Raw genomic sequence first — 144,179 nt, forward strand, 5'->3', positions numbered from 1 at the left:
AATCTCAAAAATTTGTCTATGAATATATGTATATTTTATCTACAAATCTGTTTTATGCCCATCACTAAAGAATAGTGAAATTAAATACAGTTAGTTGCCACAAGTTCTTCTATTAGCAGTTCTTTACTGCTTGCTCATTCATTTACCAAAATCGATAGTTTCTTTTCTTCCCTCCCTCCCTCCTTCCCTTCCTTCCTTCCTTCCTTCCTTCCTCCCTCCCTTCCTTCCTTCCTTCCTTCCTTCCTTCCTTCCTTCCTTCCTTCCTTTTTTCTTTCCATTCTCCTTGCTTTTTCTTCTTTATTTTTTTCTTTCTTTCAAGGAAAGTGACAGAGATGTGGGGGGCAGGGAGAGAGAGAGAGAGATGTCTTCAATCCTGTGTCTCTACTCAAATGGCCTCATGGCCCTGGCTGGGCCAGGACAAAGCCAGGAGCCTGGGGCCCCATCCAGGTCTCTCAAATGAGTGGCAGGAGCCCAAGGACTTGAGTCATCTTTCACTGCTTCCCAGGTACATCAGCTGGGAGCTGGATAAGAAGTGGAGTAGTTTCTGGTGTTTGGAGTGAAACAGACATTTTGAGAATAGATGACTGTTTATAGCCCTTGTCTCTGCCATTTAGGAACAGTGTTTTTTTGTTTTGGTTTGTTTTCTTTCTCTTCATGCTATCGTTGAACTCCTTTACTTAGAGTTGGGTTAACTATATGATCATTAAGTATACTGAAAACAGATCATGGTAAAAATTAAGGAAGAGTTGGAGTGTAGGGGGGAGGGAGCGTGGTGGGAGGAATCCCACTAAGTCCCTAATTCTGTATGTATGAAATATACAAAACCTGTATAACATAAATAAAATTTTTTAAAAAGAAAAAATCCATTGATTCCCCCCCCCCCAAAAAAAAAAAAAACAACAAAAGAAGAAGCGGAGTAGTTGGGATTGGAACTGGCACTCCACATAAAGGATGCCATTGTTGCAGGAGGCAGCTTAACCCCCTGCACCACAATGCCAGGCCCCAAAATATATACTTTCAAAAATGTTAAAAATGTTCTTCTTCTAAGTAAAGAAGCTAAACATTTATAGAATTCTCTTCATGAATCTAGCATATGTTGCTAGCTGACTTATTTTCTGATAATGTTTTAAAGACAGTGAGTTTCTACCCAAAACATTGATTTACTTTGCTCTCATGGCTTCTGCAAAAGCCTGTATGAAAAACAGTTAACAGACACTAATCACAGTGCACTGACTTCCTGGGGTGGAGGGAGGGTTGTGCAGATTTGAGCCCAGAATACAATCATAGAGAGTTTTTTTAATTCATCTTTCGGAGTGTGTCCCATGATTTCAGCAGTTTCACTTGCTTTCTAGGGTGTAAATGCTGGTATGTGGCTTCCACAACTGCATTGATTCCATACCTGGGATCACCTAGGATCTCAAACACAGTGCCTTCTCCTCTGTGGATACTCAGGTGCAGTGTGGCCAACCTCAACCATCGTTCTGTCAACAGATACTTAATACTTGTGTGGTGCCAGTCACAGGCATGGTCCTGGCTACACAGTGAGAACAAAAGAGGCCCAACTATTGCCTGTGCAAAGCTGAAAAATATAAAGCAAAGGTTTTACAATCTAGGAGAGAAACCAGATTAGGAATCTTCTCAAAGTGAATCCTCCTTATAGAGGGCTCTGTAAGGAAAATACATGAGGTTAGAAACAGGATCCTGGGGCTTGCACTGGGGCATAGCTAGTAGAGCCGCCTCCTGCAGTGCTGGCATCCCATATGGGCGCAGGTTAGAGTTCCGGCTGCTCCACTTCCAATCCAGCTCTCTGCTGTGGCCTGGGAAAGCAGTAGAAGATGGATCAAGTCCTTGGGCCCTTGCACCCATTTGGGAGATCCAGAAGAAACCCCTGGCTCCTGGCTTTGGATTGGTGCATCCATCTGGGGAGTGAACCAGCATGTGGAAAACTTCTCTGTCTCTCTGCCTCTGCCCCTCTGTAACTCTGCCTTTCAAATAAATAAGTAAATCTTTTTTTAAAAAGAAGGAAAGAAAGAAAGAAACAGGATCCTAACTTGGGTCAATGTCAGGCCTCTGCCTCGGCATGAGTATTACCATAAGACCACTTTCCCTGTGTGCATGTGCCACGCATAGCAAGCAACTGATAACATTAATCTGTTTGTTGGTAAGTCCCCTCCAGGCAGTTCCAACTTGAGTTGAGCATACATCTGAGTGAGCAGCCAGTTGTGGCAGGGTCTCTTCTGTGCTTCTTGGGGACTTGTGTCTCCTCCCTTTGTTTAAGTCCCAGCAGAGTGTCCCTGTTGAAACTATAACCACAGTGCATATGACTGGGAACGCTGTGTCACAGATGGAGCGTTTGAAACTTACTTAAGGCCGGCGCCGTGGCTCAATAGGCTAATCCTCCGCCTTGTGGCGTCGGCACACCGGGTTCTATTCCCGGTCGGGGCGCCGGATTCTGTCCCGGTTGCCCCTCTTCCAGGCCAGCTCTCTGCTGTGGCACGGGAGTGCAGTGGAGGATGGCCCAAGTGCTTGGGCCCTGCACCCCATGGGAGATCAGGAGAAGCACCTGGCTCCTGCCATTGGATCAGTGCGGTGCGCCGGTTGCAGCGCGCTGGCCTCAGCGGCCATTGGAGGGTGAACCAATGGCAAAAAGGAAGACCTTTCTCTCTGTCTCTCTCACTATCCACTCTGCCTGTCATAAAAAAAAAAAAAAGAAACTTACTTAAAGGTCATGAGTTTGAAAACCTCACTTAATGTTTTAAAACGTAAGGCCATTTATCTTTGGCAGAATGGGGAGAAGGACACTGTCCTCTGTTTCACAAATGCACTATACATAAAGTTCTTTAAAGGTGAAAATTGTCTTCATTTTTAAAAATATTATCATTGGTGCAAAAAATTCCTTCTGTATCTTGTGAGGTATCAAAGTTGCAGAGTAGTTGAAAGACATGTACTGTAGACATCTGCATACACTTCATCCAGATTGGCCATGTTAACATTTTGTTACATCTGCTATCTATCTTCATCGTCATCATCACCATCATCTATGTATCTTCATAATGGTCATCATTATCAATGTAACTATCATCTTTCTCCTGCACAATTTAAATCGAACTAATGTGTACCAGAATATTTTCTCCTAAATGCTTTAATATGCACCAATGTTCTACCTGAACACTCAGTCAAGTAACGCCGTTACAAAGACTTCTGAAATATGAACATCCACTTCTCTGACAAAGAAAAAGAATCCCTACCAGAATTTTTCTGTTTGATTGACTTATTGATCTTTTTTCCAAGTTGTCCAGGATTATACAACTTTTTCCTATAGTCTGATCACTTGCTATGCAGTTGTCAGAACATATTGAAATGAGAACAATTATGACAGTTATGGATTATGAATATAGCCTGAAAGTATATTTCATCATTAAGACAGACAAGTGAGCCAGGCACAGCTGGTGTGTTTTGTTTTTGCTGCACCACAAATATGATTTTTCAGCAATTATCTTCCCCAGTGAATATCAATCAGTGTGGTTACCCTCCAAAGCGCATTCATAAAAATCTCCTTTTTGGTTTTTCAGCATATATAATGCATACATTTTTATTATATCTTGTTATAACTGTTTTAATATTCTGGATAGAAAATAAACTTTAAGAAATATAAGTGTATCATGCTGTAAAGGGCAAATCCAGGAGGAAATCGCAAAGTCGCCTCTTTTCTTGCCTTCAGAACTGATTGATATCACTGCTCAGAAAGAAACAAACCACCAACCTGAACCAAAGGAGGTGAAGAGGAGTGGTGATCTCTCCTATATGAGCAATACCAGGAGGTTGTAAAAGATTAGCTTTGGATCAAGAACCGCTTACTAAGGAATAGCTCTGTGAAAAGCACCGAGTGAGATACAAGGAGGAGGTTGAAATAAGCAGAGATTTCCCATTTCTGAGGAGTCATGGTTTATTTGGTGAGATGGGCATTGTAATTTGCTATACAATAAAAGTCAAATAATTGACATGTGAGTGAAAGAGAGATTGAATCTAAGTTTGGGAAGTGGAGGGGTGATGGCCACGTGTGGAAACTGGGGTACCTGTCATGGAAGCACTGGGACTGAGCTGACCTTTGAAGGAGAAATTGCACTTGCACAGACAAAGGCAGGTGAGAAAGGCTGTCCCAGGCCAAGGACCAAGGAAACACCCAGAACAAAGGCCCAGTAATGTGAGTGTGCAGGGGGGGTTCGAGATTGCCTCTGAGAAGGTGTGAGATGGAAAAGACAGAGACAGGTCTTCCACGGTCTGGTTTACTCTCTATACAATTGCATTAGCCAGGGCTGAGCCAGGCTGAAGCCACAAGCCAGGAGCATCACACAATGTGGTATATTATGTATTGTCTATTCCAGTATAATGAGGAGGTAATTGAATTATAAACTGCTTTGTAGTCTGGGTGGTAGAAGGACTTCAGAGGAAATACACAGGGAATTAATATGACCATAATGCCCCAGGTTAGCAGTGCTCAACCATGGGATACTGCCACACGGGTGGCCTCCATCTGTGTAAGGAAAAAGAGCTCAGCAGACTAAGAACTACCAAGTTGTAGTTGGCATAACACTCAGCCTGTCTAATCTGTGCCACACTCTATCCTGTATACGGTGGCAGGAAAAAATGATTATAACAGCTATTTTAGAGTTTTAGTGCCTTGCCACACTTGATTTTGATTTTGAATTAGTAGAGAAAGTTATGGTACCTTTAAATAATTTACACTAAGTGACTGAATCGAGCAAGAAAAGGGAAACAGTGGTGTTACACAAGTCAATTCTTCAATTACTTCTGCCAATGGGTATCAACCCATCAACATGACCCTCGCTGTAACTTTGCATCAGAATCTGAACCCAGAGGCCTCTGATATGACACCCAGTAGTTACTGGATCACAGAGTGACCAGGAAGTCCTGAAGGAAGGACAAGGGCAGGGACAGGTGGTTTTTGGAGAATTGGTGTGCCAGTAATTTACTGGTAGGTAAAAACTGCAAGGCTTTTGCTACCGGTTTGCTATACTTTGCAGACCAGAATAAATTCAGCTCTGAGTAACAATATAATAAAATGAATCTATTAAGTCTTTTTTAAATTTTTTTTTTATTTTTGACAGGCAGAGTGGACAGTGAGGAGAGAGAGAGAGAGAGAGAGAAAGGTCTTCCTTTTCCTTTGGTTCACCCCCTAGTGGCAGTTCTGGTGGTGTGCTGCAGCTGATGCACCGCACTGATCCGAAGCCAGGAGCCGGGTGCTTCTCCTGGTCTCCCATGCGGGTGCAGGGCCCAAGCACTTGGGCCATCCTCCACTGCACTCCCGGGCCATAGCAGAGAGCTGGACTGGAAGACGGGCAACCGGGACAGAATCCGGCGCCCCAACCGGGACTAGAACCCCGGGGTGCCCGCGCCGCAGGTGGAGGATTAGCCTAGTGAGCCGAAGCGCCGGCCTATTAAGTCTTAATGGAAGCCTACAATGAGTTCCAGGTGTGACCAATGGTTAGTGATTTAATTGATCAGTCACCTGAATTCCTCCAGCTGAATGTTACCTGATTATGTGGTCATTTCCTAGGTGCTTTGGGATATCAGTGTTGTCCTCCAAACCATGTGTCAGGCCAGCTTTAGGGCAACCAAGTCTTTGGAATTATATTTTTGTCCTTTGCTCCCAAATTGTGAGGTGATACCATCTTCGCCTTGGAGAAGAAGGAGTGGAAGTACTACCCAGGTGTGGAACTTTATAAAAAGAAACAAAGAGATCAACAGCATTTTAGCATAGGAATCAGGACTTTGGAGGTTTGGTTGATCCAGGCTGGGGCTCCTCTTGAGTGGAAAATACTGTTTATAGAATGGTTTGAGAAGAATAAGATATTATAGGCAGATTTCCTCAGCACTGTGATCCTAAGCTATGTGGTACATGCAGGTCATTTTACATTTGTGTGGCCCTTGCAGATTTCCATATCCATTGTGCTCCATGCTGGGGTGAAGCTGTTTTTTGTTTTTTTTTTTAAAGATTTATTTATTTATTTGAAAGTTGGAGTTACACAGAGAGAGAGGCAGAGAGAGAGAAAGAGGTCTTCCACCTGATGGTTCACTCCCCAACTGGCTGTAACGGCCAGAGCTATGCTGATCCGAAGCCAGGAGCCAGGAGCTTCTTCCGGGTCTCCTACATGGGTGCAGGGGCCCAAGGACTTGGGCCATCTTCTACTGCTTTCCCAGGCTACAGCAGAGAGCTAGATCGGAAGAGGAGCAGCCGGGACTAGAACCGGCGCCCATATGGGATGCCGGAGCTTCAGGCCAGGGCATTAACCTGCTGTGCCACAGCGCTGGCCCCCAGGGGGTGAAGCTCTTGATAAGCAGGCCCTTTAGCTCTGTCTGCGTGACACAGTGTTTCAACTGGTTCCAAATTCCATCACACACCTCATGTGTTTTAATCTCTGAAAACAAAAACCATAGGTAAGTTTTCATTGACTTCCCCTCTCCCTTGCTTCCCCAAATAGTATGAATGAGAACCCTGGATAGTCTCTTTCTAGCGTAGGCTACCAGATTCACATCCTAACATGTATTGCCCCACTTTTGATTTGGTGTACCATGAATGTATTATCCAAACTTTTCTTTCTATATTCTTTTCATATAAAAATTCAAGCAACATGTCCTTCATGTCTTCAACTAGGTTATTAAAACATAGTCAGTGACTGACCTACAGTGTGATATGATTAACTTTTTTTTTTTTAACAGGCAGAGTGGACAGTGAGAGAGAGAGAGAGAGGAAGGTCTTCCTTTTCCGTTGGTTCACCCCTCAGTGACAGCTCTGGTGGCACGCTGTGGCTGGTGCACCGCACTGATCCAAAGCCAGGAGCCAGGTGCTTCTCCTGGTCTCCCATGCGGGTGCAGGGCCCAAGCACTTGAGCCATCCTCCACTGCCTTCCTGGGCCACAGCAGAGAGCTGGACTGGAAGACAGGCAACCGGGACAGAATCCGGCGCCCCAACCGGGACTAGAACCCGGGGTGCCGGCGCCGCAGGTGGAGGATTACCCTAGTGAGCTGCGGCGCCGGCCTTGACAGAGGCTTTTAAAGCCTCCGCCTGCGGCGCCGGCACCCCAGGTTCTAGTCCTGGTCGGGGTGCCGGATTGGTTGCTCCTCTTCCAGTCCAGCTCTCTGCTGTGGCCCGGGAAGGCAGTGGAGGATGGCCCAAGTGCTTGGGCCCTACACCCATGTGGGAGACTAGGAGAAGCACCTGGCTCCTGGCTTCGGATCAGCGTAGCACACTGGCCGTAGCAGCCATTTGAGGAGTGAACCAACAGAAGAAAGACCTTTCTCTCTGTCTCTCTCTCTCACTATCTAACTCTGCCTATAAAAAAGAAAAAAAAAAGAAAAAGCCTCTGTCAAGAACTTCAGCCATGGCTGAAAATTGCTTATTTTAATGAACTCCTAGCTTGGGGTTAAGGCCTGAGAAGTCACGATGATATTAAAATACAGTACATCGCGGCACAGTGATAACATTAAGTTTTGGGTGGCAACAAGATCCGGGCTCAAGGTCAGTCTCTAGTGACATGGGAAAATGAATATTTTGCCTCTCTGGATCCCTGCTTCCTCCCTACTCAAAATACTAATACTGGTGTTGGCCACAGAGAGTTGTTACGAGGATTAATATGAGGCTGTATATAAAGCACCTTGTAATCTCCTAGGCACATCAGAGACCCTCAGTGAGTGAGTGGCCTTTACTCAATTGTTCCAGCATTCACGTCTGGCAGTTCACTTCTGACCTATGTAACTAGTGATTCCCATTTTTCCCAAAGTGCCTGTGACTTACCAACTCCATAGAACTAGGGTCTGCTAATTTTAGATCCCCTCAAACTTCTTGAATAGGCTCTCCTGTCCATCAAATGTTTATTGTCACCATTTCACTCTAGGGAAAATTTTTTGAGTGAAGGTGTGAGTGTCTGTCATATTAAACCATACCAGTATTTGATGTAAATCTCTCTCTCTCTCTCTCCCTCCCTCCCTCCCTCTCTCTCTCTCTCTCTCTCTCTCTCTCTCACACACACACACACACACACACACCTTCCAATATATTGTAAGGCTAATTTTCATGGTGAAGATGAGCTAGTGTATTTACCAGTTTAATGCATTATTTTCCCGGACAAGGCTGACCTCTAGAGGACAGGAGTTGCATGGATCCCATCAAGAGCCAAACTAGGTAAGGTTAGTCACATACATTCTTAATTGGCTATTTTAGCTAAGTTGCAGATGCAAAGTGGGCAGTAAATAACTCAAGAAAAGTGAATGTCTCCACTTACTGCTATTTATCCCGGTGTTTATTCCATGAATAGGCAATCAGCAGCTTGTGCTATTCTTGTTAACCAATGCAACTGTAATAAGCCATTTGTGGTAATTCCCTCTGCTTCTCCTATTTCCCTTCCTTTCTTTGGTTTCTATGTTAAACTGCACATACATCTTTTAGGAGAACTATTCTGGGCAACCAGAATATGTATTCCTGGATGGCTGTTCTCACTTGGGCTCCAGTAAACTATTTTCATATTTGAATGCCTCACCTTGCTTTCTAGGTTGACAAATACTAGGGTCGGCAAATGTTCTAAGCACTTTCTATGCATTATTTTATTTAATGCTCACAAAAACCTTTGAGACAAACACCATGATTAAACCCATCTTCATGAATGAGAAAACTGATGCTCAGAGAGTTCATGTAACTTGACCTCTGTAGCCCATAAGTTTAACTATTATGCTAATCTTTTACCATTAAACTAACTGTGAGTCTCCAGTGGATAATATCAACAGCAAGACCGCTGCATTCAGATATTACCTTATTTCATTACATTTTGTGGATACTACACAAGTCATAGTAAGCTGAGTACCCAGTATTTGGTGTGTACACCATGTAAATACTGATTACTTTTCTTCCATCTATTGGAGATCTTTGTAATTCATCAAAATGAATATTTGAAAAATTACATGATTCAACTAAATTTAAGTCAGAATTTTTCGCTCATTTCTTTCAACTTTCAACAATCATCTTTTATGTGTAAACATTTTGAATGCTGTGATATTCTTTATCAGGTCTCTCAACCAGGAGTGATTATGTTCCCCAGGTGACATGAAACAATATCTGGATTGTTTTTTTTTTGTTTTGTTTTGTTGGTTTTGGGTTTTTTGATGGTCAACATTGAGGTGTATGTGGTGGGTGCAAGGTTGGGTGGGTGAGCCTGATACTGCCATCTAGTGATCGAAAGTGAGAGATGCTGCAAAACATCCCACATGGAAAGGACAGCCCTTATCCCAACCAAGAATTATGCAGCCCCAAATGTCAATAAAGCTGAAGTTGAGAACTCCCACTTCATACAGGTATGCAGGCTTATTATTTTATGATAGCAACTGAGAATAATGAGAGGCCTCAGGAAATTAAAGAGGCAGTAAACCTAGTCTCTATTATCACATAGTTTCTCATCCAACAAGGGAAATAAAAAAAAAAACACCACTAAGTCTAACATTTTTATTATAATAAGTATTAACATAGACAATAACAGAATAGTTTAAGATTTCAAACCAGGCTAAACTGATAAGAAAATCCAGTGAGAATCTGGTTCAGAAATACTCCTTTTTAAAGATTTATTTATTTATTTGAAAGTCAGAGTTACACAGAGAGAAGAAGAGGCAGAGAGAGAGAGAGAGAGAGAGAGAGAGAGAGGTATTCCATTTGCTGGTGCTGCACCTATCCAAAGCCAGGAGCCAGAAGCTTCTTCCAGGTCTCCCCCATGGGTGCAACAGCCCAAGGCCTTGGGCCATCTTCTATGGCTTTCCCAGGCCATAGCAGAGAACTAGATCAGAAGTGGAGTAGAAGGGTCTTGAACTGGCGCCCATATGGGATGCTGGCATAGCAGGTGGTGGCTTTACCTGCTATGCCATAGGAGATATACTTTCTTTAAGGTTTATTTATTTATTTGAAAGTCAGAGTTAACAGAGGGATGGAGGAGAGAAAGAGAGAGAGAGAGAGAGAGAGAGAGAGTAGGAGAGAGAGAAAGAGACAGAGAGAGATCAATCTTCCATCTGCTGATTCACTCCTCAAATGACAGCAATGTCTGGGACTGGGCCAGGCCAAAGCCATGAGCAGGGAACTATATCCAGGTATCCCAGGTGGGTGCAGGGACCCAAAGATTTGGACCATCTTCTGTTGCTTTCCTAGATGCATTAACAAGAAGCTGGATCAGAACTGGAGCAGCTAGAACTTGAACCAGAATCTGTACGGGTTGCTGGCATTGCAGATGGTAGCTTTTTTTTTTGGACAGGCAGAGTTAGACAGTGAGAGAGAGACAGACAGACAGAAAGGTCTTCCTTCCGTTGGTTCACCCCAAAAATGGCTACTACGGCCGGCGCGCTGCACTGATCCGAAGCCAGGAGCCAGGTGCTTCCTCCTGGTCTCCCATGCAGGCTCAGGGTCCAAGCACTTGGGCCATCCTCCACTGCCTTCCCAGGCCACAGCAGAGAGCTGGACTGGAAGAGGAGCAACTGGGACAGAATCGCAGACGGGAGCTTAACATACTCTTCCATAATGCCAGCCTCCAGAAATACTCTTCTTAATAAGAATAAAACTTGGCTTTTAAAGGTTGATGACAGAAGGTAATTTTTGTTTTCCAGCTTTATCTTTTTTAATACTTTGAGGCCAAACAGGACAGAGCAGAAATTGTTCAACAAGACTGAGCTAAAAGCAGTGGAGTCAATCAAACAGAGCAATTTGAATCCAGATGATACTTTACAAAATGTACTTGCTCTCTGGGTCTTGAAGGCATATTGCACTCAGATCTTGGGTCTGCCTTTACAAAGGGGAATGTCTCTTCATACCTGTAACTAATGATTAAAAATCAAGCATTGGGCATGCAATGTGGCATAGTGGGCACAGTCCCTGTCCCAGCGGTCCCTGCTGCTCCTCCTCAGATCCAGCTCTCTGCTATATCCTGGGAAAGCAGCAGAAGATGGCCCAAGTGCTTGGATCCATGCACCCATGTGGGAGACCTGGAAGAAGCTCCTGGCTCCTGGCCTTGGATAGACCCAGCTCTGGCTATTGCAGCCATTTGGGGAGTGAACCAGTGGATGAAAGAACTTTCTCTCTGTCTCTCCCTCTCTCTGTCTCTAACTCTACCTCTCAAATGAATAAATAAATAAAACCTTAAAAACAAACAAATAAAGGAAAAACCCAAGCATTTAAACAATTTTAATTCTAGGCCTAGAGATAAATAAAGTTCCCTTTCCTGCTTATCCATAGCCTACCTCTGAGCTATGTTTCTTGCTCCAATACCTCTTTCTCCTCCTGATGACAAGCACGGCATTTGAGATTGCTTCTCCTTTTACAGAGGCATGGCCTTAATCTGCGGGTTTAGGGCATTGCTCTACCAGAATGGAACATAGTGCCCTGGAGAGTCACACGTAGATGCACACATGGATTAGCGGAGAAAGGTAAACTGTGGCCACACTGCATGGTGGGATTTTAATGTAGCAGAGGAATCCTGCTGAAGGTATTCATAGGCAGAGTCCATGTCTGAAGCTTTCTTTCCAGGATAATGTGATGTCTGCACTCATCATGTATAAACTGTTAAGGACCATTGTAACCATTGGAGAGAAACCAAAATCAGCACCAGCAAAGTGTTAACAAGAGACCAAGTCATAGACTCAGGAGAACAGGACTGAGCTATGACTCCAAGGATAGGAGAGAATTAGGAAAAAGAACACAAGATATTGATTGTGAATGATACAAGAGGGCAAGTACTGGGAATTATGATACACTTGTGTTAAGTAATATTTTCCTCATGATTATACAAATGATAGATGTTTTTGTACAAAATTTGGAAACTTCAGAACTCTATAAAGAAGAAAATAAAAATTATTACAATGCTTAGAAAACTCATTGCTAACATTTTAGTGTGTCTAACTCCAGACTATTTCTGAGTGTGTGTGTGTGTGTGTGTGAATTTCCCTAAGAGATCGCACTAATCAGGCACAGTAAGCCAGTTTGGAAGAGAAGAACAGGGTCAAATCAGGTAGATTAGCATGTTTTAAAGGCACCTAAGTATGTTCAGTAAATGGATTTGACCAGGTGGAACATTCTAATGTTAGAACGTTTTTCTTCACGTTTATCTTAAGCCTAACTTCCCAAAACTTTTCTTTTGTTGTCACTCTACTGGAAGTCAGGAAGATATAAAGATGTTGAAACAAGTTGAAAGTAAGTGGGTGGGGTAGGGAAGAACAAGAGGCAACTGCTTTCCAAAGCTACTTGCTCATGGAAGGGTTTTATGACAGTCGCTGCTGTGGTCTGGACGTGGGTCATGTTGGAGGCCTGGTCCCCACCGTCACAGTGCTGAGAGGTAGTGGAACCTTTAAGAGGCCACTGGGTCATGGGGGCTCCAATCTCAGCAGAGATGAATGTGGTTCCCAGCAGAGCAGCTTGCTGTAAAGGAAATTTGGGTTCTTTGGCTTTTTCATGTTTCCTCACTCACACACGTGTTCTTCTCTTCTTTCTCCTTCTCCACTACAACATGTCGTAACATGATGCCTCACCACAAGCCAGGCAGTTGTGGGTACCTTTCTGGTCTTCCGGATGGTGACCCCAAATAAAGCTTTTTCCTTTATGAACTACTCATCCTAAGGTATTTTGTGGTGACAAATCAAAGATCTCTGTGAGTGAGATCTCAGCAGAAAGAACGGGCCATCAAAGAAGGAGGTACCTTTCTCTGAAGGGAGGAGAGAACGTCCACTTTGGTTGTGGCCTTGTCAGAGTTTGTGGACTCAAGAGGCTTGCATAGCATTGGCAGCTCATGACAAGAGCCTCAGGTGATTACTGACGTCATAAATAAGAGTGTCAATTGTTAAATCAACAATGGGAGTCACTGTGCACTTACTCCCCAGGTAGGATCTCTGTCCTTAATATGTTGAGCTATGCGAATTAACGGTAAAACCAGTATTCAAACAGTACTTTACACTTTGTGTGTCTGTGTGGGTGCAAAATGTTGAAATTTTTAGTCTATACTAAGTTGATATTCTGTATATAAAGATAATTAAAAAATGAATCTTAATGAAGAATGGAATGGGAGAGGGAGTAGGAGATGGGATGGTTTGCGAGTGGGAGGGTGGTTATGGGGGGAAAAACCGCTATAATCCAAAACTTGTACTTTTGAAATTTATTTATTTATTTATTTACTTATTTTTTAACAGGCAGATTTAGACAGAGAGAGAGAGAGAGAGAGAGAGAGAGAGAGAGAGAAAGGTCTTCCTTTTTCCGTTGGTTCACCCTCCAAGTGGCCGCTACGGCCGGCGTGTTGTGACTGGCGTGCTGCGCCGATCTGAAGCCAGGAGCCAGGTGCTACCTCCTGGTCTCCCATGCGGGTGCAGGGCCCAAGGACCTGGGCAATCCTCCACTGCCTTCCCAGGCCACAGCAGAGAGCTGGACTGGAAGAGGAGCAACCAGGACAGAATCCGGCACCCCAACCAGGACTAGAATCCGGGTGCCAGTGCCGCAGGCAGAGGATTAGCCTAGTGAGCCGCGATGCTGGCCAAAATTTATATTTATTAAATAAAAGTTTTTTTTTTTTAAAAAGTATAGCACATACAAAAAAAGACGGTAACATAAATAATATATAATGTAAATCTTCATTTTAAAGGGAATTAAAAGTTGTTAATGATTTTTAACCTACATTAATTGAAGTGAGTATGTAATGAGAGTGTTTACAATCTCCCCAGCCTGCCTGCCTGTGCTCCCTTGGCTTCCATTGCATACGAGATTCTTGCTTCCTGGATTAACTTCAGGCAGAATAAACAGTACAATGCACGTAACAGAGAGCAGCTACAACTTGGATATCTGAGAGGGAGTTTGAGAGCACAGAGCAAAGGTTGAAAGCTGAGAACAAAGGCCAGAGGATGAGACAAGGATCTTGGAGCCAGGAAGATTTTGAGAGGATTGGAAGAGTTGTAAAAGGATTTACAAGGTGGCATTGTGGGTTCCCAAATGCAAACCTTTAATTTTCAGGGCCAGTTCTCTGGCCTAGCTGGTAAAGCCATCACTTATGGATGCTGGTTCAAGACCTGGCTGCTCCACTTCTGATCCAGCTCCCTGCTAATGTGCCTGAAAAATCTGGGAAAGATGCCCCAAGTCCTTGGGCCTCAGCACCCATGTGGGAGACCCAGATGAAGCTCTTGACTCCTGGTTTCCATCTGGTTCAGCTCTGACCTTTGTGGCTATTTGGGAAGTGAAAAGAGGATGGAAGCACGTTTGTCTCTGTCTCTGTCTCTCTGTCTCGTCTCTCTCTTCCTCTCTCTGCTTCTGCCTCTGCCTCCACCTCTGTCTTTCAGATAAATAAATAAATCTTAAAAAAAGAAAACCTTTAATTTTCTTTCAAGAGATGGAACTGAGTATTGGATTTATTTTTTATTACCTCTGCCTTGCTGGGTCATCCATAATACACTGTCAGCTCCAGGTTTCTGTTGATGAAAACACGGAGACGTGGGTGGAACCTTGAGGAATACGTCTCAGAGAAAAACTCAGAGGCAGAAATATCTAGAAAAGGAAAGAGCAAGTTAACTTTAGGTTTCAGAAAAGGGAAAATGTGTAAAATCATCAAGGTTTCCAAATTCACGTTAATCCATTCACTGTGGAAAAATCAACACTTTTCATGCATATTCACAAGATCATGACATAGCTGCAAATGTCAATAAAGCAAAAATAAGAAACGGAGAGGGGCTCGCATTGTGGCATGGTGGATTACGTGGCTGCCTGCCATGCCAGCATTCTATATCAAAGCACCAGTTTGATCCTGGCTGCTCCACTTCCAATCCAGCTCCCTGGCTGATGTCTCTGGGAGGGCAGCAGAAGATGACCCAATACTTGGGGCTCTACCACCCATGTGGGAGACTGAAACAGAGTTCCAGGCTCCTGGCTTAGGCCTGCCCCTGCCCTGGCTGTTGCAGTTATTTGGGGAGTCAATCAGTGAGTGGAAGATTCTGCCTCTCTCTCTCTCTCTGCCTTTCAAATAAATAAAACAAAATCTTAAAAACAAGAAATAGAGGATCCAGGTTCATTCAAGTTTTTATTACTTAAGGGACCATAACCAGATCTGATCACCACATTGTTTCAAGATACATTTTTCCCCTGTACATGAAATTCTTAATCATATTTGAGGCAAAGAAAGGTGTAGTTTTCATATATACACTAACAATATTTCATAGTCTATTTTGTTTTATTTTTAAATTCTATTTTCCACAAACTTTAGGAAGTTTTTATATTTTTTTTCATTACTATGCTTTGAAACTCATTTTAAGAACATTTTTAGATTAACAGTAATGAGGTTAAGCCTATGATTACAGAAACTATGTTATTGCAAAAATTAAGAGAAAAAAAGATAGGAAAGGAGAAGGGAGGGAGGAAAGAGTCCTTATGTTCTTAAAATTATATATTTGAAATACGTGAAATCTGTTCTCTTTATATTAATAAAAAATTTTTAAAAAGCAGTAGACAATAATTAGAAAAGAATTAAAATTTGTCAAAATGTTAAAAGTCAACAATAAAATAAGAGAAGAATCATCTGATACAGAGAGTAGAGGAAAACAAACTGGAGAGACTCGCTTGCCACTCAAGTGTGTAGGAAAAAGTTATAAGCAAACATCTTTGCCACTGCCTTCTCCAGAATTCTTTTATTTTATATTGTGTCCATATGGACCATGATACACATTCAGTTTCTCTTCCATTTGCTGTTATGCTCCGCATGCTTTGAAGGAAATCATCAAAAATATGATTTTGTGAATCTTTGCTTCCGAATGCTTCATGTAAACTCATTGCTCTCAGAAGGAAGAAGCTGCACCTCGGATATGTATCTGCTGGGCTTGACTTCCAAAAATGATGCAAGAATGTGTATGGCTGGGTTGCCACACACGACTTGGCAGCTGTGGGACGTGCTGTCATGACAAATAGACAGGAAATGAGGTTTGCGTGTGGAGTGGTCTTCCTGTCTTTCCTCATGGTTAGAAAGATACGATGTTAGGGAGGATGCAGGGTCAGCAGCTCTGTGTCAGTGTGGCAATGACTAGAAGGCTCTGCTGTTCTTTCTTAGAGCACGGGTGGAGGATGGGCCATGGGAGGGACTGGGGTGCCACAATCCAGTGCCTTCATCACTGATATTATGGTTCAGGAAGTGGGGCCTGGGGACATTGTTGCTGAACATTCTATATCAACTAGAGAGCCCAAAATATCAGACAGATGGAGGAGCAAATGGGCTGCCCTGGCCAGGCTAGTATTCAGGTATGTGGAGGGCTCAGAGTCGATTACGATGAGGCCCTGTGATCAGGAAACCATGAAATGCTTTACATCAATGCTATTTGCAAATTGAATTCATGCATCCAACCTGATAAAGCACTTGCTGTGTGTCAGGCACCATGACGGGTGCCACTGGGAAACAGTGGCATAAAGTCTCTTACTGTGCATTTTCCTGTTGTTATCCCTCAGATTTCTTTAGGATCTAAAAACCACTTTGGAAGAGGCCACTTGCTTTAGGTTGAATTTTCTCAAAAGTAGATCATAAATGTAGGATTCACATAATTTATTAAGCAAATGCTCCTAGGAAAATCCAATAAGGGCATGAGAGAAGAAGAGTGCAGTGAGGGAAGCAAGAAGGAGAAGAAGCCAAGCAAGGGTATGGTTTCAGGTGAAATTGCAGACGAGGGTGCCGATCTGTAGGAATGGCTCTGGGGCTAACACACCTCAGGGTTTGCACCATGTCAGAACAGGAGTTGAGTTTTTGTATTCTCACATCACTCATCCATTTACTATGGACTTCTGGGGGCTGGAGATGACTATAATACTCCAAGGTACCTCTGGATCTCATTACTGAAAACATGGCTCTAGCACCCAATGGAAGTTTTCTGAATGTTGCATGTGCAAGCCATTAGCACCAAATTCTACAGAAACTGGAAGATGGACTTGTGGACAAAGCACCAGCATTGACCATTCCATCCTATCATTGGGAGAGATTGTATGCAAGGTAAAAATAACATTAGAGTGCTCACAGCCTTGCTTCTCAAAGTGTGGTCCTCAAACCAGCAGCATCGGGTGGTACAGTGATTCAGCAACCTGAAGCTTGTGAGAAACGCAGAACCTCAGCCCTTACCACAGACCTAGTTATTCGGAATCTATGTTAAGAGGACCCCCCCCCCCCCGAGATTTGTATGCCTCTTAACTTCTAATAAGCTCACCCACAATGTGTTAGAAAAAATGATGTGCTGAGATCTTGCACTGGATTGGAAGAATACGCATTTGATCAGAGGTGCAACATGGTGGACTTGGAACATTCTCAGTTTGCAGACTCCTTGCCCTAGCAGATGAAACCAGGAGACAGAAGACACAGTCATGGTTGAAAGCAGGGTATTGCCTGCTTCCCTGTCCAGTGGGCTAATTCCAGGTCTGCAGATCTCAGATTCCCAGACTCTGCAGTCTCCACCTGCTCACCTGGAGCTGATATCGTATGGGTGGAGGAGGAAGAAAAATGGAGACAGACATGGAGGATTGGTTTGAGTGTGTGCTTAGAAGACAACAAAATGTAACATCCTGCAAGGTTTAGAGGTGAGCCTATAATTTAAGCTTGAGAAACATTTTGAAAAGACAAAGATAAATCACTTGCTTCAGATATGCGTCAGCCTCTCATACAAAATATGCTGGTCATTATAAAGCCCCCAACAGTACAAAAATGACTCTTCCACAATGTCGAAAATTACTGCCATGAGTCACAGTGTGGTCATTCAACTAACAGGGATATCATTATCTTGAGTGGGTGGTGGCTGCTGTGTAGAATTTTGGGAAACGTCTGATTAAAGTTTGCTGATTAAACACACTCATTTGCCTCATGTCCCTCCTAAAAACATACAAGAAGATAGCAAAGTTTTCTTATCATTGTACTGTTGTTTTATAACGTTAATCTAGAAGACAAAGGGAATCAAAGGGTAGGCAACGACACTATATTTTTGGATGCTGCAAAGTATTTAGGTTACTGTGTGTGATAAAGAACTTCGCAGAATCAAGAGAGCTGAAGTCCAGAAGGTGGGTTGTGGAGGAAGATGAAGATTAATTTAACTTAACCATTGAGTATCTTTAAAAGATAAATAAATAGCACCAAGTACCACAAGAGTGGGGTGTTGATAACAAGCCCAAAACAGCAAGACTGGTAGTTATTGAAGTAGTCGGGCTCTCTATTCCCCACCCATAGGCCATAGTCTGCATTCTGGCCCTACCCCACAGAAAAGGCAGGTGCTGCAGGGAGCTTTTCTGGAGAGAAGAAAACCAAGAATCATCACAAGAGGTAAGATTCTTAGGAGTCTAGACAATAAGTTATTTAGTCTGGAGCAGGACAGGAATTCTAAATATGATTATTTTAAGAAAATGAAATTGGTTTCAATTTCTCAAGTGTTTGAATGGATTTACAGTAAAATTTATCCAACTGGGAGAGGCTTTATGATTGGGTTGGTGGTAAGTATGTATAAAACTATGGAAATTTAATAAACAATAACCAGGAGTATGTTTTTGGCAAAGCCATTAAGACACTGCTTGGGAGGCTGGCATTGTGGCGCAATGGGTTAAGCCACCACCTGCAGTGCCAGCATTGCATATTGGGGCTGGTTCAAATTCTGGCTGCTCCACTTCCAATACAGCTCCCTGCTAACGTGCCTGGGAAAACAGTGGAAGATGGTCCAAGTGCTCCTACACCTATGTGGGAGATCTGCATAAAGCTGCTGACTCCTGGCTTTGGCTTAGCCCAGCCCCAGCTATTGTGGCCATTTGGGGACTGAACAAGCAGATGGAAGATTCTCTCTCCATGTCATGGGATAACAACCTCAGACAAAAACACTCTGGAGAAATGTGAGACAAAATAAGGTCATTTCTGAATTTTGTCTGAACTCAGATAAAAGGAAAGCTGCTATGCTACCTATAAACTACCAAACACCACTCTCTCACCCAAAAATAATTGACTGCTACTCTTACCTGCTTCCAAATTTATTCTCACTCTGGCCTTCCTTCCCTGAACATGACTTATTGAACTGCCAATCGAAGGATTGCCCCTAAGACAATTTAGCAGTTTTATCAAAGGGTTACTCCTGCTTCTGGCAACTCCTAATGTGGAGCAAATTCCAGCCATAGCAGGGTTGGGATGTTGCAGGATGCTTTTTCAGGTGAAGATCCAAAATAGCACTTTTATCACAGACTAATCATTTGATAATTGCGTTGCTATGTTCTGGGGAAGTCAATAGTCTCATCGCTTCTATGCTTCTATTGAGGTCCTAGCAGCTACAGAAGCAATTGCAGAAACAGAATCACAAAATTTCCAATGAAAGAGCTTGGAAAGTATTGCTTAAAACAACCTTAGTTCACTACCAATGAGGCACATTTCTTGATTACTCTATATATCTATTTTCTCAGCTGCAAAATAATCATTAATCTTATTGGAACTGTTGAAAGTGTTTCATAAATTGTGTGGGGCCATTACAGTGTGAAGGAAAGGAAACCAAGGAAGTTGATAGCACACCTATTACCAGCTTTCAGTGTGGCACTCAAGTAGACACAATGTCCAGGGGTAGTTTTGTAATAATAGCAAGGGTACATGCTTATTATGATTAGACATTCTGCCCAAAACCCCATCTATATTATTTCTTTTATAAGAACAATGTTTTAGTCATTTTTTAAAAAGATTTATTTGTTTATGTGAAAGGCAGAGTTACAGAGAGAGAGAGGGAGAGAGGGGGAGAGAAGGAGAGAGAGAGAGAGAGAGAGAGACCTTCCATCTTCTGGTTCAACCCCCAGATGGTCACAATGGCCACAGCTGCCTAATCAGAAGCCAGGAGCCAGGAACTTCTTCTGGTCTCCCACGCGGGTGCAGGGGCCCTAGGACTTGGGCCATCTTTCACTGCTTTCACAGGCCACAGCAGAAAGCCAGGTTGGAAGTATAGTAGCCAGGACTCGAACTGGTGCCCATATGGGATGCTGGCACTGCAGGTGGTGGCTTTACCATGCCACAGCACCTGTTTTAGTCTTAAATTTGTAGTAAATTTAAACTTTTCAAATTTGTCCTATGTCATAATTTTATACAGAGCTTTTAGAATTCATAAACATTATTATATTTTAAATGATTGTATCCATAATTTTGGAAATGTGGGATACATGCTTATATTTCCACATTGATATGAAATGAAGAGGATCATACTTTAAAATTATTGTGCCATATTAGAAAGTCATACAATGTAATTTCAATATGAGTCACAGATGCAGGCTAAGGGGTCATGACTCTTGATTTAAAAAATGTGATGACCAAAGGTTCTTTTCTGATGCTAAAATGCCCCCCAAAAGGTTGTGAAATAGGCTTTATGTACTCATATCCAGGCAAACATGAACTTGCTGTAGAGTGAGACCGCTTAAGCATTTTTAACTTTAAGAGGTGGTCACAAAGATAGGCATACTTAAGTCCTGGGGAAGTCCTCACCTTATCTTTAGCATATGGTATCAGTTTATTCCTTCTATCTGCACTTATTTAGATTTCTTAATGTTGATAGATAAAGCATGAAGCTAACACAATGTGGAGCTTGCTGTGATGGGCAAATCAAAGAGCCATGGCACACTAAGAAATGACTGAAGAAAAGTAAAATTGTTATTCTCAATGCCACGCCTTGTGTGTGCATTGAAAGTATGAGCAGTACTTTTATACTAGGAAAGCAAGCATATAAATGCAAGTACTGAAATCACCAAGAAATCGGACTAAAATAATACTAGAAGGGTAATTGGAACAAAAATCACTGAGAAACAGTATGCTTTGGGAATATTCATTCTTTTGATTCAGATAAGTAATAAATTCAAAAAGAATAGACTAAGTATGTAGAACTGAATGTCAGGAAGAAAAAATAAGCCACCACAGGTTCTGACTTGATGGAGATCTGCGATGTCCTGATCACTATATATCTCATTAGCCTAGTCACTTTGATGCCAAATGCATAAATCATTTAAACGCTGTCTCTGAGACCAAATATTCTTGCACATCTTATATAACCTATTACCTGGAGCATGGTGTTTAGCAGCGCCCTGATTTATTGTTTCCGTTGAAAGCTTTTTTACTTCAGTCTGTAGCTAAGTGTTCCATTCACAATTAGAAAATTAAGCCAAATGGACTAAGCTTTCTCCCATGTGATGCCTCCTCTTTAACTCTTACCCGTTTTTCTTTGCCTTTTCCCTTACTACTTGGTATTTTCTCACTGCTTAAAACTCTTGGAGGTCCTGGCTCCTGGGAGCCACTCGTCCAAACCCTCAGTTAGAGATGCTTCCTCTGTGGCTGAGCCGATGCTATCTGTTCCTACTGAAGCCAGCCAAGATCAAGGCTTCTGTTCCTTTGGCAATGCAGTCTCCCTATGGCACCTGTTCCTAATGTTCTCTGAGCCGCTAGACTCAGGGTCTAAAGCTTTGCCTCATATCCAGTTTCCAGGGTCTCTCCTCACTGCTCTATGTCCCAGAAGATAGTTTTCTATCCTCATAAGGGGAAAAGCAGAAAGGCCATACTTTGAGGCTACATTAGTAGTGTTAGGGAGTATGAAAATTAGGATACAAAAATTTGTTTTAAGTTTAGCTTAAAAAACTAAGTAGGCATCCTATATATTGTTATGTGTGTTAAATGAAATACAGAGCTTCTTTTCTCAAGGGCTTTACAGATGAAACTATGGCCAAAAGAAGAACTTTGACAAAATTTTCTAAATACAGTAGTAGAGGTGAAAGCAATAGCAATTATTAATGTTAACAATTTTTATGGTCCTGCCATGTGCCAGACATAATGATAAACATTTAATCTAGAGTATATAATTTAAAAGGATTGGAAAGAAGCCCTATCACAGATAGTCATGAACGCATATGATCCAAATTAAGATATTTTCCCGTATTTTACGATGACTTACAGAAAAACTTTAAGAAGAGTCATGGCTGCATCAGTCTTACATCAAAAGAAGATCAAGTTTCTGGATTAAGGAACACACCAGTAATGATACAGACCAGACCAAACGTAATGAAGATAAGAGTCAGAACAATGATTTTAGATAAAAAAAAAAAAAAGAGGAGCATATTGAGTCAAAAATACCCTGAGACTAAAATTTGTATGACTTGTTAAATGTCGATGTGAAAGTGGAGTTAAAAAGAGTCAAGGAAATAGCTTTGATTTTATCACATTTTATCTTGTCTAAGATTAGTAGATAGGAAGGAGATGAAGAGGAATAGGTCTGGGAAACTGATGGAAATATGATGTGATCAGCTTTGGAATGTTAAGACTGAAGTGGCCATGGGACAAGAAAATGGAGATGTCCACTAATAGGTGGAATTGGCAGCCAGGTCAGCGGTCAAGAGCTGCAGAAGTTTTTCTTGTCCTCTTTTGGTCTCCATCACCTATCACCTACATCTATTTACATTCTCATCTTCCTGTCAATGTACTCAGTATCTTATGACTAATTAACACAAGAAGAACTGAGCAATCATTTCTTCCCCTCCTCTTCATTTCTATACAAGTCTAAATAAGGGTATCATGAGTGGATAGCAATATAAATTCACTGGTACAATTATGAGATAAAAAATGTGACTATCTCCTAATTCATATACTTTCTCTTGTCATTTCCTTCCTAGAAATCATGGTATTTTGCCTGTCACTTTATAGAGGACCAAATAAATCGTTAGTAGCAACTGCTGATTGATCTCTGGTCTTTTATTTATCCTTAAAGGAAAAAGACAGATAAATTCATGAGGATAAAGCAAAAGTAATTTACATCTGGATTTTGAATATATTCTATGATTATTTGCTTATGTGTTTATCTTGTGAGTGTGTTTTACGTAAGTTAACATTGAAATATGCTACTTTTCCTAGGCATCCAACAGTGGCCAAGAGGTACTAAGGACACACTAGGTGAGAGTGAGTTAAATTAAGACTTGCTAAGTAACATGGGTAATTCACTTATCCATAAATAATCTGCAAGGATTACTGAGAGTTGGGTGAGGCTATATGAATCCAATATTATATCACTAGACAATCTACAGAAACCTATCACTACGAGCATAGAATTTCACCTGGTACATGTGATGAGTAAATTCATGACTCACAACGCATCCTGAGACTGCTCCTAAAACTCAATCTCTCTTTGCATGCTTTTGGCATGACAAGTCTTAGGAACATTATTTGCTTTCTTAAAGAGCTGAATCACGGAATACTGGATCTTTGTTCTAATTGCCTGCCACTGTGGCATCTGTGTTGGGGTTATCACTTGGTAACCTGATAAATACTCAACCAGAGGCGTTACACACCCAAACAAAACTTGTTTCTTGTGCAGACTTTCTCACACTTATGGCTGGCCTAGGGCTATACCTAAAAATAGGTGAGGTTTCTGTTTGTTGTTTTGAATTTGGGGACCTTCCTGCTCTGTGGTCTAGACCTGCCTTCGTTCAAAGCCCTGTCATTCGTTTGCTTATTCTCTTCACATACACCCCGAAACTCCTTCCCTGACCAACCTTCCTCATCAAAAACTTTCTTCAGAAATTCAAGCACATGTAATATTTCTCCCAGAGTTTTAGATTTGCTGTTTTGTCACTTAAAATAAAAGGAGATGTTTATGCTCTGATACAGTTATCTCAAGAAGAATACACCGTAGGATGTTTTAGCCAATATGTTCCCAAATTCACTCTACAGAAATGACTTCCTCCAGCTTTACCTGCCCACAGTAACAGCTACTTATATTTCCAAAATAAGCCATATTATCAAAACACGAAGGATAATTAATATTGTCTTCGCTATAAATGAATGATGTGTCAATATATGAATAGAAAGTCATTAATAGGCTGGCGCCGTGGCTCAATAGGCTAACCCTCCGCCTGCAGCGCCGGCACACCGGGTTTTAGTCCTGGTTGGGGCGCTGGATTCTGTCCCGGTCGCTCCTCTTCCTGTCCATCTCTCTGCTGTGGCCTGGGAGTGCAGTGGAGGATGGCCCAAGTCCTTGGGCCCTGCACCCGCATGGGAGACCAGGAAAAACACCTGGCTCCTGGCTTCGGATCAGCACAGCACCAGCTGTGGTGGCCATTTAGGGAGCGAACCAACAGATGGAAGACCTTTGTCTCTCTCTCTCACTGTCTATAACTCTACCTGTCAAACAAATAAACTTTAAAAAAAGTAATGCATCTCTTTTAGAAAACCCATGAAAAATCTTTGTAGTAAAAAGGGAAAAAATGACAAATATATGTAAAGTTACAACCCAGCAACAAACATGGTTTATACTTTGAAATATTTCTGTATATATTTTATTAATTTAGAGGAGATAATACATACGTTTCCTTTCTCCTCTTATGAGTATATCATACACATTTTCATAGAAAAGGAGCTTCCAAAGATGTGATCTTTTCTAAAGCTGTGGTATGTAATATTTCAGGTTGTTTAAGAGAACTTAATCCTATTTATCTTTCAGTGGTCACGAACTGTTTGTAGTGGCTGTGTTCTTTCTCCCATTTGACATATAGCTGTATCTCCTAATAGATCTCCCCTCTTGGAGTTCTTCCTCTTCTATAACACCAAGTTTTACTAGTTCCCTTCTTCAGAGTTAATTCAGTGTGGTTCCAGAGGCTTCTCCACATTTCTATCTCCTCCCACTCCTCTCCACATCACCTGTAACGCCGACTCTGCCCCAGGCAGCCCTCAGGAAGGTGTGCAATGTCTCTGCTTGCAACCCTGGTGATTTCTTTTTTTTTTTTTTTTTTGACAGGCAGAGTGGACAGTGAGAGAGAGAGAGACAGAGAGAAAGGTCTTCCTTTTGCCGTTGGTTCACCCTCCAATGGCCGCCGCGGTAGCGCGCTGCGACCGGCGCACCGCGCTGTTCCGATGGCAGGAGCCAGGTGCTTATCCTGGTCTCCCATGGGGTGCAGAGCCCAAACACTTGGGCTATCCTCCACTGCACTCCCTGGCCACAGCAGAGAGCTGGCCTGGAAGAGGGGCAACCGGGACAGGATCGGTGCCCCGACCGGGACTAGAACCCGGTGTGCCGGCGCTGCAAGGCGGAGGATTAGCCTGTTGAGCCACGGCGCCGGCACCCTGGTGATTTCAGTGCCTTTTCCTCCCTTTCCTTCTTTTCACTTATCCCCCCCCCCCTTTCCTCGAAGCCCTAACACATGTCATCAAGTCTTTCCCCTCTTACCTATGAATTCATGATTTGTACCTCACAATGTACTGCTTTTTTATATGTTGTCCTTTGCGTCTTTCTCTAGCTATAATTTTTTAAAAATGATTTCTTTTTATTTGAAAGAGTTACAGAGAGAGAAAAAGGTCTTCCATCTGCTGTTTCACTCCCCAAATGACCACAACGGCCAGAGGTGAAGGTGAACTGAATGGAAGTCAGGAGCTTTTTCCTGGTCTCCCATGTGGGTACAGGGGCCCAAGCACTTGGGCCATCTTCCACTGCTTTCCCAGGCCATAGCAGAGAGCTGGGTCAGAAGAGGAGCAGCTGGGACTTGAACTGGCAAGCCGGAGCTTTAACCCACTGTGCCACAGCACCTGCCCCATCTACAGTTTTTTTTTTTTTTTTAAGATTGTTTAATTTACTTATTTGAAAGAGTTACAGAAAGAGAGGAAGACACAAATATAAAGAAGTCTTCGATGTGCTGGTTCACTCTAGATGGCCACAATGGCAAGGAGTTGGGCTTGGCTGAAACCAGGAGCCAGGAGTTTCATCTGTGTCTCCCATGTGGGTAGCAGGGACCCAAACACTTTTCTCAGGCCATTAGCAGGGAGTCGGATTGACAGCGGAGCAGGTGGGACATGAACAGGCACAATTAAAGGATGCTGGGGTCACAGGCAGTGGCTTTACCCGCTATACCACAGTGCCAGCCCCTCTCTAACTGACTTGTGAACTTGAGAAATTGCTCTATTCTAGGCAGGAAGGCAACTCCCAAACCTGGCCACCTACAGCCACTCAGTTATACTAGCTAATACTATGGAGCAATTGCTATCTGAATGACAATCTGTGATGTACTAGACAGACATTATGTCACAGGTTCTTCACAAAGTCTGTGTTATTTAGGAATGCTTTTGACTACAAATGACAGGAGACCCAAATTGCCTAACAAGGCTAAAACAATATCGACTTATTATTTATTATATCTAAAGTAGCAACAATAAAAATAAAAACTAGAGGTAGGTGGTTTCTGGCATTGGCTTAGGCCCTCTTACGTCAGGGATGTATTTTGCTATCTGCACATTTCTTAACCTTCCTGACCGCTTGTAACTTGGCTATTGCATCTTCGAACATCATGTCCTCATACAAACATGCTGTAAGTCAGATAAGAGGAGATAGCGTAGGAGAAGGAGGCTCCCCTTGTATGCTTCCTTCTTATGAAGGAGAAATCATTCCCAAGATGTTTCCAAAGAGACTTTTCCCAGAACTGGGCTTCTATGTGTAGTCCCTGGATAATCAGCTGGGCCCTCCTTCTCGGAGACTGAGTAATCTGTGAATAATACCTGAACAAATTCAGGAAGGAGTATGACAGAAGGGGATTACTTTGGTTTAGGAAATCAACGGTACTTGTTCTGTAGCATTGTTAGGAAATAAAGGTTAGAGAGGGTGAGAAAAAATGGGCAAGCTTATATGACTAGTAAGTGGCAAAAAGAGGATTTGAACCAGAAATTCTAAATCTTTGAGAATCCACATCCTTGCCCCCCACACTATAGGACCTCTCTATAGAATTTTGGCATTTATCTGATTTATCAAAAATATTTAGCAAGAATGCACTCAATGCTGCTTTATTACCTAAAGCTTCACTCAGAAAGACCAAAATTAATATGTTGTAAACTCAGCTGTAAATACTGCAGTTCACTGAGAGGTGTGAGGGGCAGTGTGGACTTCAGGGAAGTACAGGACATAAATAGAATCTCACAGATTTGGATTAGTGGGGAGTTAAAAGTTGTTAAATGGCTCAGTAGCTACATAAAACTTTTCCTTCAATCCAAAGAGCAATTTAGGGGTTTGAAAGGTCATTGTTGGGAGTGAGCTTCCAGGTTTTCTATACATGGCCTGAGATCACCTAGCAATAAATACACCAAATAATGTAGTTTTTTACTGCTCAACACAGATTCTCAAAGATGTGCCTATACCTCTATTTCTCTAAAAAGAACAAGGGATTTCATTAAGTCACCAACTCCTTTGTGACCAGAGTCTCACAACTGTGAGACAAAGTAAGAATCAATCCAGTGCTGCGGACCACAGCGTGCCGAGAAGCTCAGGCAGTGCCCCGATCCACTCTGTTGGCTTAACCGACACCTCTGACTGTCGGTTTAGATCTCCCGGCTCGGGTACCCAGCCTGCTGTACAGTTCAGAAGAAATGCGGTGTCTTTCCTTTTCCTCTTAACTCAACCTTGGAAATTACCTGTGTGTAAAAGTAAAGAGAATAGAGGCGGTTTCATGATGTTTCAAAGACACATTCCAATGAGCATTAACCATATGAATGTCTTCTTATGGTTCTATTTAGTTAGGGATATCTCTTGTTTAAATTTGTCCCCAAATTACATTGCTTGTACCTAAAAATCTAGTGATTTTCTCTGTCACCCTTTTGACATTTCCAATCAGCATGTGTTATTTGTCTAGAATTATAAATCAACTTAAAGTAAAAAGTCTATTAGTACCGTTTAAGATAGGATCTATGTTCTAATCAGGGCAAATGAGAAACTCTTCCGTTGTGGTTTTTGACAGGAGATTAAGATGGAAGCCAGAATTGCTTCGGATATTATGACCAGAGAAAATATAGGGTATTTTGAAATACAGAATTTGTAAGAAACAGAAACAGTGGTTTTCATTTCATTCCCATGCCCGAAGGGTCACTTGGATCTGCATGCTTCAAAACAAGAAGGCTCCCATTGTCTTTAAAAGGCAAAAGATTTATAAGATATGAAGAGGAAGCAGAGTATAACTCATTGGCTTTATAAGTTCCCTACAGCCCAGCGGCTGCGGCTGTCCACAGGTACAAGGACCATGGTGGAATCTGATACTATCATTGAATGCAGTTGGAGCAGGAAGACCTGAGACTGGGGCTGATAGGTGTTAGTTCATTTTGACAAGCGTGTGTAGATCTCATTACCAAAGTCTCAAGTTTCTAAGTGAAGTCATCTGCCCAGTGTATTTCCCAAACTGCGCCTTTACAGAGAATCATTTCTACTCTAATGATGTCCTTCTGAGTAAACTGTTGAATCACTCAAAGGATACAGATTAAAAAGAGAGAGAAAAAAGTGCTGTGTGGGAGGGGCACAGTGTTATAAAAGCAGTCATTACCATGTCAGGGCTGTAACAACTCTCAGAGGAGCATTTCCAGTCAGACAGCAACCCAGAGAATCACAAGGTATTTCAGTCATCTCTATGGAAAATGTGGCTTTATTTTTTGTTCTTCTTTCATGCTGGTATTAACATTATATAGAAAATTAAGACATGAGGTGTTTGTACGGGGTTAGTAGAATTTGAGTGGTGTTTTCTTGTTTAGTAGTTTACTGAAAATATTTTAGTTTGAGGTAAAACTAAATGTGTGGTAAAATGTAATTGTGAATCTCAGAAGTGAGCAAATACCTCTATGCCATTAACCAAGCCAAAATGTGTGTTCATTCAAGGTGTCGGTGTTACAAAAAGGTTAGAATATACATAATCCTACTTGTCATTCTGACACTGAATTTCGTGGAGATAGTTACATAAATTAAAATATTTCCATTGAAGCAATTTTAAGTAACATAATTTTTCTATAAATAAAAGGAAAAAAAATCTCAATTGTCATTTAAAATGAACAACCAGAAACTGCATAAATTAGGAAGCAAACTTGGATTGGGTCGATCCAGTACCAGAATGTATTCATGTATTCAGTTGGATAATGGATCAGTTTAATGAGAGGAAAATCAGCTTCACTTCTGCTTGAACTGACTGAAGTGCAGCTCAGTAAGTGATTTTAATGTGCTGTAAAGAGACAATCATTATGTGTGACAGCAACTAAAAGAAACTGCTTTTAACTTTGTGGAGAAAATTGTGGCAGTTTTTAATGAGTTTCTTTGATACTATTGTTTCATCTTTGTTCTTGCTGATTTTTGTGGTCAGTTTCAAGATATTTGCACTGTGTAGCTACAAAAATGAATTTGTTTTAAATGTGACAGTAAGCCCCAGTCTAAGAACCAGGGACAGTGAGAAGATGGACTGTGGTTGTGTGCCCAGTGGCACCTCCCCAGTGTTTCGTTACCTGTGCCAAGTTTCAGTATTGCATTCGTCAACTTGTATTGCAGGAACCAATACCACATCAGAAGCCTAGCCCCGCCTATGTTTTCTATTCATTTATCTCAAGAATATTAAAGTGTTATACATTAATTAGGGACATGCTGAAATTGTATAACTTACTATCATGTTAAGGAATTCACAACAAACGTGTATCTGATCTGACAATTATTTGACGTCATCCCCTGACTTCAATTTCGCATTGTTTTGACAGATTCCTATCCAAACACAAGGCATGGACTTGTCTAATGGTCAGAAAATACCTTCATAGCTTTCTAAAATTGTGAACACCTCATACTTTGTTTGAAAAGTTGGTAGAAAAAGCACTAGACTTGGTGTTGAAGGCTAGGATCCATCCTAGGTTCTGAGACTAACTAGTTAACTAAGATAGCTGTGCCATCTCCAGCTTCATGTTTTCATTCATCTAATAGGAACTACCAAGTTTACTGGAATAATCATTATGCAAATTAAACAAAGGTATTCGAAGAAATTTTTAACTGTGCTGGAGGCACCAAATGCCATTTTTATGTTAAGTGTGATTAATTGTACTTCATTTAAAAAATAAAGTTCAGACTATTTTTAAAAGAAGTAAGTTCATGTGGGACAATTTCATTCTGTTTAAATTGAATTTTTTTTTCTTTTTCAAGTTACCTGAAACCCTAACTTTAAACAGCCCTTCTAATAATTTGTGTTGACCTTTAAATTTTTCATGTCAAAGTGACTGACAATGAAGATTATTACAAAGAATTAGATGCAGAAGTTTCAATTTACTTTTCTGACTTATATTTTCACACAAGTATAGAGAAATATCGTATACTCTTTAGCTTGTTTCCAAATAGTACTGAGATAATCTATTTTGAAAACCTATACAACAAGTCTATTTATAAAGACAATTTTAAGTTGGAAGAAGAAAGGAATTTCTGAACTACCTTAATGAATCTGGTTTCTGTGATGAAGTCAAGAAGAAAAAAAAAAACAGTAACTTATTTTTAACTTAATAAGCCTATTACAGCATTATTTACTGGCTACTGTCCTCTTTTTTCTCCCCTTTATGACATTTCTCAAGCTGTAACTTGCTTAAATTCTTACATACTGTAGTGAGGATATACACAAGCAAGTGTAGGGACGTGGGAAAAAGTGGGCTTCCAAAATGTGATGTGAGCTTGAATGCCTGCACTATACATAGGAGCTGTTTGACCTTGTATAAGTTATTTAACACTTAGGTGCATCAGAATATTATCTATAAAATAGAGATAATCATACCTCCTTTGCACTGTTCCTACAAAGATTAAATGAGGGCAAAAAGGAGGTGAGAGTTGCAGGAATGCATTTTATTTAATTTACTATTATTGTCTTGGTAGAATTCAGTTGAGTTGTGTTTCAAATGAGAAATTTTGATACAAATTCCAATAATTTCCTTAAGAAAAGTATTTTAAGAAGTCAGGGTTTACATAAGACACCCACGTGGTCGAGAGACAAGGTCTACTGTATGAGGCCGCTGTAGGCAGCCAGACGACTTTCCTAGCTCTTCCCCCGTTCTGGGAACCATTGTCACAGAGGGATGACTGTCAGTGTTGTTTGGTGTACTTTTATAATTATAGGGTCTGTTTTAAGCCATGAGGAAGGCAAAACAGTTGGAAGAATGATCATTGGCTAGTACCATGAGGACAGACACACACACACACACACATCTTGAGTGTGTCCAAAGATTCACCTTTATATATAGCCTTTGGTTGTGGTAGACATGTCTGCCATTTATTTTCTGGAGGTTGACAAACTGGGTATACATGTATGTTTCATCTACCTTAGCTTATCTTTGTATTCCTGCCTGGAATTGATTTTCCCCCTGGGGATTGTGTCAGAGAAAGAATCCCTTCCAGTATTCCCATGAATGAATTCACTAGCACAGGAAGAACTTTGTATGTAGCAAGACTGTGGTATTTGTGGTATGGAAAAGGCATGAGTAGAGGCTGAGCGAAAGTACCAACCCTGAAACAATGAGTCTGAGCGACTTCTATAAGCAGAGAGCTGAAAAGATTGATTGTCTCAACTGGAGCTGACAGAATAGGCATGCATGTGGCACACATCTGAATAAGTGAATTAGTGTGCTCTTTCCTGTGTGTGTGGGGGATTATACTAAATGTGGGTGTTTGCAGTGTAGTTATGGGTGCAGCAAGAGATTGCAAGCATGACCTCAGAGGCTGCTTACCTGTCTTCAGTTCCTACTCCCATACCTTACAGCTGAGTGGCAATGGTCTCTTTCTTGAATCTTTCAATACAACTGTCTCTTCCTTTGTAAATCAGAAATAGCAGTGCCTTACTCACTGGGTTTAGTGAATATAAAATGGTTAGTGTAGCTAAAGTGTTTATATCAGCAACCGTTAGACAATAAGAACTCAATAAACACTATTGTTATTGCTGCTGCCACTTTCGTATTTGCAGTGACAAAAAGTGTCAATACTTATCATTGAACTTATCTCTATACCTCAGGATTAGCTATGTAATTTACAGCATACCAAATGAAAACATGGAAGCCCTTGTTAAAATATTATTTAAAATATTGAGAATTTCAAATTCAAGCCTGAGAGCTTTGTGACTGAACAGGTCTCAGGAGCATGAAGCTGTCCCTGCTTTCTTTGTTCCATGGGGGAAGAACAGGGCAGGAAACCCTACCTGGGCAGAGTATAGCTTGTCCTACTCTACTGACCTCATCCAAGATTTCTTTTATTGCTTTCCCTCTAGGTTGATACAATGGAAGATCTTTATGTTGCAAACACAATTTTTGCCCTCAATTTCTTCAAGCATCTGGCAAAAGCAAACCCCACCCAGAACCTCTTCTTCTCTCCATGGAGTATCTCATCCACCATGGCCATGGTCTACCTGGGTTCCAGGGGCAACACTGAAGACCAGATGGCCAAGGCAAGTCTGTGTTATTCTCAACATTTGGACAGATGATTTTGGAATGGAATTGTGGAATTCCTCTTGTTTTATGTCCAGCTCGTGTTAACTATAAGAAGGTAGTGATCATCACATGCCAATAAAACACCAGCTGTTTTAACACGGATTTCTTAGACTCAAATTTGCAAAACAGCCACCACGAAAACACTCAATTGTAGATCGCAGAAGACACATTGGAGTGTATTTTCCTGAAAGGGTAGAATTAATTGCAATGACATCTTCTTATATTTTAATAATATACTCATCCATAATGTTCAAACTTCCCAAAGTTAGTGTTTTGCATCACATTATCTCTTTTGGTTTTAAGACAAATGTTATTTTATAGATGAGAACAGTGGCAAGTGTGATGAAGTCAGCACCATTTCTAACCTCCTAACAGACTCTCCGTCATTCTGCCACCTGGTGTGTTTGTTCCCCATCCATATAAAGAATTTTCCCTAATGGTTTTAGAGAGGGTGACAAGGAGAAACAATGTACTAGAACTGTGGTTACCATATTCAGAGATACACGACTAGATACCACTTTAGAGAACCTATATCCATCAAGCATGTAAGGTCACATCCACAAGGTGGGGCCCAGCATTATGTGTGGCCAGTCTTCAGAACTGAGCTGGACAGGGTGCAGGGTAGCATTTGAGGTATTTCTGCATCTAGGTCTCCCTCCCTCACTGACTCTTCCTTCCTTCCTTCCTTCCTTCCTTCCTTCCTTCCTTCCTTCCTTCCTTCCTTCCATCTTTCCTTCCATCTTTCCTACTTTGAATGGAGAGCTTCATTTAGGGTGCTCTTTCCACTAGAGGCTTGAAAATGGGTTGAAATTCTGCAATTGCACACTGCAATATTCCTCAGAGATTCTTTATGCCCCTGTAAAATTATCATTATCCTGCAGTTTCCTAGGTCAATGACCTAGACATGGTCATCATGTAATTAAAATTCCTTCACATTCCGATACATACACACACTAAAATTGAATGCTTTAAGAACAAAGCTGTAGTGTGCTTTCAGTCACACCAAAATGCCGCTGGCTTTTTCCGTTTCCCATGAGAATTTTACCTGAGTATAAATCTAACCTTCCCAGAGACATAGTGACCCATTTAAGGTGGGCCTTTTTTGAGCTCTGAAGTTTTGAAGAGAGAGTGTTGGCCAATCTCACCGCAGGAGGACAGGGATGGATGAATTACACTGTGTGCTGGTGCCTGTTTGAACACTTAAGCTTACAACAAAACTCAATTGCTCAACGCTGATACCAGCAGTCTTTTGCAACATTCCTTCCCCTTTATCTTCTCTGTCTTAAAAAAAAATGTAGTGAGCTGCATTGAAAACTTTAGGAAACATGTGAGTCTTAATTTTTTTTAAAGTAAAGGAACCAGAGCAATGAATTTTGAGGCAAATGCTAAAGGAAGTGCTATGTGTTACTAAAGTAAAGACTTTGATTTTTCTACCATAGACAAATTAATTTACTGATTACTCTGGACTCAAGACCAATCTCTGTTTCCAGAAAGGGCTTGAACTCCTTAGGACTGTGTACATTTAACATTTCAAATATGAATTTGATTGCTTCCCAACTAAAGATAGAGAGAAGTTTCTTGGATAGGAGGAAGACGCATGGGCATTGGGTACAGACCCTTCTGTATTTGAGTCATGGCCGTGCCACTTACTAAGCATGTAGATGAAGGTATACAAATCCCCTGAGCCTCAGTGTTCTCATCTATAAAAGGCAAATGAAAATTCAGAAACTTCCAGATGGCTGTGAAGATCAGAGATAATGTGTAAAGCACTTACTAGTGGCCACCTTTATGAGAACCTTTGAATAGTTTACTCACATAATACAGAATCCTTTGATGTAGGTGCTATGACTATTATACTCATTTCACAGATCAGGAAATTAGAACCAGAAGGGGCACATGGTTGGGAATTGGTGTAGCTGTGAGAAGCAGTTTAAGTGTAGTTGTGGTGAAAGAAAGGACTAAATAGAAGGCATACTGTCCTAGAGAGCACAGGGCATATGAAATTAGTGTGCTGACAAGGAATACTTTTGCTAGCTTTTGTTGTTGCTGTTGATATTTATTTTTTTGGTTTGGACAGTGTTCCTCCCTGCCTTGCTATTTTCTCTGTGGCCTCAGCATGGCTCAGGGTCCCCTCAACTTCTCCACACTTGCAGAGACACTTTCCCAGAGGAGTTTTTGCACTGGAGCAAGTCCTAGGTGCTGACTTAAGGGTCAGTTTTCTAGGAAGGGAGGAGAAACAGAGAAGTTTTATAGAAAATATTCTTTGCTTGTATGTGAGCAGAGTGGAACCACTTTGTTTCATAGAGTACTAGGCAGGATTCTTTTTTTTTTTTTACTTTTTTAAAACTTTTATATTAAATAAATATAAATTTCAAAAGTACAAGTTTTGGATTATAGTGGTTTTTCCCCCTATAACCACCCTCCAACCCAAAATCTTCCCATCTCCCACTCCCTCTCCCATCCCATTCACATCAAGATTCATTTTCAATTCTCTTTATATACAGAAGATCAACTTAGTATATACTAAATAAATATTTCAATAGTTTGCACCCACACAGAAACACAAAATATAAAGTACTGTTTGAGTACTAGTTATACTGTTAATTCACATAGTACAACATATTAAGGACAGAGATCCTACATGGGGAGTAAGTGCACAGTGACTCCTGTTGTTTTAACAATTGACACTCTTATTATGACGTCACTAATCACCCAAGGCTCTTGTCATGAGCTGCCAAGGCTATGGAAGCCTCTTGAGTTTGCCAGCTCCAATCTTATTTAGACAAGGCCATAGTCAAAGTGGAAGTTCTCTCCTCCCTTCAGAGAAAGGTACCTCCTTCTTTGATGGCCTGTTCTTTCCACTGAGATCTCACTCACAGAGATCTTTCATTTAGGTCATTTATTTATTTATTTATTTTTGCCAGAGTGTCTTGGCTTTCCATGCCTGAAATACTCTCATGGGCTTTTTAGCCAGATCTGAATGTCTTAAGGGCTGATTCTTGATGTATGCCTTGAGGAGCAGGGACAAGCCTCACAAATCCCAACCCTTTCCCTTCAGACCAGAAACCCACCAACTGACTGGCCAAGACTGCCTCTCCCTTAGCAGACCCTAACACCAACTGACTTAGCAGATCATTCCCTCCTTACCCTTGGCCCCGAGGAGGGTTCTGCAGTGCCCCCTGGATTCCACAAATATCTGGGTGGGGTGGACGTGGCAGTGTCCAGCAGGCAACAATGCTTGGTGTGTGTGAATTGGGGGATGAGACTGAGGCAGCTTCGCAGGGGCAGTCTTTCCCACCTGATTCACTGTGTTGTCTGGAACTGCCCTCGTATGAGTAGAGATTCATGTTTTCATCACTCCTCCCCTGTAATCTGTTCCTACAAATGGACATTGATTTCTTTGTGTGAATACGGCATGTGTAAATATTTTAGGCTATTCTTGTTCATATAAAGTGACCAAATTTTACGCTTAAGTTGACTTTGGTTGATAGTTTTAGATAGGCTGGAAATGTATTTTGTATATAAGGCTGCGGAAAAGACCGAGAGATATAGAAGGTTCTGACTTAACCTTACTGCCTTTTTTTTTTTTTCCAAAATAATAGCATTGTTTCAAGATGATACATGGACTAAAAGATAATTTAGGGAATGAGTTATAAATCATCTCATAACAATAAAATGCTTTCTAAAATTACTGATATGAATTAGTATGAAAATACTTCTTGAAGGTTCTTGTAAAGGAAATATTAACATTGACTAATGTTTCCTTATTATGTGGAAAAAGCACCTGTGCTTGTGTCCCCATACACAAATGTGGGGCACTAGTTAAAGGTCTACTTAGAGGTATTTGACAGCATTGGTCTTAAATATTACGTAATTCAGCAGGAAAGTGTAATCACTCTCTCTCATTCCCACTACAGGTGCTTCAGTTTAAGCAAGTTGGAGGTCATGATGTCACCCCAGTGACCCCAGAGAACTTTGCTGGTTGTGAATTCACGCAGCAGGTCCAGAAGGGTCCTTATCCCAGTGCTATTTTGCAGGTATTTGACTCATTTCTTCACATTTATTTTAAAAGTCATTTCTAGAATCCTCTTGTCTTAAATATCACAGTGTTAGACTGGAAAGGAACCTAGTACCACTTCCCCATTCACAGAAAGAAAACTACAATTCTGTGTCATTAAGTAAATATCCTAAGGTCATACCACTAACAGATGGAAGAGCCAGGGGAATCTAGAGTTCATGACTTGCGGCCAAGGCTAATCCTAAATTCTATCATGCCCCTCTGATGTTAGTTGGGTAAATGTATTCTAAAACCATGGCAGACACCCCTAGATCACACATTCATGGATGAAGATTTCCAAAGTTGAGAGGGTATGAAGTGACACATAATTGAGGAATGAACACCAAGTTACATGGGTGTATGAGAGGTCACTGACCCTCAGATATCCTTCATCTATCTGTCTATCTATCTATCTATCTATCTATCTATCTATCTAATCTCTCTCCTTTCCTTTTTTCCCTCCCTCTCTCCTTCCTCCCCTCCCTCCCTCCCTCCCTTCCTTTCTTCAATTATCTATCAATCATCTATCTATCTCAAGTAGTAATACCTTTTCTCAATATTCCATCTTCTTAGATTTCAGAAATTCATCTCAACCATAGGAATTGAATATAAATTGGGTAACCCACTCCCACAATCATGCTCGTGGTTAGATTATGGGGAGATATGACCCATAGTTTCCTTCCTGGGTGCCCTCATGCTCCATTTAGTTATCATTCAGTGAATTATGGGTTTGAAGAGGTGCTGAGGCCTCTGTAATATGGTGATTCCACCAGGCGTCCTCACTTCATCTCGCATGTCCCTGCTCAGACTGAGGATTAGAATTCCCATTTACTTTTGTGGTTTTCTAAAGCCTAGATTTTGTGTTGCATAGGCAACCTTCCAAAATGGATACTTATAGAAGTTATAGAAACTTTTTCATAATACTGCTAAAGTAACATTTTCACCCCAGCTTTTCTGATGTATAATTGGCAAATAAAAATTGCATCTCTTGAAGGTGTACAAAATGATGATTTCATATGCCTATACATTGTTTTAAATTTACCACAGTCACATTAATTAACACTTCATGACCACAACTAGTTATTTGGTCATGGGGAGGTGGTGGTAAGGACACAAAATATACTCTCCTTGAAAATTTCAAATAAATAATATGGAATTTTAATCCATAATCCTCTCCCCTGTACATTAGATCCTTAACACTTATTAAACTTATAAATAAGCTAAAATTACTTAGATACCTTAAATTAAGGAACTATAGAAGAACTTACCCTTATTCTAGGACTGTTGGCTACTTCCTGGCTAAATACAGTGCATAGACACAGTAAAATTTGGAACAAATTAAAACTTATATTGTTAGTTATAATGCTCCACATCCTTATCAAGATCACTTTCTCAAAGGTTTTTCTAGGGAACCAGAAAAAAACATGCATTAATACATTATTGTTATGTTGAAGAAATATGTCATTGCTTAAGAAATATCTTTTTTAGTAGTTCTTCATCATAAAAAGATAATTCTTCCCTTCTGTTTAAGGCACAAGTTAGAGACACAATCCATTCCTCCTTCAACTCTCTGAGCTCTGCAATCAACAAATCCACAGGGGATTATGTATTGGAAAGTGCCAACAAGCTGTTTGGAGAGAAGTCTGCGAGGTTCAAGGACGTAAGTGACACCTGTAATTGAAATGGCTGCACCCCAAACCAGCAATCAGGCCATTTTCAAAGTAATTCTCTACAGTTTGTACAAGTAAAGTCAGAATTTGATACAGGTTTCCCAAGGCTGGCCTCCCCTAGCTAGTGTTCCTTTTGCTCTTTCTGTATGTTGTTCACTTCCTCGTATAAATGTCTCAGTCATGGAGTTAGAAATCTGGACAACAAACTGCCTTCCAGCACTTCTGTCCCCTAAGCCAAATTTCTTTTCTCTAATTTAGGGTCTGTAATGCAAAGAATACAAGAAGGCAGATGGAATTGGGGCTGGAGTGTGTGGAAGGAAGTTGATGGAGAACCTGTAATCTCTACTATTTCCTCCTTCAGCACCCCTACCCAACTCCAAACCCTATCACAGGCCTTTAGCCTTGAAGGGAAGCCCATAATCTGCAGTTACACTAAAAAGCTTGCTTGCAATCTGTTCTTTGTAACATTTGGCACTCTCTTGCTTTAAAGGAATACATGAAACTTTCTAAGAAATACTACTCCACAGAACCCCAGGCAGTAGACTTCCTGGAATGTGCAGAAGAAGCCAGAAAAAAAATTAATTCCTGGGTCAACACTCAAACCAAAGGTAAAAATCATTCAGATCTTTTCTTCTTACTACTTAGAAAACTGATCTTTTAAAACTATCCTTGAACTTAATCCTCCGCCTGCGGCGCTGGCACACCTGGTTCTAGTCCCGGTTGAGGCGCCGGATTCTGTCCTGGTTGCCCCTCTTCTAAGCCAGCTCTCTGCTATGGCCCGGGAGGGCAGTGGAGGATGGCCCAAGTCCTTGGGTCCTGCACCCGCATGGGAGACCAGGAGAAGCACCTGGCTCCTGGCTTCGGGTCAGTGCAGTGCGCCGGCTGCAGTGGCCATTGGAGGGTGAACCAACGGAAGGAAGACCTTTCTCTCTGTCTCTCTCTCTCTCACTGTCTACTCTGCCTGTCAAAAAAAAAAAAAAATCCTTGAACTTAACCATTACTTTCTTGTGATTTATTAAACTTTAGTTTTGTTAATGTAAGTTTATTTTCATTTAGCTGAGTGGTGTTTTAATTGAGAAAAAATAATCAAGGTCCACTAACAGAAAATGCATGCTCTGGACTTAAATATTTTGATTTTGTATATTACCTTCAAAAAATATGAAAGGCAGATGTTTCAAAATATAGGAAATAATTGTAACTCTATGTCCATTATGGAGCAAAAGAAAGAAAAACATGCTTGACCCCAAGATGAGCAAATGTGCAATTTTCAATGGAGGAGGAAAGTATCATAAAATATTCTAATTCTTTCTTCTCTTTCACCATTCAAAGTCAATGAATTGTATTTTGTTTTGTCCCTTCATCTGTCCTTGATTTTCTAAGCCTCTTCTACCATTTTAACTCATGCCTTTAATTTTTTCATAGGTTCTTGCCTCCCTTCATATTTTTCACAAGCATTCAAATTTAATTAAATAATCCATCCATTCTTGTTGAACTCATCCATTCTTATTGAATTAATCCATCAGTTACCAAATATTTATCCATCTTGTACCATGTCCCAGGCACTGTAGTGGAGATGAACACATAAATGGAATCCCTTGCCACCATAGAATTTTCCATCTTGGGAAGACATTCAGTGAAATTCACAGTTGTTACATAATGACAAATGCTTTCATGGGGCAGTTCAAGGTACTACATTGGAACACATAAAACAAATATTTGACTAGAATTTTAAAAACGCTTGAGTTTTGACTGGGAAGGTGAACTGGAACTGTCTGGGCAGAAGCCATCCATGGTACCTGGGGAAGGTGTTACAGACAGGGTATGCAGGATATGCAAAGGTCCATAAATGAAAGGACTGACCCTTTGAGGAAATTAATGGAGTTTGGTCTAAGAAAGAGGTGACCAAAAAGGTGAAGTAGCCGGTTTATTATGGCATTCTCACCCTAAAAGCAAGACTCAGCGACTTCCTATTGCCCTCAGGAGAAGTTCTCATGCTTTACCTCAACTTTGATGTTCTCAATAATCTGACAGACTGCACTTTACAGCAGATCCTTGGACTCCCACAAATGCAGCATACTCATTGCTACCTCTAATACTACAGGATTTAATTTATGCAGCAATCAAAGTCCCACCCCTTCCTAGAAGTGTCTCCCAACCACTCACTTCCTGATAATTTCTCTTTTCCATTTGTCTGTTACTTCTTAAGTTTCACGACTCATGTCCATGTTTATCATACGTGGAAAACCATTATAAAAATTATTTTAGTTTGTTTTGCCTTTCCACCCAGACATAGGATCAAGCCATTATGTTGAGGGTTGAGCCAGTATGCCACACTTCTCCTATGTTCCCACAGATGGTAACACTGACTTTTGTTGACAATGTAAATCCTTCATGTTTCTGAAAGAAATGTTGAATAATTACATAAAATTAGTATCTAAAGGTTGGGGGGAATATATTATTTTGGATGCAAACTTGTTGAGATGTTTTGTACATTTGCAAGCTGTTATGGTTGAAAGCATCCTTAGAGAACATCTGTCCAACCTAACCATGTTATTACTGTGGACTCTTCAGCCCCAAGAGGTTAGTTGGCTCAGGCAAGATTCCCACTTTTCAGTCACTTTTCAGTCACTTTTCAGTCACTTCTGATCCATAGTCTAACTCCAGAATTTTTCAATTGCACGTTTAAAGATTTTGATAACAAGGAAAAATAAGTGTTTTCATTTGACATTTATGCATAACACAATATTTCAAGAAATAGTTCAGTATCTTAATTCCATGTCTTTTGTTTTCACAGTAGAAAATAAATAGAAACTAAGGTTTTTGGAATGATAAAAATTTTTTTTGTTTATCTGAAAGTAGCTGATTTTGATTTTTCATTTCCATTAAGGGTTGTTCAATTACTAATCTAAAATATTTCCAAGTCACTGAAACAGAGAAAGCAGGAAAAGTGAATATTAAATAAACATAAGTGAAGTGAAAGCAGGAAACAAAATTAAAAATACACTTGGGAGCTTTGTTTCCTTTAAAGAACAATGTGAATTGTGTTTTTCTTAAACATAGTGTTGAATGGCTGTAAATCAACCAGCTTCATTGCCCAAAAGCTTAGCAGTTTTTGGAATGATTTTTTAAAATCAACTTTGTAACAATTTGAAAGAATTTTCTATTTTATCACGTTATGACAAAATAGTAGTGTGCACTACAAAATTAAATAAAACATTAGTAGAATTCAATACTAACAAAGAATTTAAATTGCTCAAGGAATATATTGAATTTATATTTCAAGTGGATGTATTGAAGCTGAGAACACAGTGATGATTTTACAGCAGTCCAATGTATGTCAGCAGTATGAAAAAGTTGTAGACTGTGGATTCAGAATCTTTACCAGTTAACGAGCATTGTAACCATGGGGAATGTACAGACCTCTTTCATTAGGCGTCCTTTTTGTGTAAAATGAGACTAATAATATCCTCCTAATTGAGTAGTTGTGAGGATCAAATAATGCAATGCATTTTGGTGGCTGGAACATTGTAGAGCAGGTACTCACCATAAATGGACTGATCCTAAAAATTTTCCTTTTAAATGATTATGCTCAGATGTCATCATTTCTAAGAACATACCCTGGATCACTCCTTTACTTTCTTCGCTGTATTGTTACTGTTAATTGCATTATTTGGCTCAATTATAGAACTTACCACACAGTTTCACAATTGACTTTGAATGTTTCTTCCAGTATTTTGGGCACATTGAGATAATTATTCCCTTTTTATCCTTTATATTTTCATGGCTCCTAATTTAGGTTTAGCCTACACCTAAGGAAGATTTACAGAATTTAGATTTTGATGAATTTATTCATTTTGGATGAAAAAATTGGTTAAATCCACAGATTGTATGAGCTATATTAGGACAACTAAGTGATGTACCGTTACACTCCTTAAGAGGCTTTCATTTCCTTCTGCATCAAATAACGTTCATACCACAGCAAAACTTCGAGAAAGCAATACAAAAAGGAAGTGAAAATCTCCCTTCCCAATCTGATATCCTAAATTTAAAACTTTCTTCATTTTTTTCTTGAATTTTGCAAACCTGAGAAATGCGTTCCCATTTTACTAAAGCTCTATATCTAGAGAAAAACTTGATCTTGAAGATCATCATCTGCAGAGTTTGACAAATGTGGACACCAAGTATGAAGCTTAATGGAAAGATCCAAGTTGTCATAACTTCATAGTTTGTGAATGTGAAATCTCAATCTATGTTATGTTTTCTGCAGGCAGAATCCCGAATCTGTTACCTGAAGGTTCTATAGATGGAGAGACCAGGATGGTCCTGGTGAATGCTGTCTACTTCAAAGGAAAGTGGAAAACTCCCTTTGAGAAGAAGCTGAATGGGCTTTATCCTTTCCGTGTGAACTTGGTATGAGAAAAGCAGATGCATTGTCTAAACATATATTTTAGGAAGGACCTTAGACAATTTGGGAACAAAAAATTAGAGCTCAGTTACGATACTTCCAGGTGACTTGCTAGGTTACAAGTTATATATGCTAGGAATTGACTTTCAAGCTACCAAGTGGCATTCAATGATTTCCCAAGAGGCTGTGTGAGTAGAGCTGAAGACCACAGGCTTTATATTGATGCGTGCCTGGACTCAAATATTGGATGTATCACTTATCCGCTAAGACCTAACTTATCTTCCATGCATTCCATGCCTTTTCTACAAAACTAAGCTAATGTGCAATTCAAAAATTTCTTGGAAGCATTCAGTGAGATTTATAAGATCTTGCCCATACTGAACAAATGTTTTTGTGTTGTTATTGTTATTGTGGTGTGTAATACTAAACAAAGGATATAAGCTTGAAAAGACTATTGAGACAGAGTACCCTCTATAATGGTATACAAAGTTTAATTTGTTGATTTAAAAAATACGTTTCTTCAACACTAAATCTGAATTTATTATTTTAATGTATAGTTGTAAATATCTCTCTTTTAAAAAAGATTTACCTGTTTATTTGAAAGGCAGAGAGAGAGAGAGAGAGAAACTTCCATTTGCTGGGTTTCTTCTGAAATGGTCACAACAGCCAGGTCTGGGCCAAGCCAAAGCCAGGAGCAAACAAAGTGCCTCATCTGGGTCTCCCTCATAAGTGGCAGGGGCCCAAACACTTGGGCCATTTTCTGCTGCCTTCCCAGGTGCATTAGCCAGTAGCTAGATCAGAAGTGGAGCAGCTGGGACTGGAACCAGCAGCCATAGGTGTTGCTCCTGCTGCAGGAGGAGGCTTGGCCCGCTGCATCACAGAGCTGGCCCCATTGCAAATCTCTTGACATCTTAGACCTGACTTTCATATTTTACTTTTTAATGATTTCAGACTGAGAGAAAACCTGTACAAATGATGTACTTGCGTGAAAAGCTGAACATTGGATACATAGAAGACCTAAAGGCTCAGATTCTTGAGCTCCCATATGCTGGAAATGTCAGCATGTTCCTGTTGCTTCCAGATGAATTTGCTGATGCTAGCACTGGGTTGGAGTTGGTAAGGCATTCCCACTTCAACTGTTTCAAACATATCCTTCAAGAGATGAACATCTACATCTTAGAAAATACTCTGCTTTCCTACAGAAACATGTTATTCAGTGAACAGTAAATGTGGCATATCTCAAAATTTCATTAAGGATACATCATACATGCTAACTTCTTGCAAAAATTTGGCCACTCTATTAAATTTTTATATTACCCACAATAAAGTTAAAGTCTAGAGATATTTTGCTCCTTTTCTAACACCAACTTTGACTTTTGCTTTGCTTTGCAGTTGGAAAGTGCAATAACCTATGACAAACTGCAAAAATGGACCAGCAAAGACACAATGGCTGAAGATGATGTTGAAGTATATCTCCCACAGTTCAAATTAGAAAAGCGTTATGAACTCAAATCCATTCTGAGAAACATGGGCATGGAGGATGCCTTCAACAAGGGCCAGGCCAATTTCCAAGGAATGTCAGAAAAAGATGATTTGTTTCTCTCTGAAGTGTTCCATCAAGCAACAGTGGATGTTAATGAGGAGGGCACTGAAGCCACTGCTGGCACTGGGGGCATTATGACAGGGAGAACTGGTCATGGGGGCCCTCAGTTTGTGGCAGATCATCCTTTCCTTTTCCTGGTCATGCACAAAGTAGCCAAGAGCATCCTGTTTTGGGGCAGATTCTCCTCACCCTGAAATTGAAAGCTTCCATTTCTACACAGTATTTTGTAGCATGAGCTATAAGCCTCAGAATTACTATCTCAAATGCCAAAAATTTAGAGACTTTTTCTATGTTTCTGTTTTTCTGAAAAAATGTCAACATACTAAATATAAAAGCAAAAATAGACACCTGCCAACCATAATATGATTACTCTACTAATCATTTGCTCCCCTAAATAAGATGATGTCCATTTTATTCTTTCTTACTCTTCCTTTATTTTATAGCATTAACTTTTCTTTTGTTATTTATTATTTTATATAATAATGGGTTTTTAAAAATATTAACTGTATTTAATGTAACTAATAGTTACACAAGCAAGTGATCAGTTAATTTTCTCTAAAGAAATACATTTACTTGCTTTTGTAATGAATGAGTATGTGTTTCTCCATACCCTCTGTAATAAATATCTTGAAGAAAGGCTTGAACAACATGCAAATACGTTATGTCCATTACTAGCATTACATATTGTTTTTGTAACTCATGTAAAATCACAAATATACAATAAATGAATATGTTTCCATACAACTGTTGATCATAAGACCTGTTATACTTTGATCCCCAGGAGTTTCACATCATAGACCATTTGTGGCAACTCCCTTCCCAGAAAACAAGACAGAATAAAGGAGCCAAGAGGACAACTACCCCTCTTACCAGAAGATCCAGCGTTGAGGTTGAAGGGGATGGGCTTGTGAGAAACACGGCTGGAGCTCTTTTTTCAAAATAGTCAAAGACCTAGTAATTCAGAACAGTTGAGGTCACAGTTCTTGGGAGAAACCAGTTTCTGAACTTCTAAATTCATTGGCCCAGACACAGAAACAAGGTTGTAGCCATTGATCTGAGAATTCAGAGAAGCAAAGATGGACTGGGTACAAGGACAGGAGGGGAAACGTAAGCTAGTTCCTCTTAAAGGTGTTTGTTTCAAAGCACCGAACGCTTTGGAATGGAACAGAGTCAAAGAAGAACATCATTTCAGACCAGAGAATTATGGCAAATCATAGGGTGGGGAGCCTGGATGGGGAGCAGAGTCTGACTGCAGAGTGTAGCTAGATCCTGGAAGTGGGCACCAGGCAGCACTCCCTCTGGAACTCAGGGGTGATTGGCCCTGTAGAGTGTGGTGGCTGGAGAAGTAGCCTCGGGATGTTGCCTATCCACACCCAAATCCTGGTTCTAACATTTGGACGTGTTCTAGCCAGGGGCTAACTCTGGTCCTTTTCTTTGCTTCGGTTTTGTTTCAGTGTAAACATTTCTTCATAAGGTTGATATGATGATTAAATGCAATTAGTGATTGCATGCTGTACACAGTATTTAACAAATACTAGTCATTATGATAATTATTTTCTTTGTCATTAATTAAGCTGTCAGCTAGTCAAATATATGCTTAGAATCTGAGAAAATTATTCAATTAGTTTTTAAAAACTCGAATCATAGTGTAATTTCTCTAATCATGCATTCTTGGATATTAAGTGCCTTGCTTCCTGCATTGTCCTATTTACTTTTACATGAGTATTCATTTTTCATTTACTTCAATCATTCACTCAGTGAGGTAGTAGTTGTTAACTTTCTGAATAGTTGCAAGTGCTAAAAAATTCATATTTCAGTGTCAGCACTGTGGCACAGCGGATTAATGCCCTGGCCTGAAGTGTCAGCATCCCATATGGGCGCTGGTTCTAGTCCGGGCAGCTCTACTTCTGATCTAGCTCTCTGCAATGGCCTGGGAAAACAGTGGAAGATGGCCCAAGGCCTTGGGCCCCTGCACCTGCATGGGAGACCTGGAAGAGGCTCCTGGCTCCTGGCTTCGGATTGGCGCAGCTCTGGCCGTTGTGGCCAACTGGGGAGTGAACCATAGGATGGAAGACCTACCCCCCCTCTTTCTCTCTCTGCCTCTCCTCTCTGTAACTCTTTCAAATAAATAAATAAATCTTTTAAAAAATTCATATTTCACTCTCATTATTGAGTTCAATTATGGGTATAGAATTCTAAATTCAAAAGCACTGTTAAGCACTTTGAAGGTAAGATTTTATAAATTTTTGTCATTCAATGTTATTGATGAGAAAGTTGATGTCAAGATAATTCTTGCACCTTGAATTTTCAACAATTTTTGTTCTTGTTTTTGTTATTTACTAAGGATTTTACTTCCAATTTATTTTTTTCTACACATGAAACTTCTATTTTACCTTTTTATTCTTTTTTTTTTAGTTTTTAGCAAATTCAATACAGTTCATATTTACAATTCTAAGAATATATTCTTTAAAAAAATTATTCTGTTCAATTCAACCCCCAATTTTTCTGTCTGTAGACTTGCATCTTGCTTCAGTTCTGGGAAACTGTCAGTCACTGGTATGGATTCAACATTTGTTCCCCTACTCACAAACCCATGTGTTGATAAATACTCAAATCGATGACGTTTGCAGGAGGGGTTTTGGAAGATTCTCAGAGTTAGATAACGTTGCAAGGGTGGAACCTCATGATAGGATTAGAGCCCTTTTAAGGACATGAAAGGACTGGAGCTTTTTCTGTCTGCCACGTGAAGGTATAAGAAGGCAGCCATCTGTGAATCACCAAGAAGGTCCTCACTAAAAGCCAACCACGCTGGTTCCTTGATCTCAGACTTCCACTGTCCAGAACTGTGAGAATAAATTTTTGTTTCAGTCACCCAGTGAATGTCTTTTTTTTATTTTTAAGATTTATATATATATATATTTTGAGAGCGAGAGAGAGAGAGGGAGAGGGAGAGAGATAGATCTGCTGATTTACTCCCCAAATGGCCACAACAGCTGTGACTGGGCCTGGTTGAAGCCAGGATACAGGAACTCCATCTCTCCCATGTGAGTGTCAGGGATCCAAGCATTTCGGTCCTCTTTCTCCATATTCTCGAGTGAGTTAGAAGGGGGCTGGATCAGAATCAGAGTACCTGGGACTTGAACTGGCACTCCAGTAAGGGATGCTGGTGTCATGAGAGATGGCTTCATCTGTTCTGCCACAGTCCCAGCCCCAGTGAATGGTACACTGTTAGAGTAGCCTAAATGGACTAAGATAGCTCTTATCTACTCAATTTGCTTCTGTTCCATTTCTATTTATTCTCTTCTCTATTCCTATTAGAATAATTTTAATGTACCTGGAGCTCTTCTTGCTGTTTCTCAAGTTTGTTGAATGCCTAATAAAATCACACTGCCCAAACATCAATATCATAAAAAAACTACAGAAAAAGTTTCCCCTCCCACGCCTATTCCTTAGGTTACTATTCCTCCATCTCTACTAGTATTGTTTGTACATATTGCCATTATATACCTGACAGGCCAAAATTAGCAACAAATGAACAAAATTATGCTAATAATACTATTTCATTCACTTAAGATATGATTACTTATTTCACTTTGGCAGAAAAATAATGCATAACTATGAAGTTATTTATATAGGCAGTAGACCTGCATATATCACTTTTAATCAGCAGGCAAGTGGGAAAGGGATCTAAAGAAGGTTTTGAAAAAGAAATATGTAAAGCTTAGTCTATGACTTTAAAGAGAATGAGAGAATTTCTTGGATGATTCAACAGAGCCTATATTGATGGTTTAATGTACCATAGGCAACTAGAACAGGACTTTACGCTGTGCAGTGTCACATCCCAAGCCACTATCTGGTAAGTGGCATCATTCAAGGAAAGCATTTTTTCTATCTGGGGCCTCCATATGGCACTTCCAGCTAAGAATAGCTATGGAGGCATCCACATATAACAATATCTGCCCAGCCTGTGAGTGGCAGACACCATAGAATTTCCTACCAGAGGTCTAACCAAGTCTAGAATAACATTGCACTCTGAGTTCCACACCAACATTCAAATATTAAACTCTGAGGCAGTCTACCAAAGGATACATGTGCTCATGTGGGGAGAAAAAATGGAAACAGCATAGAGAAATCTCCTTTGCTTTCATCCCCTCTGTATTTTCCCTCTTTCCTCCTTATTCCTACTTTTACTCCCCTCACTTCAAGCACATGCAAATCAAATAATTGACCTATTATATTTCCTTTTTAATTAATAAACATAAGCTAAGGGAAGTTCATAGGGGGAAATAAAAGAACCAGAAAATAAAAAATCTGCATTTCATTCAATGACTATCTTGAATATGTTCATCTAAACCCTATACCCTTGCTGATGGGGAGGACCGACATCTTGGTCATTGAAGTACAGTGTGAGTTCTCCACCAGCACCTCAGATAAGAATAGCAAAAATTCCTGGCTGCTTCTTACAGTAGTGCTCCAAGTACTTTAACAGGTAAACAACAGGTAGTTTGGAAATTTATATTTATTAAATAAAAGTTGAAAAAAAAGAACAGAAAATTCACCTTGCAATGAAATTTTTATTTCATTGCCCACTACTATTTCACTAACTTGAAGCTTTCTGTTTCTCTCTCTTTTTTTTTTTTTGGACAGGCAGAGTGGACAGTGAGAGAGAGAGACAGAGAGAAAGGTCTTCCTTTGCCATTGGTTCACCCTCCAATGGCTGCCACGGCCAGCGCGTTACAAGGCAGGAGCCAGGCGCTTATCCTGGTCTCCCATGAGGTGCAGGGCCCAAGCACTTAGGCCATCCTCCACTGCACTCCCTGGCCATAGCAGAGAGCTGGCCTGGAAGAGGAGCAACCGGGACAGAATCCGGTGCCCCGATCGGGACTAGAACCCGGGGTGCTGGCGCCGCAAGGCAGAGGATTAGCCTAGTGAGCCACGGCGCCGGCTTCTGTTTCTCTTTTAAAAAAATCTACCAGGGGCCGGTGCCACGGCTCACTTGTCTAATCCTCCGCCTGCGGCGCCAGCACCACAGGTTCTAGTCCTGGTTGGGGCGCCGGATTCTGTCCCGGTTGCTCCTCTTCCAGTCCAGCTCTCTGCTGTGGCCCGGGAAGGCAGTGGAGGATGGCCCAAGTGCTTAGGCCCTGCACCTGCATGGGAGGCCAGGAGGAAGCACCTGGCTCCTGGCTTCGGATGGGCACAGTGCACCGGCTGCAATGCACCAGCCGTAGCGGCCATTTGGGGGGTGAACCAATGGAAAAGGAATACCTTTCTCCGTCTCTCTCTCTCACTGTCTAACTCTGCCTGTCAAAAAAAAAAAAAAAAAAATCTACCAGGGAAGACCAGGCAAATTGTTGTAAGTTGGCAAAGCAGAGAAGATATTAACAAGGAAAGTATGAGTTAAATTGAGAGAAAGGATTAATGAACGAAAGTGTGAGTTACAATTTGTCAGAATTCAGGTCTCCACATGCTGGCAGACACAGAAAATATGAGTAATTGAATAATGCAGACAAAGTGCCAACTGTCCTCCTGTTATTTTATTCGAATTTCTGGCCAAGATAAGCCTGCAGAGTGTATTGGCTTGTGAAACAGAATCTAGGGTGGGGCTAAAAAGAGGGAGGTGCTAGTACTTAATCTTCTTTTCCTTTAGTTAAAACTTCACAGATTCTTCAGTCCCTTTCTAAAGGAACAATTATCAATTGTGCTCCAGTGGAAGAACACAAGGTATTGTAAATACTTTTTGATTAAAAATGTTTGTTTATGCTTTTCCCCCTTTTTCTTGAGGTGTCTAACTGAATAACAAATGATCAAGGCACGTTCTTCCTACAAAAAAAAAAAAAAAACCTCAGAAGTAATAGAAAAGAGTTCAGCTTCTAAGAATTTTCTATACAAGTTAGGGAGACTTAACCCTGAGATGGTTTAATGTTTGTGCTCAAAGAAGTCTAATTGGAAGAGAGAGCCATTTCTAATGAAGTTAGAGAAAATTTATTGCCAGGAATTGTGAAACCATGAGTGGAGTTTCCTTCAGTCATGTTTGTGGATTTACTATTTCTGTACTTGTGTTTGTCAGTATAGGCAAAAGGAAATAGAATATTCTTCAGATAATTGAGCCCAAATCTTTCCAGTTCTGCAGAATTGGCTTGGCAACATGAATTTAGACCCTGGTCATTTGCCTGAGGAGTTAATGTTTTGACTCTGTTTCACCACCCAACACGCCACTCTCTTATCCTAGCCCTGTTCCATGGACCCTTGGCTTTCTTCTCTTCTGTGTAGAAATCCATGAAGTGGGTAACATGATCAGTATCATCAGCATGTCAACAGGGCTTGGATATTCTCTCATGGAGAAAGGGACAAGAGTCCTTTCCCCAGCCTCCTTTTCTTCCTTAACTTCTGATTGTCTTCCCTTTCAGGTTTGTCCCCCCTCATTATCAAATCTCTCTTTTTTCTCTAAAATCTTAATGGTGGTGAGATACAATGGTAAAAGCATTTGCAATCCAAGTCAAGAGAATTGGGATAGAGTTTTGACTGTTCCTTAGTTCTTTCAGCATCCTTGGGCTTCAGTTACTTAGAAAAATATGGAGGAGTTGGCTTAGGGAGAATTTTTCCAACTCTGTTATGCTGGGAGTATGTGTACCTTTAGTGAGACATTTTGATACATGATACAATCCATTTCTTAATTTCCTGGTTCTTTTCAGCTTCTCCTCTAAGCCTATTTTCATATTGAGTATATAATGTGAATATGCATGCTAGGGCATTTGTATGTACATATACCAACAGTCTTTGGCTTTTGAAAACTGCAAAAGGGCAATTCATTTCAAAATCAGCATAGTTGGCTTCAGATCTAAACATTTACACACTTATTTGAAAAGACAATTGTCTAACTCTTTAGTGAATATATTATTTCCTGTTAACTCTCATCCTCAAATTCTACATCCTTCAGCAAACACTTTTCACTATTGGGTTCAATGTTTCTTTTTCTTTTTTTTCTTTTTTTTACAGGCAGAGTGGACAGTGAGAGAGAGACAGAGAGAAAGGTCTTCCTTTTGCCATTGGTTCACCCTCCAATGGCTGCCGCGGTAGGCGCGCTGCGGCCGGCGCAGCGCGCTGATCCGATGGCAGGAGCCAGGTGCTTCTCCTGGTCTCCCATGAGGTGCAGGGCCCAAGCACTTGGGCCATCCTCCACTGCACTCCCTGGCCACAGCAGAGAGCTGGCCTGGGGTTCAATATTTCTAATGGATAGATTAGTGTTCCCTTAAATTTCATTTTTTAAAGTAAGGAATTGTTCCTCTTATATGTTTTCATCTGTATCTGAAATATTAATGATGAAATCAGTGAGGCTACTAATGAAGCTGAAGATAATTGGATATTAACCTTTCACAAAAAATTACATTCTTAATTTAGTGAGAATAATTGCTTTTTAAAAGATTTATTTATTTGAAAGTCAGAGTTACACAGAGAGAGGAGAAGCAGAAAGAGAGAGGTCTTCCATCTGATGGTTCACTCCCCAATTGGCCACAATGGCCGGAGCTGCACAGATCCGAAACCAGTAGCCAGGAGCTTCCTCTGTGTCTCCCACATGGGTTCTGGGCCCAAGGCCTTGGGCCATCTTCCACTGTTTTCCCAGGCCATAGCTGAGAGCTGGGTTGGAAGTGGAGCAGCCAGGTCTTGAACCGGTACCCATATGGGATGCCCGCACTTCAGGCCAAGGCGTTAACCCACCGTGCCACAGCGCCGGCCCCTAACTGTTTTCAGTATAACCATAAACTACAGATAAGAATATAAGGATACTAGGCCCTAGGATGTTACACTCCACCCCCATCATAATGAGTAAATAATTTGGCCATGGAGTCAAATATTTCCTACATGAAAATAAATCATGAGTTTTTTAAAAAAAGATTTATTTACCTATTTGAAAGTCAGAGGTGCAGAAGGAGAGAGAAAGAAATCTTCTATCTGCTGGTTTACTCCTCAGATGGCCACAACAGCCAGGGCTGGGCCAGGCCAAATCAAGGAACCCGGAGCTTCCTCCAGGTCTCCCATATGGGTGTAGGGGCCCAAACACTTCAGACATCTTCTACTGCTTTTCCCAGGCCAGTAGAAGGGAGTTGGATCAGAAGTGGAGCAACAGAGACTGGAACCCACACCCAGGAGGTGTCTTTACCCACTATGCCACAATGTTGCCCCCAGTTCACGAGTTTTCAAAAGATAAGTAAAAAAATAATAACTACTGGTGAGGATGTGGAGAAAAAGATGCCCTAGCATACTGTTGGTGGGAATGTAAATTAGTACAACCAATATGGAAGACAGCATAGAGGTCTGTCAGAAACCTAAAAATAGGTCTACTGGATGACCCTGACATCCACCTCCTAGCATTCACCCAAGTGAAATGAAATCAGCACATTAGAGTTATCTGTACCCCTATGTTTATTGCAACTCAATTTACAGTAGCTAGAATAAGGCATCAACCTAATTGTCCATCAACTGATGACTAAATAAAGAAAATATATACATATAGAATACTATTGAATACTACTCAATCATAAACATGAGTAAAATCCTGTCTTTTGCAACAAAATGGATACAATTGGAAACCATTATGCTTAGTGAAATAAGCTGGTCCCCAAAAGACAAATATCATATGTTTTCTCTCATATGTGGTAGTTAATACAGAATACAAAAAAAAAAAATGTGTAGGAATGAAAGGGACACCTTGTGATTGATTGTTGTTTTTAGCTCTTGCTTATACTCCTATGGAACTGTGATCTTTCTACTTTTTACTTGATTATTATGGTTAGTAATGCATTATGATGCATTATGCATTATGATTATAGAGTGGATTGAAATTATATGTTAGGGGCCCGTGTTGTGGTGTAGAGGTGAGGCCACTGTCTGCAGTGATGGTATTCCATATGGGTGCCTGTTTGAGCTCCAATTCCGATCCAGCTCTCTGTTATGGTTTGGGAAGGCAATGGAAGATGGCCCAAGTGCTTGGGTCCCTGCACCCACATGGGAGACCCAGGAGAAACTCTGGGTCCTGACTTCAGATTAGCACAGCCCCAGCTGTTGTGGCCTGTTGGGGAGTGAACTAGCAGATGGGGGACCTCTCTCTCTCTAAGCCTCTCTCTCTCTCTCTCTCTCTCTCTCTATGCCTTTCCTTCTCTCTGTTCCAAATAAATAAATAATCTTTAAAAAAAAAAAGGAAATTGCATCTTAGCAAAAGTTAAAAAACAGAAAAGGAAGGGAGGAAAGAAGATTGAGGACAGGAAAATAAGGAAAATACAGCTGTCTTCTCAGAATTGTATCTATGAAATATGAAATATGTTCTTTTTTTAAAAGATTTATTTATTTATTTGAAAGTCAGAGTTAGAAGGAGAGGCAGAGAGAGAGAGAGAGAGAGAGAGGTCTTCCATCCGATGATTCACTCCCTAATTGGCCACAACAGCTGGAGCTGTGCCAATCTGAAGCTAGGAGCCAGGAGCTTCCTCTGGATCTCCCACGTGGGTTCAGGGGCCCAAGGACCTGGGCCATCTTCCACTGTTTTCCCAGTCCATAGCCGAGAGCTGGATCGGAAGTGGAGCAGCCGGATCTTGAATCAATGCCCGTATGGGATGCCGGTGCTTCAGGCCATGGCGTTAACCCACTGCGCCACAGTGCCGGCCCCAAAATCTGTTCTTATATTAATACATTTTTTAAAAAGATAAATCTGTATAGACAGTAAGCAAATTGTCATGTGCACAAATCTAGCATTAAAGGAATTGGAGAAAGTATTTCCAAGATGACACTTGATCTGTCAAGAAAAAATACTCACAGGTAAAGTTTGTATACTTTATGAGCAAGTAGAATTACTACCAAATTAGAGAGCTTTTTCAAGTCAAGTAGTGTTAGCCTGAGATCGACATGAGCTGTTATAGTAGGCAGAGGCCACACCTAGGGCATGATGTAGAGGCTGGAAAGTGTAAGCTTATTGTTAGGAGGAATTTCAATAGTATGACTGTTAATTCTAAGTCATGATGAAACCAACACTTTGTCTACCATGCCACTCCCTAGATTCAATTATTTGACTATAGAGAATTCGTAACTTTTTTTTTAAAGCTTTCATCCTGGGTTTCTTGAAAGGTCAAGTCTGTGCAGGTAATCCTTACTAAATAAACATTATTTCTTTGTGACTAGAAGAAAAATCCTGGTTAAGTCAGGGTAAGATCACACTTTATACATTGGCAGTAATGAATTCCAAGTCTTAGGGATTTGATTTGTTCTTGATTATTTACTCAGTTTGACGAATTATTTTGCTAAGTGTGTTGAACCAGCTATGTCTTTGATACAGACTCACATTTATATTTTAATTAAAAATATGAGGGCAATTAGAGGTGAAATTTAGAAGCTGAATATAATGTCAAAAATGATGAGAAAAGTCTGAATCCTCTTGTTCCAAAGGAAGATTTTCAGAGTATGTCCATTGAAGGAGAAAAAAGGCAAATGAATGTTAGCTTTTCAAGTTTTCTATAAGCATTTTTCATGTAATTGTGCATGGTTTCAAATTTAAATACATAAAAACTGGTGACTAGTGACCAAACAATGAACATTATAAATGGGAAAACACAGTATTTTAAGCATTCATTTTGCGCAAAGTCCTGGGTGAGATATTGTTGTATGTTCAAAGCAGTTTAAGGAGAAAGTTTTATTCTCTACAAGCCATCTTGGAGTTAAAAATACTAGGGGAAAAAGAACAGGAAAACAAAACTAGTGATATGATAAATGTCAGGCTAGTGCCAAAAATTGTTATGGAATCCAGCTGCTAAGGGACAAGAATCCAATTCTTCTCAGAAGTGCAATAGTCATGAAATTTTAAACAAATCTCTTAGGTCAGTGTTTTAATTTATGAAATAATAATGTTAGGACTAGAATTCTGCTAGAGTCCATTCAACTCTTGTGAATGTATGTGGGTATATATACATACAAGGTTCTTGAGTTAATGGAAACTAGAATTAAATAATAAACTTATTTTGGAGTGAAATAGGTTTCAAACCCATGCATAAGATTTTCATAATATGCATTTTTATGAACTTTTTGAAGACCCCTTGTATATATTGTGTGCTTTTACAAAACTGAAATAAATGGAAAGGATTATTAATGTTCTCTTTATCTTATACTTTATTTTTCTTAGATTCTCCGCATGGACTCCCTAGCAACATCAATCAACCAATTTGCCCTTGCATTTAGCAAAAAGCTAGCTGAATCTGCTGAGGGTAAAAATATTTTCTTTTCTCCCTGGGGCATCTCAACTTCCTTGGCCATGGTATATTTGGGCACCAAAGGGTCTACTGCAGCCCAAATAGCCCAGGTGAGTGAAAAAGTTTGATCGTCCTCTGTTGTCTCAGAGCTGAATGCTTTACTTGCCTTTTGACTTCAGTTTTCTCCTTAAACCCCAATAGCCAACGTTTTCCAACAAAATCCTTGTCCAAAAAGTTAAACATAAAAAGTAATAAACCAAAGAAGGGAATATAGCAAAGAAATTCATTTGAAAACTATTATGCAGAAACCTACTTAAGAACCTGTGTCTTCTAACAAAATAAATGGAGAAATGATCACTTTATCAATTTTTGGTTCAATACCAAAACTTCTATTTTGGTGATTAAGCTATGTCAAGAAGTAATGGTTCATATTTTAAATGCTGGAGTTATTTAACGTCTTTCTAATTTATGAAGGATTTTATGGAAGATACAAAAAAAGATAACTAAAATGATTCTGTTCCTCATGTTTCATTTGATTTTTCAACACATGGTTGTCTGGGTGAATCTAAAGAACCCACTAAGATCATTAAAATAGGCAAACAATATTTTGCATAAAGAAGTATTGACTTACTGTAAGTGTCCTTAAAGCATTGGGAGTATGAATGTATACAAATAGCCATAGACAGCAAAGTGTGCAGGAAACAGCCATGTGTATGTGTGTTTGAACAGCAGGGAATTTCATAAAGTTCACAGAAAATTCATGTTATAAAAAAATGTGGATGAACTTCAAAAATATTGTCTCTAAAATAAACATCTTTAAATTCCCTTTTCACAAGCTTTTGAAGTACTTTTGTGCACATAAGTACAAATGCCTACACACTCAAGTGTATATATAAATATGCTTTTAAATAAAAATAAGAAGAAAAATAGCTCTGACTCTTGTAATAATCACAAGGTTGAGACAGAATTTTCACCTTAAAAGGAGCTCCCTTTGTCAAGTCCAGAGATGGGAATTGCCAAGAATTTTGAGTAAGGTTGGCAGAATATACATTCTGTTGGTTTAGATGTAGGATACCACCTTTACTCTTTTAGTTCACAACATATTGTGTGGTTTAAAAACAACAACAAAAACGTTCTGGCTCACAACAAGTTAATTATTGGTGAATTCATTAAAAAAGCTTAGTCATTAACAGAGACTTAATCTAAGTGGGATCCAATTTGCATATATTTGTATAATTATGTTGCTAGATGCTGTTTGTCCTCATTTTAAATATTAGTAGTTTCAACTGTAAATGAGCCTAATGAATTGCCCGTATGCTCTCCTTTTTCTGAGACAGGGAGTTCTTGTTCTGTTACCATGGGTCAGTAAAACCCTTGATAATTTATGCTTTATTCCTTATTGTGAGCTGAGTACAGAATGTGGGGAAAGAATTATCGCCTTTTGTTCTACTGTTATAGGAGTCAAGGAAGCAGAGTTATCCACATCCTTCCTGTTGACTTCCAATGTAATGCTGGGGTGGTCACAAAGATTATGTCTATATATGTCAAGTGTTTGTAGACAATGAGACCGATGCACTTAATTAAAATTAAACAACTGAAGTCCCCGAATTTGTCATATAATTAGAGTGGTGGTGGATTTATTTAAATCATCAAAAGGTTGTCTCAATGGAACACATAGACTTCTTTTCAAAATTACCATGGGTAAAAATGAAATATTGAAAATAATAGAAATTTGCCTTAGAAGATTCCCAACAGCATCTTCTGTTTCCAATAAAAAGTATTAAAATAAAGAAATTAGCAACTTAAATTAGACTTTCAAAAATTCACTTAAAAATAGTTCTTGATTCAGTTCAATTAACACATCATTTAAGTAAAATCAGAGCTCCCTTGTTCAATTAATTATATGTCCTACAAGTATAGGAACAACCAATTTGCACTTACAGATGCAGATTCCATCTGATTTTTTTTCAATGTATACTCATTTGTCTTTTTAATGAAGTATTTGTCTTTTTATTGAACAGGTGCTTCAATTCAACAGAGACCAGGACATGAAATGCCCTGAAAATGAAAAGAAAAGGAAAATGGTATAACTTTTCTTTTAATACATTTGATGATTAAGGAGAAAGCATTTTTAGCGTTTGTATTTTAATGGTTAATTTAAGCAAATTTTAATGGGTAACTTTTCTTTGAAACATACAAAGAGTCTTCAAAAAGTTCACGAAAGATATGCATAATTAAAATACTGTGCATGGATTTTAAAATTTTTGCACCCAAATACCTTTGATATCATTTCCATGAACTTCTTAAAGTCTCTTTGAATATTAAAATTATGGAAAAATTTTTCAGATTATGAATTGTACACATTTTTGGGAAGAGTCATATTCTTGTCCCTTGTTCCCACCCCCTTTTGACACCTTTGAAAGTGTCTCTACTTTCAAACTTACTCTTGCTTGCCTTTACAAACTAAATGTGAAAAAAAACATGCTCTGATAACAATTTTTATCTATCTTAGAACCATTATTAACTTTTGTTTGCAACACACTAAATTGTTTCAACTAGTTATGTTGTTCTTGTTCAATTTTTTTTTCTCTTTTTTTACCGATTTCTTTTGTTTTAAAGGAATTCAACTTGGGCAAAGTTGAAGAAATAAACTCTCACTTCCAGGCGCTTATCTCAGAAATTGTCAAGCCCAGCAATTCCTACATACTTAAAACAGCCAATAGGGTATATGCAGAGAAGGCGTACCCGTTTCTTAATGTAAGTGCGAATGTCTCTTTTTAAGCTAATGGGAAAGAAAGTGCCATGTGAGACTGATTCTTTGTGCATTCATTCCTGGGACAAGTTTACCGTGGTCATTACTTCCCAGTAAACAATCATTTAGACCAAACAATAATTGTCTAGCTATAAAGGAAAACCTTAATGGGTCTCAAACAAGATGTGATGATCAGATGTTTCTGTGCAGAATAATAATTCCTTTCCATCAGGAATGGCCCATGGACACAATTGGAAATGTGATCTGTCTAATCCTTAGGCTAGAACATTTGATTAAGAAGAAACAGAGTGAAAAACACAGAACAGAGGTTGTTCACCATGGGGCTGTGGTTTGAGACAATGTCCCATACAGCAAAGCTGACCTTGGCATGAGATAAATGGGCACTTTCATATCATGACATTAGAGACCCTGGAAATATGAAACATGAAATATTATCTACTTCTTCCCTTCACTAGTGATTAAAACTCCTCTAAAACAGTTCATGAGAATTGTGACCTGTTAAGACTCAGCTACTCCTGAGAATGGCACAGCCCAAACCAGGTTGACCATTTAATTCTTTCATTGTTATTTATTGCATCTTTTGGCACACATCAAAAAAGACCAGAAGAACCAGCTTTTGATGGGCTTAGGAATGTCTTCTTCAGGAGCCCTACACAAGGTTCCTGGATGTTTAGGGTCCACACAAAGGAGCTACCAGATCCACAGGCTTCACATGCTCATCACTTTCAATGACTACCAATACATCTTTGCCACTGGGATCAGCCCTGTGGTTCAGAGAGACCTCCCTTTCCACTCTAGCTGCTTTCCAGGCCTGAATAAAAAGACAGGATGAGAAGCTGGCGCCTTGGCTCAACAGGCTAATCCTCTGCCTAGCGGCGCCAGCACACCACGTTCTAGTCCTGGTCGGGGCGCCGGATTCTGTCCTGGTTGCCCCTCTTCCAGGCCAGCTCTCTGCTATGGCCCGAGAGTGCAGTGGAGGATGGCCCAAGTGCTTGGGCCCTGCACCTCATGGGAGACCAGGATAAGCACCTGGCTCCTGCCTTTGGATCAGCGTGGTGTGCCGGTCGTAGCGCGCTGGCCGTGGCGGCCATTGGAGGGTGAACCAACAGCAAAAAGAAGATCTTTCTCTCTGTCTTCTCTCTCTCTCTCACTGTCTACTCTGCCTGTCCAAAAAAAAAAAAAAAAAAAAAAAAAAAAGACAGGATGAGGATATGAAAGCCCTAGCATTGTGGGTGGCTGACTTTTCACAACTGAAGCTCTGCATGGATGGTTGGTTCCCCACTAAGTTTGAAGATGGAAATCTAAAGTTTTTGATCAAAACTGAGAGTGGGGAACAAAAGGAAGTGAATGATGAGGGAGGGGTCAGCCATTGTCCATCAACCTAGCTCTTTTGGTGATCCAAATAGATTTGACTTCTCAGTTCTGGACAAGCTGTACAAAATTGGATTTTGCCTGTGTCTTTCAGAAATACTTAGATGACGTGAGAACATATTTTGGAGCAGAGCCACAGGCTGTTACCTTTATGGAAGCTTCTGACCAAGTCAGAAAGCAGATCAACTCCTGGGTTGAAAGCCAAACTGATGGTAAGCTGTCAGCAGGGTCTCAGCAGAGACCTCTCCCTAAGCTTCATCTGTTCTAGATTGTGCTGTGTGTAAGTATTAAGTAGAACTTTGGATACATTCTAAGTATTTAAAACATCTCTTCTATTCAGGCCCATAATTTTTAGATTCACGGCTTTTCCAGTAAGTCTTGAGAAAAACAAGTAAGTCAAACCACCACTTTACCAAGGAGACAAGAAAATGATCACATCGCACCAATTCCAAAACAGAGTTCAGGGATACGAAGCAGGAACATGCAAAAAGAAATATAAGATGTGGTTACATTTGTAGTTTTTTAAAAAAGGAGATATTAGTTAGTGACAAAAATGGGGCATTAACTCTGCTGTATAATCTTAGGTATTTTTCAAAATGAGATCATGCATTGGAGTATGGAATAGGATATGTTTCATCTCAACAGTTTGGGAGGCTAGGGGTCACACTCAGGCTGTCAGCTGGGTCCTGCTCCCTTATTAGTTTCTGGTGCTGGCTGGCAATTCTGGGTGTGGAGACATGTCCTTCCACTCTTCCATGACTGGTGGGGCAAACAGGTTTCCTCAGTCCCCTTTGTCAGGGGCACTGACTCCATTTGTGAGGGCAAGTCCTTGTGATCTATCTAGTCACTTTCCAAAGGTCCGACCTCTTAATATGTTGAGTTTTAGGCTCCAAGAAGTGAATTTTAGAGGGACACAAATATTCAGATCATAGCAGTAATACATTATATTAATAGATTTCCTGATACATAGTTCTTACATTCTTAAAATAATAGTAATTAAATTTATTTGTTAAAGTTCAATTTAGGGTTTTTGTGGTTTATATTCCTAAGACTGATTGGTTTACAGGTGGGGATTTTGTGCTTCCTTTGTCATGAGTGACTTTGATAAAAAGTAATCAAAGAACTTTCTATTTTACTCTTTGAAATGGCTTTAATAATGTGGAATTTAGTCAGTTACTTGAAGGTTTAAAAGAATTCACCTGTCTAAATGTCCAGGATTGACTTTTCTTTCCATAAAAGTAGTCACTTGACAGTTTTTTTTTGTTTGTTTGTTTCATCCATCTGATTTTATGATTCAAGTTTCATACTCGTTCTTGAGTTTCTGGTGATAGTTTTCTAGAGAATCGTCCATGTCATTTTCTAATTGAGTGCTACAAGATATCCCTTATGATTTTAAAATCTGTGTGTCTATATTTTCGCATTTTATTTATTTATTTATTTTTTGGCCAGGCAGAGTTAGACAATGAGAGAGACAGAGAGAGAGAGAGAGAGAGAGAGAGAGAGAGAGAGAGTTATAGACAGTGAGAGAGAGACAGAGAGAAAGGTCTTCCTTCCATTGGTTCACTCCCCTAATGGCCGCTACTGCCGGCGCTGTGCCAATCCGAAGCCAGGAGCCGGGTACTTCCTCCTGGTCTCCCGTGCAGGTGCAGGGAGCCAAGCACTTGGGCCATCCTCCGCTGCCTTCCCGGGCCACAGCAGAGAGCTGGACTGGTAGAGGAGCAACCGGGACTAGTATCCAGCGCCCAATCGGGACTAGAACCCTGGGTGCTGGCGCCGAAGGCAGAGGATTAGCAAAGTGAGCTGCCGCGGCGCCCACCTATATTTTTGTATTTTAAAGGTCAGCCTTTTACTTTGAGTGGATGCTATTTCAGGGTGAAGCTAGATTAGACAGGAGGTTTGCTTCCACCTCAGTCATCAGATACATTGCTCTTTCAAACGAACTCTAATACTTGATTTGATTGAATATTTTTGCCTAGTATTTCAAGGTGCTTTACTGAGAAGGTTGGAGAGAATGTGTTGGGGGCTGCTAGACAAGTTTCAGTTTAAACAGGAACCAGAACAATCTGATATAAACAGAAAAAGCAGTGTTTGGGGCAATGGGGAAATATGGCATAACCTTCAGATGTTAATCAGAGCGGGTTACAGTTGGGGGCTACCAACACAAGTGAAAGAGAAGGAAGCATTTCAGTTTCCTCAAAATAGAAGTGTAAAGGAACTCATCCTGGAGGGAAGTTTTCATAATCAAAATGTGAATCTTACTGTGATGAGCACCTGTGGACAGTCAGCCTGTTTCTCCAGGGTCTCACTCTTTCCTCAGTGTTTCTGGGAAGGAATAGTACTCATCCCTACAATGTACCATTCTGGAAAATCTGAAACCAGAAGCTTAAAAGAAACACTTTTATTGCTTCAGAAAAATGGAAAGCTTGGTTATTTTCCATTAAATAAACACATTTCTGCTAGCCATTGGAACTGTCCTTGTGCTCCTGTAGGTAAAATCCTGAATCTCCTACCTGAAGACTCTGTGGATTCTACCACCAAGATGGTGCTGGTGAATGCCCTGTACTTTAAAGGTACTTGGGAACATCAGTTCTCAGTGAAAAACACCACGGAAAAGCCTTTCAGAATAAACAAGGTAAGAGCCTAATAAAAATCAACTTGAATTTTTTCCACTCCAGTTTTTTTTTTTTTTTTAAGATGTAGTTCATTATTTGAAAGACATAGTAACAGAGTGAGGAGCCTGGAACTGCATCTGAGTTTCCTGTGCCGGTGGCAGGGATTCAAGGATGTGGGCCCTCTTCTGCTGCTTCCCAGGCACAATAGCTGGAACTGGGTTGGAAATGCCAGGTGTCCAACTGGGGATCTGAAATGAGATGCTGATATTGCAAGCTGCAGCTTAACCTTCTCTGCCCCAGAGAAACTGCTCCAGTTTTCAATAATAATGAATAAAACTGCTATAAATACCTACAGACAAGAGTCTTTTATGTATTCACAAGTTTTTGATGCATTTGGGCAATACCTATATCTAGAAAAATTACTGTAAAGAGCCTGACACGCTGCCTTCCAAAGTTGCTGTGCTGCTTTGCATTTGTCTTGGCAGAGTGGACAGTTCCTGTTGCTCCACATCCTCACCAAGGTTGGCTGTTTATTGCCAGAGGTTTGGATTTCATTCATTCTGATAGATGCGCTCAATTTTTGATCCTGTAATCACATTTGATTAACCATTTGCATATGATTTATGCTTTATTGATGATGTCTCTGTTCAGATATTTTGCTCATTTAACAAATTTTAACTATTGTTGAGTTTTAAGAAATCTTCATATATTTCAAATACTAGTCTTTTATTAGGTATGTGTTTCGCAGATGTTTTCTCTATTGCTTTTCATTGTCTTAGTGGATCTCAGTTTTTATGGCACCAAAATACTTTCTCAAGCATTTGCATGTGAAGTATGCCTTAGCTTCTGGTTCAAGGTCATTTACAGAGTTTGCATAGAATGTGTATGTGTGTGTGTCTGTGTGTGTTTATTAGAAATCACCTGGCTTAGATTTGGAGAGATTGCCACAATAATGTTAGAGAGAGAAATAAATTCCCATTCATTGTCTTAGTGATATTGCTCAGTAGAATATGTATTTCTACAAAGCAAGGTTTGAATAATTTTATTTGTCTCTTATCAGAGGAACACCCATTTCATCAGTGTCCCAGAAAAATGAGAACCAATGATGATGGAGAATAAAGGATTTGGTGGAATCCTTTTTAGTGACTTTGCTGTCTATTTTTTTTTATAGACAACAAGCAAGCCAGTGCAAATGATGTCCTTGAAACAAGAACTTCTGATTTTTCACATTCAAAATCCACAAGCCACAGGCCTTCAGCTCTACTATGAGAACCGTGATCTCAGCGTGTTTATACTGCTGCCAGAAGACATTAGTGGACTGGAGCAGGTAAATACAGGAGTCTGTCTAATGAATGATAGGTTTTTTTTTTTTTTTTTTTTACAGGCAGAGTGGACAGTGAGAGAGAGAGACAGAGAGAAAGGTCTTCCTTTGCCGTTGGTTCACCCTCTAATGGCCGCCGCGGTAGCGCGCTGCGGCCGGCGCACCGCGCTGTTCCGATGGCAGGAGCCAGGTGCTTCTCCTGGTCTCCCATGGGGTGCAGAGCCCAAACACTTGGGCCATCCTCCACTGCACTCCCTGGCCACAGCAGAGAGCTGGCCTGGAAGAGGGGCAACGGGACAGGATCGGTGCCCCGACCGGGACTAGAACCCGGTGTGCCGGCGCCGCAAGGCGGAGGATTAGCCTGTTGAGCCACGGCGCCGGCCAGAATGATAGGTTTTATGTTTGCCATTTGTGTTTTGCTGAGAAAACCTAAGAACATAGTCTCCCTGTGTTGTTTCATTCTTATAGAAGAAGGTGATGAACATACCTTGAGCCCTATGTATTTATCTTCATGCTATCATCTAAATTGTGTAAAATGCTATAAAGTCGATGTTACCCTTTCTCAAAAGGTTAGGTAATCTATACATATATAACTAGCCTGGGATGGTCATACATACAGCAATATGCTTAATAGAGACAGGTTCTCTGTGCCAGTCAGGGATTGATAATAGTGTGTCCGGATCTCTCTCTCTTGTAGGACTTAGGTAATTTGAGGTTAATTACTTTAATCACTTTAGTGTGTGTGTGTGTGTACGTGTGTGTATTAAACACATTAAATTGTCTTTCAAAAGAAGTGTCTTAAAAATCACGCATATGAAGTTAGGAAACCTCAGGTGAAAATGTCTATATCAGTATCATCTATAAGTATGATTTAATCTACTTCTCAGCCAAATTTCTCTTAAGCCTAACATACATTGGCTATGCCATGATTTTGAACAATTTGCCTAACTTAAATATTGATTTACCATGCAATAATTAGCATACCTTTGCACAGTGCCTAATTTTGCGTATGCACCCAACTCTTAATACTTGCATGTCTCCATGACTCTAATAATATGTGGAAAAGATTTATAAATTGTACACAAAATTTGTGAAACTAAAGAAGATGATAAAAATAAGGCCAGTGTAGACAAATAACCATTAGAGTCAAGATAAGGCATTCATCTTCAGAGTAAAGGTGCCTGAGTTCAAAGTATTGTTCCATTCTTAATGTATATACTTTACATGCATGTCACTGACAACCAACACTTGGTCCAGCAAACTCTCAAAATATCAAAACATTATGCTTTGAAAATATGCCATTTTTAAAAAAAATATACATGTGTATGTATACATATGTTTATTATCTAAATTTTTATATATGAAGAGGAGAAAGGAATCTTTAAACTCACCATAAAAGTATTATTCTTAAGATTTTGGTTTTTTATTACTTTTGTACCTGTTAATTTCATATTGTTGTCACTATAGAATATAGACATTTTAGATAATCCCAGATTTTGTTTTCAAAGAACTGTCTCTCATGTTGATAAAATCAATCTTTCTATACCACGCCATAGAGCTTATACTAGAGTATATGCTTTTGTGAAGACAACACCTAATGTATGTTTATATTGATGCATTTCGGTTTCTATATGGTTAATGTCTTTCACACTATCACAGAAGTTATTCTTTTTTGAAACAAAGTCTAATTCCTCTATATCCCAAGAACTACTGAAGCTCAAACAAAATTCTGAAGATCAACAGTGTCAGGGAACCCATTACACAACAAAAGGGTCCTTAAATGTGTGTGTTGTATTACCCTGCATAATGGGGGCAACCATAATTCGTCTATGTGGTCTCACTCAACCACTTTCTCTCAATCCACTTTTGAATTACTGATTTCTTTTTCCTTGGTTCCAAACCTGCAGCTTGAAAAGACAATGACGTATGAGAAGTTGAACGAGTGGACTAGTGAAGAAATGATGGAGTTGTATGATGTGCAGCTTCATCTTCCTAAATTCAAGCTGGAAGAGAGTTATGATCTCAAGTCACCCCTCACCAGTATGGGGATGAGCGATGCCTTTAGCCAGGGCCAAGCTGATTTCTCAGGAATGTCTTTGGGGAGAAACCTATTTCTGTACAATGTTTTCCACAAGGCTTTTGTGGAAATAAATGAGCAAGGTACAGAGGCAGCAGCTGGCTCTGCAAGTGAGGTGCGTTTTCGAATTCGAATCCCCTCCATCGAATTCAATGTAGATCACCCATTCCTTTTCTTCATCAGGCACAACAAAACCAAAAGCATTCTCTTTTATGGAAGGTTCTGTTCCCCCTAATCCTGCATTTTTTTCCTCAAGCAAGACCATCTTGCACTATGAAAAATATACCCCAGATGGAAAAGCACAATTACTCAAAAATCAGTGTTTAATTTGGATATTTTCCATATTGGGGTATTTAGAAACAAATATTGAAATAATACATTTCTGGTGATCATTTCATGTCTGTATACCCACAGAGAATGAGAATTAAAAAAAATTACCACATCAATATTTTTTTTCTTACTGTGTTTTTATTTATATTGTAGAAGTATGTTATTCAAGTGAAGTCCTTATTTTGAGCTATTTTATTTTATTTATTTATTTTTTATTTTTTGTGAGGCAGAGTTAGACAGTGAGAGAGAGAGACAGAGAGAGAGTTATAGACAGTGAGAGAGAGACAGAGACAAAGGTCTTCCTTCCAATGGTTCACTCCCCTAACGGCTGCTACAGCCGGCGCTGCACCAATCCGAAGCCAGGAGCCAGGTGCTTCCTCCCAGTCTCCCATGTGGGTGCAGGGACCTAAGCACTTGGGCCATCCTCCTCTGCCTTCCCGGGTCACAGCAGAGAGCTGGACTGGAAGAGGAGCAACCGGGACTAGTATCTGGCGCTCCAACTGTGACTAGAACCCAGAGTGCCTGCGCCGCAGGCAGAGGATCAGCCAAGTAAGCCACGGTGCCGGTCATCTTGAGCTATTTTAGCACTGATTATCATTGTCACTGCTATGTATGATATGAATGGGATTTGGCTCCTGAATTCTAGCAAATTTTTAAGCCCCATAGTCATAAATTAATGGTACTAAGAAAATGGAAACTTAATTTTATACGGTTTTTGGGAGGTAGGCCTATTGGGAAATCCTTAGGTTACTGAAGGGTGACCTTGGAGAGTAGTTCTCATGACAAAGCTGGTTTGAAAGCTGACAGGGCTCAGCCATTCTGTCTGCTTCCTGGCTTATTTTGTGATCCTTCCTCGGCCCATGTGCCACACTTCAACAATGTCACCCTCATCAAAGATAAACCAACAGGTCTGCTTGATCTTGGACTTGAATGTCAAACACTACCAGCTAAATAAACATTTTCTCTTTATAAAGTTAAGTTTTGTAAGTATTTCTTTTTTTTTTAAAAAAAGTTTTGTTTATTTATTTGTGAGGTAGAGTTATAGACAGAGAGAGAGATAGAGAAAGTTCTTCCATCCGCAGTTAACTCCCCAGGTGGCCACAACAGCTGGAGCTGAGCCTATCCAAAACCAGGAGCCAGGAGCTTCTTCCAGGTCTCCCACATGGGTACAGTGGCCCAAGCACTTGGGACGTCTTCCAGTGCTTCCCAGGCCATCAGCAGGGATCTGGATTGGAAGAAGAACAGCAGGGGCACTAATTGTACCCATATGGAATGCCAGTGCTGCAGGCAGAGGCTTAGTCTACTATGCCACAGTGCTGGCCCCTTAAGTATTTCTATGTAGTGAATAAAAACTGACTAACGCAGTCATTTACCATATTTCACATACATCATTTAATGCAGAAAAATCTTTATTCAAATGGTTGATATTGATACAAGAAGTTTTTCAAGAATATCATTTGCTGGTTCATGAGTTACCATTGCAAAATTTAATCCTCGTTTCTTCTATTTTAAAAATTCTTGTATTAACATTAATGGAAAAACTTATGAAATGTCTAGGTTAATCACAATGCACAACTGTTGATGTCTCAGTTTGACATGTAAGCCATGATCATATATAGCACAAGAGAAACTATGTCAAGAGTATATGGAAATTATTTGTGTTATTTTTGTACATTTATATGGCTCTAAAATTATTTCTCTAAAAATTTTATTACAAATAATCAATATATGTAAAAATTTTACCACACTAACCTCCTGTCTTTTATAATTTATATGGGGAGCTACTGTATAGTCTAATGTTTAAGACACCTGCATCCAATATTGGAGTAATCCTGAGTTTTGTTTCTGGCTCCAACTCCTGACTCCAGCTTCCTACCAATACAGACCCTGAGAGGCAGTGGTGATGGATTCCTGTCCTCACATGTAGGACATGGATTAAGTTCCTGGCTCCTAGCTTCACCCCCAGCCCAGCACCAGCCATTGAGGGCATTGAGGAGTTAATCAATAAATAAACACTCTCTATTTATTTGTCTCTTTTTGTCTCTGTCTCTGCCTCTTAAATAAATAATTTTTTTAAATAAACCAAAATTTCTCATGCAAATATAAAACCAAATAAATTTAGATTCTGCCCAGGTTTTTAAAAAATATATATAAATTTATTTATTTGAAAGGCAGAGTTACAGAGAGGAGGAAAGAAAGAAAGAGAAATCTTCCATCAACTGATTCACTCCCCAAATGTTCCCAACAGCTGAGGATGGGCCAGGCTGAAGCCAGGAGCCAGGAGCTTCTTCTTGGTCTCCCATATTGGTGCAGGGGCCCAAGCACTTGGGTCATCCTCTGCTGTTTAGCAGGGAGATGGATGGGAAGTAGAACAGCTGGGACTCAAATTGGCCGCCCATATAGGATGCCAGCATTGTTAAGTGGCAACTTTACCCACTACAGCACAACTGCAGCTCCTGTTAATATTAATTGTTCTAAAAATCAAATGAGTAAATTCATATTCATATAAATATGTTTTCTTGTAGTTATAAGAAGCTATTTTTAATAATACTAAAATCTTCAGAAATTGGCTGTTTTTTAATACTTCAATACACAGCTACTTTTTGGTACTCTCATCAGATGTTACTCTAACTTTACAAATCAATCATCTCACTTTAGATTGCTTTTTTTTATTCATCTAATAAAATCAAAGACTGAATCTGACATCTTCTGTGTAAATTAATATAAGAAATCTCTTTTATGAATCAAATCTTGGTGCTCTATACAGTAAATTAATTGTTTTATGCATTATCACATAAATTATAATGCATATAACTTTCTATGATATCTTTATGAAACATTTTGCTTCTATCCAGAGTACCCCACATTAAGTAACGAGAGCCTGTGTTTGTGTTCTAGTAAACTGAAAATCCCTAACAGTTAGGTATCATTGTGAACTGAAAACAAGGAGCAGGTAACAAGTTAAGGATGAATTTGGAAATCAAATCAGAATAAGGAGGACCACAAGAACTATCATAGAGATCCATTATCACAAAATGTTCACACAACATATTTCAAGCAAACAGCAGGAAAGGGGAAAGGTTGATACTTGAAATTTCAGATCAGTGAGATTCATTTAGGTAGGCAGTCATTCATTTAAAAAGTCTTTACTGAACCCTTTCTGAACAAAATCAGAACCTGGGAACATGGTGCCTGGTCTAGGGGACCGGGAGCTTGCAAAATAGTGGAAAAACAGACTCAGACTCAAAGTGGAAGTTAGGCAAATAATGACTGCAAAATAAATTGCAGTGTTCTTGGAGACAAGTGTGTGTGTGTGCGTGTGTGTGCGTGTGTGTGTGTATGTGTGTGAAGTTTTATAAACAGATTTTGAGGGGAGCGTTTCTAATTTTACATATTCTCCTTCAGTGAAAATGTATGTATCATGTCTTTTAAGAAGGGTCACAGACTTCAGGAAGCAGATAACAACTGTAATCTTCTAACCTATTTGTCCCCAGAAAAGTAAAACTCTTGGGGATAGTGTTAGAAAGCAATGTCAGGTCCTGTGGGGAATATTTACTGATTTTGCAGAACTCATTTTTCAGATAGTATAATTCCAATTATGTACAATATGGATATTCCCATACACACATACAAGGATACTTCATAAGGTTCATGGTAAGTAGAATTAAGATAAATTAATTTGGGTGCAGCAGTTTTGCAATCTATGCATAGTTTTTCAAAATAAGCATTTTATATCAAGTTTTTGAATCCTTAATGGATTTCAATTTTTTACACCAACGTAAACTTCTCTTTTAGTTCAAGTCTTCTATGAATTTGTTTAAGTACTCTTGTATTTTAAGGTACACAAAGATGTGTGATGGAGACAGGAGAATGTTTTGCTTCTTACTCTCTCTAACTCTGCATTGCTTAATTTTGCTAGAAGAACACCTATTGCTTTTGCAACATTTCAATGGCAGGGTGCTTGAGAACTGTACTCTGTGTTGAGCTTGATCTAGAGAGAGAGATGCGCATTTGCATAATCACACACAGCTTGGAATAATTCTGTTGCAAGATGGCAAACTGAGCTCCTACAAATATTTCCCATCCAGTTCCCTGGAAATAATGTAAAAATACTTTTGAAATACAGTAAATCTTTAATCCTACTGGAAAACAACATTTAGTTGACCAGAAACACTGTCAGTGAGGACTAAAGAGCAGAAAGCTGGAATTAGCTTGAAAGGCATCCAAAAAAAACATTGAAATTAGAGCCTCAAATCAAGCAAGAGTACATAGAAATTTTCAAGAAGTGGTGATCTAGCTAAATTCAGCCTTGCAGACATAGAAAACCTAAACAGACCCATTACCAAGACATAAATTTAATCAGCAATGAAGACACTCTGAACAAAGAAAAGCTCAGGACTAGCTGGCTTCACAGCTGAATTCTACAAGACATTTAAAGAAGAACTAACTCACTCCAATTTTTCTCAAGTTGTTCAAAACAATTGAAAGGGAGGGAATCCTCCCAAATTCGCTCTATGAAGCCAGTACCACCTTAATTCCTAGACCCAGAAAAGATGCAACAGAGAAAGAAAACTACAGACCAATCTCTCTGATGAACATAGATGCAAAAATCCTCAAAAAAATTCTGGACAATCTAATCCAACAATACATCAGAAAGATCATTCACCTGGACCAAGTGGGATTTATTGCTGGTATGCAGGGATGGTTAACATTTGCAAATCAATCAATGTGATACATCACATAAACAAACTGAAGAACAAAAGCCATATGCTTATCTCAATAGATTCAAAGAGAAAGCATTTGACAAAATACAACACCCTTTAATGATGAAAACTCTAAGCAAATTGAATTTAGAAGGAACATTCCTCAACACAACCATGACAATTTATGACAAACCCATGGCTAGCATCCTATTGAATGGAGAAAAGTTGGAAGCATTCCCACTCTCACCATTGCTATTCAATATAGTGCTGGAAGTTTTAGCCAGAACCATTAGGCAAGAAAAAGAAATCAAAGGGATTCAAATAGGGAAAGAGAAAGTCAAACTATCACTAATTGCAGATGACATGATTCTATATATAGGGAATCCAAAAGACTCCACCAAGAGGCTATCTAGAATTCATAGAAGAGTTTGGTAAAGTAGTGGGATATAAAATCAACATACAAAGATCAATAGCCTTTGTATACACAGAATGCCATGGCTGAGAAAGAACTTCTAAGATCAATGCAATTCAAAATAGCTACAAATAAAATCAAATACCTTGGCATACATTTAGCCAAGGATGTCAAAGATCTCTAAGATGAGAACTAAAAAAAAACATTAAAGAAATAAATAGAAGAAGACACAAAAAATGGAAACATCTTCCATGTTCATGTATTAGAACAATCAATATCATCAAAATGTCCATTCTCCCAAAAGCAATTTACAGATTCAATGCAATATCAATCAAAATACCAAAGACATTTTTCTCAAATCTAGAAGAAAGTGATACTGAAATTCATTTGGAAACACAGGAGACCTCGAGTAGCTAAAGAAATCTTATACAACAAAAACAAAGCTGGAGGCATCACAATACCAGGTTTCAAGACATACTACAAGGCAGTTATAATCAAAACAGCCTGGTACTGGTACAGAAACAGATGGATAGACTAATGGAACAGAATAAAAACACTAGAAATCAATCCAAACATCTACAACCAACTTATGTTCAACCAAGGAGCTAAAACTCATCCTTGGAGCAAAGACAATCTCTTCAACAAATGGTGCTAGGAAAACTGGATTTCCACATACAGAAGTATGAAGCAAGACCCCTACCTTAACCTTACACAAAAAAACACTCAACATGGATTAAATATATAAATCTATGACTCAAGACCATCAAATTTCTAGAGAAATTTTCTTACAGGGAAACCCTGTAAGACACTGGCACAGGCAAAGAGTTCCTAGAAAAGACCCCAAAGGCACAGACAATAAAAAACAAAATTAACAAATGAGATTACATCAAATTGAGAAGCTTTTGCACTGCAAATGGAACAGTCAGGAAAGTGAAGAGACAACTGACAGAATGTGAGAAATTATTTGCAAACTATGCAACTGATAAAGGATTAAAAACCAGAATATACAAAGAGATCAATAAACTCAACAACTAAACAAACAACCCAGTTAAGAAAATGAGCAAAGGATTTATACAAACATTTTTCAAAAGAGGAAATCCAAATGGGCAACAGACACATGAAAAAATGCTCAAGATCACTAGCCATCTGGGAAATGCAAATCAAAACCACAATGAGGTTCCCCCTCACCCCAGTTAAAATAACTTTCATATGGAAATCAGCAACCCATAAGTGCTGGTGAGGATGTGGGGAAAAAGGTACCCTAATCTACTGATGGTGGAAATGTAAACAGTTAAAACCACTATGGAAGACAGTTTCGAGATTCCTAAAAAATCTGAATATAACCTACCATATTACCCAGGCATCCCACTCCTGGGAATTTACCCCAGGGAAATGAAATCAGCATTTGAAAGAGTTATCTGGGCCCCCATGTTTACTGCAGCTCAATTCACAATAGCTAAGACATGGAACCAACCCAAATGCCTGTCAACTTAAGACTGGATAAAGAAACTATGGGATCTGTACTTTATGAATGCTACACAGCAATAAAAAAAGATGAAATCCGGTCATTTGCAACAAAATGGATGAATCTGGAAAACATCATACTTAGTGAAATAAGCCAGTCCCAATGGGACAAATATCATATGTTTGCCTTGATCTGTGATAACTAGCAGAGCACCTAAAAGGAAATCTGTAGAAGTGAAATTGACACTTTAAGAAGCAATGACTTGAACAGCCCTTATCTTGACTTTCAAGGAACAGTGTTTCTTTTTCCTCTTCCTTCATAATACCATTGGTTGAACTCTTTACGTAACATAGAATTAATCATATGTGTATAAAGTTAAATGAAAATAGATCCAGTAAAAAATAAGAGAGGGAAGAGCTGTATAGTTCTGCATATATTCCTAAAGACAAACCTTGAAGGGTACAGCTAAAAATTTGCCCTGGGACTCCAAATCCCATGAAGCTGAGTGGTAATAATGCCATCTTAAGTGTTAAAGTGATCATATTAAGTGTTAAATTGATCATATGGATAGTATTTAATTTGTAAAAGTGATCATATAAATAAGATCAAGTGTCTGGTAATAACAAGACATAGAATTAAAAAGGAGAGAATGTTCCAACATGGGAAGCAGCCCACATAGCAGACTCATAGACTGACAATTGGTATAAACAGCACTCTGACCTCAGAATCAGGCATTAAGGCATTCTGGTCTTGTTGAAAAGCCCATGAGAGCATTCCAGGCATGAAAAGCCAAGACATTGTGGCAAAAAAAAAAAAAATCTTACATGAAGGATCTCTCTGAGAGACCCCATTGGAAAGAAGTGGCCATCAAAGAAGGGTGTACTTTTCTCTGAATGGAGGAGAGAACTTCCACTTTGCTTATGGCCCTGTCTAAATACTGACAGAGATTGTGGACTCAAAAGCCTTCCATAGCCTAGGCAGCTTTTTTTTTTTTCACCAGTGTTTAAACTTTTATTTCACACCATGCAAGGTCAATTATAACACATTAAAAAGTGACAACAGCTATGAGCTGCAATTGTACATTTATACATTGGAAACGTCCATTTTCAAAAGCTGAACATAATTACCATATTGTAACAGCTAAGCTTCGATTCAACTGCTTATACAGATAAAATTTACTACAAAAAAAAAACCAATGATTTTATATCTGTCCACATTCTGTGATGCTAATTCTTCGACTAACAGACCCTTTAGGAGAACCAAATGACTCAATCTTTTTCACAGTATCCATGCCATCCTTAACAAAACCAAATACTACGTGCTTGAAGTCCAAATGTTCTGCTTTTCCCAGTGTTATAAAAAATTGAGAATTATTGGTATTTTGGCCCCTATTGGCCGTTGACAGCAAGCCAGGACCAGTGTGTTTCACATCAAAATTTTCATCTTCAAATTTATCTCCATAAATAGACTTTCCTCAGGTAATCATTGATGTCATAGATAAGAGAATTAATTGTTAAATTAACAGGAGTCACTGTGCACTTACTTTCCATGCAGGGCCTCTGTCCTCAATGAGTTGTACCATGAGAATTAACTGTAAAATTTGTTATCAAACAGTCTTTATATTTTGTGTGTATGTGTGCAAATTGTTGAAATCTTTATTTAGTGAGAGTAAATAGAGTTGGTCTTCTGTGTATAAAGTTAATTGAAAATGAATCTTCATGGAGAACGGGACTGGGAATGGGAGAGGGAGGAGGAGGTGGGGTAGGAGTTGTGGTGGGAGGGTGGGTATGATGGGAAGAACCTTTATTTTCCTAAAGTTGTACTTATGAAATATGTACTCATTAAATAAAAGTTTTCTTAAAAAAAATCGGTGATGTTGCACAGATCAGCAGGACAAGGCAAACGCTTTGGTTGAAGTGTATTGGAGTCCGTGTTTATTTGGGGAAGTTTCCACAAGCCCTCAGCCTACTGCACTGGTCAACCCCATTCCGGGGGTGACTTGCTGTGGATCTAGGTGGTCTGCGTGGCCCACGGTAGCCTGGCAGGTAAGATGCGGTGCGGTGAGTCCTCTGTTGTGTGCACTGGCTGCCGAGGAATTACTGAAGTATCCCAAACCAACACCCCACGTGGAGGTCAGTTCTCAGGCCAGAGCATCGCGCTGGGCTGGTGCCTGCTCCTCCCCTTTGCCTCAGGCGCGCACACACACACACCCCACACCCCCCCACACCGGCGCCTCCAGCTCTGGGGACACCGTGTGCCTCGGCTGCCCTCTCCTGGAAACTACACTGTAGTGGCAGCCAGGAGTGACCCATGCCTCCCCTGGTCTCCTTAGGGCGTCTCAGGTGTCGCTTGAACAGTTTCTCCCCAGCATGGACCCCCAGGTGACACCTTGCGCCCCCAGATTCCAGCCGGTCCCTTCCTGGGCGAAACGCGGGGTTGCTGGGCACAGCTGGGGGAGCGCTTCCATGAACAGACCGCTGGCGTGCGTGGACGGCTGGGGCGGGATTCATGGACTGAGCGGAGAGAAACACACGCAGCCCTGCACGGACGGAGCACCCTGTGGAGGAGGGCGGGTTCCTGCGCGAGTGTTCCGGACCGGAAAGACACGGGGAGGTCGCGGTGCCGCGTGGCAGGGGCGGCCAGGGATGGGGCACAAATGGAGGCTCTGGGAGGAGCAGGACGGAACTACTGCCGGGAGTGCACTTCCCCTGCACTCCCCTACCCCTCGCCGTCTTGGCTGAAGCTGCTGGGATTAGATTGCAGGGACTTAACCCCTTCTGAGGCCCAGAGGTCCCTGTTGCTTGTAGGAATCCCAAGCCACATGTTTCTCCTCTAACTCAGCTCCCAGTCTCCACGTGGGTTTCTGTAGAGTTTGAGTACAGGTTGGGAAAGAAGAAATAAAACTGTCTTTGCTCAGAGATGACATGATTGTGGAGACAATCTGACGTTCATAGCAGCTTTATATATAATTGCAAAAAATTGGAAACAACCAGGATGTCCTCCAGTGGGTTTATGGATAAACCGTAGCACATCTAGACAATGGAATATTCTTCAGTGCGAAGAAATGAGCTATCAAGCCATGAAAGCCACGGAGGATGTTTAAATGTATTCTCCTGAGCATAAAAATCCAGTCTGAAAAGGTTACCTTACTATAGGATTCCAACTGTCTGACGTTCTTGAAAAGGCAAAACTATAAAAACAGTGAAAACACCAGGGGTCGCCGGAAGTTAATGCCTGTTGTCTCTCAGCCCTAAATCCAGCTTTGTGGGTGTTCTCTGTGATAGGGGTCTGCATTCTATAAAAAGTACCACTGTCCAGTGGGCACAGCAATAGGCTTTACAAATAGAAGGAGCTGGAGGAACACTGCAAGGTGACCCCGGAAGAAAGCCACCTCCCTTCTGATTCTTAAGGGTGGGTACCTAGCAGCCATAGCAGTATCCTCAGGCCATGCTTTCTCTGCCCCGTGGCCACTTCCGCAGCTTCTCAGGATTCCACCTTGGACAACTATACCCCTGCCAAACATTTTGCTTCTGCAGTCCACCTGTTCACACTCTCCAGCAGCTTCTGTGAACTAGATTTGACCCTCTGGGTAGTTTCACTGCTGTTGGAAGATTGCGTGCAGCTGTGTTAGCCATGCCTTCAAAGAGGACTGAAACTTGGCCTTGGAGTTTTAGGCTGTTTTAATCTGCTTGGCTGCTATAAACAATAGTGTTTTTAAACAAAGACTTTAATGGGAGCAGAAGTTCCAGGTGCAGAGGGGTAACTGCTACCTCATGGTAGGGATAAGTAGACAATTTGAGAACTAAGGACTCCAGAGAGGACATGTGCCATGTCCCCACAGAAGTCTTATATGATATTCCTAGGCCTCTCAAGGGTGATATTGAAGATGAGACCTTTGGGGGTTAGAGTTTGATAAAGTTGTGAGGTTGGATCCCTCATGATGGAAGTTATGGCAGTACAAGATAAAGAAGAGAGACATTGCTCTCTTTGCTGTGTGAGGACACAGCTAGAAGACAGCCATCTATCTGCAAGCAAGGTAGAGAGAGAGCCTTCATCAAGAACCCAATCAGCCAGCACGTCGATCTTGGACTTTTCAGCCTCCGAAACTGTGGGAAATAAAGGCAAAATTTTTATATTAATTCTTCTGTCTTCAAATAACTGATATGGTTTCTCCTGAGTGGACCCTGACTGATGTAACTGCACCTGAATCACATCCTATCAGAAAAAACTGTGGCAGAAGCTAGATGTATAAAGTCAGGTCTACCAAACCCATCTTGGCTTGGGTTATAGCAGCTATGACTAACAACTATTTCATTAAAAATGATAAGTCTGAGATGAACACTGTAGCAACTGGTATAAACTGGAACTTTCCCAGAAAGACCACAATATATGGTCACCCTATTGCTGTGCATACTCTGGGAGGGACAAATGACTCTTACTCCCCCTCAACTTTCCTACCTGTGGTGCATCCAGCCAAAGTCCCTCCAGGGGAAAAGGCACATTAACAGACCTCCTGGAATGTCTTCCAACGCTTTATTACTTCAGACTCCCAGATGACCACCTTGGAATTAATGGAAAGAATGAGAAGCATGCAGCACTGATGACGGTTATCAGATAATTTCATAATGGAAGCTTTCTTCCTCTCTCCTAAGTTCCTTGATATACAAAATATAAGTGAGGTTATATCTATTTCTGGGTCAGCAAGTGTTCCACATTTTTATTGGTAATGTTTTAGATTCCAGTGAAAATCCAGACATTTTAACATAAGCATATTTTGGATGATCTACTTTTTCCTAAATTTTGGAATTTAGGATTGTGTTGGTACTGAACAGTACTAATTTGACTGGATGTTAATGACATAGGACAGACTAGTTCTTATATAAATGAACCATAAACTCAAAAGATTGGACAGATATTAAAGAAAGTAATTATGTAGAGAGAGGTAATAAGAGAAAGGAATAGAGTGTTGAGGTTGATTTGTTCTGAGAGGAGGAGCATGGTGGGGCAAGAGGCATGGAGTCACCCACACAGACCCTGGGAGTTGGGTGAAAGCGGGCCAGAGGCAAGCAGCCCCCAGACTCGTTTATTTCAGTTGGTGCAACAGTTTATATAGCCAAGACAGCCAATCTGGTCAAGGGGCTGTTTATGCCCTAGCCAACCACAGCCTGTTGCCAGGCAGGCTCCGTTGCCAGGTGGGTTTCAAAGCCATTCCTGAGTAACTGACGCTCACTTGCCAGTGGCCATCTTGGCATGGCCTTCTCATTCCACCACAGTAGAGAATACATTTGACTAAGCTGAATGTACACAGTAGTATAGGCACACTGAACTTAGAATTTGTACTTCAGCAGCACATGAATGACCAGACATTGTTTTTTAATTTTTTTTTTTTTTTGACAGGCAGAGTGGATAGTGAGAGAGAGAGAAACAGTCTTCCTTTTTTGCCATTGGTTCACCCTCCAATGGCCGCTGCGGCCAGCTCATCTCGCTGATCCGAAGCCAGGAGCCAGGTGCTTCTCCTGGTCTCCCATGCGAGTGCAGGGCCCAAGCACTTGGGCCATCCTCCACTGCCTTCCCGGGCCATAGCAGAGAGCTGGCCTGGAAGAGGGGCAACCGGGATAGAATCCGGCGCCCCAACTGGGACTAGAACCCGGTGTGCTGGCACCACAAGATGGAGGATTAGCCTGTTGAGCCATGACGCCGGTCCAGACATTTTTGACCAGAACGATCTTCAAGTTCAAGTTTAGGTCCAGTAAAGCAGTCGTGTAGATCACAATACAAGGAGACTCTGTTTAGTCATTTAGCCCAACATCTCCTAGAGTAGAAAAACTCCATTATTTACATCTTCTCAATAACAAGACAGTAATTTTTACCGGGAGTTGTTCATTGTAATTAAACTCCTCTTTCATCACCGAATGTGCATAGCTGTCTTGTGACTTCTTGATAGGTGTGGCAGAAAAAGCATTACTCTGGGAATGAAGTCAAACAGACTGTGACCTCACTTCTCCTATGCATTTTCTGTGGGAATCTGAGCAGATCAGATAAACTGCCTGTGCTTCGCTGTTCTCCTCTGTGACATGCTGGGCGCAAGTCAACAGTGTGGCGCTTCTTAGCTCCACATAAGGCTATCTCAGTTTCCCAAGCAGGTTTTTTTTTTTTTAAAAAAACCTTTTATCTTGTAAACCACAGAAGGCTTCTGGGAAGCTCATAGGGATAGAAGATGATGCAATAGAGAATATATGGATTATTTATTGCTGGAGAATAATCATCCTCTGGGTGTGACCACTTTGGAACACCCATGACTCTCAAGGTGGAGTACTTGTTTATTTAGAAATATAGAGTACAGAGATCTCAAATCATCCTAGGAAACTCTGACTTTGCCACCTCCTTGTTGGACAAAAGGAAGTGAAAATTGACGACTCTGGTATCCTGGACTGAGATGTTAGGACTGTACCTTTCTTGAGGCTCAAAAGTCAGGAACCAAAGGGAAATGGAAAAGCATGGGGAACAGGGGCTGACAACTAACAGATATTCCCATTTTGGGTGAGAAGATGTGAAAAGTTAGGTATGGTGAAGAAGACACATGATGAAGCCGACAATAGTTTCTGAGTATCTGATTGATACAGTTGGGAACTGCTTATTGGCTACCTATGGTCTCTCTAGTGGGTTGAGGGAAGGGCTTTGGAAGCCCACTCTGAAATTAGGCTCTAGTTACCTAGAAAGATGGGTTCCCTTTTCAAGGACAGAATTTAAATGATCTTGACTCCAGAAAAGGATATCATCAATTTTCATGAACATGGATCTGTTGGCAGATTTCTGCCCGTGGGAAGCACCAGATTCCACACTGCATTGCATTATTGGTTTCATTAATTCTTGAATTCACACCCCCCCCCCCATTCCTTCATGTCCCAAGAAGCCATGCCAATTCTTTCTCCTAGAAACATCTTTTTAAAAATTTATTTTATTTATTTGAAAACTAAAATGACAGTGAGAGAGAGAGGGAAATACATAGATAGATGTCTTCCATCCACTGGTTTACTTCCAAAAAAGCCTGTAACAGCTGGGGCTGAGCCAGGCTGAAGCCAGGAGCTATGAACTCAGTCTGGGTCTCCTATGTGGGTGGCAGGGGCTCATGTACTTCTGCCATCTTCTGTTGCTTTCCCAGATGCATTAACAGAGGGTTAGATCAGAAGCATAGCAGTCAGTACTCGAAATAGCACTCCAATATTGGATGCTGCTATATATGACTGCACTGCAACACCAGTCCCTGTCCTAGAAATTTCTTAAAGCCACACCCTCCTCTGAATTCCCCCAGCCTCTGCCTCCTTTCAGCTTTCCTCATTCCTCACCCATGCTGTGGTCACTGACATCTCATTATAGGTAAAGTTGGACTCCAACAATATACTCTCCACAGTTCAGCCAGAGGGAGCTTTATGAAATAAAAATATGATTACATTTCTCCCCAGCTTACAATGCTCTGGTGACTTTTCCTCGTCTATAAGAGAAAGAAGAACCCAACCAACAGAGCCTTTTATGACCTGTATCTGTGGACATTCATGTAGAGCCTCCCTCCAAGAGCTCAATGCTTTTGTAGGACTCCATCGACCATGGTATCATAGTGCCACTCCACACCTCTTTGTTCTTGTATGCACTGTTCATCCCATGTAGGATTTCCATATTTGCAATTCGGAGACCAAGTTATATCCTTGCTAAAGGGCTTCAAACAACCAGGAATCCACCAAAAGTTTAATGGGGGAGAGAGGCAGAAACAAAACATGTATCAAATTCTTCATCTGTTTTGATGGGCAAGGAGAAAAAGGGGTGGATAAAGGTGAAGACCAAACTCCAGATGTAGATCTGGTCACCAAGAAGAAGCTGGTACCGAATGATCTCGGGATTTCTAGTTGGCTAAGCATGTAGATGAACAGGATACGGAGGAGTTACAAATAATTTGTCATGGCTCCAAAGAAAACAAGAGAAATCAAGACTGAAAAACCTAGCCTTGCCTAATAGTGTGCAATATATTTTGGCAGATAACAGAACTCTTTGAAGGGTTCAGTCTGAAGTGTAACAGATCAGAATTGGGATGTTTATTTGGACTTCAGAGAGGAAGAAAGCTTGACATGGACCAGGAGAAAAATCATAGATAGAGTTGTTAGGAAGGAAATTAGAAGAGCCTCACCCATGCAATGGAGGTGAGAGAGAGTATGGATGGGAGGACCATGAAATAACAGCAATGGCAGGACTTCCTATATAAAGAGAAATGGGGAAGGGACTAGCTCAGTTTTGTGAGAGGTGTCCAGTACTATTGTATAAAGCTCAAGAAATAGGTGGAAGACAAGAATGAAATTAGCCAAAAGTTAAAACTTGGAGCCTATGAATATAGGTGAGCTCTTCCAAGAAGAGCACATTGTAGTAGTGTGGAAAGAAGAGAGCTCACAACAGAGATCAGGAGATAAAGCAGAGGTACTAGTTAAGAAGGATGCTCTGAGATCCCTTACCAGGCAGGGTAGAGAAGGGCTACATGCCAACAAGTACAAGGCAGTAGGACCTGCGTGTCTTTGACCCTGGCAACAGGAAGGTGCTTTGGTTACTGCATCAGGAATAATCTCAGAGAAGGTTGGGGTGGAGGTTAAACCGCACTAGAGTGGAGACTGAATCAGAGGTGAGAACACAGCAGCCAATGTATCATTGTGAGAACATCGGTTTGGGTGCTTTTCATCATTATATGATTTTATTGCTATTAAAGATGTCAAAATCCTCATTTGTGGGCCCTCAAACAGTTGGAAATGAGAAAGTTTGGTGGGCTTCACACTGTCAAAAATATAAAAACTGCAGCACTTAAAAAATTTTGCTTGCAGAACAATTGGTTTTCAAGAGGATAAACAGAGCTTTGCTAGTTAGATTTCACCCAAAGTCTTTGATGGTTAGTAATATATAGACTGAAGAAATCAAGTGTCAGGGTTTAGGAAGTAGAACCAAGCTGATTTCATTGAAATCAACTCATTTCCTGAGAAGCCTTTTCCAAAGGATCACTACCAACACAAATTTCAAAATAAACGAAGAACTAGGTCTTCAAATTACTATATTTGAAAGCATTAAATTAAGAGAAAACACGCTTCTTCAATCATATTGCTTTCAATAACTAATTTTTGTGAGCACAAGACTATTTCTAACAAGTTTTCCTCATTAAGTTCCTGTTCCTGTGTTTTACAGGATTCATAATAAATTAAAATTTAGCGCATTATCACATTCACTGAGATTTGTTGGGGATGGGTGTTGAAACGGTGCTGGTTTGGTTGTTCTGCCAAAACATGGGAAACCGTTGATTTTTTAACTTCTCGGTTTGTTTTTAATTAGTTTTCGGAGGTAAGTCCCAAGGTTGGAACTGTTCCGGAGGGCACACAGCTCAAACAAGCGAAGTTCTCCCTCTCTCCAGCAGAGGCCTAGGCCTCTGGCCAAGGCAGGAGGGTGCATGGGAGTCTGGGGCCCCTCCCCGGGTCCAGCCCCCGGTACTGGGAGTCGGGCTTGCTCAAGTCTGTGCAATCCTACAGCTGTGTCACCTGCCAGAGCCCTGCCCTGGACGAGACGGGCGCGAAGCACCCACGAAGCAGGAACAGCGGCAGCAGCAGGAGCCGCAGGAATCCCCCAGGTACCGGGCTGCGGAGGAGCTCAGGCTTCCGGGGCAGGGAACTCTCCCCTCCCCGGAGCTCAGGGGCGAGCCAGGGCGAGAGGGAGCACGGGGAGACGCAGGGGAGGTAGGAGGGAGCCGGGAGGGAGAGCTGCGGGGCCTCCGGGGGCTCCGTCGCGCAGGTGCAGGAGCCCCCGCCCCCAGAGCGGAGGCCGAGCTCGGGGGCCTGCGACGGGATGGCCACGGCGGGAAGCTGGTTTGCAGCGTAGTTCCTCCGCTCTGCAGTCCCGCGCTGCGCCCCGGCTCTGCGGTTCGCCGGCAGGGGCCGTGGAGGGTTCGATGCTCGCAAACGGAGGGCAGGAACTTCGGGGGAGGTGAGGGTCTGGCGGACTTGGGCGCCACCTGTCCCAAGGAGGCGCTGGGTGGAAGACTCTTCTGGGTCGGAGATCTGGCCAGCAGTCATCTCATGGGTTACCCCTTTCCCTCCTCTCTCATTCCCCACCTTTCTCCCTTTCGATTCTCTCTCTAGAAAAAGAAACAAAAACCAACTTCACCTCCTCCCCTGCCCGTGCTGGCCTGTTGGCAGGAGCCGGAGCATGCACCCGGGTGCCTGCGTCTGTGTTATTGCCTGTGGGTGGCAAATGCTATGCCGCCAACGACAACTGGCTGTAGAAAAGGAATGCAAGTGAGGAAATGGGATGAAGGAAGAGGAGGGAAGGAAAAAACCAGAAAGAGGCGTTAGCAATTAAGAATAATTAAAATGTGAGCTCTATGCCATAGTCTACTTCATTCCTTTGTTGAACAGGATGATGAAACACGCAGACACACACACATTTACCATCCCAAGTTCATGACTGCCTCCCCCCAGTACTAAGCTAGTGTGTTAAGGTAGAATCAAGCCCAGATTTATTTGTGTCTCCATTCATCTCCAGTTTACCTGATTACCTCTTTCTTTAAGTTTCTTTGGTACCTTCTTCTGGTAGACCCTGTTCTGTGAAGTTTGAATATTGCATCCTGGCTTCTAGTTTCTGAAATACCCTCAAGTTCAAGGTGAGCTTGTGTGGGGCTGGGGGTGGCTTGGAGGCAGGCTGAACCCTGCTGTCCAGGGGCCTCCCTCAGCAGTCACACCACCTCCCAGCACCTGCAACCCTGCACACAAACCATGGGGTGGGGGTGGGGATGGGGACTCTATGGTGTGAGGGCAGTGGAGAACTTCAGTGTTTCATTCTATAGTTAATGAGGATAAAGTTGTGCAATCTCTGCCACTATTGTATTTTCTTGTTTGTTTGTTTGTTTGTTTTTGTTTTTGACAGGCAGAGTTAGACAGTGAGAGAGACAGAGAGAAAGGTCTTCCTTTCTGTTGGTTCATCCCCCAAATGGCCGCTACGGCCGGCGCTGCCCTCATCCGAAGCCAGGAGCCAGGTGCTTCCTCCTGGTCTCCCATGCAGGGCCCAAGCACTTGGGCCATCCTCCACTGCCTTCCTGGGCCACAGCAGAGAGCTGGACTGGAAGAGGAGCAACTGAAACAGAATCCGGCGCCCAACCAGGACTAGAACCGGGGGTGCTGGCATCACAGGAGGAGGATTAGCCAAGTGAGCTGTGGTGCCGGCCTTCTTGGTTGATTTTTAAAGACATTTTGTTACAATCTCTAAAGAATTTTCGGTGGTTTGGGCTATGGTTCTATATTTAGTGCATTGCTTTTACAATTAAAAAAAAAATATAACCACACTTGTTGGAATCAGACATTTCCTCTTTTAAAAAAAAACTCTCTCAGGAGGGAGCTTTAAGTGGAGCATTTAATCGTGGAGATGCTCTGGGTGACGTAGCCATTCCTTCCCTTCTTCCAGTCTCAGTCACTCAGTTGCTCTTTTGTCTTGTGCTGCTGAGAAAGCCAGAAGACTGTGCCCTTGCCTTCCTGAGTGGAAGACCATTTCAGAACTGCTGTGCAAGGCACTTTGTAGCCCGGTGGGGAACTAAAAGAAGAAAGATCATAGGACGACCCATACGCTTATAGAAATGCACACCTGCTTGGCAATTTTTATTTCTAGGCTGAGATTTCAGTGTATTTTGTTTTGCTCCTTTGCTGATTTTCCAAACTGGAACACATTTTTCTTGTTTAAAATCTTTGCGCTAAAAATATATAAACATGTAAAAATGTGATAACATAATAGAAAAAATAGCTTATAGGGCATAGGATTATGGATGATGATTTGTCCTTTTCAAAAAAAGAGATTTATGCATTTATGTATTTGAAATGCAGAGAGACAGAGACAGAGACAGAGAGTTGAGCATGGCAGAGAGAAAAGACATAATAACTTGCCAGAATTACAGTAATTGGTGGTAAGCTGTAATAAGTTTTTACTACTAGGAACCAGGTGCCTGCCTAAGTTAGGCTCCTGCCTCTCTCAGAGCCTGAGTGTTAGGGACCCTATCTTCCTTGTTGGTTACATTTCAAAAAGATGGCTTGGCCTTGAGAAAAGCAGTCCCAGTCCGGGGTATAAAATTTTCATGAGGCTTTTAACAAGATTTATATCTCAAAGGGAAGAGGACTTAATTAACAAAGTGTTCTAAAGTAAATGGCTTTAGGAAAAGAGAAAGCAGGGACCTGAGGCAGGAAGGAACTTGTTTAATTTGCTTATTTAGTCAAGTTTAGCTTGAATAATATTCAGTCAAGCTGAGAGGAACCTTAAGACCAACACAGCTTTGGCCTTTATTTATTTATTTTTTTTTGATGGAAAATTATATATGTTTTTGGAATCACCCTAATTCAGAGTAAACATTCTGCCTTCCCGGTAATCCATATTTTAAGTCACATAATCTCAAACACTCCAAATTTCATGAAATCTGTTCAACCATTTTTGTTATGATGACAGAAATACAGCTTTTATTTACTATAAGTGGTCCATAGTTCTTTATAAGTTGGTTAGAGACACCAAACTGAAAGAAGTAGCATAATAATTAAAAATTCAGATGAGGGGGAGGGAAAGAGGGAAAAAGAGAATATCATCCTATTCTTTTTTAAAAAAATTTTTAAAGATGCATTTGAAAGAATGAGAGAGAGAAAGAGAGAAGGAGGGGAGAGAGAGAGAGAGAGAATGAGAATGAATCTTCCATCTGCTGGTTCACTCCCCAAATGGCCTCAACAGCTGGGGCTGGGCCAGGCCGAAGCCAGGAGCAAGGAGCTTCTTCTGGGTCTCCCACGTGGGTGCAGGGGCCCAAGGACCTGGGCCATCCTCCATTTCTTTCCTAGGCACATTAGCAGAGAGCTGGATCTCAAGTGGAGCAACTGGGACTCCAACTGGCACCCAGATGCGTTGCAGATGGCAGCTTAGACTGCTAAGCCACTGCATTGGCCCCCATCACATTTTTGGAACTGTGTTTTCTAACTATATTGGATCTATTAAAAGCTAATGAAAAACTAAAAAAATAAAAATCTTAAAGAAATCTCATTCACAATAGCCATCCCCCATCCCCTGTCCCCAGATCAAATGCATCTCTTCCTTAAAAAAAAAAAAAAATGGATTCAGACTTTGGGATTGGTGAGTATCTGAGTGTTTTGGCTGAGCTGCTAAACTTTGTGCAGTCTCCTCACCCCTAATATGGGGCAACACTGTGATGAGCTCACATGGAGGTGATGGTGGTCAACGAGGTGACGCATGCAAAATGCTGACAGCAGTGCCTGGGACTGAGAGCAGCTCCTGGCACCAAGGCCCTGTTGTCCTGTTGTCCGTCGTTATGCTGGTGGGCAGAGGGGCAAGTAAGCAGGCCCAAGGGTACCTGAGTCCTTGTTGTGAAAAAGGATACCACGTGGGCTGGAGTTGGACACTTTGTGAATAAATCATAGTATGGTGCTGGTGTTGTGTAAAATGTGTCTACTCCCCAGACATTTAGGGACTGAAAACAGCACAGATGCATTTTATTGTAGACCTGGAGGTCCTGAATGCAAAATGAAAGAGCACAGCCCCTTTTTTCCCATTGTTCTCCAGAAAACCCACTGGCTTCTTCCAGCTTAGAGAGGCAACCACATTCCTTGGACAGCAGCCCAGCATCACTCTGACCTCTGCTTCTTCCATAGTCACTTCTCTTTCTGACTCTGACACCTCTGCTTCTCTCCTATAAAGACCCTTGTGATTTCCTTGAGTCCTGCTGAGATAATGCAGTCCCAGTTTTCGAGGGTTGGGAGTGGGTGTTGTTGGGGGTGAGTTATCCTGCCTACCACTCCTAGTATCCACCAACAGGGCAGTAATGACTGAGACTACATGAGGGCTGGCATGACCTGCTCTTGTGTTGTGTCTTTGACCCAGACCTTCCCGATGGACGAACTCAGTGAAGGAAATGACAGTTTTGCCATCAAGTTATTAAAGATGTTGGGGGAAGCAGAAAAGTCACAAAATGTGTTCTTCTCCCCCCTGAGCATCAGCTCTTCCCTAGTCATGGTCTACCTAGGGGCAAGAGGAGACACTGCAGCTCAGATGTCACAGGTGAGCATCCCTGCCACTCAGGAAGAACTGACATGATTCTCCATTGCTTCCGTGGAATTGGTCTTCTGTTTCCATGGTGGCTGCTGAAAGTCTGTGCAGAAGGTAGATGGGAGGAGGGGATGCGGGTGGAAAAGTGAAGTGTGTAGGACAGGTCATCTCTGATGTGTATGGGAGAAATCAAGTCAAAGCTGTTTTCTTTGGATGAAATCATCTGCATATTCTGGCAAAACTGCATGTTTGATAAATGTGGTAAACTTCAATTCTGCCCCACAAAGAGGCAACAATTTCAACCTTGTTATATTTTAAAATCTTGCTTATATTACATTTTAAATTGAAACACAGTTGTGTTAAATTGGTTATTTTATTTTTGGTATGTGAGTATTCATATGTAGAAAAATGCAACATAATTGTGGACTTTAATCTGCTGGAGTGATTTTGAGGGAATGTATAATCTGACTGATAGAAATGGTGATCGGTAGCCTTGGTTATGCAGTGGTAGTAATTTATGCATGTGGTGAAAGTGTCCTTGAAAATTGTCGTGGACATCGTCTTGCCACTAATGTGAGTGTGTGTTCTGTATGGATGATTTCCTGCAGCACATCCAGGACCCCAGACCTCAGCTTAAACTCCCCAGTGATAGTTTCAACTCTCTGGATGAAGGAGGCTTTGGGTGGGGCTGGCTGAGAGACACAGGAAAAACAGCAATTTTTACTTTTACCTGACTTGTAAAATCATGGTCTGATCTGGAGAACTTCTGAAAAATTGCTAATGGACGTTTTCATTTTCACTTCTGCTCTATATTGTATTTCCTGAGTCACATTAGATTCATCTCAGCTAATTTTTTTAAATGTTCTGCCTCTCTTCTGAGTTGTTGTATATAGTACTGACCCATCTTCCTAACGTGGGTAAATCTAAGAGACCAGTGGTTCTTAGCCAGAGGCACTTGGCAAGGTCTGGGGTTTCAGTTCTTACAACTGAGGAGTGAGACTGACATCCAGTGGGCAGACAGAAGTGTGTCAAAACATCCCACAATACATTGGGCAGCCCCACCACAAAGAATTATCCTGCCCCAAATGTCAATATCACTGAGATTGAGAAACTTTGTGCTAGACAATTAAATCAAAATCCTTTTCAGATAGGTGCAGAGACTGGTTTTGGAGATAGGTCTTTGGGGGACTGTAATGTCAATGCTATAATGGGCGCTGTTTTCTATGACCAGGTCCTTTGTGTGAACAAAGATGGAGATGTCCACCGAGGTTTCCAGTCACTTCTCACCAAAATTAATAAAACTGGCGCTCAGTACTTGCTCAGAATTGCCAACAGACTCTTTGGAGAAGAAACATGTGACTTCCTTTCAGTAAGCAGTACTCACACACTGAAAAAGAAACTGAAAATAAGATAGAAACTCTAGAAGAGCTAAGAATGAAGTGTACCCACTGCCTTAAAATGTGCTCAGAATTACATTAATGAGAATATAATTTTGAGTTATGTGATTATTCTGAACTATGTTCTTTTAGATTTGCTTCTGCTACATTCTTGCCAGATGTTGGTGTGTCATCCTCCTGTGCCCAGACCTGTTCTTCCCCTGATTTCTTTTCTCCAGGTGACTACTTCATTCCACATGCTGTCCAGAGTTCCTCCACTGGCCTGTCTCTGCCTGCAGGGCTGTTTTCTGTCAAGATGTCCCCCTTTTTTTTTTTACAGGCAGAGTGGACAGTGAGAGGGAGAGACAGAGAGAAAGGTCTTCCTTTTCCGTTGGTTCACCCCCCAATGGCTGCTGTGGCCGGCGTGCTGTGCTGACCCGAAGCCAGGAGCCAGGTGCTTCCTCCTGGTCTCCCATGTGGGTGCAGGGCCCAAGCACTTGGGCCATCCTCCACTGCCTTCCCGGGCCACAGCAGAGAGCTGGCCTGGAAGAGGGGCAACCGGGACAGAATCCAGCGCCCCAACCGGGACTAGAACCCAGTGTGCTGGCACCGCAGGTGGAGGATTAGCCTATTGAGCCACAGCGCCTGCCTCAAGGTCTCTTAAATTTGGTCTCTCTTCTGAATCATTACTAGCATTGCTCGAGTTATAGTCTCACCTCATTTTCCACATTATCATTATTGTTTTGAATCATTCTATCCAAGTCCAAACTGGTCCTTCCCATTGCTCATAAATCCACACTACTGATAAAAATATATTCTTTGAAAAATCATTTATTTATCTACTTGAGAGGGAGAAGGTAGACATATATATATATATTCACATAGAGAGAAAAAGGGAGAGAGAGAGAGATCCATCAACCAATTCATTCCTCAAATGCCTGCAATCAGAATGATTGGACCAATACCAGAGCCAGTAGCTGAGAAAACATTCCAGACCTACATGGGTGGCAAGAACTCAATTACTTGACCCATCCCAGCTGTCACCTAGGATCTGCACTGACAGGAAGCGAAAGTGAGGACTCAGAACCAGAAATTGAACCTAGGTGTTCCCATGTGGGACACAAGTATGTTAAGCATACCTATGGTGTAGCTGGTGAGGCTGCCACCTGCAGTGTTGGCATTCCATATGGGCGCCATTTTGAGTCCCGGCTGTTCCACTTCAGATCCAGTTCTCTGCTGTGGCCTAGGAATGCAGTGGAGGATGGCCCAAGTTCTTGGGCCCCTGCACCCATGTGGGAGACCTGGAAGAAGCTTCTGGCTCCTGGCTTCAGATCAACGCAGCTCTGGCCATTGTGGCCAATTGGGGAATGAACCAGTGGATGGAGGACCTCTCTCTCTCTCTTTCTCTCTCTGCCTCTCCTTCTCTCTCTGTGTAATGCTGACTTTCAAATAGATAAAAAATATCTTTTTTATAAAACTTTTTTTTGACAGGCAGAGTGGACAGTGAGAGAGAGAGAGAGACAGAGAGAAATGTCTTCCTTTTCTGTTGGTTCACCCCTCAATGGCCGCTTTTGCCGGCGTGCTGTGGCCCGCACACCACGCTGATCCGAAGTCAGGAGCCAGGTGTTTCTCCTGGTCTCCCATGCGGGTGCAGGGCCCAAGCACTTGGGCCATCCTCCACTGCACTCTGGGGCCACAGCAGAGAGCTGGACTGGAAGAGGAGCAACCGGGATAGAATCCGGCGTCCCGACCGACCGGGACTAGAACTCAGTGTGCCAGCGCCGCAGGCAAAGGATTAGCCTATTGAGCCCCTGCACCGGCCTAAATAAATCTTTAAAGGAAAAAAAAAAAGCATCAGGCTGAATGTCTGCTCCCCGGAATAGTCCTTTAAAGTTGAAAAATCTATTCATAAAGCTTAGATTTCAGGGGCTGGCACTGTGGTGTAGTGGGAAAGCCACCGCCTAAGGCATTGGCATCCCACATGGGTGCTGGTTTGAGTCCTTGTTGCTACACTTATGATCTAGATCCCTGCTTATGTGCCTAGAAAGGCAGTGGAGGATGGCTCAAGTGCTTTGGCCTCTGCACCGACATGGGGAACCTGGAAGAAGCTCTTAGCTCCCTGCTTTAGTTCAGCCCAGTTCTAGAGGTTGTGGCCTTTTGGGGAGTGAACTGATGGATAGACGCTCTCTCCCTTTCTCACTGTGGCTCCCTCCCTCTCTTTCTCTCTCTCTCTCTCTCTTTCTTTCTCTCTCTCTTTCTCTGACTCTGCCTTTAAAAAAAACCCTTAGATTTAAACCCAGGTATTTCCTATTTACTTCATCACTTCATCACACAGATTCAGGGTTCCCCTGTTTGCTCAAGGACTGACATAACACAGTAAAGTCCAAAAATTATGCTGGATAATATGCAGGATGATATTCTCTTGAGATTATTCAGGTGATAAGACAAACTTGGCCATTGGTTGGGGTTCAAAGGATTTCTGAAAACTCAAATGTATCCCTGTGTTGGATGCTGTTGGCTGATCCCCATGGAAGTTGTCTTCTTTGAGACCACTTCTCACTGGAACTGATTCAAAACCCAGGAATCTCCTGATGAATCAACATTTGTTTTTTGAACACCAGCCTAGTCTTTGAATATTGTAAATTTGGAGCAAAAGAAACCAACATCCACTTTTCTCAGTTGCTTTGGATTCTCCTTCCCTCTTCATCATCTTTCTTCAGTAGAAGTTAAAATATTTGACAATAGAGAATGGACAGATGATTAGACCCAATGTCTAGGCATATTATATCTAAAACTAAGTGGGATGAGCTTTTGGGGCTTTAATGCACTGGGTATAGGCTTCTCCTGTTATAGTTCCATCTTACATTTCAAGACTCATCTCCTATTACTGCATATTCCCTGACCCCTTCCCTGGTGCACACAAACATGTAGAAGCACACATATACACACATGCCCACACATATATTCACATGTACATATGTAGTATGCTCATACCTGCACACACACACACACACACATAGTTGCATGAAGGCATATTGCATGTGTTCACAAAGGACCTTCCCTGTTTGGTATTCTCCCATCTTGACTCAGATCCAAAGTGCTGTTTCCTTCTTAGTCTTCTGATAGATCTATACAATTTCTTCACAGCCTAGTTCTACCATGGAGCCTCTCAATCATCCAACAGATAAGTGGCTGTTGTTGGTGATACAAAAATGACTAAATGAATGGAAGCAGAAAACCAAACAAAATCAATGCAGAGTGTTTGAAAGGGATGTACCTGGGTTGTTTTGTTTGTGTGTGGTGACAGTCAAGCCATCCTGTAAGTATCTGTGTTTATAGGTTGTCTGTCTTATCTGCTGTGGCAGCTGTCACATCTTCACACTGGTTTCAAGACCCTAGCACAGTCCTAGACACAGAGCAAATAGTCCATATATTTTTGCCAATTTATGAATGCATCTTAAAGTGCAGAATGGCTTGTGCAAGTATTTATGGTTGAAACATGTTCAGAGAAAAAGGTAATTCTTCCAGCTGTGGGGACTTTTGCCAAATAAGACCATGTGTTTTGTGTTTACAGTCCTTTAAGGAATCCTGTCGGAAGTTTTACCAGGCTGAGCTGGAGGAGCTGTCCTTTGCTAAGAACACTGAAGAGTGCAGGAAACACATAAATGACTGGGTGGCAGAAAAGACAGAAGGTACGATATTTTAATGTTGTTGGGATGCAGGGAGAGGATGAAAATAGCTGAGATGGGACTTCCATGGTGTCTCCAGTATGACCAAGTTACCAGAGGCCTGTTTGTGTGTGTTTTCTGGGTTTTTAGGCTAGCTGTACAATTTTGTTACTTCTCTTGAGCTTTTCAGATCACAAAGTAGTGATTTCTGAAAAAGTATTTAACCCCAATATTAGGATCTCAGGTCCCCTTACCTTGAGACCATGTTGGAAAATCCCCTGACCCAAATGCTTACTCTTTGGGGCCCTTTTTGTCTTCTATCTGAGGCAGGATGACATTCAATTAATTTGCAGCTTAGACCTGACAATATTTTGTATTACCACGTTGTTTCTAGTGGTAAGATGAATAGCCCACTAGTTTGATCTATCACCCAATATCTCTTTTTTAACTTGACTATAGCTATATTTGCTGCAGTTTGTGGAGGTACAGGTAACATGGAGCCTGCAGTGGGCCCTCTCCAAACCACACTGAACATCACAGAAATATTTCTGCCAGTTCTTGATTTCATTATAGAGAAAAAGAAGGTATGCTTTTAAGACCCCAAAATATCTAACAGGAAATATTAATTCTTCTAAAATGTAAAGGAATTAATTTACTGAATTAGAGTTCAGTATTTTATCCATTCAATCTTTATGGAGCATTCATTGTGTGCCAAGTAGCATCAATGTCCATAATCATACTGTAGACCAATAAAATAATTACCAATGGAAGGGAAGAGTACACATTTGTAGATTGTCCAGTGGGCTCTTACTTTCCAGTTGACTAAGCAGTGCTCAGTCACCTAGCAATTTCTCCACACCTTGCCCTCCTGCACTACACTACCTGTGACTACTCACACCCTTCCTTCTCTTAGGTTGACCACTGACATATTTTCCTCAGAAAGTAGAGCTAGAGAAGACCTTGGGGATCTCTCCATTCCCTCTCTCATTGGACACTCAACTTAGCCCCCCTCCCCCCATCCAATCCCTTTAATTGCAAAGTCTGAGTCACTCCTCTCAGGTAGCCTGTTTTTTCCCCACTTATAGGTCTGTATCCTCCACCCTTCGGAAATCTCTCTTTGTCTGAGTGAGACTTGAAGGTTGGCATAGAACAGTGTTTCAACCAGATGGTTTTGTTCTCAAGTAATCTTTGATTATGGCTGGAGACATTTTTGGTTACCACAAGTAGGGGAGGTACTGCTGGCTAACCATCCTACAATGGCAGCCCCAATGCCAAAGACTCATCCAGGCTAGTATGCCAACAGAGGCATGGTTGAGATATTACAATGCCAGAGTTGAGAGTTCCAGAGTCAGAATCAAGACTCCTGGGTTATTTTCTCAGTTCAGCCACTTACGATCTATGTGAACCTGGGGAAAAGCCTGCACATTTCTACATCTTGAATTTTACATCTATAATCTGATGCCAAAAACATAGTTGCCCTATCAACTTTAAGATTGTTGTCAGGGCAAACAATACACTGTGTGTGAGCACACAAATAAATACCACTGCTGTGATTCATTAGACTGACACAAAGGTGATTACAACCTGGTTCTTGGCCAAGACTATGTTTTATATGTCAGGGATATTTTTGTAAAAGGATGCTTATTTCTCTCCAAATTAAACTTCCTTCATATTCTTTACAGGTAAGATTTCAGAGGTACTGGGTGCTGGGACAGTTGGTCCACTGACTAAGCTGGTCCTCGTCAATGCTGTCTATTTCAAAGGAAAGTGGAATGAGCAATTTGACAGGAAGCACACAAGAGGAATGCTATTTAAAACTAGCAAGGTGGGGAAACAGTTGACAGTCTTCTGTTAAAAACTATTTTCTCAAGAGAGATGATAAATAGAAAAACTGGAAAAATGATAAATAGAAAACATAATTTGTTCACACTTTCTTTATTCTTAATTTTATTTATGAACCAATTTAATTCCCCTCTGTATATTTTATATGGGGGGAAGAGAGAAACTAAAATATTTTTTCTGTTGTTATTTTTGCTTTTCTGTTCTTGTTCACATTCATCTTCTATCTCTGGTTATATGATTTGGAGGAAAATTTCTAGGAAGCCTTAGAATTATGTCACGTTTTGCTATTACTGTCTGCATTTACTGAGACATTTTTCTGTATTTGTTGCCTTAGAATTCAAGGCCAGACACTTCTGGACTAATTAAAGAAGTGTCAGCAGATGTTAAGGCTAAAGCACCTTTTTTCAGTCTCTTGAGTAAGAGAATGGCTGGGTTCAATAGTTTCCAGCTTGGAATTTGACCTCCATCAACTTAATAATAGCATGTGGCACAAAGATTAGAAAGCTAAAAATACATTGCATGCAAGCTTTAAAAATTTCTGATCTTGCGCATCTTGTTAAGGCCCTTTCCCCAATAAAACCGATGCAATGAAACCAATTATATAATTGGGAAATTTTTTCAAAATAATAGTATAACTCACTTTGACTTATACATCTTTTTTTTTTTTGGACAGGCAGAGTGCACAGTGAGAGAGAGAGAGAGAGAGAGAAAGGTCTTCCTTTGCTGTTGGTTCACCCTCCAATGGCCGCTGCGGCCGGTGCATCGTGCTGATCCAAAGGCAGGAGCCAGGTGCTTCTCCTGGTCTCCCATGGGGTGCAGGGCCCAAGCACTTGGGCCATCCTCCACTGCACCCCCTCCGGGCCATAGCAGAGAGCTGGCCTGGAAGAGGGGCAACCGGGACAGAATCCGGCACCCCGACCAGGACTAGAACGTGGTGTGCTGGCGCCGCTAGGTGGAGGATTAGCCTATTGAGCCACAGCGCTGGCCTTACACATCTTTTATAACCACGTTTCTCAGCCTGAAGACCTGAATATTACTTAACACGACTTCTAGCTTGGATAAATATAATTTCATGTCTGTCTATATTTGTGAAAATATCCTCTCTCACCTGGTAATGCTGGCTTTTCTTTAACAACAGCATGTTCTACTCAATACTAAGATGTACTAGTGCCGATTTTACTTCTGTAAGCATAAATGCACTGAAGTGATTTGACCTATCTTATCTTTAGTAAGTTGTTTTCATTTTTCCATAATCAGATTTTAACTTCATGTTTTATTAGGAGGAAAAGACAGTGCAGATGATGTTTAGGAGTGCGAAGTTTAAAATAAGGTATATAGAGGAAGTGCATACCCAGGTCCTGGAGCTGCCCTACGCAAATGAAGAGCTGAGCATGATCATCCTGCTGCCTGATGACAACACTGACCTCACTGTGGTGAGCCTTGGGCATTGAATTTGTGTGTCTAGAATTCCAGATGAGCTCATTTTTTAAAGTTCTTCTACAAGGTGGTATTTGAGGAGTTTCTAATTTCAGGTTATTATAAGTAGAGCTAGATGAACACCATTGCATATCTTCTGGTGAACATGTGTATGCATTTCTGTTGACAATGTATCTAACAGTAGACAAGTATTTTTTTAAAGATTTTATTTATTTATTTGAGAGGTAGAGTTACAGACAGAGAGCAGGAGAACAGAGAGGGGTCTTAAATCGGCTGGTTGACTCCCCAAATAGCTACAGCAGCTGAAGCTGGGCAGATTCGAAGCCTGGAGCCAGGAGCTTTCTCTGGATCTCCCATACAGGTGCTGGGGCCCAAGCACTTGGGCCATCTTCCACTGCTTCTCCAGGCTATCAGTAGGAAGCTGGATTGGACATGGAGAAGCCAGGACTCCAGCAGGAACCAATATGGAATGCCACACCACAGGCAGAGGCTTAGCCTAAGCCACAGCACCGGCTCAAAGTAGACAAGTTTTTTTTTTTTTTTTTTTTTGGACAGGTGGTTAGACAGTGAGAGAGAGAGAGAGACAGAGAGAAAGGTCTTCCTTTTTCCATTGGTTGACTCCCCAAATGGCTGCCATGGCCAGCGTGTAGCACTGATCCGAAGCCAGGAGCCAGGTGCTTCCTCCTGGTCTCCCATGTGGGTGCAGGGCCCAAGCACTTGGGCCATCCTTCACTGCCTTCCCGGGTCACAGCAGAGAGCTGGACTGGAAGAGGAGCAACTGGGATAGAATCCGGTGTCCTGACTGGGACTAGAACCCGGGGTGCCAGTGCCGCAGGCGGAAGATTAGCCTAGAGAGCCATGGTGCCAGAAGACAAGTTTTGATGAAGCTAAAAGGAGTTCCAAAAGTAAAAGGAGACATTATTTTATTTGAAAGGGAGGGGCCAGATGAGGGTCCAATAACTATTGGAAGTTCTAGAAATTCTGGAAGAAGGGTGGGAATTGATCTTGGCAGTGTTTCTAAGCATTACTGTGCAGATGAACCTCATGAGGATCTTGTTAAAATTCAAATTTTGATTCAGCAGTGTGTGGCCTGAGATTTTGTGTTTTTAACATGATTCTGGCTGAGGAAGGTGCTATTGCTACATGAACTTCACTTTGAACTGTTCATGAACTCTCTACCTTGCCAGGAGAAGAGAGGTCATTTCCCAGGAAACGAAAAGAACAGAGTCTAGGGAAGGAGACAGTAAACTTGTAAATGCAGGAGGTGCAAGGCCAACAGTGTGCTGGTAAAGCAGCCTTTGGGAGGTGGGAAAAGCCCTCATTTATAAATTTTGCTGCTTCTCATAGTGTTAATATTCCCACCTTGGCTGCCATTGAGCCATCAAGAATCTAACAATTCACATGACCTAGCTCCAGCATGGCAATGCACAGGGCCTTAAGAGTGAATTGTTTGATTTCGTTGATTTCTCTAAGAAACCATAAAGCTATCAGCATTAAGTCAAGGATGAGACCTGTCTTGACCATTCACAAACAAATTTAGGAGTATTTAGGAATCCAGCCAAATCTCAAACACTGTCACTGAAGAGGAGCAGTCACTGCACTCAAGCTGGTAAAAGGAAGGGGACATACAAGCGCAAGACCCCTTTTTCTCCTTTGTTTCTTCTTATGGATAGATAGAATGAATGACAAGTGTTGGAGGATTTGAAGGCACTCCAGGAAAGACAGAAGGCAATCAAGGATGCCATACAAAATCATTATGTTGATTTTCCAATGTCTGCTCTCCCTTCATTGCCAGCTGATAACCCAATTTCCCCATCTTTCATCCTGAAAGAGTCTTCCCCTTATTCAATCCTGAGTAGCCCTCTGATTGGGTGAAGATCATATTTCTTAACCATGCTCTCTAGTTTTGTTTTGTTAAACAATCTCTCTAATTCACAGTAACGTGTATTGCATGAATAAACACATAATCAACTGGTTAGACTAACTAATTTTTTCACATTTGAAATGATTTTGGTGCAAACTGCTTCTATTGAAAGTTTATGCTTAGGTATTTTCTAGCTCTTTTACTCTTGTATCCACAAAATAAGAAAAGATGAGAATTTGGGGGAAATCTTGGTAATTTTTATAAGAAGAAAAATATCTATAGAGTGTCTTGTACCAGAACTCATCACCTTGCTGCATGGGGTTTGGAGAAAGGTTATAAGTGAGTGGGTACCAGGATATTATCATCTATATTTTTAAAGATTGGACTCTTTGTCATTCCAGGTGGAAAAAGCACTTACATATGAGACATTTAGAGCTTGGACTGATCCAGAAAAGATGACAAAGAGTAAAGTTGAAGTATTCCTTCCCAAACTAAAGCTGGAGGAGAGTTATGACTTGGAATCCTTTCTTCAACATTTAGGAATGACTGATGCCTTTGAGGAAACCAAGGCTGACTTCTCTGGAATGTCAACTAGGAAGAATGTACCGTTGTCCAAAATTTCCCACAAGTGTTTTGTGGAGGTCAATGAGGAAGGCACAGAGGTGGCTGCGGCCACTGCTGTGGTCAGGAATACTCGGTGCAGCAGAATGGAACTGAGATTTTGTGCAAACCATCCTTTCCTTTTCTTCATTAGGCACAATGAAACCAACAGCCTCTTGCTTTGTGGCAGGTTCTGCTCTCCATAAAGTGGTTTGGATGCTGTACTTGCCTAATCCAGTCTTAATTAAAAATTCCTTATGACAAAATTGATGGTGTGGCTTTAACGCTAAAATAAAGGGTGTGCACCTTGGTACTTTTGTGAATGTCTTTGCTGTAGGCTCCAAAACTACTCAGAACAAACATGGCTTCAGATGTATGAAGTCTGGTGCTGAGACAGCAATGCTTCTTTTGAGGTATTTGTGATTCTTATCATTGTCTCCATTTTCAACAAAATTCTGTTCCCCTGCTTGTGGGCATCTTTGGGAGCATCTCAAGGATCCACAAACTAGTCCTTGACATGCTCTTCCAACCTATGATGACCTCCAAGATTTGCCCGTCTGCTAGGCTCACCCAGCCCCAATAAACACAAAGCCAGGGGTGAATACTATAAACACTGTATTCACCCACTGTCTCACAGACAGCTGAGAGAGTGTCTCTGCCTCCATACTACCAAAGATAAGGTCCTGCATATCCCTGTCTAGTACAGTTCCTCATGAAAATAGCTTCTTTAGTTTATCCCATATGCCCCAAGGCTCAACAATGAGGTTCAGGATTGGGCTAGCACATCTCTGAGATGTGCCAAGTCATTATCTTCATTCTTCTTCCCTCTGAAACACGCTCCACCCCACAAATGTTCACATCAAACAATTATTGGAAGCAATGACCCCTCTAGTTAATTAAATTTGTATATGCTCAGACATGAGTCAAGCACACCTCTCACTTAAGAAAGGATCTGCCTACTTTTTATTTTCTAACTAAACAAATAATTTGTATTGTGGTAGCAATTTGAAAACCATAGAAAAGTTTAAGTTAAAAAATAAGAAGCAACAATTTCACCACCCAACAATGATCACTATTAATGGTAATTTCCATCTTTCCTCATTCTGTGTATGAAATATAGATTTATAAGTATTATAACACAAGTTAATCATATACTTCTCTAGCTTATTTCCACTTTTCCTTACTATAAGCCTTTCTCAAGATAATTCTTTTTCTAGGTTATGAATTTGCATAGTTTTCTACTATATGACTGTCATTTTCTTATGGAATCTACTTAGACAACTTAAATAACTGAAATTGTTTATATTATATACCACACTGTTATGACTATGCAAAGAATTTGCTCGAATTTTTAATATTTATTAAGAAATAATGTTAGAATGTTACTGTCAACTTAAAAGTTGGGCATATTTTGGGTTTTCCAAATTGATCTCCAAGGAGTTAATTTGCACACCCACTTATGTTACCATTTACACTTACACTAACTTATTTTGACTTTTTTTATGAGTTAGAGTGAATAGTGGTTACAGCTGACCCATTTTTGGTACACAATTAATAATTACATGAATCATGCATATTAGAGTTCTTACTTAAAATTCACAAAGCTAGAATATATTCTTAGTTAGGTTACACTCACTTCAAGGGCAACATATTTCCAAACCAGATTTGGCCAAAAAATTAATTCATAGAACTGGAACGTGTGTATCTGTGTATTTTGATCTTGCCTCCATTTTGACTTGTTTTTAGAGATTTATTTTATTTGAAAGGCAGAATTGGGGGTGGGGAGAGTTCCATTTTCTGGATTACTCCCCAAATGGCCCCAATGGCCAGAGGTGGGCCAGACCTAAGCCAGGAACCAGGAGCTGCTTCTGGGTCTCTCACATGGGTGCAGGGGCCCAAGCTGTTGGGTCATTTTCTGCTGTTTTCCCAGGTACATTAGCAGGGAGCTGTGTTGAAAGTAGAGCAGTAGGGACTCAAACTGGTGCCCAAATTGGATGCTGGCACTGCAGACTGTAGCTTAATCTGCTATGCCACAGCACTGGCCCCTGCTTCCAATCTTTTAAAAGCACATTTTTGCTGAGATATAACTGCATAAATTTTACATACTTAGTATGTACAATTTGATGAGTTCTGATACATTAATGCATATATGAACAAATTATCACCACTTTCAAGATAGTGAGCTTTTATCTATCATATCTCAAAGTTTCCTCTTGCATGTCTCCTGCCCTCTGTACCACCCCAATCATCTATACTCACTCCTTAGGCAACCACTGATTTACTTTCTGTCACTATAAGTTGAACTGCATTTTCTAGAATTTTATCCCATTTTTGGTATGGCTACTATAATTCAGTACAATCATTTTGAGATTCATATTGTATTTGTCAATAACTCATTGATTTATTGAATGGATATAGATATATCATATTTTGTTTACAATTTAACTTGATGAAAATTTAGATAGTTACATATTTGGCTCTTGCAAATAAAGTTGTTATGAATATTCAAGTATATGTTTTTGTATGGACATATTCTTTCATTTCTTTTGGGTAGATATATAAGAGTGGGAACAGCTAGGTCATATAGTAGATGTGTATTTACCTTTTGAAGAAAGAGTGGAATTGTTTTCCAAAGTGGCTCAATCATTTAACATGCACTGTACATCATCTGAAATTTCCTGTTCAGTGTCCTCACCAATACCTGGTACTGTCAATGCTGTTAACTTTAGGCTTTAGTGGCGGCTCACTGTGATTTTAGTTTGCATTTCCCTAATGAGTAATTATGTTAAAATTTTTTTGTGGGGGCATTTTCCATACATATATGAGGGATCTTTCTTGTAAATATGTATATATGTTATGAAACCATCATATATGTATGTCAAAATACACTTATTTTAATGCCATTTCCCACAGACTTTCTAAAATACACTTGTATGTTCTGTTGTGAAATGTCTTTTTAAATTTATGCCCATATTTTATAGTTTTTGTTTTCTTACTGCATTTATATTTTTAAAAATTTGAGGAGAGAGAGAGAGAGAGAGAGAGAGAGGGAGAGGGAGAGGGAGTGGGAGAGGGAGAGGGAGAGGGAGAGGGAGAGGGAAAGAGACAGAGAGAGAAACACACTTGCACCAGTTTGTACTTGCTGGTGTACTCACCAAGTGGCAACAATGGCTGTGTCTGGAGCTGGGAACCCAATCCAGGTCTCCTATAGGGGTGGCAAGGACCCAATTGCTTGAGTCACCATCTGCTACCTCTCAAGGTGCACATTAACAGGAATCTGGAGCACAGCCATAGCTAGGAATCAAATCCTAACATTCTGATATGGGAGGCAGGCCTCCCATTGCTGTCTGAGCCATTGGGCCAAATGTCTGTCCTCTCCCCTTATTGTGATTTGAGACATCTTGTATTGTGGATACCCAATTCTTTATCAGACACGTTATTTATAAACATTTTATCAAAGCTCATGGCTTACATTTTCATTTGGATAATTGAAGTCTTTAAAAATCAGAGGTTTTGGTGCTGGCACTGTGGCATAGTGGGTAAAGCCTCTGCCCACAGTGCTGGCATCCCATATGGGCACCTGTTTGAGTCCCAGCTGCCCCACTTCTGATCTAGCTCTCTGCTATGGCCTGGGAAAGCAGTAAAAGATGGCCCAAGTCCTTGGGCCCCTACACCCGCGTGGGAGACCTGGAGGAAGCTCCTGGCTCCTGGCTTCAGATCAGTGCAGCTCTGGCCGTTGCACCAATTGAAGAGTGAACCAGCAATGGAAGATCTCTTTCTCTGTCTCTCCTTCTCTCTCTGTGTAATTCTGACTTTCAAGTAAATAAATAAATCTTTAAAAAAAATTAGAGGTTTTTTAGTTTTGATGACATCACATTTATTATTTCTTTTGTTGATGCATGGTACGTTTGTTGTATCTATGGCCTCTTTGCCTAATCCAAGGTTACAAAGATTATATTGCATGTTTTCTCTAGAAGTGTTACAGTACTAAATTTAACATTTGGGTTGATTCTCTTGGAGTCCATAAACTCCAAATTTCCCCAAATTTTAGGTCTTCCGTAATTTATTTATGCATCATTTTGTCATTTTCAGTGTATATTTCTCCCACAGGTTTGGTTATATTTATCCCTGAGTATATCCTATTATTATGCTATTACAATGTTGCTTCTTAATTTAGATTTCCAATGATCTAATGCTAATATGTAGAAATATAATTTGTTTTTGTATTTCAATCTTGTATGCTGCAAAATCTGTTCTAGTTGCTTTCTTGTAAATTTTGTGTCTGTTAATAAATACAATTTTTCTTCTTCCTTTCCTATCTGGATCCTTTTCGTTTCTTTTTCTTTAGCTTGGACTGGTTGGTATTGTCTTCTAAGGTAATTTCACTATTGCCAGACAACTTATTTTTTTTTTTTTTTTTGACAATCAGAGTGCATAGTGAGAGAGACGGAGAAAAAGGTCTTCCTTTTTGCCGTTGGTTCACCCTCCAATGGCCACCGCGGCCGGTGCGCTGCGGCCGGCGCACCGCACTGATCCGATGGCAGGAGCCAGGTGCTTCTCCTGGTCTCCCATGGGGTGCAGGGCCCAAGCACTTGGGCCATCCTCCACTGCACTCCCGGGACACAGCAGAGAGCTGGACTGGAAGAGGAGAAACAGGGACAGAATCCGGCACCCCGACCGGGACTAGAACCCGGTGTGCTGGCACCGCAGGCGGAGGATTAGCCTATTGAGCTGCGGCGCCTGCCCAGACAACATATTTTTAATGACTTCTATTCTTTCATAACATTGAACTTTATTTTTATTCCCCTTAAATATGATCTCCCAGGAAATATTACATGAGCAATTAAAATAACGAGTGTTCTGGTATTTGGGGGGTGTAGTGTTTTATAATTTTCCAGTTGAGGTGGGGAGTGGTATTGGCTAGGCCTTCTGTATAACGGAGGCTGTGTGTGCTGGTTCTACCAGAAGTGTAGACTGTTGAAATCAAGGGGCCAAATCCTCAGTGTGAGCTTCCAAGCCTGACTGCAGGCCGCTAAAAGGCTTTGCCTGGTAGCCCAGGGTCGGGGAGTTGCCGTCTCTGCGGACATGGCGCCGTGCTGTGTTGCAGCCACTGGAGGGCGACGCGGGCGGACCCAGCGCCCGGGCCAGCCGCGCCCTCACACACACCTGCACTCCTCGACCACAACCAACACTCAGAGGCCTCTATCGGGGGTGCAGGCGGCGCTGTCCAGGGCCTGTGCAGAGACCTCCTTATCAGGGGTCATAAGGACACCCTTCCCCGTACGTCTCCACCCCGTAACCCAGCAGAGGCCTTCGGCTTGGAGCTCCTTGGCAGGGCACAGTTCCCTGACCCGCGACGCCTTGCCTGGCGTGGCTCCCAGAGGCCGAGTATCAGCACGGGATCCTCGACAGCTCTTGCTGCTCCCTGCGGGGTCCGCGAGTGAAGTCCGGACTGAGTCCGGCCGGCCGTGCTGGCTGGGGTTACTGCGGCTCACGCTCGGACCCTGGCGCGCACGGCCGCGGCGGACCCCGGGGACCGGGGGGACCAGGCGCCTCCACGTGGAGGGAGAACACGGTGTCGGACGCGGGGAGCCCTGGCCGCGGCCCCGGTGCCTGAGGAGGAAGAAGGCGAGACGGGCGCGGACAGCGGGCGGCTGCGCTCCCCCGGCCCCGGGCGGCCGGGACCCCCAGGCCCGCGCCCCGCGGCCCACAGAGCTCCGCGCCACGCTGTTCACCAGATTTCTAGGCGTTTCTAGTCGCTCTTGCGGGTTATCACGCTCACCTAAACCTCATCCAGCCAGGCCGGTCAGGTCGCGACACAATCCGAGATCGCAATGAAGTAATTCCCCGGCGGCGGGGGAAACGCGGACACAGCCGGAAAGCAGAGATTGCGGCAAAAGCGACGTAAAGACGACCTGGAGCGCCCTCTGCTGGGCCATTGAGGCAGCGCAGTCCCAGACAGCTTTGGATTTAGGGGGATCTCAAAGGGGATTTCGGGGGCTCCCGGACAAGGTGGGGATGGGGCGTAGAGCAGAGGCCACGGACACGCCCCAAGAGTCTGTATGGAGGCGACACCTACAACGAACTCTAGTGCCATCCGTGCCATCCTTGTTAGGGAGTCTGGAGGTGCGTGCAAGAGGCCTGCCAATTTTCCCTGGAATTCCAGGGTTTCAGAAATGGTCCAGATTAGCCCAGGTCACTTGGTGGATTTGGATTCATAAGATCTTGGAGCAGGCTGAAATGTATAGCTCCTTTGAGAGGGAATTACTGGCCTGTTACTGGGCCTTGGTAGATATATGAGCATACTGCTCATGTCCATGAAATAGTTTTATGACCTCAGTTCACAGTCAGGCTGGGACGCCTCGGGAGTCCTGTCTAGTGAGTGGAAGTGCTGATACAGAAGCAGGTGAACCCAGCCTATCTGGGCCCTCACAACGCCATGGGAGTATCTCAGGAGTGCCCCTCTGCCTGTCAGGTCAGACCTAGGACCCAAGAAGCTACTTCTTGCATTGTTCCAACAGGGGTCCAGATATAAAGACCTTTTGGATTACAAGTTTTTATTTCACTGAAGGTACCTCCTGGTGAATTTCTACTATGTTGGAATAGGTGTATCTGTCATCCAAGCTGAGAAATACCTGTCACTTAATGAGCACAGTAAAGTATGTTTAGTATAACAGGAAAAGCTTCAGGCCGTGTAGATGTTTGTCCAGGTCACCAAACAAAGGAGCCACTAGCAAAGGATCCCTGCTATATTTTTACAGATTTATGGGCTGCAGTTAACAGTCTAAACATTTAACTGGGCTACTCGCAGGCCTTGTTCGGAGAAATAAAACAAGCCCCTCTGTGGAGATGAAATATCTGGATAAAAGTCTATTATAATCTTAATAATTTATTCATTAGAGTTGTGCATGCTCACTGAAGATTTTCCCTATGTCAAATAAGAGAATGAACAGACCAAAGCAGTGAACAGACTGTGCATGTCAGCCATATAGGGAGAATGAATTGTCTTCTTACCTAAAGAAAACAAACAGAAACTCATTGCCCCTGCATCTGCTAGAAGCAAGCCCATGAGAATTCAGACACCATGCAAGTCCACTCTAGCATGCTGGGCACTCACAATGCCAGAGCACATGAAAGAGCTGTCCCAGCTGCCAGACCTTGGAAAAGGCTAAAGACACTATGCAGAGACAGAGCCATCCAGCCACCAGGGCAGAGTGTCCTTTGTAGGTTGCTTACCTTTGATCCTTCCTTCCATTCAGAGGGTTCTGCAGAATCCTGACTGCAATCATGCCTTCAGTGGATTTGAACTGATTATCTCCAGGTGTTCCAATGGCTTGGGCCACACTATACAGCTCTTGGAGACCATGTTTAGTATATTTGGTTCCCATTCTGGTTACTTGAGCAAACTGCATGGCTCCACAACCCAACGTACACATCAGTGGACCCAATTATGGGATAAACAATGGACAATCCATTGTTTGTATCACTCACAAGCTACAGCAGTGACTGTATATTAATAGCCAATTAAAGAATAGGCTTAAGTGGCCGATGGAAGCAGACAAGATAATCTCACTCTGGATTTTTGATTTTTGTATTTCTGAGAAAACTCTTTATTTCACTTTCATTTTTGAAAGATATTTTCAAGTGTACAGAATTTTAGGCTGACAGTTTCTTTTCATTCAACATTTTTAAAGATTTATTTATTTATTTGAAAGTCAGAGTTACGGAGAGAGAAGGAGAGGAAGAGAGAGAGAGAGAGAGAGAGAGAGAGAGAGAGAGAGGGAGAAAGTTCTTCCATCTGCTGGTTCACTCCTCAAATGGCTGCAATGGCTGGAGCTGTGCTGGTCCGAAGCCAGGAGCCAGGAACTTCTTCCCAGTCTCCCACACAAGTGCAGGGGCCTAAGGACTTGGGCCATCTTCTACTGCTTTCCCAGGCCATAGCAGAGAGCTGGATTGGAAGTGGAGCAGCTGTGAGTCAAACCAGCGCCCAGAGGGGATGTTGGCATTACAAGCGGCAGCTTTATCTGCTACGCCACTGCACTGGCCCCTCATTCAACATCTTAAAGATGTCTACCCACCATATTCTCACTTGTATTGTTTCTAAAGAGAAAAAGGCTATCATCTTTATCTTTATTCCTCCACACTAAACTGAATTGTTTTTGATTGCTTTTTGTTGTTGTTGTTGTTATTTGACAGGTAGAGTTATAGACAGTGAGAGTGAGAGAGAGAGACAGAGAAAGGTCTTCCCTCCATTGATTCATTCCCCAAATGAACGCTACGGCCAGCGCTGTGCTGATCTGAAGCCAGGAGCCAGATGCTTTTTCCTGGTCTCCCATGAGGGTGCAGGGGCCGAGGCCACTTGGGCCATCCTCCACTGCCCTCCCGGGCCACAGCAGAGAGCTGGACTGAAAGAGGAACATCCGGGACTAGAACCCGGCACCCATATGGGATGCCAGCACCGCAGATGGAGGATTAACCAAGTGAGCCATGGCGCCGGCCCCTTGATTGCTTTTTAAGATTCTTTCCTTATGAATATATTTGAGAAATAATTTGATTAAGATATGCCAAAGAGCAGATTTTATATTAAATTCCTTGTGCCTGGAGTTTGTTGAGATTCTTAGACACTTCATAATTTTTATAGAATTCAGGAAACTTACAGCAATTATTTCTTCAAATATTTATTTTGTTTCATTTATTCTTCCAAGACTCCAGTTACACACATATCAAGCTTCCAAAAAATATCTCAGTGACTGCTTTTCTCATTTTTAAATGATTTTCTCTTCTGTGCTTTCATTTGAATTGTTTCTATTTCTTTTTTCAATTTATTTATTTGAAACACAGAGCTACAGAGAAAGAAAGAAAGACAGAGACAGAGAAAGCTTGCATCTGCAGGTTCACTCCCCAAATGGCCACAGTGGCTGGACCAATCCGAAGCCAGGAACCGGGAGCAAGGAACCAGAAGCTTCTGAGTCTTTCGTTTGGGTGGCAAGGGCTCAAGGACTTGGGCCATCCTCCTCTGCTTTCCCAGGTGCATTGTCAGGGAGCTGATAATGGAGCAGCCAGGACTGCAACTGACACCCACATGGGATGATGGCACCGCAGGTGGCAGCTTTACCTGCTATGCCACAGCTCTGACCCAGATAGTTTCTATTTCTATACGTTCATCTGATCTTTTCTTCTGCAGTGTCTAACCTTTCTTTAATCAGATTAAATATATTTTCATTACATACATTGTAGCTTTCATTTCAGAGGTTTAGTTTCAGTCTTTAAAAATATCCAACTTTCTACTTAACTTTTTGACTGCATTTTATAATAACTGTTTAAACATTCTGTTTACTAATTCTATCATGTGTGTCAGGTTCAATTGATTAATTATCCTCCTGATGGGCCATATTTTCCTGCTTCTTTGCATGATTGGTAATCTGTGACTGGATGCCCGGGATCATTAATTCACTTTTGAGATTGTGACTGTTTTTGTTTTCCTATAAATATTACTGAGCTTTGTTCTAGGAAACTTATTTGGAAACAGCCTTATTTTCTTGGTTCCTGTTTTCCAGTTTTGTTAGGTTGGACCACTGCTGAGTCCACACTTGGGCTAACTATTCCTGACTATTGAATCAAGACCATTCCATGCACTGTATCCAATACCCTGTGAATGGTGAGATTTTTCCATTCTGGCTGAGGGGAATAGACTGAGAAGCTGCCTGCTGATGCCAACCTAAGAGTGTGACTGCTTCCTCAACAGTGAGACACCCAGGATCTCATCTCCCCCACGGTTGACACCTCCCTTTCACCTTGGTGGTAAAAACAGCTTGGTGGAACCCATACACATGTGAACCTAATTACAAATGGTCTGGGAAGTTTAGTTTTTAGCATTCCATCCTCCACTGTTCAGGAAGGCATACCAGAATGGTTGTAATATACGGTGGGAGTTGCCAAATTACTTTGGAAGCTATAACTAATTACATAATGGTAGGTGTTATTAATCCTGGAAATGTATAATGCACTATAGAGATGATGAAGTCTATCAGAAATTTTGTGTTAAGAATTGCTTTATAAAGTTCAATAATAATACAACAAAGAGCCCAAATTAAAAATGGGAAAGGTTATGTGACTACAAATTTCTCCAAAACAAAAATGCAAAAGACCAGTGAAGACATAAAAAGATGGACAACATCATTAGTCATTAGGGAAATGCAGATTAAAACCACAGTGCGATACCACACCCACAGGATGGCTATAACAATAGACAATAGTAAGTATGTGGAGGAACTAGAATCCTCACAGATCACTAGTGTGAGTGAAAGATGGTGCAGCTGTGAGGAAAACAGTTTGGTGGTTCCTCAAAAAGTTAACACAGAGTCCTTGTTTTTTTCTTATTTTTATTTCAAAGATTCATTTATTTATTTGGAAGTCAGAGTTACACAGAGAGAGAAGGAGAGGCGGGGCGGGGTGGGGGGGGAAGGTCTTCCATCTACTGTTTCATTCCCAAACTGGCTGCAATGGCTGGAGCTGTGCCAATCTGAAGCCAGGAATCAGAAGCTTCCTCCGGGTCTCCCACATGGGTGCAGGAGGCCAAGCACTTGGGCCATCTTCCAAGCTTTCCTAGTCCATAGCAGAGAGCTGGATCAGAAGTGGAGCAGGCCTGACTCGAACTGGCACCCACAGGGTATGCTGGCACTGCAGGCAGTGGCCTTACCAGCTAAGCCACAACTCTGGCCCCACACAGAGTTCTTAGTGATCTAACAATTCCACCACTATGAATGTACCCAAGAGGAATGAAAATAAGTCTGTATAAAATTATTCATAACTGTTTGTAGTAGCAATGTTACAAATAGACCTAAAGTGGAAACTACCCAGATGTCCATCAGTTGGTTAAAGAACAAACCAAATGTAGCATGTATGCACACAATTAAATATTACCCAGCCTCAAAAAATAATGAAATCTGATTCATGTTAAGACATGAATGGACTTTGATTTTTTTAAATTTTTTTTTTTATTTGACAGGTAGAGCTATAGACAGTGAGAGAGAGAGACAGAGAGAAAGATCTTCCTTCCGTTGGTTCACTCCCCAAATGGCCACAATGGCCAGCACTGCGCCGATCTGAAGCTAGGAGCCAGGTGCTTCTTCCTGGTCTCCCATGAGGGTGCAGGGCCCAAGGACTTGGGCCATCCTCCACTGCCCTCCCAGGCCACAGCAGAGAGCTGGACTGAAAGAGGAGCAACTGGGACTAGAACCAGTGCCTATATAGGATTCCGGTGCCACAGGTGGAAGATTAACGAAGTGAGCCACGGCACTGGCCCATGAATGGACTTTGAAAACACTGTACATCTGCTTTAAGGATTGCACTTCCTTACATTTTGTTCCTTATCCATTTGCTTGCCTGCCCCTGATCGAGACCCTAATGAAAAGACATTCTGTCTAGTTTGGAAAAGGTACAGTGGGTGTGATCATGAGAGATGGAGCTTTTAGGAAAACTTTTTTCTGTATCAGGGAGAAAAGCATTTGGTGTGTTCTCTTCCTCTGGACATCATGGTGACAACATGAAGTATTTCTCATGGTGAAGACCCTTGAAACCAGCCTGAGGGTGAAGTTATTAAAATAACAACGAGCGGTATGGGATTCTAATTAATCAAGCACTGCTGAATCATCCATCCTGAAGGGAGCTCTGTTTTTGACTCCATGAGAGGACATAATAGATGTGCTGAGCCAATGTGGGTCTGAACACAGGGACAGTCTCCAAGTGTTTCTTGCCATGTGCAGCCTGATGAGAGGGCTGCTTGCACATCAACACCACCACTTAGAGAAAAGAGCTTAGGTACCAGGAGTTAAGATGCCTAGCTCTGCATCTGGTCATATACAACAAGACTGTGTTGGATCATGAAATGGAGGGTTGGTGCAGCATTAAAAAATGTACTATTTTAACTGAGTGAACAGCTGAAACAGAAAGAAGTAGTCATTAAATCCTTTAAATAGATGCAGAAAAGGTATTTGTTAAGCTTTAGCAAGTATTCATGAAAGAAATTTTTCGTAAACCAAATATGGAGGGAAATTCTATCATTTTTATTCAATAATAAACCATAGAGTTTAGCCAGAACAATTAACACACACACAAAAAAACTGTTCCCAGGTTATATTATTATATGCTTATATTGAAGTTATGAAAAAAATCATTAGAATCACTTCAGAATTTTAGTACGGTAGATGAAAGCCAGCACTGGTGTGTGTTACAGCTTAGAATATGGTCAGATGCTTGAGTTCTGATTCCAGTCTGGTCCTTAAAAACGTGGGTGAATTAATGAACCCTCCCAGTAATTCTGTTTAATACTCTGAAAAATGGTTATGCTAACAAGAACTACTTCATAGAGTCATTGAAAAGGAAAGAATTGGAGTAGTATCTGGCATAGTAGTACACAGCATACAATTGGTAATTATCATTGGTATTCAAGAGTCAATAGAATTTTTATGCATCTAAAAAAGCAATAGTTAGAAAAAAATTCTAGAAACAATAATTATCAAAGGATAAATAAAGTTATTGTTAAAATGTTTTTTGAATTTTATTAAAGATGACCAAAATAAATAGAAATATTTCATGTCATGAATAAGAAGACATTGAGCTGAAAATTTGTTAGTTCCTCTCAGCCTATCCTATTGATACAGTGTAATTTAATACAAATTCCAACAATACTTTTAGTGAAACTTGGCAGATGCAAAAGCCCAAAAATAACCAAGACATTTTCTAAAGAAAAAGATCAGGCTTTACCAGATATGAAAAATTATTATAGCTGGCGCTGAGGCTCAATAGGCTAATCCTCTGCCTGCGGCACTGCTACACCGAGTTCTAGTCCAGGTCGGAGCGCCGGATTCTGTCCCAGTTGCTCCTCTTCCAGTCCAGCTTTCTGCTGTGGCCCGGGAGTGCAGTGGAGGATGGCCCAAGTGCCTGGGCCCTGCACCTGCATGGGAGACCAGGAGAAGCACCTGGCTCCTGGCTTTGGATCAGTGCGGTGCGCCGGTCGCAGCGTACCAACAAAAGTGGCCATTGTGGGGTGAACCAACGGAAAAGGAAGACCTTTCTCTCTGTCTCTCTCTCTCTCTCACTGTCCACTCTGCCTGTCCAAAAAAAAAAAAAAAAAAAAAAAAAACAAAACAAAACAAAAAACAAAAAAAAAAACCCAAAACAAAAAAAAACCTTATTATAAAACTCTAACACTAGTGTGGTATGTACACAGGAACAGACAGCAAGCTCAGCAGCACAGAATAAAGAGCCCAGAGCACAGTCATTCATGTAGGGGAATGTGAAACAGGATAGAACCGGCATGAGACCAGTTGGGAAATGACCACTGGGGATGGTGTTCAGGGACTACTGATTTTCTTTACACTTATAAATGAAATCCATTTTTGACAATTAATGACTTTTTAAAAAGTAAATTTTAGAAAGTTTTATAAGAACATATAGCAGAATGTTTTATGAGATTATTAAGGGGAATCGTGTTTTTTTTAAAGATTTATTTATTTATTTGAAAGAGCTACACAGAGAGAGGAGAGGCAAAGAGAGAGAGAGAGAGAGAAAAAAAGAGAGAGAGAGGTCTTCCATCCACTGGTTCACTCCCCAGATGGCCGCGACGGCTGGAGCTGTGCCGTTCCGAAGCCAGGAGCCAGGAGCCTTCTCTAGGTCTCCCACATGAGTGCAGGGGCCCAAGGACTTGGGCCATCTTCTACTGCTTTCCCAGACATAGCAGAGAGCTGGATCAGAAGTGGAGCAGCCGGGTCTATGGGATGCTGGCGCTTCAGGCCTGGGCGTTAACCAGCTGTGTGACAGAGCCAGCCCTGGGGGAATAGTTCTTTAAAAACATACATACAAAGCAAAGAATAGAGGCAAACAAAAAGTCAAATACATTAAAATAAATTTATTTTAAACTACATTTAAAATACATTATAAAATTATGAAACCGAACTATAAAGTTCAACACATTAAATCATAAAAAGATAAATATCCAAAATGTAAAACATTACCATGAAAATATCTGTAAAAAAAAAGGAAAGTGGTACATTAGAAAAATAAACAAAAGCTTTAACAGCTACTTAGAAGAAAAAAAGTCAATGAACTTAAGATATCTTAATAATAAAAGAAAGGTAATCAAAACAGAAATTAGTTATTATTGTCTCTAGATTAAATAACTATACCAAATCTTGACAAAGATCAATAACAACTCTAACACATGGCTGGTGGGAACAGACATTGGTGAAAAATGCTCTGTCATTACTTAGTAAAGTTAAGATATTTCACTCCCACTTAGAAACCCTGGAGGAACTCTGCATATTTGCCCAAGAGACATGCAAAGTCGTGCTCACAGAGATATTCTTCATTCCAAGATGAAAAGATGTAAGGAAAAGTTAGAACAATGAATCATTATAAAGGATAAGCGATGTTGCCCTCCTACAGGAGAATCAAAGCCGTGAGTTTGCTCTGCTCTGGGGAACTCCTCGCACTGTCAGCATGTTCATATGCTACTTCTGTCTTCTGGGACTTGTGCAGCCTTGGTACAATTCCACATATTAGGAAAAATTAATGAATCATAGGTCCCTACATGAAACATAATGCAGAGCGAACATAACAAGTATAAATTGTATTGGTGTAAATTTCAACAATAGATAGATGATTATGCGGCTTAAAGACACATGCATGTGGTAGTGCTATAGAGAAAACACAAAGTAATTCTTGTAAAATGTCTACAAGATAGCTGTAAAACCAGGGGCAAGAAAAAAGAATATGATGAGTTAGGTTCTTAGAAACTTCAAAACTGTGATATTATTATTCTTAAACTGGGTAAGGGGGCCGGTGCTGTGGCGCAGTGGGTTAACGCCCTGGCCTGAAGCACGGGCATCCCATATGGGCGCTGGTTCGAAACCCAGCTACTCCACTTCCTGTCCAGCTCTCTGCTATGGCCTGGGAAAGCAGTAGAAGATAGCCCAAGTCCTTGGGCCCCTGCACCCACGTGGGAGACCCAGAAGAAGCTCCTGGCTCCCTACTTCGAATCGGCGCTGCTCCAGCCGTTGCGGACATTTGGGGAGTGAACCAGCAGATGGAAGACCTCTCTCTCTCTCTGCCTCTCCTCTCTCTGTGTGGCTGTGACTTTCAAATAAATAAATAAATAAATCTTCAAAAAAAAAAATTGGGTAAGGAGGTTGGTGTTCATTCACTTTACTACCAATTTTTACAAATACACATATGCATACCCATTGTTGTGTAAGCATTGTGCATGGTGCAGTAAAAAGAAGCTTAATGAAAGAATGGAGAAATGTGGCATAATATGTTTGCTGAGAACTAAAATCAACTGAGAAAATTAAGGCACATTATGTAAATTTAACAATCAAACAGACAGAATCTTTTAGGAAAGATTTTGTAACAGACAGAAATCTTTTAAGTTGGAAATGATAACAGTATTTTACCAAATGTGATTTCAGTTAGCACATCTCAAATAAAGTGACACAGAATGTGAATGTAAAATGATAGGCAAAGTTATATCAGGGTAATTTAAACAAAAAGCAGATGTCAAGCTATTAATATCAGAAAAAGTAGACTTTAAAAATAAGATTAAATGAAAAAGAAGACATGCTGTCATTTGATATAGGAAATGGTGTACTACACAGTGAGAATAATAAATACACTTTGCCTTTTCCAATACTGGACAGATGGACACAGAGAAATAACAAAAATTAATGAAAAACTGAATATTATATTCTATTTCACATTAAGTCCCATGTTTGTCTGTCTTCCATACTTCTGAAATTAAGATATGTCTTGTTGTAATTGTTATGCATGCATGTATTTAATCATGTGTGTCTTCATTATTGCAATTCATTCAAGTTATTGTTGGTTTTGTATTTGTTGAGTAGAGTTGTCATAAGTTTTTAAGATTGCAGTATTATTGGAAGTTGACAAAAAATGTGAATATTTAAAACTATTTAAAGGAACAGTGAAGTGGAATTTGATATTAAAGGCAAATAATTACGTTTGGAGGAATGAGATTTTCTCTTTTCTTGCAGGGCAATCAGCAGAATTATCGGACTTAAGAAAGGCAGACACCCCAGACACCAACTAAGCTGGAGTATTACCTCTCAAACACATGTGAAATCATGTCAGCATCAATACTAGCATAAAAAGTATCAACAGAGGCCATGGTGTTGTTTGGTAAAGTTTAGAAGTGTGCAGTAATGTCCATGTACCAAATTTTTGGATGAAACAATAAGAAATATTGGGTTGAAAAAATAAACATGTGATTTTAAAAGACACACACTGTATGTGTTTAAGAATCAGACTTGTTGGGTCAACAACAGGAGCCACTGTGCACTTGCTCCTCATGTGGGATCTCTGTCCTTAATGTGCTGTACATTGTGATTTAATGCTATAACTAGTACTCAAACAGTATGTTTCACTTTGTGTTTCTATGTGGGAGCAAACTGTTGAAATCTTTATACTAAATTGATCTTCTGTATATAAAGAGAATTGAAAATGAATCTTGATGCAAATGGAAGGGGAGAGGGAGCGGGAGAGGGGAGGGTTGCGGGTGGGAGGGAAGTTATGGGAGGGGGAAGCCATTGTAATCCATAAGCTGTACACTGGAAATTTATATTCATTGAATAAAAGTTAAAAAAAAAAAAAAGAATCAGACTTGGGCTGGCGCCCTGGCTCACTAGGCTAATCCTCCGCCTGTGGCGCCGGCACACCGTGTTCTAGTCCCGGTTGGGGCGCCGGATTCTGTCCCAGTTGCCCCTCTTCCAGTCCAGCTCTCTGCTGTGGCCTGGGAAGGCAGTGGAGGACGGCCCAAGTCCTTGGACCCTGCACCTGCATGGGAGACCAGGAGGAAGCACCTGGCTCCTGGCTTCAGATCGGCACGGTGCGCTGGCCGTGGCGGCCATTGTGTGTGTGGGGGATGAACCAACGGTAAAAAGGAAGACCTTTCTCTCTGTCTCTCTCTCTCACTGTCCACTCTGCCTGTCAAAAAAATAAAATAAAAAAAGAATCACACTCGAAATTTGTTTTTATGTTATAACTGATTTTGCAAATATTTAGTTCTATATGAACATGAATACTATATAATTAAATATGTATCTAAACACATCTAAAAGAACTCTACATGCTTGTAAAATAAAATTCAAGTGATAGAAAATACAATAACATAATTTTATTGCAAGAACTTTCAGTGATATAGGAGTCGAGGTCATTTAAAAGTGATGAATTATGATACAATTATTTGAATATTTGTTCTCTTCCTATCTCATTGTCTGGAATGCATTCTCATTGATCAAGTGCTCTGAATTGATCAACCTCTGTTTTCCATTCTTAAATTCAGAGACTTTTCTTCCTAGCACTCCTATTGATTTTTTTACAATGATGTTTTAAATTTCATGAACACTCTTTCTATAGCCTTTTGACCATTACTTTTACATTTCTGCCTTTCTGTGTGCATGCATGTGTACTAACTTCTGAAATTAACTGAAAATACTAATTAAAATTTTTAACATTTTTGTCTGAAATTCTTCCTCCAGAGTTAATTCCTCTGAAAGTTAGCCTGAGTCTTTATACTGCAAACTGAAGATTTTCTTCACTGTCTCTTCTATGTTTTGATAGTCTATTAACATCTCATAGATTTATTTATTTGCAATAAACATTAATGTGCAGACAGCTTTTTTGTTTGCCAATTTAATTTCCTTTGGGTAAATTCCAAGAAGTGGTATGGCTGGGTTGTATGGTAGGGTTATATTCAGGTTTCTAAGGAATCTTCAGACTGACTTCCATAGTGGCTTAACCAGTTTGCATTCCCACCAACAGTGGCTTAGTGTCCCCTTTTCCCCACATCCTCTCCAGCATCTATTGTTGGTAGATTTCTGAATGTGAGCCATTCTAACCGGGGTGAGGTGAAACCTCATTGTGGTTTTGATTTGCATTTCCCTGATTGCTAGTGATCTCTTTTTTTTTTTGGACAGGCAGAGTGGACAGTGAGAGAGAGAGACAGAGAGAAAGGTCTTCCTTTGTGCCGTTGGTTCACCCTCCAATGGCCGCCACGGTAGGCGCGCTGCTGCCGGCGCATCGCGCTGATCCAATGGCAGGAGCCAGGTGCTTCTCCTGGTCTCCCATGGGGTGCAGGGCCCAAGGACTTGGGCCATCCTCCACTGCACTCCCTGGCCACAGCAGAGAGCTGGCCTGGAAGAGGGGCAACTGGGACAGGATCGGTGCCCCGACCGGGACTAGAACCCGGTGTGCCGGCGCCTTAAGGCGGAGGATTAACCTATTGAGCCGCGGCGCCGGCGCTAGTGATCTTGAACATTTTTTCATGTGTCTGTTGGCCATTTGGATTTCCTCTTTTGAAAAATGTCTATTGAGGTCCTTGGCCCATCTGTTAAGTGGGTTGTTTGTTTTGATGTTGTGGAGTTTCTTGATTTCCTTGTAGATTCTGATTATCAACCCTTAATCTGTTGCTGCAAATATTTTTTCCCATTCAGTCGGTTGCCTCTTCACTTTCCTGACTGTTTCTTTTGAAGAACAGAAGCAGCTCAATTCACAATAGCTAAGACCTGGAACCAACCAAATGCCCATCAACAGTAGACTGGAAAAGAAATTATGGGACATGTACTCTATAGAATACTATACAGCAGTCAAAAACAATGAAATCCAGTCATTTGCAACAAGATGGAGCAATCTGGAAAACATTATGCTGAGTGAAATAAGCCAGTCCCAAAGGGACAAATATCATATGTTCTCCCTGATTGGTGACAACTAACTGAGCACCAAAGGAGAAACCTGTTGAAGTGAATTGGACACTATGAGAAACAGTGACTTGATCAGCTCTTGTCCTGACTGTTGATGTACAATGCAATACTTTATCCATTATAGTATTTTTTGTTCTAATACTATTGTTTGAACTCTGTAATTAATACACAATTATTCTTAGGTGTTTAAATTTTAACTGAAAAGTGATCCTTCTTAAATATAAGAGTGGGAAAAAGAGAGGGCGGAGATATACAATTTGGGACATGCTCAATTGGACTTGCCCCAAATGGTGGAGTTAGAAATGTGCCAGGGGATTCCAATACAATCCCAGCAAGGTGGCATGTACCAATGCCATCTCACTAGTCAAAGTGATCAACTTCAGTTCACAATTGATCATAATGATAGGACTAAGAGTCAAAGGGATCACACAAACAAAACTAGTGTCTGCTAATACTAATTGATAGAATCAAAAAGGGAGAGAACGATCCAACACGGGAAGTGGGATACACAGCAGACTCATAGAATGGCAGATGTCCTAAACAGCACTCTGGCCTAAGAATCAGCCCTTAAGGCATTCGGATCTGGCTGAAGAGTCCATGAGAGTATTTTAGGCATGGAAAGCCAAGACACTCTGGAAAAACAAAAAAAAAAAAAAAAAAAAGACCTAAATGAAAGATCTCTGTTAGTGAGATCCCAGTGGAAAGAACAGGGCCATCAAAGAAGGAGGTACCTTTCTCTGAAGGGAGGAGAGAACTTCCACTTTGACTATGACCCTGTCAGAATAAGTCGGCGAACCCTAAAGGCTTCCATAGCCCTGGCAACTCATGACTAGAGCCTAGGGAGATTACTGATGCCATGAACAGGAGTGTCAAATTGTTAAGTCAACAACAGGAGTCACTGTGTACTTACGTCTCATGTGGGATCTGTGCTTAATGTGTTGTCCAATGTGAAGTAATGCTATAACTAGTACTGAAACAGTATTTTTACACTTTGTGTTTATGTGTGGGTGCAAACTGATGAAATCCTTACTTAGTATATACTGAATCGATCTTCGGTATATAAAGATTATTGAAAATGAAAAAAAAAACACTTGGTTTTAAATTGGACATTGCATAGAAAATTAATCAATTTTTTAAAAAATATCATGTAGGATCTCTGTCCTTAATGTGCTGTGCATTGTGATTTAATGCTATAACCAGTACTCCAACAGTATTTTTCATTTTGTGTTGCTATGTGGGTGCAAACTGTTGAAATCTTTACTTAATATATACTAAACTGATCTTCTGTACATAAAGAAAATTGAAAATGAATCTTGATGTGAATGGAAGGGGAGTGGGAAAGGGGAGGGTTGCGGGTGGGAGGGAAGTTATCGGGGGGGGGGGGGGAGAAGCCATTGTAAGCCATAAGCTGTACTTTGGAAATTTATATTCATTAAATAAAAGTTTAAAAAAAATATTTATTTATTTGAAAGGCTGAGTTACAGAGAGAAAAATATATAAATATATGTACAATATATATGCACACATATATCTCTACCTATCTCTATTTATATATATAAATATATAGATATATATCTATCTAGATAATTATCTATCTATGTATCTATGTATCTATGTATCTATCTATACAGAGAGATCTTTTATCTGCTGATTCAGTCTCCAAATGGCAGAGGCTAGACTAGGCTGAAGCCAAGAGCCTGGAACTCCATCTGGGTCTTCCACATTTGTGGCAGGGCCCAAATGCTTGAACCATTTTCTGTTCCTTTCCCAGGTGCACTAGCAGGGAACTGGATTGGAAGTGGAGCATCAGGGACTTAAATTCATCCAGGATGCCCGTTTCACAGGCAGAAGCTTAACCAGCTGCTCCACAATGCGAGCCCCTATAATGGTAATTTTGATTACTGACGTATGCAGCTGGCTCATGTCATCTCTTCTGTTCTGTAAGTAGGACAATTTCACAGTATGCCTCTCGCAAAAACTGTGGCTAATTGAGTCTTCTGCTTTTTGTGAGCAAGTGTGTCAACCTGCATTCAGTGCAGGCAGAAGAGCCTGGTAAACAAGCTACATTTTTCATGCCCCAGGTCCTGTCTGCCTGTCTTAACACAGTCAAATTGCAGAGTACGATGAGTTCTGCCACTGGGCTCTAACCACATTACCTAAAGATTCTTTTCTTTCAAGGCAGATTTTAAAAATTCCTTCACAAAGAAGTTCTCAGTTTTATTGTTTTCATTTAGGGAACAGTTCTGAATTGCTGTCATTTTACCATGAGGAAGATGGAAGCCCTGGAGCCACACAGAGCCAGTGGAGCTCCATCTACTTTCTGTCCTCTCTACCAGATTCTGATGACTCTTGACCTGTTGGGGACTCTGGTTCCCACCCGTACTCTGACGTTCTCCTTCATGTGTCTTGAGCTGCAAGTTCTTCTGCTCTGATTGATCCACCAATATTCCATATGTAAATATGACTTCCAAAAATCAACCCAAATTTGTTACTTGTTATTAAACTCCCTCCCATCATTCTTATTTTCATTAGCTCTATTCACTCTTCTTAACAATCATTACAACAGAACAGGACATTTAGAGGGAATAGAGGTAAGAATGTATTCCTTATCTATCATTGTGTGTCATAGATTGCTGTTTATCAATGATCTACTTACTATTTCTTCTTATTATGATAATGAAAAAAATGGATACAAAACAGTATAAATTCTTCTAGCAATTAAGAAAGGGAGTAAAGAATAGGAGAGGAAAATCGGGGAGGGTTATTTAAAATGGCAATGAATGTAGACGACTTTGAGGATGTACTGTTCAAGATCTAAATGTTGGGGAAGACTATGTGAATGAGGAAGGCTGTGCCCCAAGGACAAGACAGTATGGGCAGATTCCTGATGATGAACTGTGTTACAAAGAAGAGAAACATCTAGGAACTGTGAGTAGAGATTTTGAAACAGATAGGCAGTGGTAGCAAAGGAAGTTGAAAAGGAAGGCATACTTTGGTCACAAAAGTGGTGTTGAGAGGGTCCAGCATCTTGGCACAGTGGGTTAAATCACTGCCTGTGGTGCTGCCATCCCAATTGGGCACCAGTTTGTGTCCTGGCAGCTCCACTGCCCATCCAGCTCCCTGCTAATGTGCTTAGGAAAGCAAAAGAAGATGGTTCAAGTACTTGGGCCCCCACCACCCATAGGGGAGAACAAGTGGAGTTCCTAGCTCCTGGCTATGGCCTGGCCCAGACCCGGCTAGATGGGTGATTTCTATCTGTCTCTCCCTCTGTTGCTCCGCCTTTCACTTATGTGAATGAATAGATAAATAAATATATATATTTTAAAAAGTGGTGTTACACTATAAAATATTTTTATTAATTACTAATGTTGTTGGCACCTTTTAAAGGTGTTAAATGTTAAAAATATAAGATTGTTAAAATGTTAAAATTTATCATTTTAAGTTTGGGAAGGCCAGACTTAAAATTCAATTTCTGAAGATAATTTGGATCGATAAATAGAAGAAAAATAAAAGAATGTGAAAGTAGAAACAAGAAGCTCACTGGGAATATTAATTTAATAGAATTGGCAAAAGACGAGGGCTGTTCACATTTGAGTGACAGAAGGCTGTGTGTAGAAAAGAGGCTGTTTTCAAGACGTAAGTTAAAGAAGAATCATAGGTCCTTGTGTGGACAGAAGTTAGGTACAGTGGGAGTGGGGAGGGCACAGGGAATTATCAAAGGGCTTGTGAGAGCAAAGGAAAGGAAGGAGGTGCTTTTGCTGCTGAAGAAGAAGTAGAAGTTTTAGGTGAGAAGGAGACCAAGACAACCTTTCAAACTTGTTAAACTTGAGATTCCTACAACATACACACGTTTATATTTCAAGAAAGCAGCTTCTTAGCTGGGTCCTGAGTGAGTGTTCCACGTGGACAAAAGGCCATGGGAGCAGCTGGCAGAGGGGACCTGGAGAGAGTGTGGGCTGAGCATCCCATCGGCAATCTATGCTCACTCCAGTGAGTTCATTCTTTTCACAGCAGACTCTTTGCACATTAACCATCCTACTCTATAAGTAATACATCTGGCTTTCTGTTGACTATGCCAGTTTCCCTATGCTACCTTAGGGTTTTGAGAATGATCTTTCTCTGATTATGTTTCTGTGAATATATTTGTTGCTGCTTCTCTCTCTCTCTTTTAAAGATTTATTTATTTATTTATTTATTTGAAAGTCAGAGTTATAGAGATAGAGGGAGAGACAGAGAGAGATCTTCCATCCACTGGTTCATTCCACAGATGGCTGCAATGGGCAGGGCTGGGCCAGTCCAAAGCCAGTTACCAGGAGCTTCATCTGGGTCTCCCACATGGGTGGCAGAGGCCAAAGCTCTTGGTCCATCTTTAGATTCTTCTGCCTGGCTGTTAGCAGAGAGCTGGTTTGGAAGTGATGTGGCTGGGACAGTAACCTGCACTGATATGGATGCTGGCTTTACCTGCTGTGCCACAGTCTGCCCCACTACTTCTTTTCTTCTCTTTGATCTGGGGTTGTTTATGTCTACAAACTCCACAGAATTTTTTTTTTCATTTTTTATTATTTTTGAAGACTCTGAGAACTTTATATATGGAAGGCAAATTGAGCTATTTTTGCCATTTTTTTACAAAGCACGTTGTCTGAGTGTCTGACCTTTCAACACATCCTTTGTACCTGTCTTACTAGGCAAAATTTGAAAAGTAATTATATATTTTACCTTCTGGGATTTCCCTGCCCATAGTGTTTAATTCTTTGATAAAATATCCTTGTGCCATCCCTTCATCCTTTTGTGCCTGTTGTTGTTTTGAAATTTGTAGCCTTGGACCCTATTTCTGTTGTCATGTGCCAGATAGACCTACTGCAGAGGGCGTAGGTGTGCACAGTTGTGGGGATGGTAGTGAGCTGTGTTTCAGTGAACATAACACAGAATGGGTCAAAGAGAGCAAGACAAACACCAGACCCCATGTGTGTGGTGCGTTTGAGTTTCAGCCCTGACCAGAGCTCAGGAACTGAGCACGGAGGGAATTGCAGACAGATGACTACAGAGATGGGCTCCACAAAGTCAGAGAACTTGGATGCTAACAATCTCAAAGTCACCACTTAGTTACATGACCTGGAACAAATTACCTGATGCCCTGTGGGCTCTGATTCTCCTCTTGGTGAAGCATGAAAGGGTTTCCCCAGAGGATCCCCACGTGGCTTCCAGCGCTGAGGTTCTCTGACACATGTGCAACACTGGACTATTTTGTTTTACTTTCTCCATTGATATTTTTCATTACTTTGGAAGCTTTTGTTATTTCAAAGATGACTTTTGTTGTTAGAAGTCTAAAGTGGTTCCAGTGTGCTTGTTACACTGATATCGTTTTCACTTTAGTTAACGACTTTGATGATAGCTTCCACTGAGAACGTGGCAAAATAAAATCATGTTTTCTGTTCTAATGTTTGTTTCATCTTCATCTTTTGTCGGTGGAAATATTGCCATTTGTCATTTCAACATTTTTCAGGGACACTTCTTTCCTCATTTGGGGCCTTTGAAGTTTCTCTCCTCAGAATGAAATAATTCTCTAATAGCTCTCCAGGGCTGCTGCTTATGTCAGAGTAGGGGGTTTAGACAAGATTCCTTCAATGGGCAACTGGGTCTCTAGACGAGCCCCCCTCCTCCTAATATAAAGAGTGACATTCAAGTAGAGGACCAAAACTTGGAGGACAAATGTTACTTTTATCATGTACCACAGAAAATATATATGTATTAGGCAATCTCTGTATGCCTCTTCCATTGGAGAGAGGAAGTAACCCAGTGAGAGTTCTGGGGATCCCGGGCCTAGAGCTGGAGGGAGGAGCTGACCAGATCATTCCTTTATGAGAACTATGGCTGGTGGCTGAAGTGTGCTGGGAAACCCTCCACCTGGGACAGGGCTTGTGTATCCAATGGAGCCACAGAGGTTTTTGGGACTTGCATAAAGAGAGCTATCTGATTGTCTCTAGGGAGACCATTTCCCCCAGATAATACATCATAATACAGGACAAAACAAGGAGCTTTTCCATAGGTCACTCTGATCCTTGTGGGCAGTAGTTGCCTCGGCAGAGTTCTGAGTCTGCTGCATGACAGCTGCCTCCTACCTTCTTTCCAAAAACACAAGCAAAATTATGAGTGTTCATTTAAATACTCTTCATGAGTTCCTTATGAAGTTTTTTATTTGAGTCTGGTCTGGGCTAGAGACAAAACCTTTATTACAGAGGTACTAGTTGTAATTATAATTTAAAAGTTCCACTTGATTTAGAGCGAAGTTCCAGGCCATGCTCATCACAATCACAACTGCCTCAGGTTGTATCTTTCACATGTTCAACTTGAACTAAAAACATTTCCCATATAACACCACTTGGTGCCGCTGTGAGTCTGCATGTAGTGGACTGAATGCTCTTTCCTTTTCATATGTACTACAAAAAGTGAAAATTTTTTCATTTTAAGGAAAGACTTTTAGGATAATGTGGCATGGATTTACCAGAACCCAAGTAAAATTATTTTATTTTTCAAAATAATTAACAGTGATCAACTTTGGGTTTATTTCAGAAGATACATTCTTTAGCAAATACATGGTCTCTAATTGAAAATGGAAGCCTCAGTCACTGCATTCAAGTTTCTTGGCACATTAATTGGAAGGAAACAAAATGACCAGAAGAAATCATTAAACACATTGTTAAGGGCAAACCAATGCAGAGTGAACGGGAATGATTGGAATTGTTTTCTTATAACTAATAATTTGATTATTGTTACAGATCTAGTTGTATTCTGCAGAAGGTATCACCGTACTTGGATCTAATACATTAGGTAAGAAAAGTAAAACTTAGCGTTTATTCTGTGAAGAGACCATATTAAGTGATTTACTTGTATAAAGTCTAATCATTTATTATTAAAAGCATTGACAAAATGTTTCTAATTTATTTTAGAGATAGAGAGACAGAGACTGACAGACAGAGAGAGGGAGCTTCCATCCACTGGCTTAAGTACCAAATGGCTGCCTTGGCTTGGAAACTTAATCAGTGTCTCCACGTAGGGGTCAGGAACTCAGCCACTCGAGCCATCTCTGCTGCCTCAGAGCATGTGCACTATCAGGAAACTAGAGCCAGAAACTAGAGCTAAGGAGTCTGATGCAGATACTCTGATTTGACACAGGAGCATTAATTGACACCTTAAATGCTAGGTCAAACACCTGCCCCCATTAAGACTATTTTAATACTTGCTTTTTTCAAACATTTTATAGCTTACTTTATCTTAATATCTTCTATTAGGCAAAGGACAAATGTTAAAGATACTCAAGTGAACCATTAGAAACAAACCAAAGACAAGGGAAACATCTATGAGTTACACATCTTATTCTTATAGTTTTATACAAATCTTTCAAAGTTTATTAGCCAGAAATTAATATTTAACTGCATGTTTTCCTAGTACTTGCTAATACAATAAAAATATATCATGGCATAAGAAACATTTAAGATAAATAGAGTAAAACAGAAAAAGAATGACTGTCTCGTTTTTACATCTAAGGATCATACCCTTAATTCAGGATCAAACACCAGTTAGGGACGAATCAATGACAGTCAAGATGCATGGATGCTGCCTGTATCATGACTTTCAAATGTTTTTGCTAGTATAGATTTTGCCATGTTGTCTAGACCTGTAGAGAAAACTTTGCATTGAAAATTGTTTTCCATTATGTCTTCCAGCATTTCTGAATCAACATATTTCAACATGAAAATATTTTCCATTCCTACATCTGCTGAGCCTCACCCCCAGTCTGATTTCCCTCCTGTGATTTCATTCTCACTGAATTGCAACTTCATCGAGTCAGTTTTCCAAGCCAGAAAACTGGCAGTCCTGTCAGACTTCTGCTCTTTTTGGTTTCCTATATATCCAGTCACTCCTGTATTCCAGTCTCATTGCCTGTGAGTAGTGATGCTTCTCATAATCTGTCTTCATTTCGCCACACCATGTCCAGTGATCTGGTCCAAGTCCTCATCTCTCTCAGAAAAGAGATATTATTTCCTAACTTCTCCTCCAACTTCTATTCTACTCTGCCTTCCAGAGTATTGCTAGAAACAATTATGAAAATTTAACTGAATCACATTCTTTCTTAGAAATTTCCAGAAGCTAACCATTAATGATGGGTGAAATATTGTCTCATTTTATATAAGGAAAATGCTTCTGTGCTTGACCCATGTTCATTACCACACCACTCTGTTAAGATTTGTGCTATGTTAACACAACTACTAGGTTAATAAATTGCAGCTGAATTAGTAAAGACAAATGACAGAATATTTTAATGAATGCTCACCAACCCTACTATGTGTGAGCTCACAATTAAACTTTTTTCTTTGAGCTCTGAAGGTTTTGTTGTGTTCGTGGGTCCTCAAAATCAAAGACAAAATTAACAAATGAGATGACATCAAATTGAGAAGCTTCTGTACTGCAAAAGAAACACTCAGGAAAGTGAAGAGGCAACCGACAGAATGGAAGAAATTATGTGCAAATTATGCAACTGACAAAGGATTAATAAACACAATATATAAATAGATCAAGAAACTCAACAACAACAAAACAAACAACCCAATTAAGAAATGGGCCAAGGACTTAAACTGACATTTTTCAAAAGAGGAAATCCAGATGGCCAACCGACGCATGAAAAAATGCTAAGGCTCACTAGCCATCAGGGAAATGCAAATTAAAAGTGCAATGAGGTTTCACCTCATACCAATTAGAATGGTTTTCATACTGAAATCAACAACCCGCTGTCGCTGGGAATGTAAACTGGTAGAGCCATTATGGAAGACAGTTTGGAGATACCTAAAAAATCTGAATATAATCCTAACATATGACCCAGGCACCCCACTCCTGGGAATTTACCAAAGGGAAATAAAATCAGCATATGAAAGAATTATCTGCACCCCCATGTTTATTGCTGCTCAATTCACAACAGCTAAGATGTGGAACTAAGAATAGGATAAAGGGTTAAAATGATCATATAGATAGGATAAGTGTTAAAGCAATCATACAAATAGGATTAAGTGTTTGGTAATAATAATAGAATTAAAAGGGAGTGAACCTCCAATACGGGAAGCAGTCCATACAGCAGACTCATAGAAAGACAATCACTTAAAGTAACACTCCAAACTCAGAATCAGCCCTTAAGGTATTCTGGTATGGCTGAAAAGCCCACAAAGGCATTTGAGGAATGGAAAGACATGACACTGTGGCAAAAAGTGTCCTACATGAAGGACTTCTATGGGTGAGACTCCAGTGGAAAGAAGTGGTCATCAAAGAAGGATGTAAATTTCTCTGAAGGAAGGAGAGAACTTCCATTTTTCATATGGCCTTATCTAAATATTGAAGGAGTTTGTGGATTCGAAAGGCTTCCATAGCCTAGGCAGCTCATGCCAAGAGCCTTGGGTAATTACTGACATTATACATAATAGTGTTAATTGTTAAATTAACAACAGGAGTCACTGTGATCTAACTTCCCATGCAGGACCTCTGTCCTCAGAAAGTTGTATCATGAGAGATAATAGCAAAACTCATTCTCAAAGATTTATTTCATATTAGTGTATTAAGTGGAAGATATTATGTCTTATACATTTTGGATAAGCCTAAGTATCCAATTCCATTGCCTGTTTCCTTAAGGTGCTTCTTTGATTAATGATAAAACTTGTTCTCAAAGAAAAAAAGTATATTATTACAAAAATTAAAAGAAAAATAAGAAAGGAAGCAGAAAGAAGGGTGGGAGTGAGGAAGGGAGGGAAGATGGGGTGGGAAGTGTCATTATGTACTTAAAGCTGTATGCATGAGATACATGAAATTTATTCCATTTATATAAATAAAAAAATGAATGAAAGTAAAATGAATGAATGCATCCAGGTGAAAAGCTTTGGGAGCTCTAGCTTTACCTGCTAACACTTCTGTTTTCAGTTAGCCAGCTAAAAAGCTCACAATGCAGAACTGGATTCTGTATTTAGAGCCTAGGGTGTGGCCAGAGAACACTGCAGTTGTTCTTGACTTTCTTCACAACATGACTTGGGGCCATTGCTGAGAAGAATTCTGCTTGTGTAATTCTGACTTCCACAGACCACTGCATAACCTTGGGTAAGTTACTCTACTTCAGTTTCTCCCAAGTCAAGTTAAAATAGCAACATTAACCTACCCCCCACAGGCATGTTAATAAGTACATTTTTCCCCAAAGTGCAATGGACGATTTTCATTAGCCATAGGGCTACAATAATAGTTAATTGTCCCTAGTTTTCTTGTTATTTACTGCTCACTCAAGCAAAAGATGTTACTGAAGGGACCTAAGGGGGAAAGTTGCAAAATATGCTGATGAACCAAATAAATTGTCTAGATAATAAAAAAAAATGTAATCAAGACTGCAGAAGATTTCTATCCCAACTAATCATTAGAGATTCTATTGCAAACTAATTTTCTTATCTCTTATCTCTAAGTCAGGTCCTCTGCCAAGGATTTAAGGACTCAATTTATCATCTCCCTTAGCAGGTGCCTCTGCTGCTGGTGTGTCTTGGCTCTGGACTTACCCAACTGATTTAAAGCAAAATTGATCCTGACTCACAATATCTGTGCTCTGAGTTTCAAATGCAAATGCCTAAATGCTGAAGTAATAGACAATGCAGCTCATACTATGTAGATGTAATTTCTGCTCTTCCAATGTTTTCTGTTGATTAACTTATACTGTCTTTGGAAACAATGATATTTTAATACAAAAACCCTCCTCTTTTCCCATCTTCTAACAGGAAATGAGAAAAAAAAAGGACAAAGGAAAAACTTTCAGTAGAAAGTGTTTCTAGAACATCAAAAATCAAAGCAGCTGACCAAGGCATACTATTTCAGTTGACCCATATCAATCTTTTCAATACATTTGTAGGTCAGTTGACAGAACAACTGCGTTGATTGATTCTACACATGAAAGTAAGAGAAACAAATCAGTAATTGTATTGAGCTTCTCCAAAGAGACGAATCATCATGACATCACATCAGAAGTATTAGGAAGCCCAGAGAGAAGGCCTTGAGGAGGCTTCTGCATTCTTGCCCTCTTGAAAGCATAACAATTTAAATATGGTGTGTATCCAGTCCAGCTTTGGAGTAGACTGGATGTATATCTTCTAAGCATCTAGGCTGGAATTTTTTCTTGCAAATTCAGGAATAACTCATTAACTAGATAGTTCTTTATATTAACATTTTATTTCTCAGATGTATTCACAGCCACCTCACCTATCTTTTTTTCTTTTTTCTTATTTCAAATTAATTGAAAATCATACTGGTCCAGAATAATTAATGTTTGAACTTTTACATGTTAGAGACAATATAATTAATGATTTTACAAATTAAAAATTGAAATTTGAAATGGTTGGGCCAAAATGCATTGTTAATGACACAAAGTAGTAGAGTCACTTAAATGGAAGAAAATCAAGTTTGAAGGGACAAGATTTTCTAATATATTTGGAATGTTTATCTTTATTTGGAAAATAATCTTCATTTCAAATTTTGATTCAAAATAGAATTCTAGTCTATTTTATTAATGTGTTGACATTTTTGTGGTTTTAATCTATTGTATGTTACTTTTAGTCTACACTAAACTGTGATATTTGGAAATAGTATGGTTATTTGATCTTGAACATTTATAAAGACAGGGTGTTAGATCCAGCTTGTTAATTTATCACCTGCTCAGTCACTCACGCAGAATCTTAGACTTCTCCTTCCTTCTCCACATCAGTCAGTCACAAACTGCCAATTTTGGCTCCTTGATATTTCTAAAATACCAACTCTTTCACTTCCATCTGTCTATTTCTTTTAGGTCAGTGGTTGGCAAACTTTTTTGGTTCCTGCCAGATAATAAACAATATTATCCTTTACAAGTTAAATAGTTTCTGTTGTGACTCTTCAGCTCTGACATTGCCCACTGACACAGCCATTGGTGGTATGTAAGTGAATATGTCTGTGTTCCAATAAAACTTCATGTACAGTGAAAGTTTGTAGACTTTTGCCAGAGATCATTTTAGCACTTTATCTCCTCTGGATTATTGCAATAGTCCAATTGCAGATGTTCTGCCCAAGCCCTGTAATGTTAATATGATCATGCTGTGGCCTGCATCTGCAATGTACACTTATATTTTTACACACAACTATTATCATCCCTTAAAATATAAATTATTTCTTAAAAATTCATTATAAATAGATATATTGAATGTAACATTTGTATTCACTTGTGGGTTTGTAATTACTACATATATTCAATGTCTAATGTCAAGGTAATATGTGTTTTCATATTCTCAAACATTGATAATTTCTGTGTGTTGAAACCTTCAAGTTCTTCTTTTCTAGTTATTTTGAAATATACCATAGGCCATGGTTACTTTAAAATATAAATTCAGAGGGCAGAAACATGTTTTACTTGTCACTATATTCTTGGGCCCATTACAGTAACACAGTGTTAGGAAATACAATAAGCATTTCTCAGATGGCCCATGTGTATGTTAACACTTTGGAGGGACTATGCATAAGAAGAAGTATGACTAATGGGAATGACAACTAGTGCATATAATACTTAAAATTTGTGAATAACTTCACCATGGATGGATCAGGAAATTTAATTTTTACACTTTCTGTAGTAATTAGGTCTTTTAAAAAAAATCCTTATTTTACAGCTGAAAAACAGAAAACATAATGATACTAACGTGTTTGCACAAGATTAGAGGAAAAGTTTTCATTAGTACACCTATTTTCCTCCTCCTTGTCCTCCTCCTCCCCCTCCTCCTCCTCTCCCCCTCCTCCTCCTCCTCCTTCTTCTTTGAGCCAGAAAGAGAGAGATAAACCATCATCCTCATTTGAGTGTTCAGAGATAGAAAGAACTACTCTCATCTTGAACCTAACCACAACATCCCAAGAATGTGATTTAATATCATGGAAGGTGGCTTGCTCTCATGAATTTGGACAAATGTTATTGTGCATTTTCAACAAGAATGAGGGAAGTCCACCAAATCTACCACAATCTGATGCCCCTTTTGGCCTGGTACAGTGTACATGAGCACTGGTCTAGAACCAGAACTGCAAAGGAGAAAACAGCCCCCACCAGGCCCTGGGTATCAGCCAAGTGAATAACTCATTAGGATTGCCATTGGCTCAAGAACATCCTTCTTCAACTGATTACCTGCTTTTATCCACCCATTTATCTTCATTAAAGATTTTGTTTACTTTCAAATACTTAGCAATTTTGCTCTTTAAAGCTGAGTCCCCTCTGGCCTTGAGGTTTTAGAAATACCCTTTTTATGCTCAGACCAATGTTAACCACAATATCCCAGAACAAAGCTATTTAAATCTAAAATTACTCTCACTACTGAGACATAACCCAGTGTCACAATGCTTGGTCTTGACATCATTAGTATAGGGTATACACTAATGGAAATTAGCCCACTGGTCAGTTACTGTGACCCTTTACTAGAGACCTCTTTTATATGAAGATAATTATCAGTCTTAGCTTGCCAAAGATGAGTTTCAATTTATATAGCTGCACTGCTAAACAAGTTGATTATAAGTGATTTGGCAAATAAAGATTTGAGTGCTCAGACTCACTCTAAAATCATAAAACTGTACACATTCGATAGCTAATGCAAATTTTATTTTCCTTCTCTCTGTATTTCAATGGTGTAGTGGGAAAGGAGTGAACATGTTTTTGTTATTGTGCCTTATCATATTTAAAAAATGTTTATTTTCACTTAATTTGAAAGAGAGAGAGAGAGAGAGCGTGCAAGCGAGCGAGAAACAGATATCTTCCGTTCATTGCTTTACTCCCCAAATTCCTACAACAACCAGGACTATACCCTGCTGAAGGCAGGAGCCCAGAATTCTATTTGAATCTCCCATGTGGGTTACAGGAACTTAAGTACTTTAGCTGCCACTTGCTGCCTCCAAGGAGTGCATTAGCAGGACTCTGAATCTGAAGTAGAGGAGCTGACTTGACCAGAAGTTGGAAATGGGATACAGGCATCCCAAGTGGCAAGTTAACAGCTAAGCCAAATGCCTACCCTATCATTGTTTTTTTTTTTTTTAACATACTCATAACTATTATGGTTTTGGTGCCATAATCTTTTGCTATGCTCTGAGTTTCTAACCTTATGATTTTACTAATGATTCACTAATGATTTTACTAATGATTAGTAAGAAAATTATCACCTAATATTTTGTGAGCTCATTCTTCCTGATTTTTTTTAGAAAATGGGTACCATTTTGCCAGTTTCCAATCTATTATAAGTGCAGTTTGAAAAATCATTGTGAGTTAATTAGGTTTCTTGACTAATTTCCTTAATAGCCTAGGGCATTTGTCATTCAGATTACTGCTTAATATATGTCCATGTTTCCTAACCATTTTCTCACTTATTCTTTTGTAAATAGCAATTTTTAAAAAGTCTTCATTACTTCCTAATTGTTCAAATCTATCTTCTTCATTATACCTGCTAAATACCAATTTTAAAATGAGTTAATTTTCCCTGCTACTTTAGAGTTATTATTATATCTTATCTCCTCTGTTTATTGCAGGATTTAAATTATTCCTGTATATTTTACCTTCGAGTTTAGAGAACAGCTAAGATATCCTTTTGTGTGTGTTTGGTATAATCCATACTAACTAAATTTAGGCATTTCAAGAATGGAGGTTTTTTTTTTTTTCCCTTCTTTAAAAGTGTTATACAGTAACATTGCACTTACATTCAGTAAATAAAGAATGCATCAAGCAGTCTTGTCACTTACTCAGCTTTCATTTTAAGCATATCTTACTACCAACAAATCAACATGGTTTACTGTAGCATCTAAGATAGAAGTTCTTTTTAACAACCCCCTTCAGAAAATCTGAAGTTATGACATTTTAATTCTTTGAAAGTTATGTAACAGTTTCTATCTTGACAGAAAGTTTTTAGCTCTCTGTATTTAATTTTTTACTGGTAACTTTCTCCCCCACTTCTTAATTGTAATATGTGTACCCAAATTAATTCTAACATAAAGATTAAAAATAAAAGAATTAAGTTTTAATAAATATCTACAAGACTATGTCTTTACTTTCTCTTCTCCTCTGAGTTTGTGCATTGTAGAGGGCACGTCCGGCTACATAAGTCTCATTTCCACAGGTGAATTAAAAGTCTCCAGAAAAGCCCATGAAGTGCAGGTGCACTAACAAGGGGGTGGGGGAATGACAAGCTTTGTGATAGGGCCATAAATGATGTCAGATGCAGAAGTTTAAAGACAGAACACTGCCACATAGTTACTAAGCAAAGACATTTCTATTCCATGTTGATTTTTAACTCTCAGCACTCGGGACAAGGAGTTTGAGGCCATTTTCCAATCTTACTAATCTACCAGTTTCAAACTATGCTGGTTCTCTGCATTACCAGACAAAATGTTGTCCTTCTTGAGACCCCATATACACCCCCTTCTTGGCTGCAAGTTCAATGTAGGTCTGACCCCTACTTATGTGAGAATGCTCGGGACCCCTCGCTTCTCTTTGCACTAGCAATTTCTATCCCAGCTCTGTCCTCTTGGCCCATCAGCTCCTTCCTTTGCCACAACCAGAGCCTCTCAGCTGCACCCTCCCTTCTCGCGCCCACGGCCCCTCTGGCAGGCGCGCAGTCCACCCAATCCTTCCATCTGGAGGAGCAGATTCTACCTCCCTCGCAGCTTCTCTCAGAATTGACAGCTTCACTGAAAACAAATCCAAAAGCCCCAAACTAAGAACAAAACAGAACAAACAAACAAAAACAGTTAATATCTCCCTTCATAGGCAACCTCTGAGCATACGGCCAGGTCTTGTGCTTCAATCCAGCACGTTGGTGACCTGATATTTTCCTGGCAGGAGCAGATTCCTGTGTCAGCATGGTCCTGTAGGAAGCAGTGACACCCTCACACCTTTGCAGCCATTTGCTCAACAGCTACTTAAGATCCAGTTTTTGATGTGAATTAAACATGCCCATTTGTGTTATCACAGTCAGCTCTGACCCTCTCCTCAAATCCCAGCTCCTTAGAGCGGCAGTGTCCTGAGAGAACTTGTCACCAAGTCCCCATAGCAAAGTGGTTGTTGAGGGTAAGTGCCTCAACCCGGGGTGTGCTTGTGCCCCTGGTGTTGGCTGAGGTCCCTCTTGCCATTCTGTCACTCCTGGAGAGAAGCTGGAGCTGCCGAGTTTCTTCACGGATTTCTTCGTAAAACCTGTTTTTCTTCTGTAATTTTGTGTGCTTGTGCCCTGTCTGACAGTGTTTTCTCTTTGTTCAGACTTTCAGTGCGGTTCTTCAGGCAGAGGCCATCTGTGATGGTCTGATTGCTGCTGGGTCGCACTTTCAAGTGCACAGACTCTGTTTGCTCTCAAAATTTGGAACCAGACTTTCTGGATGATGGCTTTACAATTGTTTATATAATGTCCGAGGCACTGGAGAACCAACCAACCAACCAAAAAACTTTCTGTGGAGAAAGTGGCTTTCTGTGCTTCCACCCTCAAGGCATGTGGGTTCCACTGTCCATCTGATCACAGTCTCCCGTTTGTGGGGCTCAGAGCTTTGGGTCTCACAGCCCTTCATTCAACATGAGAGCAATTCATGGTGCCTGATTGTGGGAAAGGATGGTGTGGTCTATAAAGTTTTGAATCTATTTGCAGTGAATAGCAAGCCTGGAGGAGCAAACAGGGGTGGTTTTCTGAGTCATTAATAAATTAGAGTGGATTGCACATGTGTTACCCCCTCAGATATTACAGGGTGGAAAGTGGGTTAGGTACTTTTATGCACACACTGAATGTTAATGTTCTCAAACAGGGAAGTTTATTGGTGATAATGCAGAGTGATATGAGATGCAGAAGTTATTGCTGGCGAGGTCACAGAGAGTGGACTCTTCATAGAAAATATATCCTGTTCTGGATGTTACAAGAAAGATTTGAATTAGTTCTAAAACACACTACCTTGAAAAATATTTATGGCAGGTTTGTCTAAGGATTATGACAGTCTATTGAGAGCCACTGGGAATGGAGTGATTTTGATTTCCCAGTACCTCTGAGCCTACCCCCACCACATGGTCACAATGCTGTGTCACTAGAACATCCCAGCATTTCAGGGATCAGTCCCAGAAACCAGAACTGACCTTTGAACCCAATAGAGACATTCTGCCCCTCTTCAGGATCACAGGAAAGAGTTACCTCTGGACATAATCTGTGGCTCATGGTCAAATACCTTCCACTGCAGTCACCCTGTCGCCTTGGGCACACCACTAGGAATGGCTGTGTATGGAAGCCAAAGGCAACTTCCTAAAAGTTTTGGCTGGAAGCTCATGTCTATTTGGCAGGCAGTGTCAGTGTCTGAGTGACCCACTGTGAAAGAAAAGCCATTCTTTCCCTCCTGCATCGAGGGAAACTGTTCCAGGCAGAAATTGCTCTGATTCTTTCAGTCACTCCAACACTTGATACACATGTCAAAGTGGTAGCTGTAGTTGAAGAGCTTATGATCCTCTGAGACTGAATACACTTGTCATTTCTTTGCCATAGAGGGAACCTGGAGAAGGTGCTCATTTTCTAGTGAAGAAAGTAAGACATTTGCACAAAGAGGGAATTGGGATTTAGAGAAATGTAAAGGGTTTAGTAATTTATTATACTGCTCCAGACACTTCAGTAGCCAAATTATTAAAATAATCTTGTTCCTAACATTTTTCTTCTTGTGTGCTGTTTGTGAAAAATCAAATTATGTTATGAAATAACCCGTGAGGTCTTTATTTTGATATTTTATCCTAGTAAATTCTTATCTCTTCATACCAAAACTCCCAAAATCTTTATTAATCTAGATTATCAAATGAAAATTGGGCCAGTTAATTCTCTGTTACTTCTGAATCACAGACAGCAGGAACTGACAGAGATCAACATTTATATCTTCAATCATTGACACTGGTTTCACCAGAGTCATCGTTTTCTTCCTGTCTTGGCTCTGCCTTCAATGAGAAGCCTTCCTTCTCAGATTTCATCTGGGGGCCTCCAACTGTTCTAGACTCATATATTCCCAGGTTAAAATCTGATTTGAGAACATATTTATTTTCCATAGTCTCAGAAAAAGCCCAACAGTCAGTAGACCATGACTTAACCACCTACCGTACCCAAACCCCACAAATAGAGATTGTGGGTGCTGATCTCTGTTGAGTCACTCACAATTCACATGTCAACTACAGCATGCAAGACTAGAATTAGAGAAGGTGTGGCTTTCCAAAGAAAATTCAGATTTTATGGAGAAAAGAATGGAAAGTGGGTTCTGGGGACTACCTACCTAATCTAAAGAGAACAATAATAAAATCACTTATGAAATTCACTTTTGCCACTTGCAATTAGGAGAGAAATCTGTTTTATAGTGGAAATGCATAAACATTTTTTCATCTACCTCCATACAAATAATTTTACCTAGTAACTTTTAAAAATTAATTTTATTTGATTATTTGAGAGGGAGCAGGATGAAGGGAGAAAGAAAGAGAGGGAGGGAGAGAGAGAGAAAGAGATCCTATCAGATTATTTAAACACCAAATGCTTACAAAAGTCTAGTCTGGGCAGGGCTGAAACCCAGAAGCCAGGACTCCAATATGAATCTTTCACATGAATGTCAGGGATCCAACTACTGGAACCATCACCTTCTGCCTCCCAAGATCCACACTGGCAGGAAGTTGTAACTGGAAATGGAATTGGGAGTCAAACCCAGGTTAACTGACATTTCAACCACTTGGTCAAACATCCATCCCATTAGTAGCTTTTAAAACTTCCAGCTTATTGAAGTTAATGCATTTATTGAAGTCTATTGATTATTTCAATAGCAAATTATTTCAATGGATTACAATGTAAAACAAAGAATAATCATGATCATATATTTTAACCAACACAACACAAATTTACAAAATCAATCATAGAAAGCACAGTACAATGAGTTGGATTAGTTAGACAGATGGGGTTCAAATTCTACTTCACTCATTTCATTTTTGAATTGCCTCAGACAGACATAAACTCTCTGAACTTTAATTCTCTTGTATGTAAAGGAGTGCTATCCATACCCACTTCAGGGTGCACTGACAACACTGTGTATGCTGAGGAACTTGGGGCTGGATTGGAAGTGCCTTCTCTTCTTCCTGCCATCTCCTTATTCTCTTTCCCTTTTATTATTTTGTTTTTATTTTTCTTTCATTTCTCAAATCTGCCCTGGTCTTCTCTTCTCTTGTGATCAGAAGATCATCTGAGTACAGCTTGCTAAATCAGCGACATTGGCTATCCTGAAAATAATGTGCTGCTCCAAAATCTGCTATGATGACGGAGGTGACAATTCCCTCAAATACCCCTTCTTCCTGTCTACATACCTGCTTGGAATACAAAAGCAACCTAAACCCAGATATTAAACAATTGTAGTGCTAGTTAAAATGTGACTGGTAGAAATCAATGTAAAGGAGCCAGTGTGGACCAATTCAAGTCTGGGCTCATCCACTTCCAGCCCAGCTTCCTGCTAATGCACCTTCAAAGAGGAAGTTGGCCCCAGTGCTGTGCTCCTGTCACCCGTGTGTGAGACCTGGATGGAGCTCCTAGCTCCTGGTTTAGGACTGGCCCAGCCATGGCTGTTGTGACAATTTGGGGAGTAAACCAGTGGGTGGATGATCTCTATTTCTCTCTCTCTCTCTCATACACACACACACATACACTGCCTTTCAAATAAATAATAAATAAATCTTTAAAAATCAACATAAAGCACCCGCTTTATGGTTTATGTGATCTAAAATTTGTGTCTCTAAAATTACATAATGCTTCTGTCTGAAATGACCTGAGTGACAAACTGGCCCAAGTGTTTCATTTTTTTTTTTAAAGATTTATTTTATTTATTTGAAAGAGTTACAGAGAGAGGTAGAGACAAAGAGAGAGGTCTTCCATTAGCTGGTTCACTCCCCAGATGTCCACAACAGCCAGAGCTGTGCTGATCCGAAGCCATGAGCCAGTAGTTTCTTCCGGTTCTCCTAGGTGGGTGTAGGGGCCCAAGGACTTGGGCCATCTTCTACTGTTATCCCAGGCCATAGCAGAGAGCTGGATTGGAAGAGGAGCAGCCGGGAGTAGAACCGGCGCCCATATGGGATGCTGGTGCTTCAGGCTAGGGCTTTAACCCACTGCGCAACAGCACTGGCCCCCAAGTGTTTCATTTTATGGATGAGATACCTGAGGCCCTGCAAGCTGAGAAGGTTTGCCTTACATAGTAGACTGGTCAGGCTTATTGCTGAAATCATACTCTTATTGGAAACACACTTATCCCATGATTCTGGGAAAATCCACTCTCAGGAAGAGCCTGTTCTCCACGTTCAGTCCCTTCTCAACCTGAGTGATGATTACTCTAAGAAGGATCACTTTTAGCTCTTCATGGAGCTGGGTTCCTCTACATGACCCGGGGGCCATTAGCAGTATTTTCTCCTGCCTTTCAGCCTAGCCCTTCCTAACCCTCATTCCCAAGCTTAGGCTCAAGCATCAGCTGATCCAGGTGAGGAGAAGTGGTCACTGAGCTGGACATTCTTATAAAAACAGTGTCCCAGGTCTTACAGCATTCAAGCTAGATGTCCTCATGAGGTGTGCGCAATTCTCCTTCCCTGAGTACATTGGCTTCTTTCTCTATTGCCAACCATTGCTAATGATATTGCTCATCTCTTGCTCTTGTTGCAAGATGTAAAACAAGACTGATATGAATGGACACTGAAAGCTATAAAACAATTCAGCACCATCAAGTGAGCATGCATGGGTGGACATAGGCTGATCTCTCCCAAAACATTTGAATGGAGAATTCCATTTACAAATTTTTGAAATGGCAGCAATTTGTGTAACTCTGGATATGAAGATTAGTGAAAATCACCCTCTCTGGAATATATCAACCTTCCCCATGCCTTGCTATTTATTGTCTTCCACTGCTATGGGAAAGAAGAAAGGAGATTAGAAAAATGATTTCTTTCCACCCCTCTGTTTAGACAAATTTTGTTTAGGGCAAATGCACTGACCCTGTAATTATAAGTGAAAACTTCTAAGATGCCACTTTAATGTTCCCGCTCTGTCCTGAGAATCCTATGCATTCTGCATCCAGTCCTGGTTGTACACCTGTTTTGTGAACCTGTGTCACCATGGCACATAGGCATGAAAGGAGAGATTCAAGAAAAGTAATTTTACAAATATAATAAAATTAGAAACAGAGCAACACATAACCAAAACCAACTATAGCAGAGAGAGTAAGAAAACGAAGTTAAAACATAGCTGGGGTTTCAGCCTTCGAGGCCAGAAGCTGGTTTTGAAGGTCCCAGCCCTGTTTGCTCTGCCCCAGGCCGGCAGTAAGAAAGCCTTTTGAAAACTTCTCTTTACACCCAGCACATCTGTCTGCCTGAGGGCCCATGTCCTGGGGAAGCAGCTCTGACAGGCTTTTCTTATCTTCCTCACATAGAGAAGGGAATGAGTTGTCACCTCCCGAGGAGCCTGAGGCAGAGGCTTGTACCCCAGTCCCCATACCTCACGAGACAGCCTTGATGGCAGACTTCTTCGACTACTCATTTGAAATGGAGATGTATTCATGAGCAAGCATCTTTCATGTGCAGGTGAGGGGTGGAAGCAGATGAGCCCCACAGAACTGAAGATTTAATTTTCATGTGACTGTCCTCAGCAATTAATGGTAAAGGGAATCTTAGAGAAAGAACCTGAGAACAGAGTCTCGTTTCTGTTTCCTGTGGTCTCTACATAGTTAGAGGACACATTAATGCTAAGAAGTGCCTTGGCTGCTAGTTTCTGGCCTAATCGGTGTGATAAAGTACTGGACTGGGGGCCTGTGTGGACTGCAGAGAAGAGAACATTCCTAGGTGGCATTATGCTACGTGGCTCTGTGACCTTGATCAGAATCTGATGTCAGTTTCCATATATGTGTTCATCAGCTTTGATTAGGCTATTGCTAAGTCCCTGTCCATCAATGATACTTGGTATGTCATTTTGCTGAATCTCTACGTTCTCTTCATCATCATCATGATGTCATGTGCTGAGCTTTGTCCTCCCACCTTTGCATACCTGATCCTATTTTACACTCACTCCAACTTTATGAAGTCTGTATTGTTTCTGTCATTTCACAAATTAGGTTATTGAGTCCCAGAGAAGTTACATGACTTGCTCTAAATTACTGAATTACAAAGAAGCAAAGCCAGGAAATAGAGCCAGTTGCCCTCTGCTTTTAAAATCCATACCTAGAGGAAGGAAATTTCTCTGCCAATGATGGGTTCACTTGTAAAATTTACACATTAATTTATGAAAATCCTTTAGTAAAATCAATATAAAATCAAGTGAAGGTTATTTTATTTTTGAACCAAGAACAGTTGGCTTTCTTAACAATTCCTCTTAGGTTATCTATAAAAAGAGGATAATGATACTACTATATACCATGATCTGATGAGACAAATTAATTTAGATGAAGTAAGAAGTGTGTGGAAATGACGTGAAGCCTTATTACTACTCGAAAATTTACAGTTCTTTTCTATCTTTTTGATTAAACAAGGATAAGACTCTAAGAAAGAAGCCAGCATTTTGATATTGCTCTGAGAGCAATTTCAATTGGGTTTCTAATAATCTTTTATTGGGATTTGTGAATGAAGAGACTCAAGACTGGTAACAAGTTCAGTCTGAAATCAAATACGTCCTAGACAAGGCTCTCAAATCAATGACAAATAATCTTCTGAGAGATTATATTTATTCCCTGAAAGCCCTCAGGGCACAAATAGAATGTGTGGGAGGAAGCCAGAGAAGGTAGCTCAATAAAATAAACATAATTCTAATTGGAGCTGTTCCAAAGCGAAGGAGCAGCCTCGGAAGACTGTGATTTCCTGTTCCCCTGAGTCTCCTCATGGCCCAGGGAGGAGCAGGGTCCTCTGTGGAGTGTATTGCTCCTGAAGTCTCTTACCAACCCTTTCAGTGCTGAGACCACTTCGGAAATTCTATGAATCCTTTAAGATTTAGGGGATGTTAGGGAGGAGTCAAATACCTCATAATATCTTTTTTATTTATTTACTTATTCATTTAGTTTATTTTGTTGTTATTGTTGCTTGATTCCATATATGATGCCCTAGCTTAAGCATTGGGGTTATTCAATGAGTAATATAAGTTCCTTTCTGTCAATGAGTTAACAGTCTAACAGGAGATATGTGTAAAGTAGAAAATGCAATAAAATATGATGTATTATATTAGAAGATGAAATAAAGTACAACAAAATACACAAAGTGGAGGTAATCCATGCTCTCTGATTTTTGTTTACTATTTAACTTTCCTTTGTTAGTTCAGCCTCATCTGTCGATTTTGAACATTCTGACTCAGCAACTAGCTTTTTCTGAACCGTCTCTTGATATCTGGTGTGCAAATCTCAATCAAGGTGAAGAAACATCCCATAACACTGTTCAAGTGGGAATCGCCTCCCTGCTGGCTCTCGTAAGTCTAGATGGGAGACATGAATTTGAGATGTAGCAGGATAGGCAGTGACAGGAATAATGAGAGAGAGCTTGGTCTGGGACAGAGAAAAGATGGAGAAAAGAGAACTAAACAGTAGTAGAAGTTCACTGATCCATGGATACCTTTGAGTTTAGTTTCCATGGATAGATCAAGTATGAATTGGCTATGAAAGAATCCAGCTTTAGGGGATGCAAACCAGAAGTCCCAAATCACTACTCTCAATGTAATGCAATTGTTTTGAGAAAGATCCGTAATGAGCTGCCATCACATCACCTGCGGACACTGTTGTGCTGACCTCCTTCAGAGAGAAGGGATTTGGCAGATAAGCTCCACCGCTCTGCTTCATTATCTTTCGAGAAACACTTTCTCCTTTTTCATATTTTAATAACAACCAGAGAGAGATTTGGCTGCCCAGATCCATTATCCACAGGGTAAGATCAAAGAGTGCAGCTTAGCTACAGAAAGGCGAAAAGTCTGTCCCAACTCTTTTCACTCTTACCTCTGTACTCCAGGTCAGTTTCATATTGAAGACCTCATTGTCCCCAGGGAATATCAGTTGCTTTCCTAAAGCTAAGCCTTGTTTGCTTTCTCTTTTTCCTACCTACAGTAACTTTTCCAACTTCATCATCCAATTCATTGGTCAACAATTTTTATTCCTTTTTTTGCTCTTCCCACATTCTTTTAGGCATTGTTTTTAATGACCGTGCCCTCTGTGTTCTCATAACTGTTTAATTCTGTGTTTTGGATTTACCATGTTGAGTTGGAATATATTTTTACATTATTTCTGCTGTTTTTATTTGATCATAATCTCCTGGAGGGTTTAAAATGTAACACTAACTTCTAAAACTATATTATATACTATTTAATAAATTAACAAGAAATTTACCTATCCCTGTTAAGTAGGTGAAATTCCCCTCAAACTCTCAAAATACCACTTAAAAACCTTGTATACAAGAAGATAATCTTGAAAGTTTCTACCAACCCCCAAATTCCCAATACTTAATATATAATACTTAAAACAGGCCCATGACCCAATAATAATGCTAAAGCAGTGGTACTAAATGTAATTATAGGGTAACAATTATAGTATTGGAACCATAAGACAAAAGCTTTTAAGTCTGCAACTCAGTAATTGTATATCCTTGGATAATCACTTAATATATAACTTTCAGTAATCTTGAATTATCAAGATAATTCATCTGAAAGTATATATCAAATTTGGCTACTAATTATTAATCCCATACATAGTTATTAGTTGTGTCATGGCATAGAAGGCCATGATATCTCATTCAACTGAATATTTACTAATGCAACAGCTCCTAAGCAGTGTGCCTGCTTCCAGAGTGAAAATGTTAACATGTAAATCTGGTCACATGATTCCCTTGCTTCCAACTCTCCAATGGCTCCCATTCTGGTCTTAGAGTAAACTCCTTGCATGGCCTATTGGAACTTGTGGGGTTTGATCACGCCTACTTCCTCCGTGTCCTGACTGACCACCAGACGGACCAGCTGGTCTCAGTGATTTCATTTTGTATTGTGCTTTTCTGCTGACTCTTCTCTTTGATCTTATCATGCTTGGGATCTTCTTATCATTCTCATCTTTGTCCAAATATCAGAGAGATTCTCCCCACCCACAGCATAACTGACTTTGCCTCCTAGAACTCTGTATCAGATGACTATTAAGATTTAAGGATATTTTATAGGTTAATAAACAGAAAGGAATATGACAATTGGGGCTACATTTTCCAAAAGACATACCAAAACAAAACTACAGATTTTGTAATCACCGAATTTTACTAGTGAGCAGAGTTTTGTGCTGGAATGTATCAGAGATGAATGAAGGGGAAATAACTAGCAAAAGCATTCCACTGGAAATAATCTATACATGGGTAAGTATGGTCAAAGTGGGTATGTTTAAAGTGTTTAGCAAAGGGATATTTTCAAGTTGTTTCTCAAGAGCTTTAGAACTGACGTTTGAGTATATTAAACCAGGTTTCTTTTCCAAAGTCCACATCTCAATTTTTTATGGAAAATTTCCTAAATATCAAGAACATTTTGATATTAAAACTGACTCTATAAATCCATTTTACTATATAAAATTACAAACGTCAATAGTGCAGAAAATTTACATATATTTGTATATATTTTATACATGAGAAATTATTCATTTTCTTTTCCAAAGAAGTGAAGCATTACTGATAATTACAGGCAATCATCATTCAATGAATACCTACTTGAAAAGATCACTTAGTAGTTCCTAGAATAATAACAATAAATAATAGTCATGATCAATAAGACCGACATTTAAAGTCATCATATGTATATGTGACAGCTATAAATTATTTGTTCTTAAAATACTCATGACAATATCAGACATACCTGACATTAACAAGTGGGGAATCATCAATGGTAAAGATAATATTAGTATTACCATTAGTACCTACAATTTATTTGAGAACATTTTGTGTGCTAAGTGTCATGCCAAGCACTATCCACTTCTCTTACTCCTATTTTGAAGTAAAGAACAGACGACTGAGAAATTAAGTTTCTATTACAAATGTTTGTATTTATTTGCAGAACATATAAATTCTGATCTGTTGGGTTTAAAAGATGTTTCACTCTCTCATAACACTTCTCATATAATGATATAGGAAACAAATATCATCCCATCAACTCTCATATATCAAAATAAATGAAGAAATATAAATAATTATAAAACACTGCAACAATTACTTTGATATAAGGATGTCGATAATATAACATTCATCAGGGAGAAAGAGCTTTTAATTGTTTCATGATTTGTTCAGAGAGGAGAAGATAATGCCCATATTAGGAAAAATGAAATTTATTTGTGTATATTTAAGGTATGCAATATGATATTATAAGATACATACATAGAAAAATGGTTACTATTGTGGAACAATAACACATCAGTCATCACAATTATCCATTTCCTTTCCCACTCCTTGTGGCAAGAATATCTATAATCTACTAATTTAGTGAAAATTTCAAATACAATACACTAATAGGCTGGCGCCATGGCTCACTAGGCTAATCTTCTGCCTGCAGTGCTGGTACTCTGGGTTCTAGTCCCGGTTGGGGCGCCGGTTCTGTCCCGGTTGCTCCTCTTCCAGTCCAGCTCTCTGCTGTGGCCCGGGAAGGCAGTGGAGGATGGCCCGAGTGCCTGGGCCCTGCACCCGCATGGAAGACCAAGAGGAAGCACCTAGCTCCTGGCTTCGGATCAGCACAGCACGCCAGCCGTGGCGGCCATTTGGGGGGTGAACCAACGGAAGCAAGACCTTTCTCTCTGTCTCTCTCTCTCACTGTCTAACTCTGCCTCTGGGGGAAAAAAAAAGAGCAAAAAAACACACTATTAATAACCATAGTCCTCGCATTTTGAGTTGTAAGATGAGCAACAGTTCATTGAATTATTGCTTGAGGGAAGTGCACATGGTTCTGTGAGCCTTTACACAGAAAGACTTTATAACATGGACAGGAAACACGCAGAGAGAGGGCATGAGGAGAATAAAATATGCCCTGCTAAGGAGTTTGCATTTTATCCCATATAATGGAGAGAAATTAAAGCTGATTATTGACCCAATTAAGTCTGCCTTGCCACATTATATCTTAAAAGTTATGTAGAGAAATAATCAGAACAGTGAGACAGGTTGGAATATTCTAGGTAAGAAATGATGAATTATGCAATTAAAATAGTCACATGAAGAGATATATGTACAGGAGCATATGTCTCATGATTCCAGCTTCCGGGGCTGAAGGGTGAGTGGAGTGGCAGTACTTAGTTTGGAAACACTAGAAAAAGGGGAAGTCTTAGAGGTAGGTAGGTGTAGTGAGCACAGTTTTAACCACAGTGACTTTTAGGTGCTAATGTGCATATAGTGGTAAGTTCAGTACTGATCAGAAATCCATGGATGACTGCATGAAAAATGGGGAGTAAAGGCAGTGAAGAGGCAGATAAAGATTTTTTTAAACTATGGTGGATCAAGTCTTGCAAGGGAATGAGATTGAAGCATATGTCTGGGGGCAGAGGAAGGAATACTTCTGACTGAGACAGGGGCCTTGAGCATCCAGATTGGGCCTAAGGTGCAGACACCCTTTCTTGGTTAGGTTGGAGGCAGGTTGATTTCAGGGAGCTACGAAGGCTTGTGGAAACTTTGAGAGTTTGAAACAGTTGTTGTGGGGAAGGAAAAGGACCTGGTCTAAGACAGGAAAAGGATTGCAGGAGAGTTTGGGGGCTCATCTGAACTTGCAGATAACTACATTGAAGTTACATCAGTCTGTGCTTTTACAAGGTTTTTCCTCCCAACATTGCTTAAGAAAAGAGAAGAAAGAATGAACAAGAAAAATAGCTGGAGAGCCAGGGTGTCTATGGGCGTGGTGTCTGTGACAGGACAGGATGCAGAGGGAACTGCAGGTGCTGGTGTGAGGAGTGGTGTTGGGATAACCCTTGAAGTCTGGGCTGCGCATGGAAGTATGTGGGGAGATGACCCGCACGACCTGGTGTTTCTGCAGGCTGATGAATGCTGAGGTTTGTGTCTTCCTCAGTTTGAGAAGACGTAGCCAGGGATCTCTTCCAGAGACTATCTTTGGAGTTATTCTAGGACACGGAACTGGAGAGGTCTCACCCTTGCTAGAGTTTTCTA

The 144,179-nt window shown here is 40.7% G+C and overlaps 3 protein-coding genes across 7 annotated transcripts; all 3 read left to right on the forward strand.

The window, feature by feature from the left end:
- The first annotated feature begins 28,389 nt into the window (after positions 1-28,389).
- SERPINB2 (serpin family B member 2) lies at positions 28,390-45,245 on the forward strand. The gene is made up of 8 exons (XM_062200301.1): positions 28,390-28,427; positions 32,078-32,254; positions 36,215-36,334; positions 37,886-38,014; positions 38,515-38,632; positions 42,292-42,434; positions 43,381-43,545; positions 43,822-45,245. The coding sequence occupies exons 2-8, from the start codon at positions 32,087-32,089 to the stop codon at positions 44,224-44,226; spliced, it is 1,248 nt and encodes a 415-aa protein (XP_062056285.1). The 5' UTR covers positions 28,390-28,427; positions 32,078-32,086; the 3' UTR covers positions 44,227-45,245.
- A 4,423-nt stretch (positions 45,246-49,668) lies between these two features.
- SERPINB10 (serpin family B member 10) lies at positions 49,669-65,649 on the forward strand. The gene is made up of 8 exons (XM_062200302.1): positions 49,669-49,753; positions 55,194-55,370; positions 57,282-57,344; positions 57,880-58,017; positions 59,499-59,616; positions 61,894-62,036; positions 63,188-63,343; positions 65,245-65,649. The coding sequence occupies exons 2-8, from the start codon at positions 55,203-55,205 to the stop codon at positions 65,647-65,649; spliced, it is 1,191 nt and encodes a 396-aa protein (XP_062056286.1). The 5' UTR covers positions 49,669-49,753; positions 55,194-55,202.
- A 16,106-nt stretch (positions 65,650-81,755) lies between these two features.
- Positions 81,756-100,039, forward strand: SERPINB8 (serpin family B member 8). 5 transcript variants are annotated; one of them, XM_062201779.1, is made up of 8 exons: positions 81,756-81,973; positions 82,482-82,637; positions 86,257-86,433; positions 87,653-87,790; positions 91,372-91,489; positions 93,229-93,290; positions 94,588-94,740; positions 97,010-100,039. In XM_062201779.1, exons 1-8 carry the CDS (start codon positions 81,797-81,799, stop codon positions 97,412-97,414), a joined length of 1,386 nt encoding a protein of 461 aa, XP_062057763.1. In that variant the 5' UTR covers positions 81,756-81,796; the 3' UTR covers positions 97,415-100,039. The 5 variants fall into 5 exon arrangements, with proteins under 5 accessions (XP_062057763.1, XP_062057762.1, XP_062057764.1 ...); XM_062201778.1 differs by having other exon boundaries at positions 81,761-81,973; positions 93,148-93,290; positions 97,010-100,037; XM_062201780.1 differs by lacking the exon at positions 82,482-82,637 and having other exon boundaries at positions 81,762-81,973; positions 93,148-93,290; positions 97,010-100,037.
- The last annotated feature ends 44,140 nt before the right edge of the window (positions 100,040-144,179 follow it).

This window comes from Lepus europaeus, chromosome 9, assembly GCF_033115175.1.
Source record: "Lepus europaeus isolate LE1 chromosome 9, mLepTim1.pri, whole genome shotgun sequence".
NCBI classification, from domain to species: Eukaryota; Metazoa; Chordata; class Mammalia; order Lagomorpha; family Leporidae; genus Lepus; species Lepus europaeus.

Excerpts from the sequence above, each read along its gene's own strand:
- SERPINB2 (XM_062200301.1), top strand. The coding sequence starts at position 32,087 with ATGGAAGATCTTTATGTTGCAAACACAATTTTTGCCCTCAATTTCTTC. Across the intron at positions 38,015-38,514 it reads AGTCTGCGAGGTTCAAGGAC|GAATACATGAAACTTTCTAA; the intron begins GTAAGTGACACC and ends CTTGCTTTAAAG. Across the intron at positions 38,633-42,291 it reads GGTCAACACTCAAACCAAAG|GCAGAATCCCGAATCTGTTA; the intron begins GTAAAAATCATT and ends TGTTTTCTGCAG.
- SERPINB10 (XM_062200302.1), top strand. The coding sequence starts at position 55,203 with ATGGACTCCCTAGCAACATCAATCAACCAATTTGCCCTTGCATTTAGC. Across the intron at positions 59,617-61,893 it reads GGTTGAAAGCCAAACTGATG|GTAAAATCCTGAATCTCCTA; the intron begins GTAAGCTGTCAG and ends GTGCTCCTGTAG. Across the intron at positions 62,037-63,187 it reads AGCCTTTCAGAATAAACAAG|ACAACAAGCAAGCCAGTGCA; the intron begins GTAAGAGCCTAA and ends TTTTTTTTATAG.
- SERPINB8 (XM_062201778.1), top strand. The coding sequence starts at position 81,797 with ATGGGAGTCTGGGGCCCCTCCCCGGGTCCAGCCCCCGGTACTGGGAGT. Across the intron at positions 87,791-91,371 it reads AAACATGTGACTTCCTTTCA|TCCTTTAAGGAATCCTGTCG; the intron begins GTAAGCAGTACT and ends TTGTGTTTACAG. Across the intron at positions 94,741-97,009 it reads ACAACACTGACCTCACTGTG|GTGGAAAAAGCACTTACATA; the intron begins GTGAGCCTTGGG and ends TTGTCATTCCAG.